The sequence below is a fragment of the Coloeus monedula genome (genome assembly GCF_965178545.1).
Source record: "Coloeus monedula genome assembly, chromosome: 23".
NCBI lineage: Eukaryota > Metazoa > Chordata > Aves > Passeriformes > Corvidae > Coloeus > Coloeus monedula.
The window spans coordinates 4,265,198-4,401,672 of record NC_138803.1 but is presented as its reverse complement, the minus strand read 5'-3'; the positions used below and the strand labels follow the sequence as shown (position 1 = coordinate 4,401,672).

General features: G+C 57.6%; 7 protein-coding genes across 11 annotated transcripts in view; 2 read left to right on the top strand and 5 right to left on the bottom strand.

Moving 5' to 3' along the window:
• The window catches only part of BAK1 (BCL2 antagonist/killer 1), a gene marked incomplete at its 5' end in the record, with an annotated part of 12,267 nt that extends 4,199 nt beyond the window's left edge, over positions 1–8,068 (bottom strand). Inside the window, 4 exons of one of the 2 annotated variants that reach the window (XM_082296074.1) lie at positions 1–46; positions 126–261; positions 3,747–3,924; positions 7,964–8,068. The exon at positions 1–46 is cut by the window's left edge and continues 98 nt beyond it. In XM_082296074.1, coding sequence (XP_082152200.1) covers positions 1–46; positions 126–261; positions 3,747–3,894 — 330 coding nt within the window. Of the gene's footprint in view, positions 47–125; positions 262–3,746; positions 3,925–7,963 lie in introns of those variants that run through there. The other variant, XM_082296075.1, reaches the window with a different exon arrangement.
• An 18,836-nt stretch (positions 8,069–26,904) lies between these two features.
• On the top strand, positions 26,905–64,969 carry ITPR3 (inositol 1,4,5-trisphosphate receptor type 3; the record flags this gene model as incomplete). Its single annotated transcript, XM_082295963.1, has 58 exons — positions 26,905–26,993; positions 32,811–32,881; positions 35,698–35,819; positions 38,347–38,433; positions 38,549–38,707; positions 38,827–38,925; positions 39,013–39,096; positions 40,155–40,301; positions 40,387–40,482; positions 41,513–41,563; positions 42,035–42,177; positions 42,311–42,410; positions 42,692–42,852; positions 43,509–43,650; positions 43,857–44,018; positions 44,131–44,303; positions 44,391–44,510; positions 44,908–45,090; positions 45,175–45,426; positions 45,674–45,818; positions 45,960–46,107; positions 46,423–46,619; positions 46,736–46,865; positions 47,135–47,192; positions 47,367–47,532; positions 47,668–47,832; positions 48,025–48,093; positions 48,487–48,612; positions 48,750–48,872; positions 49,045–49,245; positions 49,630–49,881; positions 49,968–50,093; positions 50,357–50,482; positions 50,584–50,704; positions 51,373–51,557; positions 51,642–51,790; positions 52,466–52,574; positions 52,708–52,798; positions 53,030–53,199; positions 53,635–53,809; positions 53,898–54,082; positions 54,363–54,563; positions 54,929–55,039; positions 56,297–56,392; positions 56,587–56,688; positions 56,978–57,064; positions 57,660–57,770; positions 58,196–58,388; positions 59,107–59,232; positions 59,695–59,867; positions 59,960–60,124; positions 60,612–60,804; positions 61,190–61,285; positions 61,653–61,777; positions 61,960–62,125; positions 63,031–63,191; positions 63,636–63,797; positions 64,086–64,969. 58 exons carry the CDS (start codon positions 26,905–26,907, stop codon positions 64,152–64,154), a joined length of 7,995 nt encoding a protein of 2,664 aa, XP_082152089.1. The 3' UTR covers positions 64,155–64,969.
• Positions 64,970–65,957: 988 nt separating this feature from the next.
• Positions 65,958–69,638, bottom strand: UQCC2 (ubiquinol-cytochrome c reductase complex assembly factor 2). The gene is made up of 4 exons (XM_082295955.1): positions 69,491–69,638; positions 67,220–67,294; positions 66,831–66,900; positions 65,958–66,136 (listed from the first exon to the last, which is right to left on the bottom strand). The coding sequence occupies exons 1-4, from the start codon at positions 69,626–69,628 to the stop codon at positions 66,042–66,044; spliced, it is 378 nt and encodes a 125-aa protein (XP_082152081.1). The 5' UTR covers positions 69,629–69,638; the 3' UTR covers positions 65,958–66,041.
• A 1,191-nt stretch (positions 69,639–70,829) lies between these two features.
• Positions 70,830–83,108, bottom strand: IP6K3 (inositol hexakisphosphate kinase 3). Of its 2 annotated transcripts, none has more exons than XM_082296085.1 (6): positions 82,595–83,108; positions 78,831–79,199; positions 74,955–75,174; positions 73,695–73,867; positions 72,885–73,060; positions 70,830–72,218 (listed from the first exon to the last, which is right to left on the bottom strand). In XM_082296085.1, the coding sequence occupies exons 1-6, from the start codon at positions 82,710–82,712 to the stop codon at positions 71,766–71,768; spliced, it is 1,509 nt and encodes a 502-aa protein (XP_082152211.1). In that variant the 5' UTR covers positions 82,713–83,108; the 3' UTR covers positions 70,830–71,765. The 2 variants fall into 2 exon arrangements, with proteins under 2 accessions (XP_082152211.1, XP_082152212.1); XM_082296086.1 differs by lacking the exon at positions 82,595–83,108 and adding an exon at positions 80,783–81,007.
• A 4,776-nt stretch (positions 83,109–87,884) lies between these two features.
• On the bottom strand, positions 87,885–98,767 carry LEMD2 (LEM domain nuclear envelope protein 2). 3 transcript variants are annotated; one of them, XM_082296006.1, is made up of 9 exons: positions 97,346–98,767; positions 96,099–96,139; positions 95,141–95,216; positions 93,873–93,949; positions 93,149–93,228; positions 90,682–90,827; positions 89,618–89,719; positions 89,433–89,535; positions 87,885–88,355 (listed from the first exon to the last, which is right to left on the bottom strand). In XM_082296006.1, the coding sequence occupies exons 1-9, from the start codon at positions 98,757–98,759 to the stop codon at positions 88,205–88,207; spliced, it is 2,190 nt and encodes a 729-aa protein (XP_082152132.1). In that variant the 5' UTR covers positions 98,760–98,767; the 3' UTR covers positions 87,885–88,204. The 3 variants fall into 3 exon arrangements, with proteins under 3 accessions (XP_082152132.1, XP_082152134.1, XP_082152133.1); XM_082296008.1 differs by having other exon boundaries at positions 98,285–98,359; XM_082296007.1 differs by having other exon boundaries at positions 98,279–98,333.
• A 4,913-nt stretch (positions 98,768–103,680) lies between these two features.
• On the bottom strand, positions 103,681–107,341 carry MLN (motilin; the record flags this gene model as incomplete). The annotated part of the gene is made up of 4 exons (XM_082295957.1): positions 103,681–103,806; positions 104,561–104,663; positions 105,815–105,937; positions 107,225–107,341. 4 exons carry the CDS (start codon positions 107,339–107,341, stop codon positions 103,799–103,801), a joined length of 351 nt encoding a protein of 116 aa, XP_082152083.1. The 3' UTR covers positions 103,681–103,798.
• Positions 107,342–119,711: 12,370 nt separating this feature from the next.
• On the top strand, positions 119,712–122,902 carry LOC309581375 (green-sensitive opsin; the record flags this gene model as incomplete). The annotated part of the gene is made up of 5 exons (XM_082295954.1): positions 119,712–120,072; positions 121,658–121,826; positions 122,099–122,264; positions 122,371–122,610; positions 122,771–122,902. The coding sequence occupies 5 exons, from the start codon at positions 119,712–119,714 to the stop codon at positions 122,900–122,902; spliced, it is 1,068 nt and encodes a 355-aa protein (XP_082152080.1).
• Between the last annotated feature and the right edge of the window lie 13,573 nt (positions 122,903–136,475).

Sequence of the window (136,475 nt, the reverse complement as noted above, 5' to 3'; positions counted from 1 at the left end):
GTCGTCCCCGATGATGGCCAAGCGCTGCCCCACCTGGCTGCCGGTGCTGCTGGGGTGAGCAGGGAGTCAGGGCAGGCTCTGGAGCGTGGCCTGGCTCGGGATGAGGGCTGAGGACAGGGATTTACCTCGCCAGGTCCTGCTGGATCTGCTCGATCTCCGGGTCCGGCGGCACCTCCGCCCCTCGCTCCTCGCGCTCCTGCTGGTAGCGGTAGAAGGCGTAGCTCTGGAACACCTCCTCGGCCTCCTCCGCCACGTGGCCTTCTGGAGAAGCAGGAGGGACACAGCTCAAGGGACAAACTCATCTCCCTCCATTCTCAGTTTCTTTTCCGAGATAAAAACTTGTCGGGGATGGGAGTGGTGAGGTGGGGCCAGAGCTCAGCTCCCTTCACAGAGCACCCAGACACAGCCCAGGTACAGGAGGTACCCGGGGAGGGGCAGGAGTGGGGGATCCTGTGGGAGTGTGGCTTTGGGGATCACCCTGTCCTTGGGGGACAGCAGCTCCAGCAGCAGCTCCACAGCAGCCAAACCCTGTCCCACCATCCCACATATCCAGCCTGGCCATGCAGCTCTCCAGCACCTGGGATCTGCATTTCCAACCTGAGCTGTTCCTGCCCCGGGCTGTGCTGCCCCACAAACCCCAAGCCCCCAAAACACACCAAATTCTCCTCACAGGGTTTTCCAGCTGGTCCCATCTCCCTGTCCTGGCTGGGCACAGGGGTGGCACAGACCTGCCGTGCTCATTTTACGCCAGCAGAGCTGGACGGGAAGGACAGCCCCTGTCACTGTTTGCAGGGGTTGTGCTTTGTTTTCAGGCACGGGTTCATTTGGTGGCAAACAAACCCTTCAACTTCTGGGAACCAGTGACACTCCATGAGAGGCAGAAAACGAAACCAACTGAGTCAGAGTTTCAGGGAGAGGAGGGCAAACACTCGGCCAGACAAAGGAGGAAATCGCTGAACCAAATAACCCCTGGGTTTGACTATGCCAGGAGCTATTTTTAGTAACACCAGGACAGGAGGACACATCCCCCTTCCCACAGGTGCCACTCCCAGCACCCACTGGGACCATCTCGGGATCTCTCCCACTCCAGGGATCTGGATCAGCGTTTGCCTGGTGGATTCCCAGTGCCAGCAGTGCCAAGGGGAGGTTTGGAGCTGCTCGGGGATCTCTGGAGGGAGAAACTCCTCCATGGCTGCTCCGTGGCTGCTCCGTGGCTGCTCCATGGCTGCTCCGTGGCTGCTCCATGGCTGATCCGTGGCTGCTCCGTGGCTGCTCTGTGGCTGCTCCATGGCTGCTCTGTGGCTGCTCTGTGGCTGTTCCGTGGCTGCTCTGTGGCTGATCTGTGGCTGATCCACAGGGGCTCCACATCTGCTCCATGTCTGCTCCATGTCTGCTCCATGGCTGCTCCATGGCTGCTCCGTGGCTGCTCCATGGCTGCTCCGTGGCTGCTCCATGGCTGCTCCCTCCATCCCCAGCTCACAGAGCATTGGGATCCACACCCTCTTGCCCGGATCCCCAGCACTGCCCGACCCAGAGAGTCCCAAACACCCAACACCTGCATTTCTGTGTGAGACCCTTAACTTCTCACTGTTCCCATCTCCCAGGAGCAGCTGTGCTGTGGGAAAAACCGGCAGCTCTGGCCAAAAATCTCCATCAGCCCCAAACACCCAAATAACCACTCCAGACAGTGACAGGGACTGGTGAAACCTGGCCCCATCCCTTGGAGCCCAGGAGACAGGGATCAGCTCCCTGCACAGAGGGAGATTGCAGCCTGGAGACAGAAGACAGCCCTGGGAAGCAAGAGCAGCCTCTGGAGATTTCTGCCCCCAGGGAAGCCCAGCTCCACCTCACTGCAGCTGCAATTCCAGTGTGGGATGAGCAGCTGCTGCTGCTGGGTTTGGGTTTGATCCCAGCAAGCTGGGCAGCCCCTATTATCCATTAATAGCAATTCCATGAAGGATCCAAGGGTGATCAGGGGGACTGCACTGTGCTGGCATAATCCTGCTGGAGAGCGGAGCTGCCAGGCAGGGAGAGGGACAACTGCCATCCCCGAGCAATCTGCACAGCACAAAACCTTCCCCTCCCTCTGCTCTTTAGGACCAGCACCTTCCCACCCTGAGGAGGAGCAGCATCCCCCAAGTGCCTCCCCGCAGAGCTGAGGGGCAGCCTGGGCTGTGAGACAGGAACTCAGCCCTCAAAAAGGGAGATTTTTCTGCTCCAGGATCTGGACTGGGCTCAGAGAAAGCTGCTGGAATTCTGGTGTTGGTGAGCAGAGTTGTTCCTCCTCTCCATCACACACTGCCAGGAGGAGGAAACTCCTGCCTTCATTCACAAAACACCTAAAACATCCTAAAAACACCAGGAGAGGAAGGTGCCTTCCAGCCTTGGCACAAACAGCAGCACCCTGGCCATGCCCAAGCCAAGGAGGACAAGAGCCCACAACGATGCCCAAGCAAATCCCTGCACAGGAGAGAAATCTCTGCTGCATCCACAGGCAAACAAGCAGAGCCCCCAACGAAATCCAGGCTCAATCCCTGCGACAAAGCCTTTTTCCATCCCTCAATCCCACAGCACGTGCCGTGGAAGCTGCGTATCCCTGCTCCCACTGGAGCCCATGAGGCTTCTGCCACCTCCAAACTCCAGAGGTGGAATCCCTCCCGACTCCCCCTGAGTTTTGGGAAGCAGAGGGATGCTGGGACTGCCAGTAAGTGTCTGTAGGAAAACAGGAACTGGGGCTGTGACCCAGCATGCTCAGAGCTCAGGCTCTGATCTCTCCCTGGTTTTCACATCAGTATCTCTCCGGCCTCAACGGGAAATCAGTGAACAGCTGCTCCTGTTTGTGGATTTCTGCCCCTCTTGGACTTTGGCACGGCAAGGATGGGGTATTTTCCTTCCAGTGTAACCACAGGGTCTGGCACAAATGGGACTGAGAGAGGGAGAGGAGCCCAGGCAAGACCAGAGCAGAAATCCCATTGTCAGGGCAGTGCCAGAGCCCTGAGCTGGGTCTGAGCTCCACCGCCCCAATCCCAAGCAGCTCCCGGCCCCGGGTGTTGACAGAGCTGACTCAGCTGATTTACCCCTCACCTGCACAGCAGCAGCAGAGTCACCTCGTCCCACACTCCCTCCTGTTGGGATGAGCCGGGAGCTGAGGGTTTTCCCGGGTTCCTGTTGGCCCCTTTCCCGGTTTTGCCCATTAACTGGGGCAGGGGCTGGGCTGGGCTCGCACGGGGACAGAGTGACCCCGCTCCTGGCGAGCTGCAGCTCGTCACCACCGCCCTGCCAGGGCACTCGAGACCTGGTGTCACCCCAGAGCCACCCAGACTGCCTGAGACCGAGGGTGTTTTCCTCTGTGATTTAAGCCCCAAACTCCTCCCGCAGTCTCGTGCTGAGGGAAGGGAATACACGACACCAAGCAGCTCCCAGCACTTCCTCTCCGTGCCTTCCAACCCCACCTTGCTGCCCACCCTGATCATTCAATACCAAGCACACAACCCTTGACTTTTTTGGATGGAAAAGAATCTTAAAGCTCACCCTATTCCACCCAGTTCCACCTTCCACTAGACCAGGATGCTCCATGCCCCTGGCATGTCCCAAAAGCACTGAGCACCTCCCAGTTCAATTCAGTTCAGTTCGGAGGTGATCTGAAGCAGGAAATCCCCTCTTGCCAAAGGAACACAGCAGGGGAATGAATAAAACCCCAAAAGTTTGAAGCTTCTCCCTCCCCTGAGCACCCCAGAACCTTTTACCTGGGCTGAGCCTGCGCCTGTGGCTCCCCTGGCGTCCCAGCGGCCGCTGAGGGTCCTCCTCATTCCCTGAGGCCATCTCCCGCTGAGGGTCCTCCTCATTCCCTGAGGCCATCTCCCGCTGAGGGTCCCCCTCATTCCCTGAGGCCATCGCCGAGAGGTTTGGGAATGTCAGCTTCACCTGCAAGGATGGTGGAGAAGTGGGTCACCGGAGCCCTGTGGTCCCTCACAGCCCGAAGAATCCCCTTTGGCAGAGCTCGGAAAAGCTGCTTTTATCACGGCCAGCCCTGGCTCCTCCCTCCTGGCCTACGCATTCCTGACTGTACCCATATGAGAATTCTGCCTGGTCTACTCTTACGTCACTGACTTTCCCTTCTTCGAGGCTTTTATGGCTGATGTCACTTGGCAAAAAAAGAGACCTCACACCTCCCCATCCCACTGGATTTTCTTCCCATTTTTGCTGGAAATGGGCTCCATCCTGCTCGGAGAGAGCTGTGGGCTGCACCAGCCCTTCCTCAGCCCAGACCACAGAGCCTCATAAAGGGCTGGAACAAAAAGTCCAGCACAAAAACCTCCCTCTGCGACCTGTGCCTGCCGTGCTGCCGTGACATCTACAAGAGATGAGCCCTGATTTCCTCCAGGACTCCAATTTCCTCCAATTCCTCTTGTTCTTTACGTTTCGCCTCTCAGAAAATAAGAAAAGCGAATGAGAACCAAACACAAAGCTCAGCTTTCCCCTGAAGTTCAGAGGTATCCTAAACCTGCCCTTCAGGGCTCAGCACCGCTCCTTCGCCCTCAGGGGTTTGGGAGCGAGGCCAGGGAAAGAGGCCAGGATGTTCCTGTCAGGATTAACGGCATCAGGGCAGCTCCTCGCTGCTGTCCGACATTCCAGAGCACATTCCAAAACTTCCACAGGCCTGAGCTGGGCGCTTTCCTGATGTGCACCAAGCCTGAACTCATGAATGAGACCCAATTCCTGACAGCCCAAAATTTAAATTGCACCCTGGACAAAAATAAAGGGAGTGCCACTTCCTTTATAAAAAAAAATCAAATATCAAAAATATAAAATATTATCTATAAAAGTATATTTTAAAATATAATATACGATAATATATAATATAATAATATATAAGAATACATAATATAATGTATTATGTATTCAAATATATAATATACAGAACATAATACATGAAAATGTATTATTGTAATATTCTATAATAACATATTATATAAAAATATATAACATATAACATATAACATATAACATATAACATATCATATTAAATATTTAATATTTAATATTTAATAGATATTATATAATATATAATGTATAATGTATAATGTATAATTTATAAAATAGAAAATATAAAATATAATATATAATATTAAAAATATATTATATAATATAAATTATATAATATATGATATATAATATATTATATTATATATATAATATATATCATGTATTATGTATTATATATTCTATATTACATAATGTCTAACATTTTATAGTAATAAAAATATTAATTTTATCTGATATAAAATACATAATAAAAATAGAGTAAGAATATAATAAATTATATTTATAAAAAATAATTATTTTTTTTTTCCTTTAGTAATAAAGGAAAAATAACCGCCCACAGCTACGGGAGAAGTGCACAACGTGGTTCAGGCTCCTGACATCACGCTGGAGATTGCTCAGAAGGAAAAATAAAGGTAGGACAGGAAGCGCAGCCCGTTTTGGGATGGGGGCTGGAAGTGCAAAGCGGCTCCGCCGGGTGTAGAAAACCACGAGCTCCTGGTGGAGCTGCACTGGGGAGCCTGAGCCTGGTGACCAGGAGGGAGGTGCTGGTTTTTCCCACACTCCGAGGATGGGAGGACAGGATTTCCCCCTTCCTCCCCGAGCTCAAACATCCCCATCCAAGGAAGAGCTGAGAACGCAATGAGGATCATCAGCGGGGACCAGGGGGAAATGCCTGGGGAGAGCTGCTGGCCACTCGCCCAGATCAGCTCCAGAGCTGCCTCTCCTGGCCCTTAGAATCACAGAACTGCCTGCCCTGGGGTGGTGTCCATGCCCTGGGGTGGTGTCCATCCCCTCCTCCACTGAGGAGCCTCCTGTGCTTCCTCCTCTGCCATCCCAGGCCATGGCTGAGCCCACCTGCACTGGGAGGGCTCAGTGCTGTTCCCAGGCTGGGAGCAGCTCCTTGGAGCTGTGGGAACTGGGAAGAGTGGGAATTTCCTCTGTACCCCACAGTGCCACAGCCCAGGTGGCACAGGATGCTGGGGAGGGTGTGGGTGCACCCAGCAAAGAGCTCAGGAGCCTCTGGAGCTTTCCCAGCTGGGTCTGTGAGGCAGCAGGGCTGTGTCCCACAGCCACCCAGGGCTCCCCACGTGTGACACGGACTTTTCCCACATTGAATGAGTGAGGGCTGTCAGCAGCGAGGACTTCCTGGGGCGAGGGCAGCCTGTGGGGCACAAGAACCCAGCAGAGGCAGATGACTCATTTTCAACTCGCATTTCGCTTTCAAGCCCTGCAGGAACTTCTGTTTTCGATCTCCTTCTGGGCCCTGGCAGCGCTGTCCTCCCTCGTGACACAGAGCACTGCAGCCCTGTCACTGCTGTCCCCAACCACTGCGGGTCCTGAGCGCCCACGTGAATGTTCAGAAGAGTTCCCTGCCCGTCTCTGCTGGGGTCAAAGCACCTCAGACCATCCTCCCCAGGTTCCAGAGCTGCTGCCCACACTGCTCCTGCTTTCCAGCTTCCCCACTCCCCCTTTGTTACAGGAACAGGAGAACAGGGAAGCGTTGAAGGAGGAGGTGACACCCAAATACCCAGAGACAGCCCCGGGCTGCAGGAAATGAAATCTCCCCAGGATTTCAGTCAGGGCTCAAGGGAGGGATTCAGGGAAGCTGCAGGGTCTGACCCATCCTCCAAGGGTCTTGTGGGAGGCTGCAAAGGGTTAAAAGCAGCAGCCAGAACTTTGGATGGGATTTGGCTGCAGCTCCAAGGTGGCACAGGGCTCTCTCTTATCTTTATTAAGGAGCACCTGCCATGCCAAGAGTGAGCCTTCCCCCAACCGTCCCCAATAAAACAAAGACCTTTGCCTCAACTGTTCCTTATATCCCCCTCGTCTCCTCTTCTTAAAGCTCTCGGACACATTTCCTGGGTGTCTCTAAGGCACACTCATCACTTCTCCCAGCTTTTCTCCAAAGGAAAGTTCCCGAGCCCTGGGTCCAGGGAAGATGGTGGGAGAAGGAGGCAGATCCGTGAGGATCCACAGGAGCAGCTGCAATCCCTATATCCCAGCCCAGCCGTGGGGCTCTGAAGTCACTCCCTGACGTGTTGTGAATGGCAGGAAATCTGTGGAGCATCCCCCGGGACGAGCTTTTCGCAGCTCTGGTGCGTGGCAGTGATTCCACGGGGCCGTGCGATCCCTCCCGGGACAGAGATCCCGCAGGATTCCTGTGCCTGATCCATCCCTGCCCAGCCCGCGCGGAGCCAGGGCTGCTCCTCCCCCTGCCCCGGCGCAGCAAACTGGGGAGTTTGCCCAGTCTGGGGTTTGCCCAGTTCGGGGTTTGCCCATCCAGCACGTTTGCCCAAGGTGGGCAAACGACCCCCAGCATCCATCCAGCCAAGGTCGCCCCCACACCCGTGCCCGTGGCCGGGGGTCCCCGGCCGGGACAGCGTAGCCACACGTGCCATGCCCGTGTCCAGGTCACAGCCCGGGCGCGGCGGGACGGGTGTCACCCCCTCCTCAGCGTGGTGGGGCGGATGTCACCTGTCCCTCAGCAGGGACAGCTCTGCCCAGAGATGTCCCCTCCCCTGAACCCCTCGGGCCCTGCGCGACTGATGCCGGGGGCGACCGTCACCCCCGCGGGGGTAAAACACCCAACTGCAGAAAACACCGGTAAACGAGGGGAAAATCCCTTTTTGGGGCAGGGAAATTCCGTCTTTGGGGCAGCGACCCGCCCTGAGCGCGACCTCCAGCCCTGGCCCGGGGGTTTCCCGCAGCCCCAAGCGGGGCCGCTGAGGAAGCACCGCGCACTTTGTCCGGGATGCGACCCCCGGCCCTGTCACTCTTCCCGCACCCCCGAGCCCCCCGCACCCCGCGGCTCCCGGTGCATCCCTGCCTATCCCTGCTCCGGCCGCGCCCGGGCAACAGGGATAACCCATCCCGGAGGAGTCTGGGGAGGGGGAAACGGGGGTCGCCTGCCACTCACCGCGTCCCGGCGGGGAGCAGCGGGTCGGGATATCCCGGGAGCTACCGCATCCCTGCCGGGACCCGCTCCATCCCTCCGGCCGTTCCCTTCCTACCTCCTGCCCGGAGCGCGGCGCGGGAAAAGGAAGAGTGGGGCCGCGGAGGAGGAGGGAAAAGAAGAAGAGGAAAAAAAAATCAAGTAGAAACCCAACCCCAGTGACCATAGATAGACACGAGCGCGGGGCCGCGCAGGACTCAGCTCCCTCTAGAGGCACCAACCCCGGCGCGGGGCAGCGCCGAGCAGCGCGGGCTTTTTGGGGGGTTCTGGGGGCTCTCCGGGGGGCTCTGGAGGCTCCTCGGGGGGCTCGGGAGGAGCTGAAGCATCGCCCGGTCTCGGGGCGCTGCGCGGCTCTGGGGGTGCCGGGTGCGGGGTTGTCACCGCACACACCTCGTGCCACCCCCGCGCCCTCCTTGCCGGGCTCTTCCGGAGATCTTAGGCTCCTCCCTGGCTTCTCCAGAGTTTTTCGGAGCTTTTGCTTGCGGCTGCACCTTAAATTCGTCCTCTGCCTGTTCCCCGGCCGGGAGCCCCGTTAAAGTCACGGTTTGAGAGTTTCTGGTCCCTGGGACGGAATTTGTGTTGATCCACCGGCAAAAAAAAAAAAAAGTCACTGGTGGCAGAGGGAGCTCCCACCGAGCGCCTTCGGGAATTCAAAATCCACCGAGATTTGGGGAAATCCAGCAGCTCGAGGAGAGAGCGAGAGAGATTCAGCCCTGGAGGGTTCAGCAATCTGCCCCAGCCGCTTTTCCTCTCCTCTCTCTTGGGACGCTGCCAGGGGCGCTGCTGGGGCTGGAAAATGCCAGATAAGCAGAGGTTTGGGGCTGGGCAGACGCCTGGCTGCTGCTGATCACATCACCAGTCTGCCCAGTGGCAGGAGCACTCTGAGGGCCCCAGAGCCGGGGATTTTGGAATTCTTGGCTTACTTGGCTGAGCTTTTCCAGGGAGAACAGGCCCCTGGCTGCAGAGGGTGCAGCTCCGGCTCCCTCGGAGGTGGGGGCTTCTGGGGACATGGCCTTGGCACGCCCTGCTGAGGGTGGGGCTGCACTGACAGGGGGAAAGCAGCTGGCAGGGGGCGAAGAAAAGGATTCCCACAGCGGCTGAGGGGACTGGGGCTGGGATAGAGGTGCCCCAGCCAGAGCTGGCCTTCAGGGAAGGACGATCATCATGGGGCAAGGAATCAGCTAATGGGGGCTGTGCCCACCAGGCTGGCAGCGAGGGGTCTGCCTCCCTCCCAGGTGTGCCCACAGAGAAGGTCTCGAATGGGGGTAGAGGTCCCACCACCAATTTTAATTCCTGGGGGGAGTTTGGGGGGTGAATGTGGCTGTTCGGGCCTGATGTCCCCGACTCTGGGGGACCCCGCTGGCCCGTGCTGGTGGTGGCTGCCCCTGTGCACAGCCAGGGCGAGCTGTGGCTAGGTTTAAGCTGACCTGACTCCTGCAGGACGAGTCCTGTGCCTCTGCCCACCCCCTCACGCCAGTCTGGGCTGCTCGTGGCTGTTCCTCCCCAAGATTTCAGATTGAGCATCCCCAGGATCGCCTGGGAGAACTTCTGCAATCACAAATCCCATCTCAACCCTTCCTTCCTGCAAACCGCTTCCCTTCCACCTCGGATGTGTTGCACAACACCTCTGTGCTCCGGCTGCGGAAAACCAGCTGGGAAAGCGGCACTGAGGAGCCAATTCCCAAGCAATTCCTCGGTGTGAACCACCTCTGCCACAGGCAGCTCTTTCTGTGGTGCATCAATGCAGAAATTTCCAGCTGGAAACCAGAATTCCTCTAATAACGACTCTGACAGGGCTCCTGCTGCTGCAAAAGGTGTGGAAAATGAATCGTGTGGGATTGCAGGACGATTGTGAGTCCAGAGCTTGTGGGGACTGAGCTGTGGGTGGGCAGCGGGGACTCCCCGTGTCTGCCAAAGGCTGCTGGAGAGGGTTAGAGATCCCAGGGGTAATGGGAAACTGGTTGGAAAGGACCAGCTCTGCATGGGAATGGCCAGTATGGACATCGAGGAATGACGGTGGGAAGGAAGGGTCCAGGAGATCGTTGGAGGAGCGCTGTAAATGCTGCGAGCAGCTCCGCCGAGCAGCCAGCCCGTGCTGCTGCAGAGCCTTTGGGATGTGGAATCAACAATTCCCAGCTGGCTCTGCCGCCCCGGCTCTGTGATCACCGGTGTGAAATGTTCCCAGCTTTCACCAGCTCCTCCTTTCAGCAGCTCCTTTGGCTGGTTGGAATTAAAAAAAAAAAAAAAAAAAAAGGAAATCTATTTGCTGGTGGAAATGTGCAGCAGCTGCGGGGATGGAGCCGCCGGATTCAGGATTCTCGTGGCATTTTAGAGCGCACTTGGTGGTGTCTAAATCCGTGCTGGAGATGGGAAAAGGGATGGGAAAGAGGATGGGAAAAGGGAGCTGTGCTCAGCTGCGCATCCCCAGCCCTGGTGTGGTGCCAGCCCGAGGTGAGAACACCCTTCCCGTGGGCAGGGGCTGCGCGCTGCTCCCGGCGCTGCCGCGGGAAGGGATCGGGAGGGCGCAGCTGGAAGGTGGGAGAATCTCGGGTTTGAGCAGCCAGGATGACGCGGCACTTTCAGATGAGGGGTTTTGAGGGTAAAAAAAAAACCAAACCCCATTCTGCAGCCCGGCGGCTCGTGGGGTCCCGAGCCAAGGCTGAGCAAACCTCGGCAGCGGCAGCAGCCACGGGAAAGTCCCGGGACAGAGCAAAGCTGAGCTCCAGCAGCTCCTCGGGGACGCCGGAGCAGCTTTGTCCCGCGTCACCGCAGCCGCAGGGACGCTGTGGGGAAATCCTGCCCTGACCGAGGCTGCACCTCTGGGAAAACACCCCTGGAGCTGTGCCTGAGGGGCCGAGGGAGGAGCAGCTCCTTGGTTTGCCCTCGCAGGTGACACAGTGGTGACAGGAGTGGCAGGAACCCAAAGCGCAGCAGAGGCTGCTGCCGGGCTGGAGGAGGTTTTATCTCCCTCCCCTTGGCCTTTGGCTGCTGGAGGAGCTTCCCTGAACCTTCCCCTTGCTCCCACCTCCCGTGCTGGGGGGAATCTCAGGGAGAGGCCCTGGCAGAGGTGGGAGTGCAGCAAGGATGAGCCGCTGTCGGTTTCGGGGGGGCTTCACCTCGGCTCTCCCCCTGCTCCCAGCTGTGCCTGTGTCCCCCTCCCAGCCCTGTCCCCTCGGTGCTGTCCCCCAGCCCTATCCCAGCCCCTGTCCCAGTGCCAGGGCTGTAGCTCAGGGCAGTTTGTGTCCGTCGTGTCCGTTTGAGCCACTCGCTGGCACCCGTGCCCACCCCAATGGCCACCCCAATGGCCACCCGGGCTCCCAGCCAGCCCTCCCTGCTCCAGCTCCTCAGGGGGCTCTTGAGGGTCCCATGGTGGACACAGAAGCCCAGAGCGCAGGAGCTGGTGGCAGTTGAGGGGATGCAGCAGCCCAGGGGAGCCCCCAAACTGGGAGCACTGGGAGGATGCCCGGGGAAAGAACCACGCGGCCACTTGGGCTCCCTGCTGTCCTTCCCTGCTCCAGCTCCTCAGGGGCTCCTGGGGAGCCTGTGGGGGACACGGAAGCCCTGAGAGGAGAAGCTGGGGGCAGCTGGGGGCCGCAGCAGCCCAGGGCAGTGCTGGGACAGGGTCAGCGGGGAGAGACGGAGTCGCTGCTGGGGACGCCGGGGGAGCTCAGCATCAGCGGCTGCCTCGTGCTCAGCACCAGCACCGGGAGCTGCTGGGGGCCAGGGACGTGCTGGGGGCCAGTGCTGGCAGCCACAAGCCCAGCAGGCAGCGGGCACAGCCAGGAGGGGACGGCCACGCCGGGATATTCCAGGGGCAAAGCTCTGCACATGTAAGAGCTGGGCTGGGGGTGACGCGGGGCCACAAGCCCAGCTGGCTGCAGTGTCCCCGTGGGAGGGTGTCCCACCCTCTCCCCCGGCTCCGATGCCCTGCAAGGACAGGGAGGAGCCTGCTGGGCTTCAGCTGATGCCAGGCAGGTGGGGTTTGCTCGGTTGGGTGTTATCAAATCCAGTTTTCCCCCGACTTCCTTAAAGCTTTGACCTGAGCCCAGTGAGTCCAGTAAGGCCCCAGTTGGGACATTCTGTACCCACAGCTGGCAGCTCCACTCCCACCTCTGCCTGTGCTGTTCCCACCTCCCCAAAGGTGCCCGGGGGGCTCTCTGGGGGCTGTGGCACCTTCCAGAGCCCCCAGTTCTGGCCCTTGACAGCCTGTGGCCTCTCCAGGCAGGGGGTGGGGCCATGTCCAGCTGTGTCATCGCTGCGGGAGGGTCAGGATGGACACTCCACTGCTGTGGCCTCATCCAGACCCCCCTGGCTATGCTGTTCCTGCAGGGATGGACTCCCACCAGCTCCGGGTGCTGATGGGGAAGGCGTTGCCAGCCCCGAGCTGACTCTGATGCTGAATGGAAGAAAAAGCAGCTCCTGGAAGGTGAGGGGAGGGCTCAGAGGGAAGGGAAATCCCCCCTCACCCTTGAGGGCTGCCTGGTGGGTGGTGGGAGGAGCCCTGAGGAGTGGGTGGACACGGAAAACTGCCCAGGGGGTGTGGGAGGGTGAAGCACCCAGCCAGTTGCCCTCCAGACTCAGTGTCCAGCATGCCTGGAATGGGTCCCCTGGCTTTGAAATATCTGGAGCTGGCATGGGATCCTCTCTCAGCCACTCCTGGGGGAATGTCTAATTCCCTCATGAGGGAAGGGAGGTGACAGCTCGGGGCAGTCCCTGGGATTTTTTGGGCTTGATTTGATCAGCAGGTGAAGGTGCAGGGCCCCCAGAAGCAGAGATGTGCCAGGGCAACTGGCTCTGGAGCCAGAGCCGGCAGTGAAGGGCTTCGGATAAGGTTGGTGAGAGGATGTGAAGAGCAGAGGAGCTGCTGAGAAGGGTCCCAGTGCCCTCAGGCCTTGGAAAAGGTGTAGGGATGGAGAAAAATGAGCAGAACTGACCCTGGCACTGCCAAGGCACTGCTCTGTCAGAGGCTGTGGCCTCCCAGGGGTGTCCTGGATGCTCTTCCATCCCTCCAGGGGACTTCCCAGTTGAGGAGGGAATAATCTTGGGATGCTGCTGGTCAGCACTGGGCAGCCCTTGGCTTTTGGAACTGCCTGCCCCAGTTTGCCATCTGTGACAGGGGACGTCTGCTCCGTGCCATGGAGCTCTGGGTGATAAAGTGGCACAGCAGGGCTGGGGGCAGAGAGAAAGATTTTTTTCCCAGCTCAGCTGCCGGTATCAGTTGCATCAGAACCGAGCTGCTGTACAGAGACACTTTGTCAGCACTGACATCATCTCTTCCCGGTTTGTTTTTCCACTGCAGGCTCCTGCCCTGGGAAGTGTGATGGGAAGGGAAGAGGAGTCGCTTCTGAGCGGGGCTGCTGACGGCCCTGCAAACCCCTGGGATGTGGTGCTGGTCAGGAGGTGAGCCAGGAGTGCTGGGGAGAGAAATAAACTGCCAGGGGCAGGGTTAGACAGGATTTTAGTAGAAATCCTTCCCTGGGAGGATGGGGAGGCCCTTGCACAGGGTGCCCAGAGCGGCTGTGGCTGCCCCTGGATCCCTGGAACTGTCCAAGGCCAGGCTGGACATTGGGGCTTGGAGCAGTCTGGGACAGTGGAAGGTGTCCCTGCCCAGGCAGGGGTGGCACTGGATGGGCTTTAAGGTCCATTCCAACCCAACCCTTCCGAGGATTCCGTGGTTCCAAATCTCCTCGGAGCACCAGGTGGCACTGTCCGCCTTCCCACCGAGCCGAGCTGACCCGGGCTAACCCGGCTGGGAGACGCAGACACCGCTGGCTCCCGGCTCCGGGCTGCGGGGACCAGGGGACAGCGGGGACAGGACGATGGGACAGCGAGGGACCGGCTCTGCACGGACCGAAGGGGTTTTCCAGGTTTTTTGGGGGGGAGATGGATTCACCTCCTGCACCCTCAGGAAATCCCAGAATCGTAAAAAACCCACCCAGCGAACCCGTGTTGTTCGTCAGGTTTGTCACAGAGTTTCCTCCCGGTTCCCTCCGGGGGTCCCGAGGGGCACAGGGCACCTTTGCCGTGGTCCCACCCGTGTCCCCACGCCGGGCTTGTCACCCTGTGCTGGCTCTGGGCTCTGCAAGGACACAGAACACGAGGTTTCGGGCAAAGGGCTCCTCACACGCAGCAGATTTATCAAATTGATTAAAAGCCCAGCAGATCCAGGCCTGGTTCCTGTAGCAGCTCCTGGAGCGTTAATCACGCTGTGTCTGTGAGCCCAGAGCAGCCAGCACAGCCAGCTCGTGTTTTCCAGGCGCTGGAAGAGCTGCCAGGCTGTTTAGGACAAAATTCCTGACAAATACACCTTTGCTAATCTGCTCTATAAACACGGGCAGGCAGGGGAGGCTGGGGGGGCTGAAAAATCCACTCAGGTGGGAAATCCAACCCATCCTGTGCTGGGGGTGAGTCCTGAGGCTCAGAGCTCCTGCCAGGAGCTTGGGAAAGCTCCCAGATCCTTGGGATCCAACACGGTGAGTGCAGAGGAAGGAAGCTTGGGACAAGCTTGGAGGGTCCTGCAGGTCTGTGGTGATGTGGCCAAGCAGCATCTCGGTGTCTGGGTGGATTCCTGCTGGGAGGACATGCTGGGAACGCCATTCCAATGGGCTTTTCCTCGCCGTGCCTGTACCTGATGTGTCTCTCTCTCCCCACGAGGTTTCCTGAGGGTGGATGGAGCAGAAGAAGATTTTGGCTGCTTTGGGAGAAGCTGGGCACAGCTGGGAGCAGGTGGAGCCTCTGGAGAGGGCTGAGGTGAATGTGGAAGGGAAAAACGCCACTGGAGCTGTGACCTGGGACATCTCTCTGGGCACTGTGTTGTCACCACGGTGTGTCCTGGTCACAGCTGCATTTCTGCCTCTTCCACCAACTCATCGTGGCACCACCTGGGCCAATGTGCCCAAAATCGCACCGTCTGCTCCATAAATCCCTCGTAGAAAAGCTGGGGCCTCCTGCAGACAAACCCAGCACGTTTCAGTCGAGGTTTTCCATGAAATGAGCCCAGTTTGGAGCCCCCTCTGTGTTGGTTCAGCACTCCCCGCCTCAGTTTCCCCTTTCCCGTGAGGGGTTGCACAGCAGATCCTCCCCTCCAAAGCACCTCGTGGGTCAGTGCCAGACTTGGAAACGCTTCTGAATTTCAGGCTTCCGGGGCCTTTGGGCAGGATCAGCGCCCTGGCTGTGGAAACGCTCCACGGGAGTTCCCGAGCCTGGCTGCCCTCAGCCAGCAGCACGCTCCTCCAGCAGGCCGGGACAGCCCGGGAGAGACGAAAGAGCGACTTCCTCCGCTCCGTGCGCAGGATGAGCCCGTCTGGAGGTGGGGAGGGGGCTCAGGGCCCGACTTGTGCCGGGGGGCACCTCAGCTCCCGGCTTCTCCCTCCTGCAAACACCAGACGCGTTCTCGCGTCTGCAGTCGCTGCATCCGGGGCTGGGAAGCTCCCCGATAACACCGGGAAGCGGATCCCGAGCTCTGCGGGCGCTTCACCGAGTTATTCTCCCTCCGCGCCCGGCTCCGCAGCCTCCCGGCTGGGCGGTGCGCGGGCAGGGCAGGCTCGGTGCGCTCTGGAAAGCACCCGGAGTTCCGGGGATGCTTCTCCGTGTGGTGCCTCCGGCCCAGAGCCGCACAGAGGCTCCTTTCAGCCCCGCGGGTGTCTGTGGTGAACAGATCCCGGTTCACAGCGCGGGCAGATAAAAGCAGGGACACGCCTGGCGCGGCTCCCGGAGCCGCAGCCGCTGGGAATTGCTGGTGTCCAGCTTGTCCCAGGCAGCGAAAGGGGCTGGAGGCCGGCGGGGTGCGAGCAGCTGGGCATCCCTGTGGTGCCCGAGGTGCCCCGTGCCCGCTGCGGGTCCGGTTTGGGGCACGGGGCAGCGCAGTGGGCAGCAGGGCTGGGGGGACAGTGCCACTCGGTGCCAGCCCCTTCGCCCCCTGAGGCGCATCCTTCCCTCCCTCCCGCTCTAGATCCAGCCCCTAGGAGAGGAGGGGAGCGGCTCCCGACGTTCCGGGCTCCCCGGCAGCCCCCCTGGAGCCGGGATCGGTGCTGCTGCCTCGCTCCCCATCCCGGGACCCGCCGGACTTCGGCTCGGCCCGAGGAGCTCCTCAGCTCCAGCTCTTGCCTCTTCTATTCCCTCGGCTTAATAAAAATACCACATTTTCTTTTTTGCTTTCCCCTTCCCCATTCCTGGGGAAAGTCCCTTGAGTCTCGCCCTGCCTCGACTGCTACGGCCTGGCTTTGGTTGGAATTTTTTATTAATTTTTTTTTTTTTTAGATGAAGCATTTAATGTGACTAAAACATTCTCACTTCTCCCTCTTGATTATTCCCTTTTCCTCATTAAACAGCTCCGTGTTGAATTATTTTTCCTCCTCTCCCAATCCTTCCTCCCTCCAGCTTTTTTATTATTTATTCTCTGTGGCTTTTAAGGGCTTTATTCATTCATTTCATGGTAAGAAGAGGCCTCTGCCTCTGTCCCCCCACACTGCAAAAGGATCAGTGGGACCAGCGTGATGGTCCCACTCCATCCCCTGGGGTTAAAACCTTACAGAGGGTTGAGAGAGGGGTTGGTTCCATGGGCTGGAGAAGCTGTGGCTGCCCCATCCCAGGCAGTGTCCAAGGCCAGGTTGGACAGGGCTTGGAGCAACCAGGTATGGTGGAAGGTGTCCCTGCCCATGGCAGGGGGTGGAACAAGCTGGTTTTTAGGGTCCCTGCCAATCCAAACCTTTATGGGACACCCCTTCCCTTTCCTTGGGGTGCAGAAGGAGCGTCCCATCCGCACATCCTCACCCCAGCCGTGCCCTGCCCCGGCCGGGCAGCGCCGGGCGCTGGAAGCGGTGACCTCACAGCATTCCCAGCGCCGCGGTCACGGGCCGGAGGAGCTGCTGGCAGCGCGGCTCCTGCTAATCTGGGAATTGTATGCCAGGAAGCGCACACCCAGCCGACCTGCCGGGACAAAGCCTGCGCTCAACGCTCCAGCGCTCCCCGGGCTTCCCCCTGAGCGCCCCAGGGCTGCTCTGGAGCGGTCCCGGCGCCTCTCTGGGTCCCTCCCCGCACCTGCCCGGGGGTTGGACACCTGCTCCAGGTGCGGGGACAGAGTTCGATGTTCCCTGAGCTGCTGGCACAGCGCGGGATGCTCTCCCAGCCGCCTCGTGCTCCTGCCCATCCCTGGGGAACGTCACAAAACGGGGATGTAGCACCCAAACTGCCCCGGCCAGCCTGAAACCAGGGCTGTGATCATCCCTGATCACCCCCAGGGTGTTTCATCCGGACCCTGACCGTGACAAATTCACGCAGCCATCGTTATTTTCCTGCCGGTGTGGTTTAGCAGAGCTGCCCTGGCAACAGCCCCTTCCCGTGATGCCTTCCCGGGTACCAAAACTCTCCGTCCTTGACACATCCTTAGAAGCCTTGAGCTCCAAATAGACTCCAGCGCTGTGCAAACCCGCCCGAGATTTCCCGAAGCCAAGGGCTGTAGAAAACGCGGGGTGTTATTATTAGCAGCGAGCCTCTGCCAGGGCAAGTGTCAAACACCACGGAGGTGTCGGGAGGAAGGGTTTGACCCGGCTGAGTCACCGAGAGCAGCTCCTTTCGGGGTTCTGGGCACCTCTGAGGGAAGCAGCTGGTGTTATCTGCCGAGAGGAGCCTGGCAGGGGCAGCCAGCCGGGCCTTCCCACAGTGTCACCGTGCTCTTTGTCCCCGTGGGAAGCGGAGACGCCTCGGCCGGGCCGTGCTCGGGGAGCTGCTGTGCCCTCTGAGGTCACTTGTCACCCTTCACGTGACGCTGCCACATCCTGCTGGCGGTGGTTTAGGGTTTACAAACAGCGCCGTGGTGCCAGAGCAGGGGGAGCTGAGGGATGCAAAGCCTCCGCCAGCCTCGCTGGCTTCCCCCGCGCCGATGGAAAACGAGGATCCAGCGCTGGAGCGCTCTTCCAGCTGCGGAGGTGGATGGGCTGGTGCGACGGCTCCATCCCATTTCCATCACCCTGCTCTTCGCTGCAGCCTTGCCCTGAGCCACACGGGCTTGTCCTGCTCATTCTGCATCTCACAGAGCCCTGCTCGTGGCCTCCTCCGTGCAGGATGCTGCACCAACATGGAGGGAAAGAAATGTCTGGAATGATGTCCAGGCTGAGATTCGCTGGGCTCATGAAGCTGCTGTAAAGTTGCATTACAAATGTGAGCCACTCGGATATTCCAGTGATCCGAGCCAGCAGAAGGGAAGATTTTAAATGAAATATTCATGGGGATCCTCAGCCCGTGGAAGTGATAGAGCTCTGCTGCCTTCTGCGGACTCACACTAATTTATTTTTTATTATGACCCATTTGTAGGATGATGGGGCCGGGAGGCTCCAGGCGGTCGCCTCCAGCTTCAGATCCTGTTTTTATTTCAGGTGCTCTAAAAGCACGGAACAGCTCCACGATCTGTGCCCCAAATTCGAAACCGCTAAGGATGTAGCCTGGTATTTCTGACACGCCAAACCTGGGCTCTGACACAGGCAGCAGCTCCTCCCTGCCCTGGCAGCTCAGACAGGCCACGGGCTCTCCTCTGTGCCACTGGCACTGCCCTGGGGTCACGGGGTCCCCTCTGTGCCACTGGCACTGCCCTGGCTGAGGAAGGCACTGTCATCAAACCAACAAAGGGCACTCACAGCCCTGGACCAGACGGGAGAAATATTTGCCAAACAAAGGCTCTATTTTCAAGGAAATCCTCTGACTTTCTGCCTCGAAGAGAGAAATGATTCAAGCTCTGGCGCAGGCGGCCGAGGAGCCGTGGGTAGGAAATTCTCCTGTCATGGGCTGAGCGGTTCTGCCACAGCTGCAGTGGGAGCTGGGGCTGCTTTTCCAGGCAGGGATCATTCCTGCTTTACATTTGGGAATGATTTTAATCTCTTTTTAGACTCCAGGTGCACCTATTTCATCCCTGGAAATGTTCCAGGGGAGGATGGACAGAGCTTGGAGCAAGCTGGACTAGTGGAAGGTGTCCTGCCCGTGGCAGGGGCTGGAACTGGGGGATGTTTAAGGTCTGTCCTGGAAAACTTCCAGGGATGGGGCACCCCCAGCTGCTGCATCCACACAGCCACCCCTGCTCAGCAGAGCAAACAGCTCCGGGGTCTGCTGCTGGGATATAAGACACACTATAACGTCACCTAGCATTCTTAAACCCCGTAAAATAAAACTCTTGTGCGGCTCCCTTGTTTTCTTTCCCAGCTGTAAATTCCCCCCAGCTCTGGCTCTTCCCCCTCTGCCCGTGCCTGTCCGGGTTCATGGCACCGCCACGAGCTCCCGATTGATTTCCATGCGAAGTCGATAAAGAGTCGCTCCCACCCTGCGCTATCCCTGTGTCCCTTGTCCCGGCCGGGTGACTCAGACCGACATGACTAACTCTTCCCTCTCCAACAAACAGGGATCTGGGGCTTTGTTCCGCGCCTCTCTCCGCGTTGCTGGAAGCTGCCGAAGAACCGCCCTGGCACAGCGTGACTCATCCCGAGGAGGTGATGTCCGGCTGCTCCAGCGCTGCTTCCGCACGGAGCGTGCCCCAGAGCGGGGCTGGAGCGGGGCAGCTTCTCCTGCGCTCCCCCCATCGCACCCCGCTGGGGACGGGATGGGGCCCGTGCCTTGAAATCAGATCCCAAGGCTGGATCCAGCCCATCCTCCCGGGGCTGCTGGGGTTGTTTCTTCCCCAGCGGGGTTTGGACACGCTGGGAGGGTTTATCCACCGCTGCTGGGGTTTGCAGCCAGCCTCTCCTCACCCGCCAGCACGATGGGGTGAGCTTGGGACCGAGGATTCCCCTCACCTGAGCTTGGGGCTGAGGATTTTCCTCATCTGGGCTTGGGATCGAGGATTCCCCTCACCTGAGCTTGGGGCTGAGGATTTCCCTCACCTGGGAGAGGCAGCCACCCCCCCGAGGGTGGAAATGTGTCTGCTGAGGCTTTGTTGCCCCACACCCAGTGCCCAGTTTGAGGTGATGGAATATATACACAGAAGGAATCATGTGGAAGGAATTGCTGCCTCTGAGGGTGGGCAGGCCCTGGCACAGGGTGCCCAGAGAAGCTGTGGCTGCCCCTGGATCCCTGGCAGTGTCCAAGGTCGGGTTGGATGGGGCTTGGAGCAACCTGGGATAGCTGGAGGTGTCCCTGCCCATGGCAGGGGGTGGCACTGGATGATCTTTAAGATCCTCCTAACCCAAACCATTCCATGATCCTATGGATGTGCAGGGTGCCCAGGGCACTCCTGGCTGGGCTGGGATAGGATGGGGGTACAGCCGGGCACGGGGCCCCTTCCAGCTTTGCCCTGAGCATCTCCGGTGACATCCAAGCAGTTACAGCCGTGCTCCAGCCTGGAGCCCAGGCAGGGTGTGCTCACCCTGCGCCGAGGGGAGCAGCCTCTGCCTGTCCCCCCATCCCTCGGGGACATGCCCAGTGTGACAGAGGTGGTGGCCTGGCCCTGCCAGGGAGCCAGCAGGCGCTGGGCCACTCTGTTGCCAGCCTGTCACTCAGCAGGAAGGAAGGCGTGTGGTTTGCTCAGCGAGGGCTGTAATTAGGCTGATTGGCACTAACTTGCCTCAAAACGCCGGGGAGGAGGGGAGAAACCGCAGCTCAGCCATTTTATGTGGGATTTTACTGGGAGAAATGGAGCCAGGATGGGGCTGCAGTGGGACCTGGCTCCTTTGTGCTCTGTCCCTTCTCTCCGTGACATTCCTGTGAGCCCTTTCAGACCAGACCACCCCCAAGAGGAGCTGCAATGTTGTGCTCCTGCTTAAAATCAGCCTGGCATAGCATCCCCAAAGCCCAGCTTGGGCTGGGATGGAGCTGAGCCCGCCCTGGTGCTGGCAGGGCAGCGTGGGCTCGGTGCCCGGGCTGGAGCTGGAGCGCGTTTCCTGCCCGCTGGATAAGATAAGATGTGCCTTCATTCACGGCTGTGTGCTGACCACAGGCCACATGAGAGGGCCGGCGTGGCCGCTTGAGAGCAGAGGAAACGTGGCTTGGCCTGGAAATCCATCACCGAGGAACTGCTGGGAGAAGAGGCCAGGCCTGGCTGCTGGAGCTGGCGTGGTGGTGGAGCCCTTTGGGTTCCTTCAGGGGCCAGGCACGCTGTGGGATGAGATTCCAGCGCTCCTCAAGGCCACTCTGGAGCTGCTGGATACTTGGAAAATCTGCCCTTTGGTCACAGAACCCCAGACTGGTTTGGGTTGGGAGGGACCTTAAAGCTCATCCCATTCCGCCTGTCCCATAGGCAAGGACACCTTCCACTCATCCAGGCTGCTCCAAGGCCTGTCCAGCACTGAAGGGGACCTGTCTGGTCTGGGTTCTGCCCTGATGTGCTGGAGGGAGAAGCGCTTGGGTGAATAAATGAGGTTTTTCCAGGGGTAGAAATTGTGTGGGGTTGAGCCAGTGAGGCCGTTGTTGATGGTCCCACATGGGCACAACTGTAATGGGCAAAAAGCAGCCGATTTGGGGCACAGCTGTGGAGGATTTTGAAGGTGGCTGCACAACGGTGACACCTGAGGTGCAGGGCAGGGGGTGGCCGGCAAGGCACGGGGGCTGGGCAGTGCAGAACCTCTTGGGCAGCTCACGGAAAGGATGGGAAAGGAGGAATGGGGCTCTTCCCTCACCCATGGAAAGGATGGGAAATGAGGAATGGGGCTCTTCCCTCACCCATGGAAGGGACGGGAAATGAGGAATGGGGCTCTTCCCTCACCCATGGAAGGGACGGGAAATGAGGAATGGGGCTCTTCCCTCACCCATGGAAAGGATGGGAAATGAGGAATGGGGCTCTTCCCTCACCCATGGAAGGGACGGGAAATGAGGAATGGGGCTCTTCCCTCACCCATGGAAAGGATGGGAAATAAGGAATGGGGCTCTTCCCTCACCCATGGAGGGGACGGGAAATGAGGAATGGAGCTCTTCCCTCACCCATGGAGGGGACGGGAAATGAGGAATGGAGCTCTTCCCTCACCCATGGAAGGGACGGGAAATGAGGAACGAGGCTCTTCCCTCACCCATGGAAGGGACGGGAAATGAGGAACGAGGCTCTTCCCTCACCCATTCTGCCACCCAGCCCGGGCTGAGGGTACAGCTGGCAGCCCCAGCCCCTGCTCCACCCCCCAATTAACCCGTGTTTGCTTATTAGGGAAGTTACAAGCCTGTGCAAACACTTCCATTTGCTTTTGATAAAACCAAGGCAGAAGAAACCCCTGCCCGTGAGGTGTGGCCGGGCCCTGCAGGCTCCTCCCAGGGGTCTGGGGCGAGCGGGGTCCGGGCTCCTGAGGGCCACCTGCCAAGGCCGGGCATCCCTCCCTGCCCCAGCCAAGCCCCGTGTCACCCGCTGGCTGTCCCCAACCCCGCAGCTCCCACACAACCGCGGCGTTTGTCCCAAACTTGGCCCCGTGTCGCTAACGGCAACTGCTAATTGTTCTCGCGCTCTGTACTATATTTAATTCCCCACTATTATTTTTTCCCCTTTTAATCATAAAAAGCCTAAATTTCCCTCGGGGAAGGTTATTGGCTCGAGTGTGGAAATATACCTGTGCCTTGCATGGCGCTGGGCCACCGGGGCTTTGGCTGTATTTTTAAATCCAAGTACAAAGTGTCTTCCACGCCAGCGTCGTTTAACCCTTCCCGGGAGGGAGGGTGGGAGAAAGGGAGCAGGGGGAGGGGGTGTTTCTTCCTTTTTTCAGGGTTTTCTCAGCTGCTGCTTGGAGCAGGATGGGTTTGGATGCGTGGACAAGGAGCAAGTGTGGGATTTGAGGAATTTGCCCTCTTTTCCTCCAGCTGCTCCTCTGGTTTTCCCTCTCCCAGACCCACGGGGGCATCACGAGGTCGGCTGGAGCATCGTCCCCTTCCCAGGCCGCCTCCTGCCACCCCTGTGGGTGTGGGGAGGGGGGGGCTCAGGTGCTCCGAGGTAACCCGGAGCCTCACCACCTTTGAGGATGTGGGCCAAAGTCATCCAGTCTGAGAGCTATTTCGGGGGAGCGCGGCTGCTCCCGCGGGAGCCCTGGCACAGCCGCCGCCGGAGCCGGCTGGGGCACAGATGGGACAGGCAGGAGGGAGCTGCTCCCGTCTCCAGCGTTAATGAAGTCACCCGAGGGGGCTCAGCTCTTCCCCCACAGACCTTGGGGCGCCTTTCGAGCAGCTGCTGCATGGGGGAGGTTTGGGTTTGCAGCTCGGAGCAGATTTGGGGTCTCACCCTCATCCCCGCGGATCTTCTGCGCCAAAGGAGGGGTTTTGTTCAGGGGTAGCTGCTGTGGGCTGTGAAATCCTCACTCAGGAGGAGAAATGGGGTTGAAACAACCCTTTCTTTGGCCTGGGGTTGGTCCTGCCCCCAGGCTGCTGCTCTCTGGGGTGGGAGGATGGGGCAGCAGCATGAAAAGCTCCACACAGGCTTTGTGCTGGGTCTGGGGGCAGCAGCGGGGTCAGGCAGCACCCAGAGCCAGCAGGGTGAGGGACAAACTCCACTCCTGGCCCAAGAACCCCCCTCCTCTGCCTGACCCTCAGCAGAGCCCTCTCGCTCCCTGCTCTGCTCGGCACAAGGGACCGAGTGTCTCCCTCCCTCCTCCTCCAACAAAGGCAGCCACAGTCATTTTTCTCCTTCTTCTTCTTCCAAGTGGTTTCACCCTTGAGCTGCCGGCCTTGAGTCGGGATTCCCGAGGAGAGCAGAAGCCGGAGGAGGCCCTGGCAGGGCGCTGGGATGCTGTGTGGGCACCACCACCCGCCTGCACTCCCCAGCCCCCACACCTGCTCCATCCCCTCCGTCTGCCATGGATTTGCTCACAAGACATCCGGACAAACTCGAGCTCCAAGTGGAGCTTTGAGGGGAGGATACAACCCCGGGTGATCCGTTCTGGGAATGCAACCCCAGCCCTCTGCAGGGAACGGGAAGGGTGGGCAGGTGAGGGGAGCTTTGCCAAGGGAGCATCCCGCGGGCAGGGCGGGGGCCTGGGGCAGGGAGGGGACCCTGCAGCTTCAGCTGCTGCCTTCAAAGGAGCAATTTCAGCATGGGAAAGGAATGTGGCTCCCGGCCCTGCCAGGGATGGGACGGGATGGGATGGGACGGGACGGGACGGGATGGGACGGGACGGGACGGGACGGGACGGGATGGGATGGGATGGGATGGGATGGGATGGGATGGGATGGGATGGGATGGGATGGGATGGGATGGGATGGAGGCTGTGCCTCAGGAACAGGGATGATTTCTGCTGGCCTGACTCACTGGCGGCCTCCTCGCAGCCGCTTCCTCTCCAGGAGGCAGAATCTCCCAGTTTTTATTTATCACACGGCTTAAAGTAGGGGGTAAGGAAGGAAATGTTCTTATTTTTAACTCCTCTGTTTCCCCGGAGCCTGGGCCAGCGCTGGCATGGCGAGGTGGCCACCAGGAGCAACCCCGTAGCCAGGGGTCCCCCTCACCTGAGCGCTGCAGGCTGTTGGCAGCTCCTCACGGGCCTTGAGGCCATGCACGGAGTGTCCCCGCAGGATGGGAACATCCGAGGGACCCTGTGCAGAGTGGGAACACGCAGGGTGGGCAGGGTGATGGCTCAGTGTGGGCACAGCCATGCTGAGAGCAGCTGAGCCTCAGGAAAAGTGCATTTTCCGCTCCTTGAAGCCACCTGCCCATGCTGCTGCTTGTGTGGGGACAAACCTTGGTGACCTTCTGGGGGTCCCTGTTTGTGCCCAGCACAGGGACAGAGCTGTCACATCCCAGGGCTGGAGGATGGGGAGGGCTTCATCCATCCCAGCTCCACCCAGGGAGCATTTGGGGATGTTATGTCACCGTTCCCAGGGTTCAGAATGGGCAGGGGGGCACCCCTGGAACATTTTGGGTTCCCCACCCTCGGCTGAGTTGGGACATTCAGCCCTGAGCAGGGGTTGGGCACTGTCAGCACCCTGGTGGTGCCATGGGGTGGGATGGAGACTTCCAGAGTCTCCGTCCTGCTGTTCCCAGTCCTCCCGAGCAGCAGAAACCAGGCCAGACACCTTTTTGTTCAGCGCCATGGAGTTTTTTGCACTCCCAGAGGGTTTCCCTTGCCCAGCCATGCCCGGTGAGGCCGGTGGCACTGGCGTGGCACACCCACGGTGCCCCTCAGCTGAGGCACTGCTCGTGTCTGTGCTCAAAGCAGCTGATCCGGGCATGAAGTTTTGGTCTTTGGTTCCTTGGGGCTTTCCCTGAGCTCCTGTTGTGAAACCTTCATTTGCTTCTAAAAGCAGCAAGTTTTTTTTTTCTTCCTCATGATCTTCTCTTTCCCCCTCTGTTGCCCTGAGATAAAGGCTTCTAAATTTGTCCTGTGCTGAAAACGCAGCTAATCCTGATGGACCTGAATTCGCATCTCCCCCCCAGAGGAATTGCACTAATTTTTTTCCCCCTTTGTTCTGCCAGGAGACCTGTCCGTTTCCTAGTGGAAAGAAAAAAAAAAAAAAATTCCCTATTTAGGGCAAGGTTTATATTCCCAAAACCTGTGTTTGTTTGCGAGAAAAGAGGACAGGAGGGAAATAAATGAGAAAAGCATCATGCTGCTTTTTTTCCTTTTTTTAAAATTCCCTTCCGATATTGTTTTTACAGCAGGCAAGTTTTAATTAAAGTGAGGAACTGGGTCATTTGTGCTGTCCAGAAGATGCTCTGAGGATGTTGTCCTTTCCCACCAGTGTTAATTTGGGAGCGCAGAGCAGCTGGCCCAGCCTGGTGGTGTTGGGAAGGCTCCTTAAAGGGAGCAGGGACAGGGTGGGCTCTGGAGGAGGGGCCGGGGGTCTTTCCTTGCTGCCCACAGCTCCTGGCGGTGATGGAGGGGTTGGATGGGGCGTTTTGGGGTGCTGGGTGAGCCCTGTGACACTCTCAGGGCTGGGCTGTCACCGTGGCGGGGGGTGCAGGGAGGGTTTGGCAGCGCTGTGGGGACAGGAGGGGACGGCGCTGGTGAGAGGCACAGCAGGTGCGAGCTGGCCCTGCTGGCAGGAGCCACCTGGGCTTCAGGAAGCCTCAAGAGCTCGCCTGGGGCAGAAAAATCCACCTAGAGCCGCCTTGTCCTCAGCTGCGGCCCTGCCTGCCCCGGGCGCTGCGGGATCCCGGGAAGGGGGACGGGGAGCGGCGGCTCCCGGGGTGTCCCGGTGCTGCTGCAGCCAAGGGGTGGCACGAGAGGGGCCGTGTGGGACACGGAAGGAGCTGCGGCAGTGACCGCTCGCTTTGCCGATGGCTGCGGAGGGTGGGGGGCTCCCCGCGACCCCCGAGCGCCCGGGGCCGTTCCAAGCGGGGGGAGCCGCAGGCAAGACCCCCGGGATGGGGAGCTCCGTGCTGCGGCAGCTCGAGGGGCTGCTGGGGGGGCTTCGTGCCGGGGGTCGGGGGTCGTGGAGCTGAGTCAGGGGAGCGCAGCCGGGGGGGACTCCGCGGGCGGGCGGTGGCCGCGCTGCCGGGGCCGCCCGCGGGCACCGGGGCGCGCAGCCCCCGCACCCCCGGGCCCCCCCGACGGGAGGCGGGTGCGGGGGTGGGGCCTCTCGTCGTCCTCCCCCCGTCCCGGGCGGCCCCGGGTCCCCTCCCCGCACGCTGCTGCCGGCGGGACTTCCTGATCCCCCTGCATTGGGCGCAGGTAGCGCAGCTGTGCGGGACGGGGCACGGACAGACGGACAGAGCCCATGCGGATCCTTAGCTGAGCTTCATCCCCCGCCCCCTCCTCCTCCTCCTCCTCCTCGTCTTCCTCCTCCCTCCCTGCCCGGCTCCCTTCCTGCCCGGCACATGTAAAAGTTGTGCGTGGAGCTCCGCTCCCGTCCCGCTCCCGGTGCTGCTCCCGGGGCAGGAGCCGGGCTGGGATCGTCCCCCCGCGGAGCAGAGACCCCTCCGCCCCCCCGGAGCAGGGACCCCCCGGCTCCGCTCGCCCATGCTGGATTTCGGCCCGGGAAGGTGACTGCAGGAGGAAGCGGCGCCGCGCCGGGTCAGGGTAACCATGAATGAGATGTCGAGTTTCCTGCACATCGGGGACATCGTCTCCCTGTACGCCGAGGGCTCCGTCAATGGCTTCATCAGCACCTTGGGGTGAGCGAGGGGCTCCCGGGGCCGCCCGACGCTGATTCCGGGATGGACGGGACGGGATGGGGGTGCTGAGCCGGAGCGTGGTGGGAAAAGGAGCCAGGAAGCTCCGGGTGCTGCAGCAGCGATGGGGAGCGGTGCCGGGCAGGGGGACAGGGTGCCCCCGGGCTCGTCCCCGGGCTCGCCCCCGGCTCCAGCTGCTGTCAGGGGCAGGATGTGGCCCAGGAGGGACCCTCAGCCCTCCTTCCCCTGGCCAGAAGCCGCTTGCCCCCGTTTAGGGACTGGGGGGGATGAAATGGGTTTAAGCAGCGTGAGGGGTCGGTGGGATGAGGAGGGGGATGTGCGAGGGCGGCCGCTCGGGCAGGCGGGACCCTTCCTGGGCACGGGGTCATTGTGTGCTCCCAGCCCTGTCCAGTGTGGCTGGAGGCTGCCTGGACAGGCAGTGGTGGCTCTCGCTGTCCCCCTCAATGTCCCACACACCCGGTGGTCAGAGGGAATCGCCGCAGGGTCACCAAGCCGGGCTGCCCGTGGCTACCAAGTGCTGCCTGGGGCTGGGGGACAGGGCAGTGCCAGCTGCGGGCAGAGGCAGCTCCCTGGATGTGGCAGCAGGGCCCAGGGGATCTCTGCCCAACCTGGAGTGGAGACCTTGGGGACGTGTCCCGTGTCACTCCTATCCCGTGTCACTCCTGTGTCCGTGCAAGCCAACGGTGCTGCTGGGGCAGCCCCTGGGCACAGCCAGGCCAGAGATGCCCCTCTGCATCCACCGGCCTGCTCCCACCGGGAATGTTTGCCCGGTGGCACAGGGACAGCGTGGGGAGGGCTCCGACAGGGCCGCCCTGGGGCACGGGTGGGTTTTTCCTTACCCTGACTCAGGACCCCAAAGCGTGCCCGCAGCCCCGGCGGGGGGGACGCGGAGCTGTGCCAGCGCTCCTGCCCCACGCTGCTGCGTGTAGGAGAGGCTGAGCTCAGGCAGGAATGCTGACTTGGATGGGATTCCTGGGGCAGGAGCTGCCCGGCTCTATAATCTGCGCTGAATGCACTTGCTCCCACATGCCCCTGCCGCAGCAGAGCCGCACATACCTGCGCCCACACGTGTCCCTCACCCACCGCCGGGCACGTGTGGCCCCTGGGCTGGTGCCCACCGGGGCTCCCTCCACCTGGCCGCCCAGAAATGCGGTGCAGCAGGGTGCAGAAGTGCCCAGAATCCCCGCGTGTGCAGCCACAGCGCCGGGCAGCAGATCCTGCAGGTGCAGCCTGGCCGTGCCAGCCCTTCCTGCACCCCTCGGGGGCATCCCCATGGGTGGTTTGGAGAGGTCTCCTTGGAGCTGCCCCAGTGCCAGAGCTGTCCCCAGGCAGGGGATGCTGAGCACTGCTCCAGCCTCTTGGAAACGGGGTCTGGAGGAGGCTCCGCAGGGAGCCAGCACTGGTTGGTGCCCCCGGAGCACGTCCCAGTGGCTCGGTAAGAAATATGTGGATTTTTCGGAGCTCTGATCCCTTTGCAGCTCTGGTCCTTTTTTGCCAGGTGTTTTTCCAGACTTCCTCAGAAGCACCTGAAGAGCAGAACTTGCTTGGAGATCCGCTTCTCCCCAGTCCCAGCACAGCCTCTGCTGGGCAGCCCCGCTTTCCCAGGATTCTGCTTCCCGCAGGTTCTTCCCCCCCCCCAAAAAAAAAAAAAAAAAAAAAATTAAAATTGTTTTCCCTGGTGCCCTGCGACCCGGGAGACCCAACCACACCTTAAATCACTCCTGCGATAAGGGACCAGGTGACTCACCGAGAGTGCTCCTCCTGCCACAGGGACCTTATTTAGCTCATTTGCAAGGCAAACAGCTCTGCCAGCCCACGCGGGCGCCCTGCGGAAGCGCTCCTGACATCCTTCCTTGTGGAGGGGCTGGCTCTGGGCTGTGGGATCGCCTGGGGTCTGCAGTGGGATCCTCTCTTTATGGGGTGACGCGGAATGTCCCCACGTGCTGGTCACCAGTGTCACGTTAAGGGTGGCTGCTGTGACATCGCTGTGCCAGCGCCCTGTGGAGCAGCCCCGGGGGTCTCCGGCGTGTGGGGTGAAGGTGAGGGGAGCCCTGCAGCCCCCACCTGAGGCTCCTCTGCTCCCAGCCCCCCGAATCTCTCTGTCGGGGCTCCCAGGCACAAACCCTCCCTTTCACCCCCTCTCTGCTGTGGGTGTTGTCTCGTGAGCAGGAAAAACTTCCCGGGAGGAGCGTGGGGCTGAGGCTGGGCTAGGTGGGAATGCCGAGCCAAGAGACCCAAACCAGCTGAAATGTTTGAATCAGCCCAAAAAAGCGCCCTGGGAAGGGAGAGCGGGGCTGAGGGCTGGTCACAGTGGCCTGGGGGTGACCCTTGGGGGGCTGGGGCACATGGTGGGTGTGTTGGAGTGGCCAGAAGTGGTTCTGGGGACACGGGCTGCCCTATCCCTATCCCTGCCAGGCTCCCAGGACCCTTCAGAGGCTCAGAAGTGGCTCTCGCAGAGGGGAAGGGTCGGTGACAAACCCAGCTGGGGGCCAGGCGGCTGTTTCAGGTGAAATGACACCTGGGCCTGTGGTTGCAGGTGGATTTTGGGGTGGAGCAGCCCGGGGAGATGCAGTTGGTTAAAGGGTAACTCCAGCTCTGCCGGGTCAGGATGAACCCGTCCCTGCCGGGTGGGAGGAGAAGGAGGAGGAGTCCGAGCCCTCCTGGCACCGGCACAGCACCAAAAAGCTGCATTTTTGTGGCTGCCCTGCTCATTTTATTCTTTTTCTTCCCTGGGGCAGTGCCCACCCTGCAGCCTGCGGGTGCCAGAGGGGCTGACCTGGCCCCACGGCCAACGACGAGCTCTCATCATCCTCCTCTTCCTCCTCCCCCTCCTTTTCCTCACCTCCTGGGATTGCTGGGCTTGGTACCGGGGTTCTCCTGGCTCTGTAGGGTTTCCCTTCTCCCAGACCCCTCCTTCCCCGGGCCCCTCTGAACCCCGGCGTGCCCGAGCTCCCCTTGGCATCGCCTGTGCCACACCTGGGGAAGGTTTTTCCCCAGCCCAGCGGGCTCCAGCTCGGCGCCGTTCCCGGGGAGGGCTCGGAAGGGTCCGGCTGCCCTGGATTCTGCAGCGCTGGACGAGCTGCTTCTCCCCTGACCTCGGGGAAGGCTCTGCCTCGCACGAGGCCAAGCGCGCTGGCCCCGGGCCAGGGAATCACTTTGTGCTCGGGATTTGGAAGCATCAGGAAGTCCCGCTGGAAGCGCGGCGAGGACTCCGGGGCTAAGAGCCGGCCAAGATGCTCGCCCGCGCCTTGAGGGGCTCCTCAGTGCCGGATCCCGCCCCTCCTGCTCCCGGGGTGGGGGAATTTGGAATGGCCAAATGCCATTCCATGGGCGCATCCCGCCTCGTGCCTCGCTCAGGATCCTTCTCCCGGTGCTTGCACGTCTCCAGTCCCGTTTTCCCCTTTAAAGGCGCCCTCGCACATCCCCGCTGCTCTCTTAGGGAGCTTCCCTCGCCCATCCCACCGCGGGAATGCCGGTTATTAGCGGGAGCGTGTCCCAGCCCCAGCGGCCTCCCAGGTGACTCATGTCCACCCTGTCAGAATCCCTTTTATTTATTATTATTATTTTCAGCATTTTTTTTAACTGAGGAATGCTCGCCCGGAGTATCAGTTTAACAAAATGAACACTTCGCATTCCTGCCGAGCGCATAATCCTGGGATTAAAGATGCTGAAACTGCCTTGAGATCGTTAACTAATTAAGACTTCCAGGCTGGCAGGTCACTGTCTCTAATCCTGCCCGGTGGAGCAGCGGTGCCGGGCACGGGGCAGTGCCACAGCAGGGCCGGCTGGGGCGGGGAGGCTCCCGTGCTGTTTTCTTCAGTGCTGAAAATAAACCAGGCAGGTCGGGCACTTCCTCAGAGACCTCCAGCCGTGAGAGTGGAGGATTTGGGGGGTTTAAAGTGCACCGATGAATCGAGCCCTTCTGCCTCCATGGGCACTGATGGGAGCTGGGGATGTGCTGAGGGTCAGAGCTGCACTCCCTGAGCCCCACCCGTGGATTGGTGTCCTCAGGCCTCGGTGGTTTTTGCTCCCAGGCACATCCCAGGGGTTGTTTTGCCCTGTCTCCCATCAAAATAACAGAAGAGAAACCAAAACTGCCCCCGAGTGACACCGGGGCTGGGCTGGGGCTTTGCATGTCCCCTGTGGTGCAGCCGCTCTGGTTTTTCCCCTTTTCCTCTCTCTCTGCCCTCCCAAGGCTCCGTGCCCTGCAGGGATCTGGAAATGTGCCTGGCTCCTTCCCTGCTGTCATGACCCATGGAAAAGCTGTTTGGACAGCCCCAAACCCCCTGTGCTGCTGCCCACAGGCCTTTGCAAAGCCGGGGCAGCCCTGTCTGGCCACAGCTTGTGGCTTTGGGGTTTTTCCAACTTTCCAGGTCTTTGCTAATTGTTTTGAAGCTTCTGCTGCCACCAGGCAAATTGCTGTTCTCTCTTTATGTGAAATCCGAGGCTGATCTCCGGGCCCCAGGGAGCTGTGAGGAGCACATGGGTGTCAGAGCCCGGTGCCAGCCCACGCCTCCACGCCAAGGACACGGCAGCACCGGGGTCCCCATCCATCAGCACCGAGGCCAAATTCCTCTCTGCGAGTGAAAGGAATTCTCCCCTCCTCCAGAGAGCGGCTGGGCTGAGGGAAGGAGGCCGGGTCTGCAAGTGGGATGGATCTGCCTGGTTTTGAGCCCTTTGCAGAGCAGCGCATCCATCTCCAGTGATTTTCGGGTTGTTCTGTTTGCTGGGGACACCGAGAGTCCCTTGGGGGCGGAGGGGACAGCGCAGGCTCTGCTTTGTCTTTGCTGCATCTGGCTCCAGGCTGCTCCTGGGACAGAGCTGTCCCACGATGGATTCTCCCTCCGGGAGAGCGCTGCAGGCGCATTCCTGCATCCTCTCACACGCTCCGCAGGTGGGGACACGCTTCCCTCTCGCTCTCCAGAGCAGGAGCAGAGTTTCTACTGCTGCTCCAGCTTCCCGGGGCTGGGGAAAGCGGGCGAGCGGGTACAGCCTGTCTTGCTGGAGCACCCAGTTCCCTCAGGAGCCTCACACGGAGCTCCGGGTGCCCCAGCACAGGGAGCCCCTCGGGTCACGCTCACCCCTCTGCGCTTTCGGCAGATCCCTCTGCCGGGTTCTGCTTGGCTGTTCTCAGTAACTCTGGAAAGAAACATCCCATCTATCCCCAGATCAGCCCCCAGCACCCGAGGCCAAGCCCGTGGGATTTTGCTCAACGCTGGGAAAGCAGAGGTGGGCAGGGAGGAGACAGAGCCGTGATCCGATGGGCAGAGCCTGCAGCTCTGATCAGATAATAATTAATAACCGGGTTTGGGGGGCCCTGCCACCTCCATCCGCAGCACCTGCACCCTCTGTGTCCCGGCGGGAAGAGTTCCCAGGCAGAGAAGGAAAACCAGGGAATGGAAGCTGAACTCATCCTGGTTTTGCTGGGTTAAGGGTGCAGTAACAGCACTGTGTGCCAGGAGGGAACGGGGCTCAGCCGGGAGCTGGGCAGGGCAGGGGCCCCTCTGGCACCAGTCACCGAGCAAAGGGCCCGGAGGGATTGCCACGAACCTTCCCTGGTCCTTCACTGCTGCACCAGCCCCATGTGCCTGAGGGAGAGGGATGGAAAACACACAGGGAAGCAGCGGGAAACGAGGGAAGGTGTGTTCGGCTCCCAAAAAATATTTATGGGTGGGAAACAGGTGGGAAACAGGAGGCGCAGCTTTGGATTTGTCACTCTGGGCCAGTGGCCACTCTGCCACTCAGCCCCGCTGCCATCCTGCTGTTCCTGACCCTGCTGCCGCTTTTTGTCCCCCTCAGGCTGGTGGACGATCGGTGCGTGGTGGAGCCGGCGGCCGGAGACCTGGACAACCCCCCCAAGAAGTTCCGAGGTGAGACTGGGGCAGCTCCGTCACTCCGTGAGCGGCATCGGGGCCAGTCCTGGCCCTGAGCATCCACACCAGCGCTGGGAAGGGGAATTGCAGCTCCCACTGCACCCACCTGGGAAGTGCTGGCTGGTTCCTGACTGCCCCCTGTGCTCAGGGTGCTCCACACTCAGGGAAGGGCCCTATCCCGGCTGGATTTGAGTGCCTGGATCACACAGCCAGGAGCAGAGACCTGGGAAATCTCCCCAAAGCCGTGACTGTGGTGTTGTATTTGGGGTTGCTTTAGGGCAGCTGTTCCTTCTATCCCCCCGTTGCCGTTTTATGTCTTTTTTAAAATAAGTCTTTTTAAATATCGGCTCCCCACTCTGCCTTGTGCCCCCAGCTTTTCCTCAGGGCAGCTTTAACAGCACCCATCCCCCTGGGCACCCTCCTTCCCTCCCACACACCCCAAAACGTCTCAAGACATCATTTTTTCCACTCTCTCAGGATCCCACCAAGCAGTGACCTGGCTCTCCATGGAAGTTATCGCCACTAATTTATTCACGAGTCTAATTAACCACCCATCCAGCATCTCCAGCATCCCCCAGCCCCGTGAATCCCAGCGAGCCCCATCCCATTCCCACGCTTCCACCTGGGGCTGAACGTGCAGCAGCCACCCCGTCCCCTGCCCGGCCGTGCGCCGGTGTTGAATCTCTTTTCCAGACTCAGGTTTTTCGGCTCAGCCCGGCTCGCTGCACTCCCTATCAGGATATCCAGCTGTTTGTTCTAATGGCCGGAAAGGTAGAGCTCTCCCTGCTCGATAGCCATCGCCTGCGGCGAGGGGGAAACAACGGGCTGGGGCTGTTCCCTGCGGCACCGGCGAGAGGCTGCAAGGGATTTTCATGCGCTGTCGCCGTCCCCACATCCTGTGGCCGGACCCTGCCCTATCCTGAGCCGCACACGGGTCGTGCCGGGGCTTCCCGCTGGGAAAACAGGACCCTCCTGCCGAGGTCAGCTCCGAACGGCTCTTTGGAAATGCCAGAACCCACCTGGGAGCTGTTCCTGTCCGCGGCTCCTCGGAGAGACGCTCGACACCTCTCAGTTATTTGCTTTTTTTCGTTTGTTTTTGCGGTTTCTCCCCTCGCCCAGGCTCTTCCCAGCCCAGTTCAGGCATGTCAGGAAAAGCAAATCCGGTGCTTCCACCCTCCCAGGCAAGGGAGCAGTGGGACCCTCAGCTCTGCCGCTGTCCCCAGTGTCCCCAGTGCCCTCAGTGCCCTGCTGCCCCAGTTCCCTGAACGATTCGCCTGGAGATTTTGCCCCCCAGGCCTCTCTGGGTGTGAAGTTTTGCCCCCCAGCCCACTCTGGGTCCTGGCAGGTCAGCCCCACATCACCCTCCGAGCTCCTCGTGCCGGGCAGCGCTGGCACAGGAGCTTCCTTCACCTTCCCTCTTTTCCAGCCCCCAAATCCATCTTCCAGAAATCCATCCATGCTTTGGCCCAGATGCCAAAATCTCCGGCTCCCAACACAAGCTGTGCTGGAGATTTTCCACGCACAACCCCCGCCGTGCCTCAGTTTCCCTCCTGGCCAAACCGAGCTCAGCACTGAGCCTGGCCTTGGACTCGCAGCCATTTCGGAGTGGCTGTGCCGGGTTTTTTACTTCCCCCCTGGTTCCTGCTCCCCACCAGCGCCTTTTGCAGCAGTTCCCACTAATTAGCAATTTAATGGAGACGGCTCCCGGAGCTCGGGGCGGGGGGTGCGGGCAGCCGGGCACGGCAGCTCCGCTGCCCCGGCCCCGCGGGCGGCTCCGGCTGCCTGGCACGGGATGTGCCACTGGCAAACAGGGCTGGGAAGCGAAATGTGAAACCTGGCGCGGCCCCAGCGGCCCCAGCCGGTGAGAACCGCGCTCGGCGCTGCCCCAGCGGCACTCCCAGGTAAATAAATACGCACTCGCCAGCGCCTCGGGCCCGCGGCCAGCCAGGGAAGGGACTTTTTTTTTTTTTTTAATTTTCTTTTTTGTGTCTGAACTTTGTGGGCTGCTATTTCAGGCATAATTAGGGCGATTCAGGCTGCAGAGCCCTTCCTGCCCTCGCCCCGCGCAGCCTCTAGCCCGGGAAGGGGGTTGGGAGATGTGAGGGCCTCGTTGTCTCCGGACATCTGCTCTCCTGCTTCGGTTCCCGAAGCCTGGCCATGGATGTCTGCACTTCCCGCCCACCATCCTGGGGGAAAACAGGCGAATGGGGGCAATCTGCAGCGCAGGGAAAGTTTGGAGGAGCTGCGATGCATCTTGTGCATCCTTTCGGGTTTGAAATAGAACTGCTGACACAGAGATTGCGGGAGCGAGCGCTCGGAGCATCCAGCGCTGGTGATCCAGGTCACGGAGGGATGGACGTGCGTGTCCCGATGGCACAGCCACCCCAGGGTCCTTCCACAGCCTCTGCAGGCTCAGGGTGTCCCGTGGGTGACAAGGGATGTGGAGGTGGCTGCTCGTGTCCCAACCTCCCTCCCTCCCTCCCGGCCAGGATCCTCTCCTCCTTTGGTGCAGCTGGGCTCCGTCAGGGCTCCTTCTCCCCCCTGAAGCTTTCCTTCCCAAACAGCACAGCCATTTCCGATGGGAACACTTCTAATCACGAGTCCAAGAAGTGGAGTAATTCCTGGACTCATTATTTATCCTGATTTAAAGCCGATCCAGCAGCCAGCACACGGCGACGTGACCTCCACCAGTCCCCGCTGTGTGTCCCTCGTCCAGTCCAGGAGTGTCCCTGTTCCTTGGTGACATTGACCCTGCTGGGGACACCCTGGTGGCCACTGCAGCCTCACCAGGCTCTGCTCTGCTCTGTTCCCAGATTGCCTCTTCAAAGTGTGTCCCATGAACCGCTACTCTGCCCAGAAGCAGTACTGGAAGGCCAAGCAAACCAAGCAGGACAAGGACAAGATTGCGGACGTGGTGCTGCTGCAGAAGCTCCAGGTGAGCAGGAGCGAAGGATCCAGAGTGGGCAGTGCCCACGAGCTGAGTGGGTGATGGCATCCAGACCTCTGGTGATGCTGGTTTGGGATGAGAAGGGATTCCCAGCTGGGTTTGGGATGAGAAGGGATTCCCAGCTGGGCTTTCCCCCTCGTCCCCTCCCCAGCCATTGCTGTGTCACCCTCCTGATGCTCCTTGTGCAGAGGTGCTGTGGCAGAGGAGCTCTATGAGCACAGCCCTGCACCCTTCAGCACCCCAGGGCACCCTTCAGCACCCCAGAATATCCCTCAGCACCTCAAGGCACCCCTCAGCACCCTGGGACACTCCATGCAGGAGGGAGCTCTGCTTCCAGGACATGCTCCAAAGGGCTGGGGAAGGGAGAGACTCCCGTTGGCTTCCCCGAGGTTTGGCCAGGGCCCACGTCAAACATTACACAACGGCCTCAGGCAGCTGGCGAGGCCCCGCCGATGATTCATAAAACCGAAGCTGGGGAGAGATTCACTAAATCATCTCATCGGGCCTCCAGCCCAGCCCCGGCCCCACCATCCCCAGCTCTGCCTCAGCCAGGAGGGGTTCAGCAGTGCCAGGACAGGGTGTCCTGCCCTGGAGGTGCCAGGTCAGGCTCAGTGCCCCCTGCCATGTCCAGCCCTGCGCGGTCACTGGCACACAGAGCCCCCATTTTCCTGCTCCCGTTAGCCCGGGGTTGTAACATCACAGCTGTCCTGGCCTCGAGTGGGCCCAGAGGCTCATTTCTGAGCCTGATTGATTGCACCCTGCTCACGGCTTGTCCTAAAGAGGTTCTGCTGTTTCCTCGCTCCTTTCTGCCGCTCCTGGTGTTTCCCTGCCTGGCTGGAGCTGGGGCAGGAGAGAGCTCAGCCCAGCCCAGCCAAGCTCTGCAAGCACCGGGCTCCAGCCTGCCGCTTATCAGGGAGGCTGATAAACAGGCTGAGAGCATCTCCCAGCCCACGGAGATGATTTCCTGAGGCAGGAGCAGCCAGGTCTGGAGCGGACCAGCCCTGCCTGCGATGCCCACGGTCACCTTTCCGAGCTCATGCTCCTCTCTGCTGTGTTTCAGTAGGTTTAAACTCTGTGTTTTCTTGGCCCAAAGCAGTTCAGATGGGTTGTGGGGGCTTTCCTGCCCCTCTGCTGATGTCTCCCAGTCCTCCCTGCCCCCTGATCCCCCGTGGGCATCCCTGACACCTCATCCCAGGGCTTGGGGACAGACCCCACCTCACCCGACCCCAGGGACAGTGTGGGAACATCAGCCCTGGGAACTCGCGTGCCTGGGGCAGCCGGTTCCCCCTGCCAGCCCCGCTGGCTGGTGGCAAGGGAGGTGCTCAGATCAGGAGGGAGATTTGGGACATCCCGTGGTGCCGGATCTCCCATCAGAGCCGTGTTGCTCCATGGGGTTGTTGTTAAACTCCCAGAGCAGTGCAGGATTTGTTGGCAGCAGCTTTGTTTCCCTGATGGCAGCAGCCACCACTGCAGGGTGGTGAGGGTGTCTCCAGGTGACACCCAGAGCTCTGTGAGGATGGAGGGCCACCTTGGGTGGCACCCAGAGCTCTGAGGATGGAGGGCCACCTTGGGTGGCACCCAGAGCTCTGTGGGGATGGAAGGGTGACCCCAAGTGGCACCCAGAGCTCTGTGGGGACACGTACCAGGCACATTCAGAGCCCTCGCCCACTCGGGCACTCAGGACCTGCTGCCCCATGCTCCCTCACAGTGCCCAGCCGTGATCCCAGATGTTTCCCAGCTCCTCTGCCCTCAGGTGAAAGGGGTGAGAGCAGGGTGGGGAAGGGCAGATGCTGTCCCAGCTCCATCCCTTGACATTCCCCATCCCAGCTGCGGGGGAGCCCTGGGCTGGAGCTGCCCGGGCTGTGCCCAGCCTGGCGCCAGAGCTGTCGGCGCTCCCTCGCCATTCCCAGATTTGCTGAGGGAGCAAGTTCCTGCCTCGCTCCGCATGTGTCAACATCCCATTGCTGCTCCCACTGCCAGAGCCAGCGCATGGAAAATGTCTCTGTGGTTTTTGGAGAGGGGCTGCTGAGCCATTCACTGCTGGGGACCCATCCTGACACATCCGTGGCAGCAGGTCTGGACCTGCTCCATCTCTGGGCATGGCACCGCTGCCACGGTGCCTTTGGCTGCTTGGTTTTGGTGCTGCCAAGAGTTCCCTGTCCCCACAGCCCCGAGTGTGGGTGCTTCACCCCACTCCCCAGCCTGTGCCCGCCATCCTTGTTCAGTGTTGTCCCAAAACCTGCTGTCCTGGGGGAATTTTGGTGCCGTTTTGTCCCTGTCCTAATTTTTAAAGTCCTCAATTTAAAGCCCTCATGGACTTCCTTGGGCTGGTTGTGGCCCTGGGCTGAGCTCTTGGATGCTCCATGATGTGGCCCTGGGGACAGAGAGATGCTCACCCTGCATCCCAGCCCATCCCATCCTTCCCAAAGCCAAGGCTGTGAGTGACCCTGCTGGGATTTGCTCCCGGGGAGGGAGGAGGGTGCTGCCACACTCAGCATTTCTCCTTTTGGAGCAGCATGCGGCCCAGATGGAGCAGAAGCAGAACGAGACGGAGAACAAGAAGGTGCACGGGGACGTGGTGAAGTACGGGAGCGTCATCCAGGTACAGGGGGAGCATGGATCCAGCATGGATCCAGCACATCTGGGAAGGGGCTGGAGGGATCTGGGGAGCCCTGGGGGGCTGGACTTTTCAGCTGTCCCACCCTCGACTCCTCCAGCTGCTGCACATGAAGAGCAACAAGTACCTGACGGTGAACAAGCGGCTGCCAGCGCTGCTGGAGAAAAACGCCATGCGGGTGACCCTGGATGCCACCGGCAACGAGGGCTCCTGGCTCTTCATCCAGCCCTTCTGGAAGCTCAGGAGCAACGGGGATAACGTGAGCGTGGGGCCCTACAGCCCCTGAAGGGGTGTGCAAAGAGCTCTGTGCCAGGGCTCGGCTCCCCACCGGGCAGCCGGTCTCATCCTCGCTCGCCCTTTTCCCATTTTGCTCCCCAGGTAGTCGTGGGAGACAAAGTCATCCTGAACCCCGTGAACGCCGGGCAGCCCCTGCATGCCAGCAACTACGAGCTGGCTGACAACGCTGGCTGCAAGGAGGTACAGGCGGGCTGGGCTGTTGTTTCTCCTTCGTTTTCCATTTTTTCCTTTGTCCCGGGATTGTGAGCACGCTCTCTTGCTCCGTAGGTGAACTCAGTCAATTGTAACACCAGCTGGAAAATCAACCTGTTCATGCAGTTCTGCGACCACATGGAGGAAGTGCTGAAAGGGGTAAGGAAGGAGGCTTGGCGGCATGGACCCGACGGGGGGGACAGGATGTGTGAGCAGCCACTCGCCTCTGTGACAAGGGCAGAAAAGAGGTCCTGCCTTGAGGGCCGTAATTCCTGGGAAAATTCACCACCTGGAGAACAGCGCAGTGAGGTGGAGTGGGATATTTTAGGATCTGCCGGCAGCAGGGAGCCAAGGGCACAAATTACACAAATTACCGTCTGCCTCGGGGTGTTAAATTGATGCTCGGGGACAACCCCTGGCCCACGCCGTGCCAGCAGTGGCTTCTTGTGCGGGGACAATTGGCAGCTGCTCAGCCCTGCAGCAGGGTGGCTGTTGCCTGGGAAAGGAACTTTCCCTGCCGAGCTATTGTTCGGGGCCGAGGTCCTCCAGGAAGCAGCTGGGTGGATATGGATTGTCAGGATCTTGCAGACCTTCGTCCCCAGGCGCTGTGCTTATCCCAGCTTCCCACATCCCCCTTCCCAGGGTGTTAATGCTTTAAACACGTTGGGGAGCAGAGCCTCTGCCTGCTCCAGGGGTGTGAAGTGATGGATTCACATCCGTTTATCTCCTGGGGGTGGAAGCAGAGGAGTCACTGCGTGGATAATGGGAGCAGTGGCAGTGCAGGGTGTCCTTTGCCCCATCCCCTGGGCTCAGAGGAGCATTTGTGCTGCCTGGGGCAGCTTTTAGCAGAGCTCAGGGAGGTTGGATGGGAAGAACTGACAGTGCCCTGTGGTCCGCAGGGTCCCACAGTCCTGCCATGCAGCTGGGAGCTGTGTCCAGCAGGAATCCCATCCCCTTTACAGCGTGAGGGGTCACAAGAGGCGATGCATTGCCTTGCAGGAGAGCCATGGAGAAATTTCTCCACTGATTGAGTGGTTAAACATGGGAACAGCTCCTCAGGACAGTCACCATCCCTGGAAGTGTTCAAAACGAGTAGGCAGACATGACACTTCAGGATATGGTTTAGCGGGCATGGCGGTGAAAGGTTGGTCTTAATGGAGTCTTGGAGCTGAAAGATTTAATGATTCTTTGTCTCTCACTGCCGTGTCCCGGTGCAGGGGGATGTGGTGAGGCTGTTCCACGCCGAGCAGGAGAAGTTCCTCACCTGTGACGAGTACAAGGGCAAGCTGCACGTCTTCCTCCGCACCACCCTGCGCCAGTCGGCCACCTCGGCCACCAGCTCCAACGCCCTGTGGGAGGTGGAGGTGAGCGGGCAGGGGATGGACGGGGTGTTTGGGGACATCCCGGTCCCTCCTGAGCCGTGGCTGAGCTCTCCGCTGCCTCCCCCAGGTGGTTCACCATGACCCGTGCCGAGGGGGAGCCGGGCACTGGAATGGCTTGTACCGCTTCAAGCACCTCGCCACGGGCAACTACCTGGCAGCAGAGGTAAGGGGATGGCAGAGGGGTGTGGGAATGTGCTCTGGGTGTGTGCCACCCCTTGCAAAGACAGTGCCCACCTTGGGCTGGGAGTGGTGCCCAGCTTGCTCTGGTCCCCTCCAGTTTGTTCTGGGAACCCCTGCGACTCCTCCTCGCTCGCAGGAAACATCAACTCCTGAATCTCGTCATCACTGACCTGGTTTAGGGCCAAACTTTCCCCCCTGAAATCGCCCAGTGGAGGGGTTCACTTGCCCGGATGGCTGGGTTTGGCTCCTTTTCTGGCCCAGGGGGACAGGAGGGGGTGGCTGGGGTGTTTCTGAGCTCACCCCATGCCAAAGGACCTACTGGAAGTTGGAAGTGGGACGTGACTCATCCTGCTGGCCTTGCCTGGGACGGGGTGGGGGCAAAACCTGGCTCTGGAGGCACCACCTGCTGGGTTTTTCTGCTCCCATTTAAGGCCAGCTCGAGGCCTCCTGACGGAGGCGTGAAGGAGTTGCTGCAGTCAGATCGTGGGGTGCGTTTGGCACTGCCAGGACCAAGGGCTGTGCTCTGCTGCCAGGGCAGCAGGGACACCCCAGAGATGCTCCCCCAGCTGGAGAAGACACCCAAGGGCAGCCCCCAGGGCCCTTCCATCACTGCGGGATGGAAAACAGCAAATGTTGGGGCAAATATTGGGGCTCTGAATGGTTTTAAACCCAAAGACACTTGGTTGGCACCTGAAGAGGAAGGAAGGTCTCAGACTGAGCCCATCCTGGGCTGGTGCTGCTGCTCATTGGGAGCTCAGCCTGGAGCCTCCAGGGAGTTCTTGCTGCTGCCCAGAGCCCAGATCTGCTCCCCTGGGCTCCCCCATCCCACTCCCAGCGCTGGGGCACCGTGCACTGGGCACAGGTCACATCCTCCAGCCTCACCCAGGCAGGTTTCCTCTCTGTGACGTGTTCAGGGAAGGCAGGAATAGGGATCACACGCCATTCCCAGGGGTTTGGAGGGACCGAGCGGGAGGACTGACAGCTGCCTTTCATCTCCCTCTTTAACTTTTCAGGAGAACCCAAGTTATAAAGGAGACGTGGCTGAGCCCAAAGCAGCGCCCACGGTGAGCAGAACCGCTGCTGCCGCTGCCCCAAGCACGCCAGCTCTCAGCCAGGGCCTGAAAGCAGGGAAATGCCCCAAAGCAGAGCCCCCTGAGGGGGCTACAGCCGAGTTGGCCCCACTGTGCCAGCACAGCATCGCCACCCCGCACTTAGAGCAGCGTCCCTGTGTCCCACCTGTGAGAGGACCCTGCCAAAACCTCTCAGAGGGGTCCCAGTGCATGTTGGCTCCCCAGGCCAGGGGAGAATGCTCGGTAGATGAGAGTTGGATGTTCAGGGGGGGTTTTCTCTGCTGTTGGTGAGGTTTGGAGCAGGGAGGGCCTCGTAGCTCAGGTGCATCCACGCCGCTTGTGCTCTGCTCCTGCATCCTGGCACTGCGAGGCTCAGCCCCAGCACAGCTTCTGCTGCGTCCCCCCGATGCCGTGGGTGCAGGAGACCCCCGAGCCGGGCTCAGAGACCCCCTCCCCACCTTACAGGGGGGCAGCAGCCGCGCCAGCCGCAGGAACACCGGGGAGAAGATCAAGTACCGGCTGGTGGCTGTGCCCCACGGCAACGACATCGCCTCCCTCTTCGAGCTGGACCCCACCACGCTGCAGAAGACGGATTCCTTCGTCCCACGGTACAGCAGCGGGGTCGGGATGAGGAGGGGAGGCTGAGTGCTGGGGGAGGGGCAGTGCTGGCGTGTCCCCATGGGGGTCACTCTCCAGGACACTCTGTGGGGGTCACCTGCCAGGACATTGTGCTGTTGGCAGGAACTCCTACGTGAGGCTGCGGCACCTCTGCACCAACACCTGGATCCAGAGCACCAACGTGCCCATCGACATCGATGAGGAGAGGCCCATCCGCCTCATGGTACGGCCCCGCTCCCTCCTCCCTGCCTGGGCTGATTCCCTTTTCCCCAAGAGCTCTTAGGGTGCTCCTTCCCTGCCAGCTCCAGGGGACTGAAACATCCTGGATGATCCAAAGGGGTGGGTGGACACCAGCCTGGAGCCCACCCCAGTCAGCCAGAGGCCACCCCAGCCCCTCTGATGGGGACAAACTGGGTCACTGATGTCAGCGGGGTTGGTGGCAGATGGTGGGGACGTGGCTGACGTTGCCCTGTCTGTTGATGCTGCTTCACTGTTGCTTCCCAGCTGGGCACGTGCCCCACCAAAGAGGACAAAGAAGCTTTTGCCATCGTCTCCGTGCCCGTGTCCGAGATCCGGGACCTGGACTTTGCCAATGACGCCAGCTCCATGCTGGCCAATGTGGTGGAGAAGATGAACGAGGGTTTCCTCAGCCAGAACGACCGGAGGTAAAAGGCCCCTGGGAGACGGGGCTGTGCTGGGCTCCTCCGAGGGCTCCCCAGCAGGACGAGGCCCCAGCCTGGTGCTGGTGCCAGCGCTGCCCTTCCTTCCCTGCCCACAGCCCCAATCCACGCCTGCTTCTCTCAGGAGCCCGGCGAGGAAACCAGATAACAGCACAGCCCTGCTCCAGCCCCTCCTAGAAAAATATCTTAGAAAAGTATCCTAGGAAAATATCCGAGGGGCAGGGAGATGGCCCCACGATAGGCGCAGCCGCCTTAGTCACTGTATTATTTTTAGGTGGGTGGGTTCTTGGTGCTTCCTGAGCAAACACAGATCCCTGTGGGACAGAGCGAGCGGCGTCCGCCCTGCCAGCCTGGCCCACGCAGGTCCCATGGGGGTGACCATGCGGGCAGAGGCGTTAAATGCAAAGTCCCTGGTGTGAGCCACGACCAAAGCCCCCAGGCATTCACACTGGCACGTATAGGAGCCATAGGGGCTGCAGATCCAGCCACTGGCCTCCATTAGGGAGTGGAGAGTCAGCCAGCAGCTCCCCTGGCAGGTTTCTGAGGCGCTTTGGTCCCCAAAACCCACCAGCATCGCTGCAGGGACCCGAGTCTGGGTGGGTGAGCAGCCCCCAGCCCGCTCACCCCGCGTCCCTTCGCAGGTTCGTGATCCAGCTGCTGGAGGACTTGGTGTTTTTTGTCAGTGATGTCCCCAACAATGGCCAGAACGTGCTGGACATCGTGGTGACCAAGCCCAACCGGGAGCGGCAGAAGCTGATGCGGGAGCAGAACATCCTGAAGCAGGTGGGTGGCCCCGGGGCCCTGCATCTCAGCAGGGCTGGGACACATCCTGTGGAGATGTCCTGTCCTGCTCAGGGCCACTCTGGGGGCCAGAGGGATGGAAAACCCTATGAAGGAGGGTCTGGCCTCCAGTTCATGCCGTGGTGTCCAGCCATGCACGGGGGGATGGTGTGGAGCAGGACACAGCACTGACCTCTGCTCTTGGGCAGATCTTTGGGATCCTGAAGGCCCCCTTCAAGGACAAGGGCGGGGAAGGGCCCCTGGTGAGGCTGGAAGAGCTGTCGGACCAGAAGAACGCTCCCTACCAGTACATGTTCCGCCTGTGCTACCGCGTGCTCCGGCATTCCCAGGAGGATTACCGCAAGAACCAGGTGCCGGGGGGTGACTCCTCATCCCGCCACCGTGCTGGGGAGCCTTGGGGGGCTGCCACAGTCCCAGTGGGGCAGGGGGACATCGCTGACAGCCCCTCCCTGCCCGCTGCAGGAGCACATTGCCAAGCAGTTCGGAATGATGCAGTCGCAGATCGGCTACGACATCCTGGCCGAGGACACCATCACGGCCCTGCTGCACAACAACCGCAAGCTGCTGGAGAAGCACATCACCAAGACCGAGGTGGAGACCTTCGTCAGCCTGGTGCGCAAGAACCGCGAGCCACGGTGCGTGTGGGGTCTCTGCGGGGTGTGAGGGGAAAAAGGGAGCCCTGGGATCCCTCCCCTCACGGCAGAGCTGCCTCTCCCCGGCAGGTTTCTGGATTATCTCTCGGATCTCTGCGTGTCCAACCACATCGCCATCCCCGTCACCCAGGAGCTGATCTGCAAGTGCGTCCTGGACTCGAAGAACAGCGACATCCTCATCAAAACCGAGTGAGTGGCCAAGGGAGAGGTTTTTCACGTTGGGGTTTGTCATGGGTTGGATGTCAGGCAGCTACCAAAGCCTCTCACTCACTCACCTCCACAGCTGGGCAGAGGAGAGGAAATTTAATGAAGGGTTCATGGGCTGGGATAAGGACCAAGAGAGGTCCCTCATCAAATGCCATCATGGCCGAAACAGGCTCTAATTAGAGATATGAATTAAGTTTATTCCTACCTAAATCAGAGCAGGATAATGAGAAGTAAAATAAAACCCTTAAAAACACCTTCTCCCCACCCTACAACAAACCCTCTACAGGGTGGGCCTGGTCCCACTGCAGCCCTGTCACCCCTTGAGGTGCAGCCCCTCCATCCATGGGAGCATCTCCAGATTTGCCCTTTCCTGTCCCAGGCTGAGGCCGGTGAAGGAGATGTCCCAGACCCATGAGTACCTGAGCATCGAGTACTCGGAGGAGGAGGTCTGGCTCACCTGGACGGACAAGAACAATGACCACCACGAGAAAAGCATCCGGCAGCTGGCGCAGGAGGCCCGGGCTGGCAATGCCCACGACGAGAACGTCCTCAGCTACTACAGGTGATGCTCCTGTGGCACCTCCTCTGCAGGTGAGGCCGTGAGGGTTGCACGGCCTCACTCCCTCTCCCCCTCACCCCTGGGCAGGTACCAGCTGAAGCTCTTTGCCCGCATGTGCCTGGACCGCCAGTACCTGGCCATCAAGGAGATCTCCCAGCAGCTGGGGGTGGACCTGATCTTCCTGTGCATGGCAGATGAGATGCTGCCCTTCGACCTGCGCGCCTCCTTCTGCCACCTCATGCTGCACGTGCACGTGGACAGGGACCCCCAGGAGCTGGTGATGCCCGTGAAGTTTGCACGGCTCTGGACGGAGATCCCCACGGCCATCACCATCAAAGAGTGAGACACACTGGGGCTGGGGGTGGCTTTGAGGGGCAGGGCAGGACAGGGGATGGCAGATACCGTGGCAGGGGAGCGTTTGTGGAGTGACCTGGGAAGGTCTGAGGCGTCAGAAGGAAGTGGGTTCCATCTGTCACAGCACTGCTGCTGGTCACGGTGGCTCAGGAGCTGCCTGGGCAGCGCTCCTGCCAGCTGGGTGTGAGGACACTCGCTGTCCTCAGCTCACCCCGACGTGTGCCCCCTGCAGCTACGACTCCAACCTCAACGTCTCGCGCGACGACAAGAAGAACAAGTTTGCCAGCACCATGGAGTTCGTGGAGGACTATCTGAACAACGTGGTGAGCGAGGCCGTGCCCTTCGCCAACGAGGAGAAGAACAAGCTCACCTTCGAGGTGCGGGCACTGCCGGTGCCACCGGCACCTTGCAGGGTGTGACACAGCCTGGCTGCCCCTGCAATGTCCCTGTCTCCACTCTGGATTCTCCTGCTCAGCCCCGAGCAGGGCGAGGTCTGGAGCTGCTTTGTCCTTCCTCAGGTCGTCAGCCTTGCCCACAACCTCATCTACTTCGGCTTCTACAGCTTCAGTGAGTTGCTGCGCCTGACACGGACCCTGCTGGGCATCATCGACTGCGTCCAGAACCCCCAGCTGATGATGCAGGCAGTCTACAACGACGAGGTGACAGGTGAGTCCCTGGCCATGGCCAGGCAAGTGTTTCCCATGGTCTGCCCAGTGTTTCCCACAGTCTCCCCAGTGTTTCCCATGGTCTGCCCACTGCTTTCCAGTTTTGGTGGCAAGGAAACAGGACACTGGTTTGCTGACGTGGCTGGGTGTGCACCAGAACATGAGGTGGTTAGCCCTTGGCCATGCCAAAAGAAATGTTTGGTGCCTTCTGCTCATTCTCTGATTAAATCTACGGCATTTTCCAGTCCAAGCAGATCCTTCCTTGCTCCTCTGCCACCTTCCTCTCTACCCACACTAACTGTGGCTGCCTCTGCAGGGAAGAACGTGCGGAGGTCGATCCAGGGCGTGGGGCAGATGATGTCCACCATGGTGCTGAGCAGGAAACAGTCCATCTTCAGCCCCCCCAGCCTCAGCGCCGGCTCTGCCCCAGAGCAAGTGGACAGAGGGAGGAGCATTGAGAACGAGAACATTGTGGTGATGGAGACCAAGCTGAAGATCCTGGAGATCTTGCAGGTTGGAGCTGAAGGAGAGGTGGGATGGGGGTGTGTAATGTGATCTTCTGACGGGGGACACCTGGCATGAAGAGGGCACTCAGTCACTTCTGGTTTCTCCTTCCCTGCTGCTTCCAGTTCATCCTGAACGTGCGGCTGGACTACAGGATCTCCTACCTGCTCTCCGTCTTCAAGAAGGAGTTTGTGGAGGTTTACCCCATGCAGGACAGTGCAGCCGACGGGACAGCTCCCGCCTTCGACTCCACAAGTAACTCTCCCATTTTGCTCCTGGTTCACCCCCAGCTCAGCAAACCCCACGGGCTGGGAGGACACAGGGGACAGAGGCGACATCTCCAGCAGAGGTGGCATCTCCAGCAGCTGCTGCTGGCACAGGGTGCAGGGAGGGACGGAGTTTGTGTTTTGGTGGGATGAGGATGCTGGAAACAGGATCAGGGAGCTGGGTTGGTTCCTGTGGGTTCCTGCCAAGGCACAGGGTGGTGTTGTCCATCCTTTTCACTTCCTCCCCTCTCCCTGCAGCCGCAGCCATGAACCTGGACCGGATTGGGGAGCACGCCGAGGCCATGTTCGGTGTGGGGTGAGTCCCTGCCCCCCAGAGTTCCCCTGGCCATAGGGCCCTTCCCCTCCTGTCCATCCCTCCCAGGCTGGGAGCTGCAGGTGTTGAGGAGGAGGAAGCTCTAATGGCCACCACAGCCATCCCCGACAGCCCCTGAGCTTTGTGTTAACACCCAGCGCTTCCACCCCGCTGCAGGAAGTCGAGCAGCATGTTGGAGGTGGATGACGAGGGAGGGAGGATGTTCCTGCGGGTGCTGATCCACCTGACCATGCACGACTACCCCCCGCTCATCTCCGGCTCCCTGCAGCTCCTCTTCAAGCACTTCAGCCAGAGGCAGGAGGTCCTGCACACCTTCAAACAGGTGACACTGAGGGCACCTGGGGCACCCCACACCTGGTGTGGGTGGGGGGACGTGGGGTGGATCCTGGCCCTTTCCTTGGGAGGGAGATCTGGGATTTGTGCCCCGAGCTGGAAGCCCCTGGGAATGTCGCTGCAGGTCCAGCTCCTGATCTCAGCCCAGGACGTGGAGAACTACAAGGTGATCAAGTCGGAGCTGGACAAACTCCGCACGATGGTGGAGAAATCAGAGCTCTGGGTGGACAAGAAGGGCAGCACCAAAGGGGACAGCACAGGAGAGGGGAACAAGAAGGAGAAGAAGGAGGTGAGAGCCCTGAGCAAGGCCCTGGAATCCAGGGTGGGAAAGCAGTGGGAGGCAGCAGGGCAGCTCACCTTAATCCAACACACCTCAGAGGGCTGTGCACCCCTGTCCCTGGACAGGAGGCTCCAGGAGGGCCCTGTAGGGTGTAACTGGAGGGGCACAGTGTGACCCCGGTGCTGTTGTGTCCCCTTCCAGCACGGTGCCGACGAGGAGGTCATTGCTCCGGGAGAGAAGAGCAGCGAGAACTACCAGATAGTGAAGGGGGTGAGTGAGACCAAACCCCATCCTCAGGGCTGTTCCTAAAGGCACATCCTGGGTGCACCGGCACGAAGGGAAGGGATGAAATCCTGTGGGGGATTTCCAAGTTCTCCTGTGCTTCAGTAGAAACAAGTCCAAGCCTGGCTTGCTCCTGCCAGCTCAGCACAGGGAAAAGCTGCCACATCCCTGCACTGGGGGGGCTGGGGGGAACTGGGTGGGTGACAGCTACGAGGGCTCTGTGGGGAGGATTCCTGAGGGGGTGCCAAGATTTGTGAGCAAAGCAGGGAACACCTGGAATTATGGAGGGAACATCTGGAATGCAAACCAGCCCCAGTGCTGGTGGCCATCCCAAGTGGCTCCAGGCTCAGCCCCTGCCCACCGTGGTCCCTCTGTCCCCAGATCCTGGAGCGGCTCAACAAGATGTGCGGGGTGGGGGAGCAGGTGCGCAAGAAGCAGCAGCGCCTGCTGAAGAACATGGATGCCCACAAAGTGATGCTGGACCTGCTGCAGATCCCCTATGAGAAGGTAGGTGGGTGGGTGGGCAGGAGCTGACTGGTCCTGAGCACCCAGGGCAAAGGGGGCACGTGGGGACCCCCCTGAGTGGCCTCCTGCCACTCTCATCCCTCCCAGCTCCGCGTGTTTCTCCTCTGTCCCTTCCTCAGGGCGATGCCAAGATGATGGAGATCCTCAAGTTCACCCACCAGTTCCTGCAGAAGTTTTGTGCTGGCAACCAGGAGAACCAGGCCCTGCTGCACAAGCACCTCAACCTGTTCCTGACCCCGGGGGTAAGGAGAGGGCAGCGAGGGGTGGCTGGAGGCTGCAGCACAGGGAGGGAATTCGGCACCGCTCCTGGGGCTGAGAGCACGGGATGGGAAAGCCAGGAGGAGACACCAGGCAGGGCAGGAGTTGGGGACAGTTCCTGCAACCCCCTGACCTCACTCTGCCCCTTGTCCCCAGCTGCTGGAGGCAGAGACGATGCAGCACATCTTCCTCAACAACTACCAGCTGTGCTCCGAGATCAACGAGACGGTGCCGCAGCACTTCATCCACTGCGTGGCCACCCACGGCCGCCACGTCCAGTACCTCGACTTCCTGCACACCATCATCAAAGCTGAGGGCAAATACGTCAAGAAGTGCCAGGACATGATCATGACTGAGGTGAGGACCTCTCCTGTGGGGCAGGAGGTGGGGGGAAGCAGGGCATGGCTCTTGGAACCTGCACCTTTGGCTTCTTCCTTGAGAAGAGCCTTCCAGCCGTGCTGGGTGCTCCCAGGAACCAGCCAGCCCCAGTGCTGGTGGCTATCTTGAGTGGCCATCAGCCAGCTCCAGGTGCTCCATGCAAGGTCCAAGAGCCAGTCTGGGAGTCCCACAACTTCTGATTGCACTGAAAATGCCTGGTTTTCCCCGTAAACACAAATCCCTGTCCCCCTTCCTGGCCACTGCTGCTCATCCCCCACTGCAGAGGGGACACCCTTGGCCTCGGAGGTTTCTGACCCTCCTTTTTCAGAGTGGTGACCACTGAGCACTGACCCTTCCCTGCAGCTCACCAATGCCGGGGACGACGTGGTGGTTTTCTACAACGACAAGGCTTCGCTGGCCACACTGCTGGAGATGATGACGGCAGCCAGGGACGGGGTGGAGGAGAACAGCCCCCTGATGTACCACATCTCCCTGGTGGACCTGCTGGCTGCCTGCGCCGAGGGCAAGAACGTCTACACTGAGATCAAGTGCACGTCCCTGCTGCCCCTGGAGGACGTGGTGCGGGTGGTGACACACGAGGACTGCATCACAGAGGTACGGGGTGGCAGCCAGGAGGACACCGGGGCTCGGCACTGATTGTCCCGTGACGGTGTCCCTGCCCCTTTCCCCCTCCCCGGCAGGTGAAGATGGCCTACGTGAACTTTGTCAACCACTGCTACGTGGACACGGAGGTGGAGATGAAGGAGATCTACACCAGCAACCACATCTGGACCCTCTTCGAGAACTTCACCCTGGACATGGCCCAGGTGCGTGGGGAGGGTTGGGTGGCAGTGACACAGCAGCGGTGGCTTGGATGGGGAGAGGGTGGTGTCACCAAGACCCTGTGGGGCTTGGGCACTGTGGGGACCCTTGTGGCTGTCACTTGTGGGGCTGGGGAGTGCTCAGGGCTCTCTGGCGTGACCAAGGAGCTGTGCCACCGGCCACGTCCTTCAGCTGGACACGGTCCCAGCGGCCTCTGGGCAGACATGAGCTCACCCCAGTGCCATCAGCATCCTCCCTGTCCTCACAGATGTGCAAGAAGCGGGAGAAGCGCCTGCCAGACGCCACCCTGGAGAAGTACGTGCTGACGGTGGTGCTGGACACCATCAACGCGTTCTTCAGCTCGCCCTTCTCGGAGAACAGCACCTCGCTGCAGGTGACCGGGGGTGGGCAGGGTGGCAGAGGGAGGACAGTGGCTGAGCCAGCCCCCCCAAAATATGGTCTGGACATGTGTGCTGACATTTCTGTCTCCTCCAGACCCACCAGACCATCGTGGTGCAGCTTCTCCAGTCCACCATGAGGCTGCTGGAGTGTCCGTGGCTGCAGCAGCAGCACAAGAGCTCGGTGGAGTCCTGCATCCGCACATTGGCCATGGTCGGTAAGGAGCCATCGCCGTGCCCAGGGGACAGGGGACACAGCCACCCTGGGCTGTCTCTGCCCAGCGGCGAGCAGGACACGCTGTCCCTCCTGTGGGGGTGGCGGGACGCCGCGGTGAGGGGCTGCCAGCTGGGGATGGATGGGCACGTTTGGCTCTGGGATTTGCTTTGTTTTGAGCTTCGTCTCAGCATGCCCAAGGTAACGTGGGGATAACCAGAGCCTGGACTTGGCTGGGAGCTCCCTGGTGTGTCCCTGCCTGGACACAAAGCCAACACTGACAGTGGTTTTCCCTGGCCAGGACTTTGCCCCCGGCGTGCAGCTGCCTGACTCAGGCTGAGAGCTGCTAGCTCTGAGTCACCGTGGAAAGGATTGCTGCTGGTTGGGCTCTGGGTGGGGATTTCCCTTTGGAACTCCAGGCAGGGTGCTTACAACCTCCCCACGCTGGGCTTTCCCAACCGAACAACTGGAGCCTCTTTCCACCCCGTATGGGGCTGTGGGTGTTGGGATATGTGGGAACACTCCGCCCTCACTGGCCTGCAGGAGTTTAGGCGTGTATTTACCCCAAATCTCTGCTGCAAATGAGGTGAATGCTGGCGAAGGGGTGCCCGGGCAGGGCGGTGAGACTCAGCTGGGTCGTGGCTGTCCCAACCCCATGCCCGTGTCCCGCAGCCAAGAGCCGCTCCATCGCGCTGCCCATGGACCTGGATGCCCACGTGAGCTCCCTGCTCAACAGCAGCTCCACCAGCACAGTGCAGAGGAACACCTCGAGCTACAAGGCGGCCACGCGCACCTTCCCCCGCGTGTCCGCCACCCCCAACCAGTGGGACTACAAGAACATCATCGAGAAGCTGCAGGTGAGGGGCAGGGCGTGGCTCAGGGTTGCAGGGTCCCTCTGCCGTGTGTCCCCTGGCTCTGAAGGGGGGTGCTGTGGCTTGCAGGACATCATCAACGCCCTGGAGGATCGCCTGAAGCCGCTGGTGGAGGCCGAGCTGTCCGTGCTGGTGGACGTCCTGCACCGGCCGGAGCTGCTCTTCATGGAGGGGACGGAGGCGTTCCAGCGCTGCGAGAGCGGGGGGTTCCTGTCCAAGTGAGAGGGGTTTGGGATTGCCCTGGGGGTGCTGGGAAGGGTTTGGGATCCTCATCCTGAGTGGGCCATGCACCCCTGTGGTGCCTTTTCCTTGGTGTTAGAATTAAGAGTTAGATACAGTTAAGGGATAAAAGGGTTTCTACCTCGGTTTTTAATAAGGATTTTTATGGTGTAACAATTTGTCAAGGGGGAATATGTCGAAATGTACTCACACGGTAGATCGTGTACATGATTTTATAGACTTTGCAAATTAGCATATTTGACAAAGATTCTTCAGTGAGAGGTTTAAATGAATGGTGTGACATCTCTCTATTTTAAAGTATTTTTTCTCCAGATGGGCTTAATTTTAGTTTATAGAATCTGTTCTGTTCCAGAGACAACCTTGGTTTCTTAAGATAGCATAAGGTTTTCTGGTTTTTAACTGTGAGGTTTTTAGGATGTTTGGGTTTTTGGCCTGGTCGAATACTAGCACTACGTTAAGATATCAGGTTTAAAGAATTGTAAGTATGTATGTTAAGAATACTGAGAATACATAAAGGTGTATAAAAAGAAAAGGCAAAAAATCATCACGGCATCACCTCCTGCGTGCCTGCAGCCCTGAGGGGCGCTGGGGGTGGTTCCCTCAGGGATCCCCGGGTCCCTCCCAGCTGGGTGACAATGGCTTTGCCGTGCCAGGCTGGTGCAGCACACCAAGGACCTCATGGAGACGGAGGAGAAGCTCTGCATCAAGGTGCTGAGGACGCTGCAGCAGATGCTGGTGAAGAGGAACAAGTACGGAGAGAGGGTGAGCACCGTGAGCCGTGTCCACGCTCCCAGGCTGGCAGAGCCCTCCCTGGGCACCCAGGGGTGCTTGGCCAGTTCTGCCCTGGCCCCGGCCTTGGCATGGGGACGCTGGTGACGTTTGTTTGCCTTGGCAGGGCAACCTGCTGCGGAAAATGCTCATGAACAATTACCTGCAGAACAAGAGGTCCAGCTCCAAGGGGGAGATGGGGGACGCTGCTGGGGGAGGTGAGTGCCCCTCTCCTGCCCCTTCCCCTCTTTTCCTGCTCCCACACACCTCAAATTCCCGGCTCCCAAGCCGTGATGGGACCAGGTCTGTGGCTGGTTGCCACTTTCCCACTTGCACAGGAGCAGAGGATTTGGGGAGGTGAAGGGATGGCACTGAGATGCCCCGGCAGTGGTGCAGCTGTGCTGGCTCTGTGCTACCACGGCATCACACCACTCTGTCCTCTCACACAGGCCAGGACCAGGACTGGTCAGCCATTGCTGCTGTCCAGTGCCGGCTGGACCGTGAAGGGGCCACCAAGTTGGTGGCTGACCTCATCATGAACACCAAGAACGAGAAGATCTTCCAGGAGAGCATCCTGCTGGCCATCCGCCTGCTGGACGGCGGCAACACCGAGATCCAGGTGCTGAGGGGGATTGGGCAGCCAGGGGTCGATGTGGGCAGGGTGAGGGTCCAGTGCTCAGCTCTGGGCAGTGGGTTTGGCCAAAATACCTCCTGATAGTGCTGAAGTCTGGTGATTTGAGTTTCCCAGCTCCACGGCTGGAGGCTGCGGGAGGGGCAGGTGGTTCCAGGTTGTTTCTGGAGTTCTGCTGATGCCCTCTGCCAGGAATTCCTACGATGGCTCAGGGCTGCAGCTCTTGTGGGGGACTGCAGGGGTTATCCCAAACCCGTTGCCACAGGGAAGCTGAAAAATTGTGTGTGCAAAGCCCAGTGGGGCTCCAGGCAAAACCCAGGTTGTCCTGGAGTAGGTCTGGAGTGCTGAGGCTGCTGCTCTGAGGGACAGGCAGGGACACTTTGGACCCTGTGGTGGGGACCTGAACGAGTGTCCTTTTACCAGAAATCCTTTTACAACCTCATGACGAGTGACAAGAAGTCCGAGAAGTTCTTCAAGGTTCTGCACGACCGGATGAAGAAGGCGCAGCAGGAGACGAAGTCCACGGTGTCGGTGAACATGAGTGACATCGGCAACAAGCCCCGCGAGGACAAGGACGAGCCAGACCCTGGCACCAAAGGTACGGGGCCGTGTCCCCTTGTCCCCTCAGGCAGGCCAGCAGTGGCTCAGTGACAGCCTGAGCTGATTGAGGGGACAATTCCCTGTAGGACGAGGAGACACCTTCCTGATGCCTGGCACCCCCACGCGGTACCCGATGGCCGCGGGGTTCCACAAGGGCCACGACCCCGGCGAGCAGGGCCAGAACAACGAGATGGGGGTGACGGTGCTGATCATGGAGCCCATCCTGCGCTTCCTGCAGCTGCTCTGCGAGAACCACAACCGTGACCTGCAGGTTGGGGCTGGAGCTCCGGGGATCTGGGGATCAGCTGTGGGGTTGGGCTGGGGGAAGGCTGGGATCTGCCCCAGTTTGGCCCCTAAATGCTGTGCCAGCAGCAGCTCTGTGCCTCAGCTTCCCCATGTGCAATGCACCATCCCTTGAGAATAATTTGGGGCTGTGGGACTGAGGTCTGTAGGTTACAGGGGTGGTCCCAGCCCTAACGTCCTTCAAACTGCAGCTGGAGGGGTGTGGGGAGAGAGGGATCAGGACCCCACTCCTGGGCTCTGCTCCACAGAACTTCCTGCGGTGCCAGAACAACAAAACCAACTACAACCTTGTGTGTGAGACGCTGCAGTTCTTGGACATCATGTGCGGCAGCACCACGGGCGGGCTGGGGCTGCTTGGCCTCTACATCAACGAGTACAACGTGGCTCTCATCACCCAGACCCTGGAGACCCTGACCGAGTACTGCCAGGGGCCCTGCCACGAGAACCAGGTCCGGGGGCTCCCTGGGGGTCATTCCCCAAATCTCATCGCTGATCAGGGGAGGATTTGGGGGGCACGTGTGTAGGCAAGCTGCAGAGGCAGGGACAGGTTTTGGGTTCAGAGTGTGAACAGGAGCAGAACGTGGGCAGCAGAGGTCACAGGGCTCCTGCACAGGTCACCAGCTGCTGGTGATGCAGATGGGGGGGAAATAATTCAGGGGCCCTCTGCAGGGAGAGGGGCGGTTTGGGGGTCCTGGGCTGATTGGGCAGGGTCAGGGCTGCAGGCAGGGCAGTGTTTTGGACCAGGGCTGTGCTGGAGGGTGGAGCTGGGAGGACTGGGAGATCTGTGGGATAACACGCTGCCCAACTCCCCCAGAGCTGCATCGTGACCCACGAGTCCAACGGGATCGACATCATCACAGCCCTGATCCTAAACGACATCAGCCCCCTCTGCAAGTACCGGATGGACCTGGTCCTGCAGCTGAAGGTGCACAGAGGCCTGGGCTGGGGTGGTGGGGACGCGTGTGCGTGTCACGGTGTGCATCACTGCATGTGTGTCACTGCGTGTGTCACTGTGCGTGTCACGGCACGTGTGTCACTGCACGTGTGTCACTGCACGTGTGTCACTGAGTGTGTCACTGAGGGTGTCACTGCGGGTGTCACTGCACATGTGTCACGGCGTGTCGCTGCATGTGTCGCTGCATGTGTCGCTGTGCGTGTGTCGCTGTGCGCGTGTCACTGCGCGTGTCACTGCACGTGTCACTGCATGTCACTGTGTGTCACTGCATGTCACTGCTCTGTGTCACTGCATGTCACTGCATGTCACTGTGCGCATGTCACTGCGTGTCACTGTGCGTGTCACTGTGTGTGTCACTGCATGTGTCACTGTGTGTGTCACTGCGTGTCCCTGCGTGTCACTGTGTGTCAATGTCTGTGTCACTGCACGTCACTGCGTGTGTCAATGTGTGTCACTGTGTGTGTGTCCCTGCGCGTGTCCCTGCGCGTGTCACTGCGAGTGTCACTGCGTGTGTGTCACTGTGCATCACTGCGTGTGTCACTGCATGTGTCAGTGTGTCACTGTGTGTGTGTCACTGCGTGTCACTGTGTGTGTGTCCCTGCGTGTGTCCCTGCGCGTGTCACTGCGTGTGTCACTGTGTCACTGCATGTCACTGTCAGTGTCTGTGTCACTGCGTGTGTCACTGCAAGTGTTACTGCGTGTGTGTCACTGTGCATCACTGCGTGTGTCACTGCAAGTGTCACTGTATGTCACAGTGTCTGTGTCACTGCGTGTGTCACTGCGAGTGTCACTGCGTGTGTGTCACTGTGCATCACTGCGTGTGTCACTGTGTCACTGCATGTCACTGTCAGTGTCTGTGTCACTGCGTGTGTCACTGCGAGTGTCACTGTCACTGCGTGTGTCACTGCATGTGTCACTGTTTGTGTCACTGCATGTCACTGTCAGTGTCTGTGTCACTGTGAGTGTCACTGTCACTGCGTGTGTCACTGGCAGGGTCACGGGGTGTGCTGTGGGGCGAGGCGGTCACTGTAGAGGGGACCCTGCCTGTGTCAGACCCACGGCTGTGGGATCAGATGGGCTCCGTGGGGCAGGGCTGGGGCATCTCCACCACACTCAGGTGCCTCTGGCACAGGGGAGTTGGCAGGGACATGGGAGATTTCTGCCCACCCCAAAGCCCTGGGCAGTGGCCTGGCACAGCTCCCCTCACCAAGGGCCTCTCCTCACCAGGACAATGCCTCCAAGCTCCTCCTGGCCCTCATGGAGAGCCGGCACGACAGCGAAAACGCTGAGCGCATCCTCATCAGTCTCCGTCCGCAGGAACTGGTGAGGGAACTGGGAACGTCCCACCGAGCCCCCAGCCCGTGGCTGAGCTTCCTGTGCCCCGGGTCCTGCTGCAGTTTCTGCTTTGCACCCAAGAACCACCTCACCTGCCCCACTGCTTCTGCTCCTGCTCAAATCCTGGCCGGAGAAGGAAGCGGGGAGTGGGGAGGAGCTCAGTGGCCCGTGCTGCCTTGCAGGTGGATGTGATCAAGAAGGCTTATCTGCAGGAGGAGGAGTGCGAGAACGCCGAGGTTTCTCCCCGGGAAGTCGGACACAACATTTACATCCTGGCGCTGCAGGTAGGGAGCTGTGAGAGCAGGCATGTGCCAGGCTGTGCTCACAGGTTGCACATTTTCCTCCACATTTGTGCACATTTTTCTCCACATTTGTGCACATTTTTCTCCACATTTGTGCACATTTCCTCCAGCCAGATTGGCCTCCCTGGGGAGCCAAATGTGCCTTTGGCTGTGGGGGAAAGCCACAGCTCGCTGCCCATCCTGCTCCCCCTGTGCTCATGTCCCACTCCTGTGTCCGCTGGTGGCTGCGTGCCAGCCTGTGCTCACTGTCACCATCCCTGTCCCCTCCCAGCTCTCCCGACACAACAAGTCTCTGCAGCAGCTCCTGAAGCCAGTGAAGCGAATCCAGGAGGAGGAGGAGGAAGGAATCTCATCCATGGTACGGAGAGACCTCAGGGGTGAAGGCACAGCCCCCCACCCCAAGCTGCCCTGACCCGAGGCTGCAAGGAGCCCTTGCTGAGCCCACCTGGGCTTTGTTGTTCAGGATTTGATGGATTTTGGTGTTTCCCAGGGGATTAAAGAGGGAAAGACACCTAAATGCCCTTTTAGCCAGAAGTACAAGCTCACAGGTGTGTGTGCCCTGTTGTGGCGTGATGCGGGCTGGTGGCCCTGGAGGGTCCTGCCCTTCCCCACTTTCCCCCTTCCCTTCAGAAAGGAAGGGCCAAGTCCTTTTCTGCTGTTCCTTGCCCGGGTACCTCAGATCCCGACAAGATTCAGCAGGAATATGATTTCCCCGGGGTTTTGTGAGCACTGGTTTGTAATTTGTGGATTAGCAGCACTTGGATGTAATCATTGCAGGGAATCGATTGTCCGTCACCGCGGGGAGCACTCGCACCCCTTATGGAAGCTTTAATTCATTTGCTTTTCCCTGAAAACCTCATCAGCCGTGGGAGATGTTGAGGCACGTTGTGGAAACAGTCAGAGCCAGCTTCTGGCTGGATCCTCATCCTCTCCCTTTCCCTCTCCCCGTGCAGCTCAGCCTCAACAACAAGCAGCTGTCGCAGATGCTGAAGTCCACGGCGCCGGTGCAGGAGGAAGAGGAGGATCCGCTGGCTTATTACGAGAAACACACGTCCCAAATCGAGGCAAGACCCTTTGGCTGTTGGCTTTGCAGCCTTCCCATGGTCCATGAATCCCACCCGGCTCCAGATGCCTCATGTCCGATTATTTTGCACCTGGAGCCATCCCCTCTTCCCATCCCCATGCTGGCAGGAGCATTAGCTCCAGGAACTGAGGGATGAGCAGCCCCCTGGACCCTTCCCTTCTCTCCCAGCAGCAGAGGGATGCAGCTGGTCCAGCAGCCTCATCCTCGGCATGGATCCTCTGTTCCCACACTTCCACTTACCACAGCCACGGCTGCCCTGCTCGGGGCAGTTTGGGAGCTTCTAAATGAGTGGCTGACAACATTTGGATCCTGTGGAGTGGGAGGGAGGAGGGGAAGGCACAGCTGGAGATGAGAAGGAGGAAAAAACCACAGCAGGGCAGGGTCTGAGAGCTCTGCTCCCCGCAGATCGTGCGGCTGGACCGGAGCATGGAGCAGATCATCTTCCCTGTGCCCGGGATCTGCGAGTTCCTCACCAAGGAGACCAAGTACCGGCTCTTCACCACCACGGAGCAGGACGAGCAGGGCAGCAAAGTCAGCGACTTCTTTGACCAGTCCTCCTTCCTGCACAACGAGATGGAGTGGCAGAAGAAGCTGCGCAGTAAGAGCGAGGCAGAGCCTCCCCCGGGCTCCCCCGGTGGGAAACTGGGGAGAATTCCTGCTGGGAAAGGGCTGCACTCCTGGGAATGGCATCGCTGAGCTGCCCGGGCTCTGCAGAGCACCACACACCTGGCAGGGTGCAGGGAGTGAGGGTTAAAATCTCAGGATCCCACAGTCTGAGGTGCACCTTACATTCCCTGGGATTCCACCTTTCAGGTGCCTTCTCCTACGCCAGGGTCTCGTAGCTGCACATGGGAAATAAAACCTGTTTCTCTGCCCCCTGTAGACCTGCTCAGGGGCTTTCAGGGTGGAAATCCTGGCTGTAAATCACAGGAGCTGAGTAGGGAGTCACACTGTGGATACTGGGATGCAGCTGAAGAGTAGTGCAGCAGCTGTGAGGGAGGACAGAGCCAACCTGATTCCAGGGTGTCAGAGCAGGCCAGAGAGCTGGGAAACCAAGGAATGTGAGCAGAGCCACTTAGAAGGTGCACTCCTCTTCCAGCGGATGAGCAGGAATGTTTTCCAAACACTTCATGAATGTTTTGAAGGAGGTGGGAGGCTGGGTCGGTCTGGGACCAGCAGCTGCAGGGCACAGAGGGGCAGGGAGGACACAGAGGGTGTGGGATGACACAGGGGGTCCAGGGGGACACAGGGGGTTGGGAAGGACCCGGTTGGCACGAGGCTGGCTGAGGTTTGTGTGTTGCCTCCTCTCCCCCCAGGCATGCCGCTGATGTACTGGTTCTCCCGCAGAATGACGCTCTGGGGAAGCATTTCCTTCAACCTGGCCGTCTTCATCAACATCATCATCGCTTTCTTCTACCCCTATGTGGAAGCCACTTCCATGGGTGAGTGCCCCGGCACCTGCTGCTCCTCGGGGTGGGAGGGGTAGGGATCTTCACATGCAGGAAAATTGGCACTGCCCTCATCCTTGGGCTCCTTCAGGCTCCTAAAACCCCAGGTCCTTTCTGCTGCATAAAGGATTGAGTCAGGATTTCAGCTTCCAGCCCTCCCACCCCTTCCTTCTCAGGGAAAGCTCTCTTCTCCTGGGCTGCCCTTCCCCTGTGTGTGCAGTGTGGGGAGCAGTGACGGGAGACATTCCTGTGGTCAGGCAAAGCCTCCATCACCGACAGTGGTTCTGAGCCCTCGGATAAAAGATGTTAGGGAATGTATCGGTAAAAACCACCTGAACCTACACAAATCTTCCCAGTGCAGCAGCATCATCTCTGATACGAGCTCATTGGTGTGGCTGGAGAGCCTGGCAGCAGCAGTGCCCCTGCCTTTACTGTCCGTGTGTCTCCTCTTCCCAGGGGTGCTGGATTCCCCGCTGATCTCGCTGCTCTTCTGGATCCTGATCTGCTTCTCCATCATGGCCCTGTTCACCAAGCGCTACGGGGTGAGGCCACTGCTGGTGGCCCTGATCCTGCGCTCCATCTACTACCTGGGCATCGGGCTCACCCTCAACATCCTGGGAGCTCTCAATGTGAGTTTTCCACGTGCTGGGGAAGCAGGAAGCTGTCCTGCATTCCCAGAGCACAGCAAACCCCACTCCCTCCCGTTTCTGGCCGTCCCCAGCTGACCAACAAGATCGTGTTCGTGGTGAGCTTCGTGGGCAACCGAGGCACCTTCATCCGTGGCTACAAGGCCATGATCATGGACGTCGAATTCCTGTACCACGTCGGCTACATCGTGACCAGCGTCCTGGGGCTCTTCGTGCACGAGCTCTTCTACAGCATCCTGGTACAATAAACGCAGTGGCTGGGGGGCACGGGCAGCCTGGCTGCTGCCTTGGGAGCTGGAAGGTTCCTGTGACACCTCCCAGGGGCTGATTGATAGCGGAGAGAACAATTCCCTGGGCTCTATTCTTTGCGTGGGCTGAGCTTTCTGCCTCCCGACAGTATCTATTGCTGTCTCTCTCCTGGTCCTGGGCTGTATCTCTCTCTCTAATCTGCTGTGTGCTTTATCTGGGTCAGCTGGGAGGCAACGTGAGCTGGCGAGAGCAGAGCCAGGGTACATGTGGCCTATTCTTGGCTCTCCTGCTGTGCATAAGTCACTCCATTCTTCTCCGCTTCCCTTCAGTAAGCTGGGAAACTTAAAGGCTTTGTGAGAAAAGTTAGTCAAGGTCTGCTGAGCGATCCAAGATCTCAGGATAAAAGGGGATATAGATAGGCCAGGCATTATCAAGAGAAGCACCCCGCAGCATTTCTTTGCTCCTGGGCCCTTTCAGCTGTTTGACTTGATCTACCGAGAGGAGACCTTGTTTAATGTCATCAAAAGCGTGACGCGGAACGGGCGCTCCATCCTGCTGACAGCCCTGCTGGCCCTCATCCTCGTCTACCTCTTCTCCATCGTGGGCTTCCTGTTCCTGAAGGATGACTTCATCCTCGAGGTGGACCGGCTGCCAGACAGCAAAGCCAAAGGTTGGGCAGTGCTCAGGGTCATGGGACACTGTGGGACCCTCCACACACATCTCAGGGTGTGCTGGGTTTAACTGGGTTTAAAAGCCCCACTGGTTTGGGGTCCCAAAGAGGACAGCTTTGTGCTCGTGCTGCACGCAGCAGGGTTTGGGGTTCGTGGTGGCAGAGAAGGGGGCACAGGGCTACAAATGAAGGGTCAGCACTGTGGGGTCTCAACCTTGAGAAAAAGCTTCAAAGCCTAGAAAAAGTAGGAGAATATGAGGTAACCTTTCCCCAAGGTTGGCATCTTCCTGGGAGCCTGTGGCAGCGGTGAGAGGGAGAGGTTGCAGAGTGGTTGCAGGGGAGAGGCCCCAGCTGCTCTCACAGGGCTGGGGTCTCTTCCTTGCAGATGATCCCTTGGGGATGCAAAGGAACGTGGAGACCTTCATGGAGTCGTGCAGCAGTGACAAAATCAGCTGCTCTGCTGCACCCACTGCCTTGGAAGGTAAGAGAGCTCCGTGGAAATGCCAGCTCTCTGTGGCAGCGTGGATTTGCCAGCCAGCTCAGGAAAATCCCAGCTTTTCCAAGGTGGAAATTAAATCCGCTTCCTGGGATGTATTGGGCAAGAGGCCTGGCAATTTCACACTGATCCTGGCATAAAAAATGTTGGGGTAGATTTATTTAATCAGAAAGGAGGTGGGAGCTCCGGGAGCGTTTGGCTGCTGGAGGAGCTGCTGGGATATGGCTGGCTGGGACATCCACACCAGGCAGCTGCTGCTGTGTCACTGTCACTGCAGCTGGAACCATCCCACTGCCAGGGTCTGGGGCCCTGTCTGCACTCTGAGCCCTCGCTCTGCTCTCCTCCTCCGCAGCAGCTGACCCGGAGCAGTGGGAACGTGCCTGTGACACGCTGCTCATGTGCATTGTCACCGTCCTCAACCACGGCCTGCGCAACGGCGGCGGCGTGGGGGACATCCTGAGGAAACCCTCCAAGGACGTGAGTGGGGACAGCACCTGGGACCTCTTTCTCCTGCTAAACCCTGCTGCATTCACTGCATCCCCCTCCCTGGGAGCTGGGACACATCCAGCTCCATCCTTCACGTTCTCCTCCTCCCCTAATGCCTCAGTGTCACAGGGCTGGGGTGCAAGACACCCAGTTCTCCCTCTCATCTATTACAGGAGTCCCTGTTCCCTGCTCGAGTTGTCTACGACCTCCTCTTCTTCTTCATTGTCATCATCATTGTCCTCAACCTCATCTTCGGGGTCATTATTGACACCTTTGCTGATCTGAGGAGTGAGAAACAGAAGAAGGAAGAGATCCTGAAGACCACCTGTTTCATCTGTGGTGAGCACTGGGAGTACAGGAATTGCCCCAAAGCTCTTCCTGCCCTCCCAGGTTGGGGGAAAGAAAAGGATTTCAGCTGGATTCTGGATTTTATTTATCACTGCAAAGCTGGAATCTGTTCAGCAAGAGGCTACTGCACTGGGAGGGGTTTAAACAAGGAGACAACTGGAGGGAAATTCTCACTGCTGTTCCTCACCCTGCTAAGGGGGTGTTAAACTAAAACCACATTGTGGGGGTTCTTGTCACTGTGCATCTCACTGCTGAGACCTTCCCTTGGCCAGTGGGGGAAAAAAGCAACATACCACTGAGGAAATCCAATAGAGAAAATGGGCTGGAATCCTTTCAGTCAGCAGAAGGCATCAAAAAAAAAAAAAAAAAAAAAAGAAAACCCCAGTAAATGTCTCTGCTTTTTCCTTTAAAGATCCTCTGGGTTTACTTTACTGAGCAGAGGCAGGGCCAGCAGGATTTGGGATGGAATTCTTCCCTGGGAGGGTGGGCAGGCCCTGGCACAGGGTGCCCAGAGAAGCTGTGGCTTCCCCTGGATCCCTGGCAGTGTCCCAGGCCAGGTTGGATGGGACTTGGAGCAACCTGGGATAATGGGAGGTGTCCCTGCCCATGGCAGGGGTGGAACTGGATGGGCTTTAAGGTCCTTCCAACCCGAACCATTCCATGATTCTCTGATTCTGTAACTTTAACTGGAAGTCTCCTGAACCCCCAGCTGGGTTGGTTCCCCCTGGTTTGGATATTTATGTGCTAAATGCCAACTAATTATTAAAAGCACTTGAATGTTGCCTTTGGGAGGGGACGCACTTGGCTGAATTTCCTTCCCTGTGTTTGCTCCTCACTCGCCTCCTCCCCTCCCCATCTCCTCCCTGTCCTCCTCCATCCTTCCCTGCTTTTCCCAGGGCTGGAAAGGGACAAGTTTGACAACAAGACCGTGTCCTTTGAGGAGCACATCAAATACGAACACAACATGTGGAACTACCTGTACTTCATCGTGCTGGTGCGGGTGAAGAACAAGACCGACTACACAGGCCCTGAGAGCTACGTGGCACAGATGATAAAGGTACAGGTGCCCTCGGGGCAGCTCCTTGGCTATCCCAACCTGCCTGCCCTGGGAACAAGGGGCTGGCCAAGGAAAAACAGCTCTGGGAAGTCCTTTTGGAAAATACTGACTAATGGTGCAGTGCCTGAGTTCATCCTGAGCTGGTTTTTCCCACATGGTCTCTTTGAGGGTTTGTCCCATGAGTTGAAGGGTTGAACCAAGCTGGGAGTGGGGTTTCAAGGTGGTTTCGAGGCAAGGGAGGGAAAGGAAAGCAAGGAAAGAAAAACTTCTGCACTGGAGTGCATGAACCAGCCTAGAAACGAACCATTCGTGGAAAAATGACAGATTTTTGCAGAGAGAATTTCTTCAATCCCTAAGCACAGGGAGGCTGCCGGTTAAATCCTTCTTCCCTCTTCCTCTCTTACCCCTCACCCCAACTCCCCTTGTCCGTGGTCACCTTCCCAGAACAAGAACCTGGACTGGTTCCCCCGGATGCGAGCCATGTCTCTGGTCAGCAATGAAGGGGAAGGGGAGCAGAACGAGATCCGCAATCTGCAGGACAAACTCAACACCACCATGAAGCTCGTGTCCCACCTCACCTCCCAGCTGAACGAGCTGAAGGAACAGGTACGGGAAACGGGGAATTCCCTGTAGGAACCCTCTGTCCTTCCCAAAATCGAAGGCAGGGAGCGGGAGGCAGGACCTGCCCAAGGCAGCACAGTGACAGTACAAGCAAAGGGCTCCTGCAGCTCTTTTTGGGGGGAACTGGGGACACTTGGGACACGTGGCTTTGGGTAGTGCCTCATCAGCTCAGAGTTTGCTGGCAGAGGCTCAAAGCAGCGCAGACACTTGGGAAGCACATCCAAGAGCGGGAGGGCCTGGAATTGCCTCACCGTGTCCCTGTTGGAATTGCAGATGACGGAGCAGCGGAAGCGCAGGCAGAGGATGGGGTTTGTGGATGTCCAGAACACCATGAACCACTGAGACACAGCTCCAAGCCACCGAGGGACTGCACCTGTGTGTCAGCTGAGGAGGCTGCTCCTCCCTGGGCTCCAGGCATGGATTGTCACTGTCTGGGGACGATGGAGCACACGGAAAGGGCTTCCCAGCCAGCATCTCCCTTAGAGCGCTTGTAAGCAATGCCTGGAGCAGGGGCTGGCCGGATCCCTCCCCACACCTGGGCCCAGGTGTTGTTCTAACACCCTCGTAGGAAGATAAATCATACAGGACTTTCATTCCTCATTGCAATAACTCTTTATTTTGCAACTGTGGAGGCTTGTATCTTTATCTCCATGCGCTCCAGCCCCTCGGCTGTGGGGTAAGTAGCTGTAGGGCCACACTATTTAACTTATTCCGAGTGCCACTTGTCCCTGTGGATCTTTGCCAAGCAGCCCTCGTTATCTGCTGTGCCTGCTCCACGCTGACCCCTCTCCATTTACAGAATTCTCTTCATCCCGTGGTGCAGTAAAGAGCAGCTGAACTCAAGGAGGTGGATTTAATTTAATTAACTCACCAGATGAGGAGCTGAGCTTGTCCTAGTAGGAACTAAAAGTCTTTTACCTTCTGTGGACCAAGGATCTTTGGGCAGCAGTAGTGGGAGCCTGCAGCTTTACAGGAGTTCACTGTGAAGGGGTGTCCTGTGTTTTAGTTTCATCTCTGGTGTCATGTTTTATCTGGTTTTTTTGTTGTTGTTGTTAATTTTTATTTTTTAGTTGTTATTGTTGTTACTTAAGAACTGAAGTGTAAATTGCCTTAACTAAATTAAACACAGAATCATGTTCTAATAAAAACTTCAACGTGGTAAAGAAAGTCCCCTTCCTGTGTGATGGGGCTGTTGGAACAGAAGCACAGAACCACCCCAGGAGCAGAACCCAAACCAGGGCTGTCACCAAAGGTGCTCCCCAGCCCGCTGCTCCCAGCTCCAGGTGTTGCACATCCCATGCCAAACACTGCCATCAAGAGCCACCACGAGCACCAGCCTTGGTTCCCTGAGCTTTGGACCAGAGCCTGCCACAGTTTCAAATTCTTTCACTGCTTGCCAGGAAATCACTGCTGAAACCCATAAAAAGGAGCAGCTGTTGGTGCTGTGGAGCCCTGGCACAGCTCTGCTCCAGACACTCATCCTTCCCAAGCCAGCCCCAGCTCCAAGCCCAAGAACAGACACTGATGAAAGCAGTAAAGCTCTAAAAAGGAATAAAAAAGGCCATAACAGTGAAGTTGCAGAGCACTTGAAACGTGTTTATGGCCCCATCTAGCAGCATGTCATTTAATCCTGCCTTCACCCCTCAGCTCTGCACTAACCCACACCCATCCCTCTCCTCAGGCTGGGGGGAATCTGCACAGGGCTGGCTCCTCCAGCAGCAGCAGCAGCTCTGCAGCAGCTGATTGAAATCTCAATTAAACTCGTGCAGTGCCACTGTCACCATGGCAAAGTCACCCTCGGTCCTCTCCGTCTTCTCCGAAGGAAAATAAATGTGATGATTAAAGTTCTCCCTCCCTCCACTGCCCCGGTCCCTGGGCTGACACACAAACACAAGCACAGAGAGGTTTTCACATCCTCTCTGTTCTCTTCACAAGAACATTTAAAGCTGCACCTCCTCCCTCTGGGCAGCTCCTGCTTGTTCCATTTTCTGAGATACAAAGGGCCAGGTCTGACACCACAAAGTTCCCTTCCCTACATTGCTCCAGCATGCATGTGTTAAGCTCTGCCCCAGATTTTCAGCAGAAAAAAAGGAGGCACTAAATATGAAGAATGTACAGGGTAGGGCTGAACAAAAATGCTGTTGCTAAGAGGAATAAGTGGTTTTATTCATCATGGCAACACACGGAGCTTTAGGGATATGTACAGTGGAGAAACTGAGAGCTGGGCCCTCACTTCGAGTCCTCCTCGGGTTTCTTGGCAGAGAACTTTTCCCGCAGTCGTTTCCACGTCCCTTTTTTCATGTCTTCCATCTGTTTCAGAATGTCTGCAAAAGGAGAAGGGAGACAGAGATGGGGCCAGAGGAAGATAAGGAGGAAAGCAGAGGAATGAAACCCTCTTAAAACAGCTCTGCCTTCCATCCTAATTTCCTTTCCTGACTTTTCATCTTAATGAATTTTCATTCCAGGCCTGAGGCGAGGTTGGTTTCCCTTCCAATCAATGCAGGGAGTCTCTTATCACTAACAACTGATACTCAGTTTCCACGCACTGCAATCAAAGTTAGGAACTGGAGCAGAACAAAACTGCTCTGGCTCCCGGCTCTGCCCTTCATAAAGGATGTGCTGAGAGCATTTCTGCACCCGGCCCCTTACCAAGGTCTGACACAGAAGGAATATCAAGGGAATTGGAAGATGGTGAAAGAGAAGCTGAGCCCAGTGTTGGGATGACGTAGCAAACGTGCTCCTTCCACACAGATCCTGCTGTCTGACCCCAAAGAGCCTTTGCAAACCCTCTGCTGCTCCTGCCAGTGCAAAATCCAATTGATTCTTCCCCCCAATACAGAGCTACTCCTCAACTGAATCACTCCTGAGCTTACTCCTCATCCAACACCTCACAGAACTGCAGGAAGAACCGGTGCCCTCCAGTCACAGGGACTGAGAAGGGATGCAGGGGGCACCCCAAAGACCAGAATGTCCCTCTCCTCCTGCCCTGCCCTCTCAGCCCAAGCCCAGCAGCAGTACCTGTGGCCAGGATTATCCTGCAGTCCTCCACTGTCACCCCAGTGAAGGTGGTGTCTTTCAGGCGTGGGTACTTCCCAGGAGAGCAGGAAAAGGAGGGAGAGAGACCAAAAAGTCACTTGTAGTGCATGAAAAGGGTACAAATGTCACCAGCTGGCACAGTCTGAGCTGTTTTTCAGCTGGAATTCTGTTCATCCAAACCAAAAGCCAGGTCTGCCCTGTTCACACAGCAGAGCCCTGTGCAGCTGCCCTGGGTGAGCGCAGGCACTGCTGCATCCACCCCTCAGCTGTCCCTCAGGCATTCCCAGGAACGCTGCCACTCCCAGGAATCCTGCAGCAGGTGGTGGCTCCCCCCCAAAGAGAGGGCCAGTGGCCAGTGGCACAGCTCTCACCTTGTTTTTGTAGAAGTTGGTGTGGATCCTGACTAAGCTCTCGTACATTTGGTCACAGGCCTCGGGGTCAGAGATCTGCAGGGGACACAAGTGTCACACAAGTCTGGTTTGACACCTCCACAGCAAAAAAACCCTCCTCGTTCCGAGGGACAACAGCCATGAAGGAGCAGCTCAGAATTCCCAGTGCACTGCTGGATGCTGCATTCCTGCTGTCCTGCTCCAGGTCTTTCCCCTCCATCTCCCACCAGCTTGGTCTGCAGGAATAACAACACCTGGGATTTCCAGAATGGATTTTAAACTCTGCATCAGCAAGATCTGACAGTGAATACACAGGGACAGAGAACATTGCTGGCTGGTGCTGTGAAATCTGTGACCCTTCCTGCTCCGAGGCCGCTTCTGTCACCTGCCTCATTGCAGGGAATCACACAGGACGATGTGCCAGGTTAGAAATCCCCTGCAGGGGGCTTAAAATAGCCTGTAATTGATTAGGGAAATCAGCACAAATGACAGCGAACAGCTTGGAGGGTAACTGGATTTCTATTTCAGTTGGAAGATCCGGCTCATCCTCAACCTGTGCCAGGTTTCTCTGCCTGGCACAGCCCCTGCTCAGCTGCTTTTCCAGTCTACAGTGTTTTTCCTGGGGTTTTTTTGTTGTACAGTGAGCCCAACTCGACCAGAACTCAGTGTTGCTGCTCCATGAATGGTTAAAACAGGTCAAGAGTAAGAATAACATCAGCAGAAAGGTGTCAGGATGAAGTAGGAACAGTAAGGAAAAGCTCTCCTCGTTCAGCACGGCTGCAGGAGAGAGGATACAGGGACAGCCACTGCCCCTGGGTCCTGCAGCCCCATCCCAAACACCCCCTGACAAGGCTCCAGCAGATCCAGCCATTAAAAGGGTGGCAAAAACAGCATCCCACCCCGGGAAATCCAGCAAATCTCATTCCATCAGATTGCTAAAGAGGCCCTGTGGCTCTAGTTCTCCTCTCAGAAGCTCCTCCTGCCAGCACATTCAGCCTCTCCACACACAAATTGCCACCAGTGCTGCAGGCATCAATTCAGATTTCCAGGATCAGTGGCAGCTTTGGGATTTTGGAGCCAACTGGTGCAACTCATTAAGCTATCCTGAGCATATGGAAAAGCAATAAACCCTTCCCAAAATGTCTGCTGCAGACTATTCTGGTCACTAGTACAGGATTAGGAGCCTGTAATGGCCCCTTGAGGTCGAAAACGCATCTCTGGAACAATGTTTTTATGCTAAGAAAGGGCACATTTGCATTCTGCAGCAGCACCTCCGTGCCTGGGAAGGTCTGCAGCCAAGTCAGGCATCGGATTCCCTAATTTATTTCAGCAGCAAAGCCTAAACTCCAACAGAATTACAGCTGGAGGCGGAATTCAATTGTACAACCGCTGCATTCCATCAGTGTCAGGCAGTGCTGCAGCATCCCATCATCCCATCCTCGGGGTAAGGAGATCACAGGAATGAACTGGATTCCAGCACAGCTGACAAATTCCCAGAGCTCTGTACCCCACTCCCACAACCACGGGGGTGGGCTTCTCCAAAGTACGTGGTGTAAAGGGTGCAAGAACTGGGTACAAACCAGATGTCCTGAGGGAAAAAATACAGCTGTCCTGGGTACAAACCAGGTGTGCTGAGTATAAACCCATTGTCCTGGGCACCAACCATTTATCCTGGGCACCAACCAGGTGTTCAGGACACAAACCTGCTGTCCCGGGTACAAACCCAGTGTCAAGGGCACCAACCCGGGTGTCCTGGGCACCAACCATTTGTCCCGGGTACAAACCACTGACCCGAGCACAACCTGCAGTTTGCCCCGCGGAGGCACAAGCCCGTGGCCGGCATTCCAAAGGCTTCCCGGAAGGTGTGTGTTCCAAAGGCTTCCCGGAAGGTGTGTGTTCCAAAGGCTTCCCGGGAGATGTGTGTTCCAAAGGCTTCCCGGGATGTGCGTCCCAAAGGCTGCCGAGTGCTCACACTCCTGCCCTGCCCGGGAGGAGCCGGGACGAGCAGGACTGCATCACCCCTGTGGTTCCCCTTCCCTCCCAGCTCAGAATATCCACGAAGCCCCAGGAAGCCCCGAGCACAACCTCCTCCCGGCGTGCAGCCCCGAGGCAGAGCCGCGTGTGAGCCCCAAACCCCGCGCTCCGTCCCCGGCCCCTCAGAGCCCCCTCAGAGCCACCCCGGGCCGCTCCCCGCGCCCTCCCAGGCCGGCGCCGCGGGGGTGCCACCCTGCCAGCCGCCCTCCGGCCCCTCACCGGCGTGTTCTCGCCCTCGCGGAAGGCCTGCGCCACCCGCTGCCGCAGGAACGCGCCCAGGTCCCGCTGCCGCTTCGTCTCCTCCACCGGCCACTCCTCGCAGAGCCGCAGGAAGCGCCGGTACCGGCTGGCGGCCATGGCGCCGGGTCACGTGCGCCGGTCACGTGGCGGCGCCGCCGCCGGGTCACGTGGGGGCGCGGGAGGGCGGGAATGCCTGAGGGGGGAAGGTCCCGCCCGCCGCGCCCGCTGCCGACGGTGCCCGATCCCCGCCTTGGCAGCGCGCTGAGTGCCACATCCAGGCGGTGCTTGGACGCCTTCAGGGGTGGGGACTCCAGCACCATCCTGGGCAGCCCCTTCCAAGGCCTGACCGTCCTTTCCGTGGGGAAATTCCAGCCTGAAGCTCCCCTGGCCCAGCCTGAGGCCGTTCCCTCTCCTCCTGTCCCTGTTCCCTGGGAGCAGAGCCCGACCCCCATCTGGCTGCTCCCTCCTGCCAGGGAGTTGTGCAGAGCCACAAGGTCCCCCTTGAGCCTCCTTTTCTCCAGGCCGAGCCACTTTCCCGGCTCTGTTGCCTCAGAGACCCCTTCGCAGTTGCCTCAGCTGCTCCTCATAGGATTTACAATGGTTTGAGTTGAAGGGACCTTAAATCCCATCTCATCCCACCCCCTGCCACGGGCACGGACACCTTCCACTATCCCAGATTGCTCCAAGCCGTGTCCAACCTGGACACTCCGAGGGATGGGGCAGCCGCAGCCACGCTGTGCAGGTGTATGAGGGGTAAAAAAGGAGGGCATGGTGGGCTTTTTATAATTATTCAGCCAACATGTTGTTGTTTTCTGTGCAATAGTGAAGAGTGAGGGGCTGCCCAGCGAGGGGCTCTGGCGCTTCTCATCCATCTCTTATCCCACCCGTGTCCTGATGGGCACCAGCAAGAGGCTCCGTGGGATGCTCAGGTGGCTCCGTACAAACTCTTCCACAAGGCCACAAAGTCGTATCACAGACTTTTCATATGAGCCAGGACAATCTGTGGCTCAATCCCTACTGAAATTGGGCGTTTGTGGCTTTTTTTTACAGTTTGTGGTCAAGCAATAATGTGAACAAGAGTCTTCCCAGGTGGACTCCGGGCCAAACAAAATACACAACTGGGTCAAATGTCTTAAATTTTCCAGCTACAAATTACAGCAGCTCCCCAGCTTTCTGCTGTAAATCCAAGTGAAGAGTCTCCCTTGGGATCTGGTGTTCAAACCTGTGGAAATAATGACTCTCTTAAAAAATTACAGGCTTAAACAAAGGATAATGTACCTCAAGGATGCTGCAGGAGGGAAAAAGAGATGGACAATGGTGGGAGTTACTTCCACAATTTTATTTATATCCCCACTCCCCGGTAGCGGAGTTCTGTAGCTCTATTCCTTGTGCAAGGAGTTCTCCTTCAGGTTTCCCACACCATGCAGGAAGGAATTGCATTTGTTCCATCATCATCGTCATAAAATCTGTCCACAAAAGCTGTAAACATTATTTTTAAGAGTCTTTTGTGACTGTCTCCTTCAAACACGCACACGCAGACACGCACACGCAGTATTTGTATCCAAGAATTTCTGGGTGACCTTTGATGTCCAGTCCCTGACTCAATCTCACACTTTTTTTCTTTTTTTTCTGTTTTTTTTAAGCAAAAATCCCTTGATGTGAACGTTTTTTTGTGGCTGATAGCTGACAGAGTCATCGCATTCCCATACTTCCAGCCCCAGTGGAGCCTCTTTCCTAGAAAATCCGTGGAAAATTCCCCTGTTATAACCCCACAGGGATTAAAGCTTGGCGAGGTGCAGCTCTTGGTCTGAGTGTCTGAATATGTGCACAGAGAATCCCGACCAGGGGCACTGGGAATGTTGGAGGAGCAGGAGCAGAAAGGGAAGCTCCATCCATTCGTTCCTGCCCCAAAGCCCCTCCTCCCGCTCGGCTGCGGGGCAAGCAGGTCCTGGTTTATCATTAAGACTCTTCCCAAGTAATGCTTGCTTTGGCTCACAAATAAATCAAGGACAGCAGTAAAACCAGAAAGGAAAATAAATCTTCTGATGGATGGCAGAGAGAACAGATTCTTCCAGCTCTCTGCTTTCCACGCTTCAGTTCAGTGACGGCACACGGAGAGTTCTCAGCACTTCCCCAGTTATCCGTGCTCGTTCCATGCCACGTCCAGCAGCTGGAGGGTCCTACACAGCCAACCCCAGGTGGGATTTTCAGGGCTATCGGTCACTAGGAAATCCAGGCCGTTTCACAGAAATTCTCATTTCCCTTCTGACAGGTTCTGAAGGATTTTGATGAGGTTCTCCAGGCCAAAAATGTAGCCCTGGTCCGGCCCGTCGTGCAGGGTGGGGTTGGGATTGCTCTTGGAGCCTTTGAAGGTGGTGTGGGCAAAGTCTATCATCCTCACATCCACCCGGGAGGGGTTCGTGCCGTGAGTTTTTGGGAAGGGGAGGTGATGATCCGCGCTCTCCTTGTGCTCCTGTCCGTCGTAAATGATGAGGAGGGAGCTGGAGTAGAACCTGTAGGAGCTTTGCTTCCTGATCACCGAGAGCAGGGCCTTGAGGCGCAGGATGATGGGCTCCAGCAGGTCCGTGCGCAGCTGGTTCCCGTTGCACAGGAACTGCCGCAGGGTCTGCCGGAATCCCTCCGGGGAGAGCTTCCTCCCGTAGTATTTGTCTTTGCACAGGAAATGGCCAGTGTCTGCTTGGTAAACCTGGAAGGGAGAGAGGAATAATCCATAAAATGCCTGAGTTGCAAGGGATTCACTACGGCCACTGAAGTCCAACTCTGCTCGTAGGAAGATGCCAGAGATCAGAAAGGGACACGGGTTTGGACTTTTTATATTTTGCTTTCTATGTGCCTACGCTCGTTACTCTCATAATTATCCTTCAGGCAGGGTTTTGAAACCTGTTTGGGAATAGTGAGTGAGGGAAATGGCTGGTTTGGGTTTCCAGGAGGAAGGGTGGGGATTTCCAGCAGGAGAAATTTAGCCCAAAATGAACCCCTGGCTCTCACAGCTCCAAGATGGGGCGGCTCAGTGAAAGCACGAGTGGGGCAATGTGGTGCTTTTTGGGGTCTTTATGGGCAGCAGCCAAGAGCTGAGCAGGAATCTGTGTGTCAAAGCAGCTTCTCAGATGGGGTAAATGGTTCCAGCTGCTCACACTGGTGGCAGTGGCACAGAGAAAGGGTCACCCTAAATGTGCCATATTTCACACCCTCTCTGAGAGGACACAGAGCCAAGTGACCACTTCTTACAACCCATGTTTGGGGAGAAGAGAGAATAAAACCACTTCAGTTCACACCAGCCAAGAACCCCTGGAGACTCCAGCTCGGTTCCAAGCCGTGTGTGGGACACACACCGAGGGGATGGAGGCTTTACCTGCATCCCGCAGATGCGCACGCCCAGCGATGCCGAGGTGCTCTGCTCACACTTCTTGATGTGCCGGGCTTTCTTCTCCTCCGAGGCGTCATCTCCGTGTTGCCGAGTCCCCATCTTCAGGTCCAGGATGCAGGGATAGCTGTACTTGGACACGACGTTTTCCAGCAGGAGAAACTCTGAGCACGAGTTAAGGGAAACCCGATACTTTTAAATTCTAATTGAAAGAGGCCTTAAATCAAAGCAACTGCTGACACTCTCCATAACAGCTCACAACTGTAATGAGACTTTCTGAGCCAATTTCTCCGACGTGTCATTGCTATGGGCCTCTCGCTGCCAATTCCAGTTAATTTACTGTACTACAGCCCTACCAATTAAAGCCCCAACAGCTCCATTCTCCGGTGACACCGTAGCCCTGGGCTGTCACTCCGACACCTTCCCTCGGTACCGAGCTCGCTCCGGTGGGTGGGGGAAGTTGTTAAACTCTATTACTCACATGACTGGTGGGTAATGAAGTGTAATAGGGAAATAAAAGGCGAGGCAGCTGCTAATTCCTGTATAGTTGTGTTTTTAAATGCATGCCAAGGGGATCCTTGACTTCTGCTGAGAACTCTTTATGGGAAATGGGTGGTTTTTTTCATTTTCTTTTTTTTTTTTTTTTAAACAGCAGCAGAAGATAACAGAGAATATTCCTTATCTTCCCAGAGTCTGTGCAGAGGAGGGGATGCATCCCACTGCAATAAACCCTACATTGATTTCCAGCTATTACTTGTGGCCAGGACTGTGCTGGAGGGGAGAGAGGAGAAAGGATACGCTGAAGTTTGTTCTCGTTATGCTTGGAGGACATGCGGTTCAGGTGCTGCCGGTGACAGTGCAGTCCCCAGGGGTTGTAGCTCTTCCTTTCTGGCTGCTTTCCATTTGCATCTTCCAAAAGGGAATCTGTGTGGTACTGAAGGTCTGTCCTCAAAAGCTTCTTCCCAGGGCAGCTAGACAAAGCACACAAAGGGACACGTCGGGTTTATGAGCTCCAGAGGAGAATATTCCCTTCCCTCTTTTTTTTTTTTCTGTAGAGCCTCGAACTTGATAAGGTGGATTTTCAGGGACTCTCAAAAGGAAACATATTGATCATGGCCAACCTGCAGAGATCCTTTGTTACTCCATAACAGTAATTTTCAGAAAGCCAGCTATTGCTGCCTGCCAATACTTTTTTTCATTATAATTCAAAGTGGTTGAATTATAATTTCATGGCTCCCATGAAAAGCCATTCACAGCCCCAGCAGCCAGGGATCTCTATTTATCCACCTAATGGGCACAGCACAGGCAAATGGTCCAACAATGGCAATGGTTCCCAATTTGGAGGGGCTGGCTCCAGGGAGGGGAGGGAGGGACAGAGTGATGAGGAGATCTGTTCTCCTGGGGGGTCATTCCTTGGTCTCGCTCATCCCAACTCCAGCACTCCCATCGCTCCAAAGGCAGTGGCTCCATGGCAGGAATATTCCACCTTCAGTCCCAGCTGGCCCAGGGCTGCTCTGAACCAGTTTGGGATGAAGGATGTCCTGCAGAAAACCTCAGTGAAACGGAGGTGCTGGCAGCACTGGGTGCCTTACTGGGAGAGCTCTGGGATGGGGCGGGATGGGGTGGGATGGGATGGGAAGGGGTGGGATGGGATGGGATGGGATGGGATGGGATGGGGTGGGATGGGATGGGAAGGGGTGGGATGGGATGGGATGGGACAGAAGCCCCTCTGTTGCCAGCAGAGGGACATTCCATGCTCAGTGACTTTTCTCCCGGGGCCTCCCTCTCCTGGAGCATGCTGTGCTCCAAGGAATGGGCTTTAGAGCAGAATTTGAGGCAGATATTTGAGCAACAACATCCCAGATCCCCCCCACTCCATCCCCACACCAGGGAAGAGCAGAACTACACACACAGGGCTTGGCTCTGCTGTTCTGCACCTCAGCTGGGCACTGCTTTTGCCCTGAACCCAGAGCTGGGCCACCAAACCCCTCCCAAACCCCACCCCAGCCCAGTGGCAGATGCCAGCCAGGAGGTTTGCAGGGAGTGACAGACCCTCACCTGTCTTTGAAGGTCTTGGTGACCTGACTGTGGCTCCACTTGACGAGCCCATGCTCACTGCTGGCACTGGCCGTCCACTTGCATTTGTGCCATAGGGTGACCGCGGGGTCACCGCCGGCGCTGTCCAGGCGGCCGCAGCTGTCCGGCTGCCCCAGGCCGGGGCTGGCGATCAGGGTCAGGTTGCCAAGGCTGTCCTTCTTGAGGTGCACGGACACAATGCCTGGACAGAGGGGAAAACAAATGAGCCAGAGATGAGCCTGTGGGGTAGCACAGAGGCCTGGCCACCACCTTGCCACCACCTCATGTTTTTGGTGGCCTTTTACTGATCCCACTCTGATTTCAAGCCAAATAAACACATTTAGTCTGAGTCGCTGGAAAATACTCTCAGGATTTTCACGTGTTCCCCCTCTCGAGGCTCAGTTTGAAACCTGTCTCCTCTGAACCCCACATTCCTTTGTCCCCCACCCTTCTGGGCTCTGCTGTGCCCCAGGTGACCCAGAAAAGCCCCCTGCTCCAGATCAGGAGCTCTCAGCTTATTTATCACAAGGGATTTAAGTGCTTTTTAAAGAGCACAAGACTGGAAACACTTTTCATTGGCAGGAAGCAAAGGGAGGGTTGGGGACAAGGCATTTTCCAAGGACACCCAGCGTGCCAACTGCTTCCTTTAATTGGAGAGCCCAAGGAGCAGGGCAGGGATGTGGCCATGGGCTGGCAGTGCTGCCCACACATTGTCGTGGTCGTCGTGTCCTTCCCCCAGCACCAAGGACCAGCACCCAGATATCCCATAGAGGGCTGGCTTGTCACACGTCCGGTGTTCGTGCCCGACAGGGACCAGGACTGTGACTGGAGGTTATTTTTTTCCACCCCGAGTGCTTAAAACACCATTCTGCATTTGAACATTCCAATTTTCCCTGTCTCTGACAGGAATCACAGGGCTCAAATGCCAGCCAGTCCACCAGCCCAGTGCGAGCCCATCCCTGGCACGGGGCCGGCTGTCTGTGCGTCTCAAATGACAGCGCAGGAATGGCCACGGATCGCTCTGCAGCCGGCTCTGACCTTTCTGGGAAAGGCTGATAACGCCACTCCGCTCCCGCAGCTCCGCAGGGCCGCCTGAGCCTCCCCACGCTCCGGGGGCGTCGGTAGAGCACGGCCCTTTAGGTCCCAAAGAGGACAAGGACCAGGGGCAGGGCGGGGGGACCAGCACGAGCAGCACTGGAGAGAGCCCAGCTGGGGACACTGGGAGCTGGGCTGGATCCAGCTGTGCCCAGGGGCTCTGCTGGGCATGGGGGGAGCTGGGCTGGATCCAGCTGTGCCCAGGGGCTCTGCTGGGCATGGGGGGAGCTGGGCTGGATCCAGCTGTGCCCAGGGGCTCTGCTGGGCATGGGGGGAGCTGGGCTGGATCCAGCTGTGCCCAGGGCATCCTCACCAGGTCCGCTGGGCATGTGGGGAGATGATCTCAGCAGCTCAACAAACAGTTCTGCTCTCCCAAGCAAAGGTGCCAAAGCAAATAAACGTGCAAAGCCCCTTCTTTCCATTTCAAGTGTGATTACAGTGAGCAAACACCGACACAAGGCTTTGCCTCCTGTGCCAGCCGGGTTCTGCTGGCTCAGAGGGGTTTCCCCACCTGAACTGTCCCTGCAGCCACCCCTGCTGGGCTGGGGAGCCCATCCCTCGCCGGGTCCTGCACCCCAAAACCCTGGCTTTGGATGCTTTTCCCTCCCTTTGCTCACCACAACCATTCCTGGGCCCTTTGCTGTACAATCAGCATTTTTGTGAACGGGCTAGGCTAAACAGGCTGAGTTTGCACAAAAATGGGGGGAAATCTACCCAAGCTGCTCTGCCAAGGGAGCTGAGGGGCTGCAAACCTTCATTAGGGGCAAGGAATATTTTTAGTCCTCCCAGCCCTCTGTGGCGAGCTCAGGGAGTTCCATCTTTCTCAGGCTCCAGCATTATCTTTTCCCTAAGTCCCATTCTTAAAAAATCCGTATTTCTGAGATCTAACAAATCTCCTCTCAGCCTGGATGCCTGCTGCAGATTTTCAGGGGATGTAGGCAGGGGAAAAGAAGAAGAAAAAAAAGCCAGTGTGTTTTGCCTAAATCAAAGCCTTTTTCATTTTAAAAAGTCACTGGGAGGCGACCGGAGCCCTCGATTCCAAACACCACAACCTTAAAAACTGTCCCAGTTCCTGGCTGCAGTCAGCAGGGCTGTGCTCATTTGCATAGTGCTGACGGGCTGGCCCCAAAAAGCTTATATATAGCATGCAAGTAAGAGTTGTTAAATATGAGCCATTAACATGAAAATTAATGGGGAGATTTTCAAAGGCGAGAACCGAGCGTTAAATTGGAAGGGAATGTGATCCTCTCCCCCCTCCCAGCTGGAAATTCAGCCTTCAAAAAACCTACAGCTCAGCCTGAAAAGTGCTTTTTGTTTCCCAGGGTGGTTCCACGGGGGTTTGCACATGTCCTGCCATGACCTCTGCATGGCAGACACCCCCCAGAGCTCCTCCTTTGCTGCAGCGGGCAAACATCTCTCAAAAACCTTTGGGTGCCTGTCTGTGCTGGCCTTTGGTGTCACTGACACCCCAATCCCCCTCCTGCTGGCACCAGCGAGGAGCCAGAGGGTATTTCTGGATGCTGTCACCATGCTGGTGGCATCCCAGAGGCTCTCAGGAGGTTTCACTCTGTAACTCTGCCCTGGTGGGTTTATTTTTGTATTTACAAGCACATTCATTTACTGCTGAGGGTGATGGGAACCTGAGCAGAACTGGGCTGGAAAACAAGCCCAGCATCCCCCTGAGAGCTCAACTGGGGCAGGCAGGGCCTTCAAAGGGGATAAAAGTCGGTCTCAAGGTCAGCAAACTGCCTGACATGGGTGAGGTGAGCAGGAAAAGCCACGGGCTCGGGGTGAGACTTGAATGGTATTTGATCCCCATTGTAGCAAACGTCACCATTACACAGAATGTCCCCATGGCACAGAATGTCACCATTACATAATGGTCCTGGGGCTGTTCCCACAGCCCAAGAATAGAAATGAGGTACGTGGATACGTGTGAATGGGGGATGGAGCCACCAGGATCATCCCCCTGGGTGCTCCTCCCCCTCATCATCCCCATGGGAAAGCGTTGCACCTCTTTCACTGCCTGGCAGCAGGGCTGGGACAGCCAGGAGAGGAAAAAACCCGTGAGCCCAATGCCAGAGTGGAGGAGAATTGTTTTTTAATTACCCCTCATCATAAAACTCTCAGGGATTTGAAACAGGAGGGGAAAAGACAAAAAGGTTTGAACAACCAGGGCACCCCTGGACTGGTTAAACTGGGACTGTCCAACAGCTTTATCAGTGAGGGCCCAGCGCTGCAGCACCAAACCCCGGCTCCTGCCAGAGGAAACCGCTCAGAGGAAACTTTTCTCCCTTAAGCATCTTTTTAATATTGTCCCATAAATCTGCAGAGGCCCCTGACTTTCTGGGAAAGGGAGAGATTGGGCTGGAAGCGCATTGGAGCCGTGGCTGACTGAGCTCTTTTCTGTAACACCGAAGGACCAAGAGATATTTTAAGTTTTTTACGTGACAACCGAGCTTCTTGCCTCCCCCAAAAGCCAGGGTCAGGAGCTTTATGAGCAGCACAAGTCTGGCAGCAAAAGCAGAAAATACTGAGGGGATAAGAAAGAGAAGGGAGGGGGGATATCTTTAAAGAATACTGGTGCTGCTCTCCCAGTGCTGCTTTCCAGGGGCTGGGCTGAGAAATCCAGCTGGGAATGGGGGCAGGGATGGGGCAGCAAGTGGAGGGATGGGCAGGAGAATCCTCTGTGCCTAGAAAGGTCTCACCTGCAGCAGCTGGGGATGCTTTTCAGGAAGGCGAGTGCTCTGTAGCTCCCCTTACCTTTGTACTGAGGCGTGAACTGTCTCATGGCCAGGGGCAGGGACTCGTAGAAGCTCAGCTCCTGTGACACCAGGGGCTTGCAGATGGTGTGCTCGTCGTAGGTCAGCATGCTCGTGTGGCCGCCCACCTGGTGCACGAAGGGCTGCAGCAGCACGGCAGCCCTGCCCTCGCCAGGGCCCAGGGGGCTCTGACCCACCATGGTGCCAGGCACAGCCCGAGCCCCTTCAGCAGCAGCACACGGAGGTGGGAAACGCCGGCTGGGGTGGGCAGTGCTGGGCCAGTTTTCACTCACGCTGGGACGCTTTTCACCCACTCTGGTATTTCCCCCACGCTGGGTTTTCCCCCACGCTGGGCTTTCACCGATGAAATCTGCAAAAAAAAAGAGGGAATTAAGGAATTAGAGGAGAAGGGTCACCCAGCAGCTGGGTGGGGATGAGATCTGTCAGTGCCCAGGGGCTGGCAGGGAGCCCCAGGCTGACACACAGAGTCCAGGAAAGCCCCAATTTCAATGTGTTGGGGACAAGAGACAGCGATCAAGAAGAGCTGTGAATTAAAGCAGTGGCCTCATCAAGGCAGCAGGATGAGGGATTCCTTGCAGGTTACTGACACCCTGCACTGATGCTGTGCAACAGCCCCAGTTTGTCCCACAGACCGTGGCAAGACGGTCCCAGGCCTTCCCTTGGGCATTCCCTGCACAGGAGCGTTGTTACAAAGCCCCTGCACGTCCCCAGGCACTCCTCTGCCCTACAACGCTGCGGGTGGGGTGAGCAACAGTTTCTGCACCTTCCACAGAAACCTCAGTTTGGGCCATTCCCTGGAATTTAACACCGGAGCAGCAGCGGGAGCATTTCCTTCCAGGCTGACACACACACACATGGGGGGATGGGGATGTATCACACCAGCACCCACAGGGTTCACACCCAGCTCTCCACCCTGCCCTGCACCCAGCAATAGATCCATGCCTGGTTCCAGAAATTCCTCCTTGATTCTGACAGCAACAAGTCTCGGCTCTAAAGCAGCGACGTAGGAAAAGCACGGAGCACATCCGTGGTACGTCCTCAGCAGCAGCACCCACCAACACCCGCTCCTTCCCTCATTCCTCACAGGGAGCCCATGGATGGCTCTTGGACATCAGGAATTGAATCCCACAGGCACCCAGGAAGACAAAAAGGAGCTGATGTTGGTGCTGGAGCAGCCTGGCTTCACACCAGAGATGGACACTCCACATCCCAAATTCACAGGGATGGGAAAAAAGGATTAAAATCATAATTTGAGGATGGGTCCATGTGAGCACAGGCCCTTTCTCCTGATTGTTCCAGCTTCAGCACAACCTGGGGAGTTTTGCACCCCGTTTTTGCCAGCAGAACCCCAGTGCAGGGGACAAGAACGCCTTTGGAAGCTCCAGTTCTGCCAGGAAAGCCTCCAGGATGTGCTGCCAGGTGAGCAGCTCCACCCCTGCCAGCCCCACGGGCCAGAAGTGACCAGGGCAGCTCTGTCACCCCTCCTTGAGCAGGAACCAGGGAACAGCACAGGGATGGTGGCACCTCCTGGAGGCACCCGGAGCTTCCCATGGTGGGCGCGGGCTCTGCGGGAAGGGCAGCTCGGGCTTTCCCTGGAGCCAGCGCTGAGCCGGGAGCCGGATCCACTGGCACACCGCATGTTCCCCATCCTGCAGCGAGGAGCCAGAGCTCAGGAGGTGGACTCGGTGATCCTTCTGGGTCCCTTGCACCTCTGTGGAAAATCTCCCCTGCCCCTCCTGCTGGGATTAACCCCCAAGGAAAAAACACCTGGCGCAGGTGCCCTCTTTGTTTCCCACCTGGAGCAGTGGGATGGAGTGGGCTGAAGGCAGGGAAGAACCACTCCCACCTCCGAACGCACCAGCAGCTCCCCAGGGTGGGGTTTTTCCCGTCCCATTATTCCTCTTTGTGGAGGAATTCCTGCTCTACAATTACCTTCCCCGGAGGAACAAAGCCAGGCCCCCGAGCCGAGCACTTTCCAGCTGGGAAGAAAGCGGCTCCTCCGAGCCTTCCCGGGCGGTAATAAAAGCATTCAGCATTTTGTTAAGTTGTGGCAATTTTTAAAGAGGATTTTCTGCCTCAGGAACCGCAGGTTTGTTGTGGTTTGTTTTGTGCGGCTTTCCCCCCGCCTCCCCCCTTCCTCCCATCATCAAAAAGAAGGAGAAAAGCCAAAAGCAAGCGGATTTGTCATAACACCTCTTTGGAGCAGGGAACAACACGACTTAAATCCTTTCTTGCTTCCGAGACAGTCCAAGGCTGAGCCTCAGCTGACACAACCCCCTGACAGCTCTGGCAGCCTTGGCATTGCGAAGGGACTTTGGGAGAAAAACATCCACAATTTGATAAAGCTCCGAATGTTTCCTCCCAAGCCAAACTCGGCGCAGGATTTGCGGTAGGAGAAGGAGGTTCTTTTCTGGGAGTTTCTGCTGGGAAGCAGCTCATCCATTCGGAGCAGATAAATGTTCCTGCAAACACTGAGCTCCCCTGAAACAAGACACTCGAAATAAATCACTTCCACTGGCTCAAGGTATCGCAAATGCCAAGAGATATTTACGTCACTAAAAATACACGGAATTACAGATAAATCCGGACCCTCCAAGCAAAACCAGAATCCGTCAGTGTTTTTCCCCCAGCTAAAGGAAAAGCAGCTCAGGTGCTGCAGGTGGAGGTGAGCCAGGAAATATCGGGGAAGGAGAATGTGGAGGATATTTCTCTGCATGGAAGAGAAACATTCCATTCTCCAGGAAAGGGATGGGGATTGGGAGAAACCACGGAAGATGTCCCTGCTCGTGGCAGGGCTGGAGCTGGATGAGCTGTGCCCTAGTGTTGGGGACAGTGCTGCTGCTCCCCTGGCACTGTCACCTCCCACCCCTGCTCCCAGGCAGGGCCAAATGTCAGAGGAGCCTCAGCTGAACAGGTTTTTTTATTCCCAACACCAAACTGAGCCAAAAGGAACCAGGCAGATTAAATTCTCTAATCTTTGAGTAGCACCTACTCCATCCCATCCCATCCCATCCCATCCCATCCCATCCCATCCCAAACAGGACTCGTGTGGCCCCAGGGGAAATGCACAGCCAGGCTGAGCTGGCTCCTTGTGGCAGAAACACCCGGGAATATTAAAATGCAAAACCTCTCTACAAACAAGATCTCCGTGCACAGGCCCTGCTCCCAGTGTCACTCCTCATGGCCACTGCCCTGCTCCCAGAGCATCCCAGAGCTCCAAAGTCAGGTCCCAAGCACTGCAGGGGCTGCAGATTATTTTCTTTTCTTCATTAAAAGGCAAGAAAAGAACGTGGCTGAGATGTGTGTGTGCACAGCTCCCAGTGCTGGAGCTCACCTGGAGCCCAAACCAGCCCTGAATGGAGCCCCAGAGCTGGCACCTGGGGCCGCCAAGGACCCGGGGCCATCATGGGCTCGGTGCCACCATGGGCCCAGTGCCACCACACCCCGCAGAAAAGGGCACAGGTTGTCTCACCCCCCTGCCCACTTTCTCCCTTCCACAGCACCTCCCTCCCCGCCACTTCCCATCCAAACACTTCCCAGCCATTCCGTGAGCGCCACGGAGAACCGAGAGCCACCAGCTGCAGGGGCACTCCAGAGGTTCCCACCAGCCCCGAGCGCTGGCTGTCCCTGCTGCTCCCGTCCCTTCCCGCCAGCCAGAGCCTTCCTGACAACATCCCACCCCCCTCCAAAGCCGTGTCCATCCTTCCCCATCCATCCTGCCCTGGAATCCGGCCCGGACCTCACCTGTGGGTGCCGGTGTCGGCCGGGGGCTGCATCCGAGCCTCGGGGCGCTGCCTGTGCCGCGTTCCTCGCTGCTTCTCGCTGCGGCTCCAGAGGGAGGAATGAGGGAACATTTGGGCATGGCCCGACTGCGTCGGCGCTGGCAGGAGCCCGGAATGTCCAGCTGACATTCCAGCGGGGCTGTGCCATGGAGAAACACCCTGGGTGGGACGGGGAAACAACCGCGTGAAGGGCTCGGAACAGAGCGAGAGGAACCGGCCGTGTGCTCCAGCTGTCTTGGGCAATCGGCTCTCCAGGAAAACAACTGGGGATTTGTCCATCTGTTTTCCTCGGAGCTCCCCCTCAGCTCGGCCCCCAGCGGGTTTGTCACCTCGCTGCAGAGTGGGCTGACACTGGGAGAGGCCTGGAGCTTCCCAGAGCTCCCAAACCAGGGAAAAACACCCCAGGGAGATGCAAGAGGAGAGGGGTGCTGAGAGGGGCTGGGGGACACCAAACCCCCCTTTGCGGCAAAGAAAAGGCGTGGGCAAAGCGGGGCAAGGCCGGGGTTTGCCCAGAGCCGGGCAGGAGGTGAGCGGATCCAGAGCTCCGGCCCTGCCAACAACCTCGTGCTGGGAAAAGAGACACGTCAGGGCTCAGGAGCCGTGTGGGGAATGGAAAAGTCCCAGGGAGCTTCCTGCCAGGGCCACGCTGTGCCCTGCAGCCACTCAAGGACAGCGTGTGCCCCCCAGGCCCCGCTGTCCTGTCCAGCATGTGCCAAGGGCTCATGCCAGCCCCTGCACCCCAAAAAAATGGGATCTACGTGTTTTTTAGGGAATCACAAGGAACATCCAGCCTGGGCAGCAGCCAGGACAAGGAGGGGACGGTGCCCACTCTCACCCCAGGTCCCCAGCAGGAACTTGAGGACTTCAGCAAAGCTGTGCCTAGGCCTGGGCCCCCCAGGGATGCCATGGGGGAAGTGCCGGAGGAGAAAACCTTGCGGTTGGGATAAGGATTGGTGGATGTGGAAATTCTCTGGAGGGCAGAAAACAGGCTCAGGATGAGCAGAGGGATCGAACTGATGGTGGGGGCAGAGGCTGAGATTAAAGACAAGGATGAAAGAAAGACCCAGATTCCCAAGGCCTGGCTTCACTCTGCTGCGTGTTGGAATCTGAGCTCAGGAAAGCGCTTTTTTATTTGGGGTTTTATTTTAATAAGGTTGATTTGGGAAGGAGAAACAGCTGATCTGAGCACTCTGCACAGCCAGACGTGGGGGCTGCTGCTTCTCCTTTCTCCTGTCCCCTGAGCCCAGCTGGTCTTGGTGATTCCTCCTCCAGGGCAGACAGAGCAGGGCAGGACTCCAGAGCAGCTCCCCTCCTGTGCCCAGCTGGTCCCAACATCCTGCACTTGTTCTGTCCTTCACCTGCTGCAGCCCCCAGCTCCAACAGCCCCCTAAGAGCAGCCAAGCCAGGCTGCAAACCCCAAACGCGCCAGGCTTTAAATCCAACCATCCCAGAGCTGGTAGGAAGGGGCCAGGCCCATGCCGGGGGTCCCTGGGGCTCAGTGAGAGCAGGACTGAGTGCCCAGGTCTGCCTTGGGGCACTGGGGAGCCCAGCACAGACTCCTGGCAGAGCCCACCTGGCAGTGCCCACCTTTCTCCATGGCAAAACCCACCTTCCATCCTAGCAAAGCTCACCTTCCATCCTAACAGAGCCCACCTGTCAGAGCTTACCTTCCCCCCAGCAATGCCTGTCTGGCAGAGCCCACCTTCTTCTCTGGCTGAGTCCACCTGGCAGTGCCCACCTGGCAGAACCTACCTTCCAGCCTGGCGAAAATCACCTTTCCCCATGGCAGAGCCCACCTGGCAGTGCCCACCTGGCAGAACCCACCTTCCATCCTGGCAAAGCTCACATTTCCCCATGGGAGAGCCCACCTGGCAGTGCCCACCGCCCCCTGGCAGTGCCCACCTCCCCCTGGCAGAGCCTGTCCCTCTGGGTGTCTCCCGTGTTTCATTCCCGTGCCGGGGAGAGCCGGGCTGGGGCCGTGTCCCGGCACTCGGGGCACAGGGAGGGTTCTGGGTTGGAGCGAGAGCCCCGCAGGGTCCCGGGGCTGGGCAGCCGCACAGGTAATTAGTGAGCTTCTGCTAACGAGCGGAGCGCTCCGAGGGGAGAGAACATAGCCTCGGATTAAAGCTGTGCTAATTAGGAACTAATTACGGGCACGGCCATGTTCCCACCTCGGCCAGGCTGCGCCGCAGTCCCCGCTCCAAACCGGTCCCAGTGCGGCTCGGGGGGGACCCTGGCAGCGAAGGGAGCCTCGGGGGAGCCAGGGCTGCTCCCCCGGGATTCCCTGGGCAGGGCCACGGGCGTTGTCCCCATCAGAGGGGACATCCCGGGGGGCTCCGCTGTCCTGCTGCCACCCGCGAGCACATCCCAGGGAGCTGCTGCTCTGCCAGGAGCTGCGGAGGGGAATGTGGGGGTCACCGAGCCCACAGCCTGCCCTGGGCGAGACCAGCTCAAAGCCAGCGGTTTCCATGACCCGCTGGGGTCTCCTTGCTTTGGAGGGGAGTTCAGACGCCCGTGGGCTTTGCACCACATCCCACCGACCCCACAGGAGGGTTCCTACAAAAGCAGGGCTGCTGGGCAGGCCTGGCCCCGTGTGGGGACAGGCCTCACCTCGGGGGTGGTGACACAGTGAGGGTCATTCATGGGCATCCACAAACCCCTCCTGCAGCACCTCCCGTTCCTTAAAGCTGGATGGAATCACGGAGCAATCCCAGGGATGGCTCTGGGATGGATGGGGCCGTGCTGGAGGGAGGCACCTCCAGGCAGGACTCACCAATGGCTGTGCCCATCCCTCCCCAGCTCCCCTGGATCTCTCCAGGAGAACTGGCCCCGTGCCCCGACTCTGTGCCCATCCATAAGGTGCAGCATCAGCTGTCATGTCAGCAGCAGGGAAAACACCCCATGGGAAGGGCTTTAAATGGAAGCAGGAAAGGAAAAGATAAAGAGCTGGTTTCATTTTGGAGCCCTCGTTGGGTCACATTTTTCTCCCTGACAGGGAGGGGATGCAACAGCTCCATCGGAGAAGTTATTTATAGAAATACAGTTAATTATAGAAATTTATTTTGCAAGAAGGTTGGCTCTGGTTGGCAGTGGGGGCTGGGAGGGAAGCAGGGCAGGGGGAAAGAACCTGCTGTTCCCAGGAAAACTGCTGGCACCACCAGAACCCCAGCCCAGTGTGGCGTGGAACGGGGCTGCTCTGCCCTGGAGAGAGGAGATGGAAGAGGGGACACTGTGGGGGTGACAGTCACAGCCACCAGCAGACACAGTCACCCCCTGGCACATGGAATGACTCCAACCAGCACCACTTCCTCACCTTGAACCGATTCCAGCTGTGACTCAGCAACCTCACCTGGGCAAAGGCATCCCACCAGGAACGCGGGGCCTGAGGAGACGCAGCCTTTGTTCCCAAATTTCAGCAACAACTGCAGCCAGAGAGGAGGCAGCTCCTGCTGGCCACGGAGCCTTGGAGCCACCCCCTTCCGGAGCCACTGGAAATCCCCTTTGTCACCCAGAGCCCCAGGATGAGCCGAGTCAAACCAAACGTGAGTCACCTCTTTCCACACAAGTCACACAGAGGGAACGACTCCTGCCACGCCCAAGGATTTGGGAGGAGCTGGAACTCGACCTGATCCAAGCAAAAGCACTTGGGACAGTCTGGGATTTCTCAGCACAAATAAAAGTAGTTAATTATTGGTAATAAATTTATTTTTGATATTGATTTTTTTACAGAGCTAAATGGAACATAGAAACAGCACCAAGCCATTGAAGTTTGTTCTACAAAATCAGGTTTAATACAAAAGGATGACAGCAATGCCTGACTCTGCGCTTCTGGACGGTTAAAAAAGCTCACCCAAACCCCACCAAGAGTTTTAAAAAGGTTTAAGAACAGAGGCACCGGTGTCTGAGAGAATTTCTCTGGCAGCAGTGATGATCTTGACGCATTTTGGAAGAATCAAGGCTGCCTTTATTCCCTGTTTATTACAGTGCAAGGGGCTGGTCCTTGCCTTGAAGAGCTGCAGTCTCCTGCCCAAACACCCACACCCAAAATGTGGGGTAAGAGCCACCTCCACGCAGGATATTCCCCATTTAATGGGAAAGAGCTCCTGGTTTTGCTCCTGGAGAGCTCTGCTCCATCCATACGGAGTGTCCATGGTCCCCAGCAGCCCGAGGGGTGCCAGGGGAACTCCCCACGTGGGGAGAGGTGCAGACTCTGCCAGGTGAGCAGGGACTGGCACAGGGAACACACCTGGAGTGGCATCACCTGCCCAGGGCAGGGCAGGGCTGTGCCCTCAGCCAGCCCAGAGCCTGGGACAGGAGCAATCCGTGCATCCAGCCCCACGATGTCCTCAGGGAGAGCAACACCCAGGGGGCTACAGGGCTCAAATCACTGCTGGCTTTACTCTGCACCTTCTCCTGCCCGAGGCCAGCAAAGGATTTGGGCCCTGCAGCCTCAGGAGCTGCTGCACAGCCCTGGGAAGAGCAGCACAGCAGCTCCTCTGCCGAGCCTCAACTGCCACACACTGATGCCATTTCCTGGGAACAAATGTTCCTTCACTGGACAGAAACAGAAGCTGAAGTAACCAAGAGATTACAGACACGAGATACGATGCAGCAGGGCTGGGATGGACCCAGGCTGCTCCTGGGACCCGTGGGGGCTGCAGGAACAGCGACAGACCCAGTGCTGGCACATCCCTGCTCCGACACAAACACAGACACTGCAGCTGCCCAGCTTAAACATGAACACAGAGCCCTCAGAGCCCCGCCAGAGCTGCTCTGGAACAGCCATGGAGCAGTCCTGGGCTGGAGCCACAGGAAAGCGCCTTTAGAAGCTTCCTATATCCTTTATTTTCCACCCAAATCCCCTCCCCTCCCCCCAAAAAAAATAATAAAGCACACAGACTGCAGACTTAAAAGTGTAACAGGGTCACAAACTCTCCTCCACCACCCCCAGCCCAGCCCCAACCACCAAGGCACGTCAGGCTCCCCCCTCTCTCCAGGCCCACCTTCACCCAATTCCCCCTCTCCCCAGTTTTGGATGGATGAAGCCAACACAAAACATTTTCCTCGCTGGGAAGCAGCAAGCAAGACAGCAAAGCTGTCCTTGCACTGACAAAAACAAACACTAACAAAGACACGCCTGCACTGCCACCCTAATGTTTCCATGGGAAATGTTACCTCCCAGCACATTCCCTGATGGACTCTGCCACCAGTTGGCCTTTGCAGAGTTGAGGTCGAATTTTGCACCCCCAGGCTCTGGCAGAGCCCCCCAGCCCTCGAGAGGGGCGTGCATTTATTCTTTGTAGGTTGTTGTTTGCTTGCCACGGGAGCCAGATCTCTGTGGAAGGCTCGCTTTGGTGCAATTCCAGCTTCCCACCAGCTCAAGCCCATCTTCTTTCCAAGCCATTATTGCCCTGAATGTGTTTGAAGAGTTCCAGCAGTGAGAGCGAACAGAGCCGTGCAACCCCCAACCCTGGGCCAGGCCCTGCTCCTCCCACCACCAGTGAGGGGCCTGACCCCTGCACAGGGTCCATGTCCACACCCAGACCCACGGCTGCTCCTCTCCTGCTGCCCCTCAGTGCTCCGAGTCCGACAGGTACGAGGGCTGAGTCCATCTCCACACCAGCATGTCCTCCCCTGCCACCCTGTGGGATTCTGTCTGGATCCGGGACTCGTTGGAGGCCAGGAAATCCACGGCTTTCTCCCACACCCGCTTCATCTTTTTTCTGCAAGGAACAGCAAGAAAATAAATGAGAATCCCAAGCTGGTTGTGCTTCCCTGCCTGCAGCAACTGTGCCTGTGGATCTGGCTGCCTCCTGCTCCCTGTGCAGGCAGGAAAAGGCATCAAACAAAGCCTGGTGTAGAGATTTCAGACCAGGGCATGGCCACACAAATCCTGCCTGGGGGGGAAGATGAGAGGCTCTGTCAGTGCCCTGAATTTCTGCCTCAATTTGTGCTGCAAAGGGACTCGATGAGCAAATCGCCCTCCCCTGTCCTGCACGCAGAGATCTCAGCCAGGGGGACACCCTGATGTTCACCCCAGCTTTGGATCCAGCAGTTCTGAGCATCTCACAGCCAGGGATGGCTCAAACAGCTGCAGTCATCCCTTGGAGGAAAAGGAGTCCTGTGTGTGATAGAGTGAGGAGGTTCAACACTTCACAGGAGGACAAAGCAACTCTGTTTAACCAAAATACAAGAAATATCCCTGCAGAGATGGAGCAAAGCAGCCCTTCAGCCCCACCTCCCACAGAGCAACGACCTCCAGCACAATTCCTGTCTGAGAAAGCACCAAACCCGACCTGAGAAAGCACCAAACCCGACCTGAGAAAGCACCAAACCCGACCACCTCACTGCAGCTCCCTTCCCAGCTGCACAGCTCAAACTGGCCCCTTTCCAGGCACGCACAATCCCTGCACAAGAGCCCCAACGCCCTGTTCAGCTCATGGGAATTGTTCTGAAGAGCTCAGCGCTGCCTGCAGAGCCAGGCAGGGCAGCTGGGAAAGGGGACAGCACCAGACACCCAGCAGATGAAGCAGAGGACACCTGATGCTCCGTGTCCAAGCAAACCAAACCCAGGTACTGCTGGACAGAACAGGGACAACGCACCTGTGGCACTGCACCAAGTGCCAGCCCCGGGGCTGTCCCACTGATCTGCACCAGCTGCAGGCCCAGCCTGAGCTGTGTCCAAGCCTTTCCCAACCCAAAGGCTCCAGCTGCAGAGCAGCTCCAGGGATGCATTTTGGAGCTGTGCTGAATCCCATCCTGCTGCTCCCGGCCCTCCTGAGTGCCCAGAGCCAGCTCACCTGCTCTGAGGTGGGATCAGGCTGTCGCGGACGTGGAAGATGCCAACGTAGGGGTAACGCTCCAAATTCCGTTCCCATTCCTTGTAGTGGTCCTGGACAACAGCTGGAGGACAGGAGGACACAGCAGTGAGGGCTCAGCCCTGCAGGGAGCAGAGCAGGGCTCCCTCAACTCCCACAGCTCCTACCTATGATCTTCTTCACCATTTCATACATGGCTTGTTCCTCCTCCTCCATCTTCCGCCAGTGATACCGGAGGTAGATCAGGATCCCCCAGAGGGTTATCAGACCTAGGAGAATAAAAGCAAAGGGAATCCAGGAACGGACAGCTGGGTACTTGCTGGATGCAGGTTTAGTTCTGACACTGGGACCAAGGCCTGCTTGGAACTGAATCCCAGTGATTCCTTTTGCTCCCCAGTGCAGCTGCACCCCAAAACTCCTTCGGTGCTTCCCACCCTGCAGCACAAGGGCAGCTGTGGATGTGGGATGAGGCGGCTGGAAGGCCCCAGCACAGAGCTGCCCTCACAAAAGAAACCTCAGCACAACCACAGGGCTCCGCTTCTGCAAATCCCAGAGGAGTCTTTGCCAGAGGCCTCCTCCCCAGGGATCACTCCAGGAGACTGTCAGGTTTCACTGCTCCATGGAGAGCTGCTGGATAGGGAAATAAAGCCTGGGGCTCCAGTGGCAGCCCAAAATGCAAGATGTGTATGGAAGCTTTAGCACTGACAATGCCCCCAGTAGGACTTCAGTGTCTGCAATAAACAGGAACTGTCCCCTGTCACCCCCTCCCTGTCAGGCTGGATTAGAAACTCCTGCAGTCACACAGCTCTCGTTATCACTTCGCTGGGTAAAACCCCTGTCTCAGCTGAGGCATGACAGACTATTCCAATAAAACCTCCAACCCTGAAATGCTACAAGTCATTATTAAAGAGGCTGGAGGACTTGGGAGCTTGGAGCAAGAAAAAAAGAAAAACTGACTCCTTTAGGAAAGTTAACACACTTACTTTGCAGCCCATAATAATGGGTACTTGAGGAATACCCAGAGAGCTCATCAGCTGCCTGATTTAAAGCAACTTTTAAGCACTCACAGCACAAGAGGAAGGCTGTGGGTCTCCTGTGCTGCCAGAACAAAGGTTAATTAGACATTAACTCATCAGCAGATTTATTTCACCTCTGTCAGGCATTTCCTATGGCTGAGGAATGTGTGATCACAGGGCTTCAGCCCTGCAGCTGAGCCCCGAGAGCCACTTACTCCAGAAGAACAGGAACAGGTTCGTGATGGCCGTGACCACGGCCCGGCGGAAGCGGCAGCCCAGCCCCATCTGGGGGTGGGCAGATTCCAGGCAGAACACTTCCTCCACGCTGGAAACCAGCTCTGACAGGTCCTTGCCTTTCAACCTGATGGGAAGAGGCAGAAAATCTCACTGAAGAGAGCAGGCTCCAACTGCAGTCTTTAATCAAGGCCAGGAGAACAACCAGACTGCGGATGCAGCAGCTCCTGCGTGGCTCCCAGGAAATGCCCCACACCCAGGCAGAGCCTCCTGCCAGAACATTTTGGGGCTGGCTGCTTAGCCAGGGATGGATGTGGCTACAGGAAGGCAGCAGGGCTGCAGCTCCCACTGGCACACTGAGTGTCCCTGCACAGCCCCTCTCGGCGTGCACAAGATTAAACCCGGAATTGGATTCCCACCTCCCAGCACGGAGATGGAAATGTTCCCTGAGTCAAAGCGACTGCTCAGCACCGGCAGTGAGAGCTGGGGCACCCAGGCTGGGAGCAGGAGCAGCTCAAACAGTGACAGAGCACCAGCACAGAGCCCTTCAGAGCCCTCAGCCCCCCAGCTGCAGCACTGCTGCTCCCAAGCCCAGGCTCTCTCCACACTGAGCCATTCCCAGAGCTCACAGGCATCGAGGGATCCAAGGGACAGCCAGCACATCCAGGGGCACTGGAGCAAAGGGGATTGTGTATTTTTAAGCTCCTAATTCTGTCTGCACTGAACAGCCCATCAGACAATGAGGTTTGCTCAATTTACAGGTGCTCGGCTCACGAACTGCTGAGAGCTCGCCCCAGTCCCGGGCTCTGCAGGGGCTGCAGACACACGGTTGTTTCCCAACCCTCATCTTATTTACAATCCAAATTCCACGGAAATACTTAAAACATGCAGCAAAATCACCCAGTGCAAAGCTCATTTTCAGTCCTGCATCTCAGACTAGCAACTAAAAAAATCATCTCATGTAGCTAAAAATGCCAGGGGCAGGGTTTTGGGGATGCTGCCACGCTGGCTCCAGGGAAGAGGAGCTGTTTGGGGACCAGCCAGCAGAGCTGCTAATTAAGAAAATAAAAAGTGGGAGGGTATTGTATCCCACAGCTTCTGACTGGAAATATGCTGGAGTATAAAAATACAGAATTTGAAAACTCTGCATCCCAGCCCACCTACAAATCCAGCCCTGCCCCTAAGAAAGCCACGTCCTGGGAATTTGCATGGCCCAGGAATCAAAGCAACAGATGCTGTCTGATCCGTGGATCACTGCAGCAGCTGCAGGAATATTTAAGAGCAAATGGAGCAGTGGGAATTCCTACAAGCCTTGCCCACCAACCCCAGCACCACGACTGCTGCAATTCACTTAATCAGAGACACATTTAGCAACGTGAAAATGCAAACAACTGTTAAGGCTTTGGAATTAGCACAGACTGGAGGCAGCCCACGCTTCCCAGAGGAAGGTGACGATGGCTGCTGACTCTGGGTAGCACTCTTTCCTTAGGTTATGGACTGCATGTTGTGGTTTTTCCCTGAAAACCCAGTAGTGCTGCCATTTCTCATGGATGGAGCCTGTTGGCTGAGAAATGCCCCCTCAGTGACCACATCCCGCTGTCAGACCATCCAGTCAGGAGGAATTTCTCCATGGAAAGGGTGGTCGGGCATTGGAAGGGGCTGCCAAGGGAGGTGGTGGGGTTCCCAGCCCTGGAAGTGCTCACTTGGATGTGGCACTCAAGGCTCTGGGCTGGTTGTCCAGGTGGGGATCAGTCACAGGCTGGACTTGGTGATCCCGGAGGGATTTTCCAGCCTCAGTAATTCTGGGATTTAGTGTGCACTGGGTGCTCTGCTGGAGACACAACTGACACTAAAGGTATCATTCAGCATCCCCTTCCCTCTCCTCCTCCTCAGGACTTGCTCCAGAGGGTCCCAAAGCGTGGCTGACACCCCCCACTGCACAGAGGGCTTTGCTGGCCAGTGAACCCTCTGGTCCACGGATGCAGCTCCACCCACGCACAAATGTACTGGAGAGAGGTTATCCTGGGAAAAGTGACCACGTGGGCAAGTTTAAGAAGAGCTGTAGGCACAGGACCCTGGGCAGGACACCAGGACCACCCCACAGGAGGCACAACACAACCACTGATGACCACAAGCAGCCCTGACCTCCCACTTCCACCTCATCTGCAGCACATCCCTGGACACGGCATCCCACAGCCAGGGCTGGGAATCAGACTCCTGGAGGGAGCTCAGTTCCCATCTTGCTGCAGGGCTGTACTTTTCCTTTGGAAGTTTGCCCAGCGAGCTCTGAGATGTAAAGGGCACCACTGACCTTGTCAAATTCCACCCCAGCCAACACCCAGACCCCCAACTTTGACACAGTGGGCTCCTGCTCACCCAGTTCCCAAATCCTTGCTGCTGTTCAGTATCAGCAGATCCCCAACTTTGACTCAGAGGGTTTCTGCTCACCTAATTCCCAAATCCTTGTTGCTGTTCAGTATCCAGTGCAGGGCAGCTTCAAACTTCTGTGAGGAACTGCCAGTTACATTCTGTGCAAAGGAAGCCGTAAGAAGATTAGTCCTCCATTCATTTAAAATACTGCCCAACATCATTTCATTACAGCAGTGGGAGAACTCATTCCATAGGGTCTGTCCCCAGGTTAATTCTTATCGGGATTCTGCAAACTGGAGGGAGGAGAACTAAGCCTGAAGGTCTGCCTGGCCTGAAGTCTTCTGACTGGGGAGATGATGCATGAAGCACTCTGTGAAATAACACCATCCCAGACTGTTAGGGCTAACCACTAAATACAACATAATCTTACTGACAGGTTACCAGCAAAGAAATGGAATGCTGGATCAGAGCAGTCTGTCTCCTGACACTCTGCAGCAGAGAAAAATCCTTCTTCTGCCCAGCCCTCAGTTCAGGGAAATTTCTGGTTTTGCAAGACTGATGGCTCCAGTGAAACAACAAACCATTAAGATTTACAGGGAGTGAATCAGAGATGGAGGAGAAAATGATTTTCAAAAGAACTGCTGAGAACAGGACTGGCCAAAGGGGAAGTGAGAGATATGGGAGAGAATCAAAGCAGGATGAGGAAGTAAAATGGATGGTAAATTGTTTCAGTGTCTATTATTTATTGCTTTATAAGAGACTAAGCACTGGGTTATAACAAAGCTGCTCAGAGCCCACTCACCAGCACGTGTTCCTTCACCTCACTAACCCAAATGCATTTGCTTTTTAGGTTCTCGGGGTTTCCACATTCAAAATTACCTGGTAAGAAAAGTCAAACAGAGAAATCATGTTGGTAAAAAAGCCCTTGAACAGCTCAGAACCAAGCCCTGAATGTACACCAACAAATGCTCTCCTTTCCAATCAGCCCCAGCCCTGAGCAAAATGATTCCAGGCTGAGATTTATATTGCAGGCAGATCAGATTATGACTATTAATAAAACGCTCAGCCACTGCATGGAGGTTGGATAAGGGCAATCAAACCTCTCACTTCAGAGCTGCTGCTGGATAAGGGCAATCAAACCCGACACTTCAGAGCTGCTGAACACACAATGAGGGGGAAAGTATTGCTCCTGCCCCTTGCAGAGCACAGAAGTACAGCTGCCACCAGGTATCAGGTGTGGAGCTAATGATCAGTGTTCAAAATGCCTCCAAGGAGCTGAAATCACAGCTCTGCCTCTAACCCAGGCAGAGAAATGCTGGCAAGGCACTAAATCCTCTAGATCTTGCCTCACCAAGTTGACTAAACAAATGTGCTAAGTAAATCTGGTGGAAATCCAAAGTCAGATTTGAAAAGATTTAGTTCTGTGCAGCTTCAGTATCCAAAGGCTTCAGCCTCGAGGTCCAAAATGCAGAAAATGGAACTGAAACCTTTTTACTGATTACCACTGCTGTGAATCTTGCTGAACAAGTCCCTACTCATACAGTGGATTTCTAGCAGCCTCCTCCATCCCAAAATACCAGTGATGAGCTGGATTTACTGCTGGAGTAGGGACTGTGCTGGGTCAGCTCCTCAGCTCAGAGAGCCTAAACCACTCTGTGCTGAGGAAAGGGAGAGGCACTCACACATCAGCTCCCACATTTCAGCAGAAATGTGAATTTCTTAGGTCACTTTATGTGTAAGAACGCATCAGTTTACACTTCCTGGCTCTGTCTTGAGGACAATTTCAAGCTGCTGGTAAGAAAAGAATAAATAACAAACCCAACCAATCTTACCTCAGATTCCCAACACATCAAGTACAAACAAAGCCCACTCACCCAGGCAGGGTGATGGGAGTGCATTAGCCAAGCACCACTCAGAATTAAAATAAACCCCCCTTTCCCTGTTCTCTATTCCCTGCCTGCCTCAGAGCTCCCAAAAGGGAACTGCTTGTTCCACAAAGCAGCCCAGAGTGGGACAGAAGCGAGCAGGAGCTGGGAGAGGCAGCAGGGGTGGGGATGCAGCAGCACTCACCTGCCTGCACGGACAGGTAACTGTAGAGCTCGTGCAGCACAGCCATGGTCACGTCCTTCTGCTTGGCCTGGCAGAACTGCAGGGCACACACAGGGACACAGATCAACAGTGGCAGGGGACACTGGGATTGCAGGCCCAGACATCAGCCAGAACCACGGCACTGGAGTCTGGCTCGGTCCTGCACCACCAGCTCCAACCAAATCACCCGAGCAGAGGAACATTCCAGGCACAAGTGACCCCGTGCATCCTCTGCAAGTCCCTGCCCAGAGGAACTGGTTGAGTTTTAAGGTCCCTTCCAACCCAAACCAGTCTGGGATTCTATAAAGTGCCACCAACCCCCAGCCCAGCCTGCAGCACCAGCCTCAGAGCCACCATGGATGGATCCATCACCTCTAGAACATCCCACAGGACACCAGAACTCAGAATCCAACATGAAACCTTCTCCCTCCTAATCACGGAATGTTTGGCTTGGAAGGGACCTTAAAGCTCACCCAGTTCCACTCCTAACACTTTCCCCTATCCCAGGTTGCTCCAAGCAAGTCCAACCTGGCCTTGGGCACTTCCAGGGATGGGGCAGCCCCAGGTTTCCCAATAATCCATCCTCACAGAGGGAGCAGGGCTATGCAGCCATGGTGGGGCTCAGGGAATTAGCTGGATTAAATCTTGTACTGTTAAAGCTGAAAACAGCTTTATTGCAAACCAATACCACCTCTGGTACAACTGTTAAAAAGAAATTGATTCACATAATTGGGAATTTAAATTTTTATCTTTCAGAGTCTCACACACACTCCTAACTTAATCTGGCCCATTAATTCCAACTCATCAAGTCCCAATTTTTCTGTAAAACGATAGAACTGATCATTTTACAGTGATACTGTTACGGGTGGAATAGAATACCTGGAATAATCACTGTTCTGTGAGAGCTCACAAGATTGAAGATAAATAAATAAATGCTTACATCATCCGTGCTTTTGTCACAATCCACAGGCAAGAGATTAACTAGGAGAGAGAAGAGGCTGAAGTTAGCTGGCTGCAAACAAGAGCTTTGATCAAGAAAATATTTATCTTTTTAAAAGCAGGCTCGACTTAAAGCCTGGTTCTGCCGTTGTTAATCTCCCCCTGGCAGCACCTTGAGATGCAAACGGCCCCTCCAGGAGCTGCTTTGGGAGCAGCCCTGAGGAAAAACACACAAATGATGCAGGTGATGAATGTGTTCAGCTGGGGAGTGGAAACTGGGGCTGGATGTTTTGACAGCTCCTGTTTGAGAAGCTTCACGCTGATCTTTACACTCCAGTGCTGCCTCTAGCTGCCCACCAGGGTCACCTGAAATGTCCCAGCACAGACAGGGAGGGAAATGAACCCTCCTGGAGGGCTGAGTGCAGCTGGAACTCTAGGCTCTGCAGGGCTTGAACAGCTCCCTGCACCTGCAGAGCCTCCCAGAGCTGCCACAGGGCCGGCACAATCCTGAGCAACATTCCTGCCTCCAGAACTCCAGTCACAGCTGAAATCCAGTGACACTGGGCAGTTTCATCCTGGCTTTGGGAATGCAGCAGCTTTCCCAGCCCACACCAAGGGCACAGTGTGCCCAGGCTCAGTACCAGCACCTTCCCAAAACAGCCTCCAAACCCTTCTTTGTTCAGCTCAAAGCCTGAAATGTCCCAATTTCCAGCTGCTCCAGCTGGGGAACTCTGCTTTAAAAACCAGCTGCTGGGGTGCTGGGGAAACTCCTTTTCATTTCTCATGGAAGAGACAGACACACTGTGCCACACCTGAAGTGCTGAACTGATCGGCTGCACTTCCCCCTTGGACTGAATAAAGGCTGGGAAGGGCCGTGCTGGCAGAGGGAACATCAAAAACACACTCCAGGTACTACACAGACATTGTGTCACATCATAAAATCCATCCTTGGCCCAGCAGGCATCCATAAAATCCATCCTTGGCCTAGCAGGAATGGCATGCCACATAAACCCTGCAGTTTTGAGGGACTGAAGGCCAAACCCGTTTGGAAAAAGCCAACTTTCGATTTGCTTTCCATGACTAACAAGGCTTCCCATGGGAAGGGGGAGATGGGAAGAGGGACAGAAGCAGAGATGTCAGATTATGGCAACGAGGATGATAAATGTGATGGCGCTGGAAGCAATAAAGGGAAAGCAGAAAGAAAGGTGAGGAATGAAATTTAAATCAGAATTAAACCAGTGCACGTACAGCTCTCCTCTCTCCTGTCCAGCCAGCCTGACCCAACCATCTTCACCACGAGGATGCCCAGAAAAATCAGCAGCAGCACCAAGCTGGCGAGGCAGAGGAACTGGGACAGGTAATACTCCAGGCCTTTCCCCTTCCCCTCCGGCTGCTGCCTCGGGGCTGAGCGCAGCAGGGCCGTGCGTGGCGTCACTCCGTGCCCCCCATCGCTGGCTGCCCGCCACGGGAAGCGCCGGATCAGCCCCCCAGCCCGGCTGCTGGCATCCCGCTCCACCTCCTTCCCCACGCTGGCAGCCAGTTCCTCCTTCCCTCTCCTGAAAAGGCTGCTGAACCTCCCGGGAGCCGCTGAGGAGCCCCACTGGGTGCTGGGGGTCACCTCGCTCTCCCGTCTCCACCAGCTGCTGGAGGAGAGCCCCCTTCTCTCCCCCGCTGTGTCCCAGGCAGCCCGGGCGCTCTGCACCCCAACTGCCCCTCCTGATGTCCCCCAATGGCTCCTGGACTGCTCCTCGCTGGGAAGGGGTTTGGAGCCTGCCGAGGAGCTCCAGTAGGGTGTGGAGCTCAGCCCCCCAGCCCCATCCAACCCCAAGCCAGCCCGGCTGCCGAGTCCCCCACTCCTCTCTGCTGAGGGGCTCCACTGGGATGCGGAGTTTGACCCCCGAAACCTGTCCAGGGTTGGTCTGAGGCCACTGCTGAGCCCCCCACTCCTCTCTGAGGCGCCCCACTGCAGTGAGGAGCCCCGAAACCCATCCAGGGTGGCCCCCAGCCCCTGGCTGAGCCCCCGGCCGCTCTCTGCAGATGTCTCCCAGTGGGGCGCAGAGCTCGGCCCCGCGGCCCTGTCCACCCCAAGGCCCCCAAGGCCCCCGCTCCTCTCTATGGACGTGTCCCACTGCGAAGGGGAACTGAACCCCCCGTGCCCAGACAGGGACGCCCCCAACGCACCCCCACCTCTCTCCACAGTCGTCCCCCACTGCTCCGAGGGGCTCAACCTGCCGAGGCTGTCTCGGGACAGGCCGCCCTCAGCCCTGACGCCTCCGCCCCGGCCCGGCGGGGACCCCCGGGGGTCCCCCCAGGTCTGCCCGCCGCTCTCCCCGGACGTCCCCCAGCGGGACGCGGGCGGCCGCCCCACTTCCTCTTCCTCCTCCTCCTCCTCTTCCTCCTCCTCACTCTCAAGGGCGGCCCCGCCGGTGCCGCGGGTGAAGCCGGAGCGCTGCCGCGAGGGCGAGGCCTGCGGCGGCCCTGCGGAGGAGCGGCCCGGGCTGGGCGGCGCGGTGCGGCCGCTGCGCCGGGCCGCCGCCACCTCGGCCCGCAGGCAGCCCAGCTTCTTGATGTAGACCTTGCGGGTGGTGGCGGTGATGGGCCCCGGGCGGTAGCCGAGCGCCAGCAGCTCCTTGCGGAGCTCCGCGTCCGTCAGCTCCGCCATGGCCGCGCCAGGCCCCGCCGGAAGCGCCCCGCGGGCGGGAAGCGACGCCGCCATCTTGGGAGGGGCCCGGCGCGCCCCTGGCGCCGCCATGTTGGGAAGGGCACGGGTCGTACGGGGAAAGGGCGCGGGGGCGGGCGCCATGTTGAGAAGGTCAGGGGAGGTGAGGGTGCCCTGTCCCGCCGTGTCCTGAGGGAGCAGCCGCTCCCGCCCCGCGCTGATCCCTCAGGACCGGGGAAAAGGGGGAGAAATGGGGCAAGCAAAAGGTGAAAGCTGCCTCAGCTGCAGGGCGAGCCGGTGTTGATGGTGGGTTGTCCTCCATCGCTGCGTGGGCTGCTCCTCGAGCAGCGTCCGCCTCGCTTTCCCCGATGTTCTGACACATTTAGGGCCGTTCTCCCAAAAAACTTCCCTTTCCCAGCCACCTGCCACCCCCACACGCGTTTCCCTCATTGCTGCCCAGTTGCTGAGCTCTGCCAGAACCTCAGGCAGGACCAGGATCCAGATCCATGAAATATTTCCTGGGAAGGGGGGTCTCTCCACACCCCACACCTAAAACAGCAAACCCAAGCCTTGACTTGTAAATTTATTTTGGCACGGCTGTGATGAACAGTAATTGCTTTTTCCTGCCTCCGCCACTGAAGAAAGTGATGAAAGTGGTTGAAATACGGTGGCGTAATGTTGGAATTTAATTAAAGGTAATGGAACAGCGGTGCTGAAGGTGCTGGGGGCCAGCTGCGTGTCACGGGTTTGGTGACGGATGTGTGGCAGCGGAGTGGGGACACACCGTGGTCCCTCGGGAATGGCACCTGTGGGGAGAGGGAGGCTCTGGAGGAGCACAAGGCTGAAAGAGCTGAGCTGTGCCTTCCTGACATCCATCACAGAATCCCAGAGCCGGTGAGAGTGGGGAATACCTCCAAGGCCATCGAGTCCAACCTGTGACGCATCCCCACCTTGTCACCAGCCCAGTGCCACGTCCTGTCTTCCTTGGACACCTCCGGGGATGGGGACTCCAAACCTCCCTGAGCAGCTCCTTGCAATGTTAACAACTCTTTCCATGGAGAAATTCCTCCTGATGTCCTGACCCTCTCCTGGCACAGCTTGAGGATATATCCTCCTGTCCTGTCACTAATCCTTCTTTCAGGAATCCTCTTCCTTATCTGGTCCCTAAAGCTCTCCTCACTCTTCCCAATTTATCCAAGAAAGCAGCAACAAGATGCTGAGATTTGTTTGTCTGGTTGGCAACAGCAAATACCTCATCAGCAGAGGCCAGGGAGCCCATTAAAAGAGTGAACTCAGCTGTGCTGGGAAGTGTGAACGCGCTAAGCTGAGCCTCCTCTGTGCTCCACTGCCAGCTCATGATGTGGAGAGGGGTCTAATGTAAATAAAAAATTCCAATTTGCTCCCATCACACGGATCCTGTGAGCTCACAGCTCTCACTTTGCAGAAGCTCTGCCTGGACATGCAGATGCATGCTGGCTGAGCTGATGCAAACCCAGGAATTGCATGAACTCACCTTGCTCTGGAGAAAACAGCAAAAAAAGCCCAAACCCATCCTTTCAACTTGTGATTCTGTCAGTCAGGGAAATTACCCCAGGCCCAGCAACCTCATTGCACAATCTCTGGAGAGGAGGACATGGGATTGGTGCTGGACAACAGGAGGATGGGGGAAAAGCTGTGATTCCTTCTCAGAAGGAGGTTGGCAGCGCCAAAGCTCAGCAGGATCAGGTGCTTCTTCTTTATGGAGAGAAATCCATGACCCCTTTCCCTTCCTCCCTGTGGGAGAATCCCTGCCTTCCCTGGAAGGCATCTGGACTCCACAGGGAAGGCAGCAGGAGCAGACGTGTCAGACCCTGTATCCCCATGGGCAATCTTTGTTCCCATTCCCTGCCCACAGTGCCAAGGCTGAATGTGACAGTGGATTTTCTATTTTTGCAGCCCCTTCATCATCATCCTCGTGGCTCTGGGAGCACCAAGTGGTGCCGAGGCTGCAGATGGGCTCAGAAAAAAGCATTTCTTGGCTGGAAACACCCGGAGCTGGCTGTGGGAAGCTGGGACAGCACGGAGGGACAGCCTCCACTTTCCCTGCGAGCCCAGAAGCTGCCTCAGAGCTGCTGGCAGTGGCTCAGATGCCAGAGGAGCAGACGCGCCGCGCCGGCTGCTCCGGCTCTGGCAGTGTGGGGACAGGACTGGTGTGAGCAGAGCCCTGGGAATGGATCCGTGCCGGAGCAGGGAATGGCTGCACCCCAAACCCCGCAGCTGAACCCTTCCACCGCTGACTGATGGGCTGCTGAAACCCCACGTCCCCACCCACCTCCTTATCCGTGGCTTTTGGGTGACAGCCCTGCACATGGCACCGGGAGAGGTGTCAGGGCTTTCTTGGAGCCGACTGTGCCCATTTGTCACCCTGTCACTCCCAGGTGTGACCCAAGAGCCCCCATCTGCCCGCCCGTCCTGGGCCTGCTCAGTGCCTTAGGAAGTCAGAGGTGATTCCACTCCCTTCCTTCCTCTTTCCCTGCCTCTTTCCCCCAGCAGTTGGGCTGCTCATCCCACCAGGAAATTCTTGTTTTGTTTCTGGAGCAGCAGATTCTTCCTACCTGCCTGCAGGTGTGAGCTGGGTGCTGCTGGCTGCCAATGCACCTTCCAGGGCAGGGGGAAAATGGATCTATCCTGAAACCTGGAGACCACTTCCTTCTTATCCAGAGCCAGAGCCCTGACAGCCTGGGTGAGGGGGCTACTTGGGGTCTCTCCTCTCTTTCCAGTGGAAAAGTTTCTGCTTCTCCTGCTCAGGCCCCTAAGGGTGGAAGGAATTTACTCCCAAAAGCTGAAGGTGTACTTTGCTGCCTGTTTGGACAACACAGTTGGTGCTGCAGGACAGGACAGGGGTTCCTGTGGTCTCTGTCACAACCTGCCCTTACATCCCGAGCTCCTTTATAGCTGGGACAACTGGGAAGAGCCACTGGAAGAATCCATGGCCAGGGTCAAAGCCAGCCCCTGCTTCTGCAGCTTGTCTGGGTCCATGAGTAAGAGCAGAGGGAGATCTCCCAGATCTCCCTGCAGAGTCCCACACTGGATCTCCCCCTGGAATTTTCCACAGCGTCAGCCCCACCACCACCCCAGTGGGAAAGGGTCCAGGAAGCAAATCCAAGAGGCTCATGTTCACTTTCTTGCCATCACTGGGAAACTTTCCTTCCTGGGTGGCACAGGGGAGCTGTCGGCCTGGAAAATGACAGAAATGAAGGAGCTGGGAACAGGGCACACTGAAGGGACAGCTCTGGCCCACGCTGGAGCTTTTGGAGGGGGTTTGGGAGCAGTTTGCCCCTCAAGGGGGAATTATCCTTGTTTTCATGAAGCAGAATCAAACCTGGAGTAAAGGTTTGGTTATCTCTGAAGTAACAAGGCAAGAGGTGCCCTCTGAAGCAAACAAGCCTCTGCACACTGGTGTAAATGTGCCACAGCTCCTCGGGTGATTCCCATGCCAGCTCTTCCATGGATATCACCCCTCTGCAGACTGAGCTCCTGCAGCCCAGGCTGCTCTCACTCCCAGCCTAATGGAATGTGTTATTTCCCATCTCCTTCCCACTCAGAGTCATTACAGTGATTCCACAGCTCACACTGCCTCAACAATACTGGGAGCTTTCTGGAGCTGAACAGTCCCTGGACAAGGAGTGTGCCTTTGAATCAAACATTAGAGCTGTAATCTACTCCATGCTGTCTGTTCCATTATCCCTTGGGAGCTTTCTCCTCTCCCGAGGGCTGCTTACGGCAGAGTGCTCCGAGGGGTGTTGTTCCAGCACAAACAGAGCTCTTGGAATGAGCTCAGCGAGAACAGAACTCGTGTTAGGTTGGGAGGATAAAATTGGATTGGAATTGGATATATTCACGTACATACCATTGATCTCATCCACCCGTACTTTACATATGTTGGATTTCCTGCTGCCAGCAGAGAGGAGTAGTTCTCAGATAAGCCAAAGGTATGGAAATGGAGAGCAGGATGTTCAAGTGGAATTAGGGTTTCACCTCAGGGTGTGTTTGAGAGGCAGGAGAAAGGGCAGAGTTTGGTGCTGTTCCCTCACACTGTGCCTGGCACAGCTGTTCCTCACCGTGCTGGTGGATTTATAGCAGCAGGCTGATAGGAGAGGTTTGGGCACAGGGAGGGGCTCCTGCATTCTCCAGCGGCGTGGGAATGTGCCAGAGTGTCCTCCTGGAGCAGGGAACTGGGTTAGGGACACCCAGGTCCCCCCTCAACACTGCTCACCTTGTGTCACCAGTTCGGCTGGGAGATCTGGTAAAGGTTTGCCTCAATGTCCCTTATTGCCAAAAATGAGGGCTAAAGCTTCCTAGTCCTCAAAGATTAATTCTTTGGGCTTTGACACACACTTTGACAGAATCCCGGAATTCCTGAGGCTGGAAAAGCCCTCCGGAATCATCGAGTCCAAGCTGTGCCCAATCCCCACCTTGTCACCAGCCCAGAGCCCTGAGTGCCACCTCCAGGCCTGCCTTGGACAGCTCCAGGGATGGGCACTCCAAACCTCCCTGGGCAGCCCCTGCCAAGGCCTGAGCGCCCTTTCCATGAGGAAATTCCTGCTGCTGTCCACCCTGAGCCTCCCCTGGCCCAGCCTGAGGCCGTTCCCTCTCCTCCTGTCCCTGTTCCCTGCGAGCAGATCCCAAATCCCCCCTGGCTGCCCCCTCCTGCCAGGGAGCTGTGCAGAGCCACAAGGTCCCCCCTGAGCTCCTTTGCTCCAGGCTGAGCCCCACCCCAGCTCCCTCAGCTTCTCCCAGGACTGACTCTCCAGACCAGTGCTCAGGAAAACAGGGATGTTGTCCAGAACCTGGAGCCTTCCCTCTCTCCTTTCCCACAGTGGGCACCCCCCATCTGTTAGAGAAGCTCGCAGGACAGAAGACACAAATCCTCCATTTAATTACGCTGCACATTTATTATCTCACCTCAGATTTTGTTAATCTCTCTCACAGATTTCATTTACATAAAGTGGAGTCTATCAGCTTGAGCAGCTCCAGCGCTTTCTCTTCTGATCCTGCAGATATCAGTCAGCTAAAGAGAAAAGAGAGAAAAGCACAAGTGTCCTTAAATCTGGCATTCAGTGTTTCCAGAGCTTTATGTGTTGTTTCCTCCTCCTCATCTCCCCGGCTGAAAGCTCAGAGGCAAACTGGGATCAGCACAGGCAGAGCAGAACAACCCCACAGGGACAGCGGGACCCCCTTTCCTGGGCTTGAACATCCCAGACAAGGCACAGGCGCAGCCTCATCCCTCAACCTGCAGGCAGGAAGAGCTGCACAACAGCCTGCCCCTGGATATTTGCTGCTGCAATTCCCACACACAATTTCCCAAAGGAAAAGGAGGATTTGCAGCAAATTGGAGTGTAATTAAGTGTCAGTGTTAAGCCCCCGTGCAGGCATTGAGGTGTTCTGAGCTGGCTGCACGTGCTGAGCTGCCTTGCAGGTACAGCTGCTGTTATAAGCTCTGCTGGAAATTGTTCCCTGGAGACTGAAGACTTTTTGGGAGGAGGAGGACGAGGAGGAGCAGGGAAGTGGCAAACAGAGCTGCTGGGAAGGGTTGTGCTGCTGCTGACAGTCAATATCAGCTCTAGGGCACAGGCAGCACCTTAGGAGGGAATAACCTTCCCAGAAGGGTGCACACGGGAGTGGTTGGGATCTGAGGGCTCCGCAAAGTGAGCAAACATGACACAAAAACCCTTCTGGAGAATATAAATATCTCTGTGCTGATGAGCTGATGAGAAGAAGGAAAGGCAGAATTCCCAAGGCAGAAATCAACCCACTGACAGTACCGTCTGGGGTGTCCTGTATCAGCTCTGCCAGCAGTTTCTCCAGGACATCTTGGTATTTTTCCAGCTGCTTTGGGGTGAGCCAAGCTCTGACAGGAAGGGCCTGCTGTGGAGGAAGCCAGAGAAGTCAGAAGAAAAAGCTGAGTGGAACAGAGGGAGGGAGGTTGGGGTGCTTTCACCCCACTTGGATCGAGTTGGTGTGGAGGGTTTAGGGTGGAATTGGAGGGAAGAGGATGATCCTCATATGGGAAAAAGCAACATTTTGAAGGCAACACACTCTTGAGTTGTTCAGAGTGCTGTTGCATAACCCGTGGGCTGGCTCAGAAATCCAGATAAAGGCACCTCCTGGCAGCAGGGACTCCAAAGAAAATGATTTCTGAACCTTCTAATCCTCCACTGTGTCGCACATCGACCCTTCCAGCCTGAGCCTGCAGAGCTCCTGCCCCAGCAAGAGCTGAGGACGAGCCATGGTCCTGCTGCAGCCTGCTGGACTTGGAGCCAGCTGTGGCTCAGATGTGCCCGAAGCAAAGAGCTCTGTTCTGGTGCTGGTCAGCTCTGGGGATGTGCTGGGTATTTCACGCTTTGAACTGGGCCTTTCTGCTGTTTAAATCCTGTTACCGAGTGTTGGTTCATCACGAGTGCGCATTAAGCTGTGCCTTGGCCAAATTCCAGCCTGGCTGGTCCTGCTGCCTGCCCCACTGGCTCTCTCCCTCTTTGGGGGGATCTGCACCCTCCTTTTGGTGGCAGAGAATGGCCGAGCTCCCCGCAGGAGTGGCTGCTCACACAGGGAAAAAGTTCCCTGTGCTCAAGTGGAAAAAGCACAATTTTCAGACTTGGCTCACCAGGTAAGTCTGCCTTTGAGGGCTTAGCCTGGCACTTAAATCCCTAAAATTGCCCATTTTCTGCTCTGTATACAGACGTTGGGCCCAAATTTTTAAATAAGGCCTCTCCAGTGCAAAGAACTGTGGGGTCAGAGGTGACACTGAGCAGGAGCTGAAGCAGAACTGGGAGTTCCTGCCTTGCACCTGGCTGGGCTTCACTGCCTGGCACAGACCAACCTCGAGCTGTTCCCATGTTCCTAAGGGAGAAGCAGTTGGGTCTCAGTGGTGACCTGGCTGCTGAACAACCAAGATAATTTATGGGGTGGAGGCAAACTTCTCTCTGATGTAACCAGGCAGGCTGGCAGAGGACATCTCTTGGACTCCCTGTCCCCTGCATGTGCTTGTGGACTTCTCGGAGTCAAGTGGCTCCACGTACCTGGAAGGTCTTGGCTGCGGTGACATCCACACCGGATTGCTCAGAGAAACCTTCCTCCTCCAGCTGCTGCAGAGGGCTCAGGGATTTCTTCTGCCCTGCCTTGTTCCTCTCCTTTTCCTGCAGCTTTGGAGCAGAGAGCAGAGGGGGCAGTTGCTGATGCAGGGTCCCAAACCTGCTCTGCACTGTCCCCACAGCCAGGAATCCACAGTGCTGGGCACAGAACCAGCGGGATGGGAGCTCTCTGCACCGCCCAGAGCCAGGCTGGAATCCTCTTGGGAAGGGCCCATCAGCTGTGGCCAGAGTGGCCTTTGGGGACTGAAATTCAACAGCGTTGGGGGCAAGGTTGGGTGATGGGGTGGGGTGTGAAGGTTGCAGTAAACAGGACCCACGTGTGGGGGGGATCTGTGCGAGGGAACCCTGTCAGCAGGACAGGGGAGCTGACAGCACTGGGACCTTACCCAGCTGTCCCCAAGAACTTGTGCTGGCTCTGTTCTGGAGCTTTGCAGGGGAGTTGAACTGAGAGAGAGAGCCCTGTGCAGAGCCCCGTGCAGAGGTCACGTTTTCCCAGCCTTTCTGCAGGTCTGTAATGTCAGCCCCTTCCCTTTTATGGGGCTAAACTTGCCTTCAGCACCCTCTGGAAAAAGCCAGAGGTGCTTTGGAATATGACAGACACAGCAGGACACGTCAAACGTGGCACAGGCCATGCTCAGCGTCCAGTGTGCGAGCACAGGAGGAGCAAGGACAGCCTTTGGGGGACAGATTTCCCCCTTGTTCACCCAGAAAACCCCCAAGTCCTGGCAGACATGGAGCTACAAGGGCTGGGGGGTACAAACACAGCCCGTGTGGGTCCCCATCCTCCTCACGGACACGGAAGGATGCCTGTGCTCCCCAGAAAAGGCAATTGTTATCCAGGGTTGGGTGTTGGAAATGGGATTTCTCCCGGTATCCACGGGCTCGGCGGTGCGGGGGAAGCTCGCTGGGGCTGTGTTTCAGAAGCTGCCGCCTGACACCTTTCAACGGTATTTGTTTCACTTCAAAAGGAAAAACGTTCTCTCGGCAAGTCCCAGAGGTGACAACCAGCCGGGGGATGGTTAATTATTTGTTACAACAAAAGAGCCATCACTGTGCTGATGGGAGGCTGCAGCTGCTCTGGAAGAATTCCAGCACCGAGGAAAGGGAAAGGCCCCCCCAGGGACTGCAGGTGACACCCCAAAGTTGTGTCAGACCTTTGGTGGAGGGGTCCAGGCTCTTGCTTTCCATCTCACACCTTAAAAATGATCTGTGTCCCCCCAAAGCCCTGGATTTTGGGAGAAGGATATCACGGTGTCTCCTGTTGATGGTGTGCACTGGCCGTTTGGGTGATGAGGGTGGGAGAAACCTCTCCTGGTTTATTCATTCCAGAGGGGTTACCTGCATTTTCTGGAAGTCGCTCTGGGTGAAGAAGGGCATAAAGCCTTGGGTCTGCTCAGCCAGCACGGACAGCAGGGACAGCAGCAGCAAACTGGCCACCACCTTCCTGGAAACCATCCTGAGAGCCTGGACAACACAGGAAAGGAGACACCGGGGCAACAGTGGAGAGGGAGGTTTGACAAGAAACGCCTTTGGCTCCGCACCAGCTGCAGTCAGCTCAGCCCCAGCCCACCAGAGGGATATTTACTCTTCCAGTTGCTCCTGAGCTGAGAATAGAAGTGCCTTGACTGACAATTCTCTTCTCAAACCTGTTTGTGTAAACAGATTTGTTCTTGAGCAACATCTCCAGAGATTTCAAGCCCAGCCCTTCAGGACTGCTCAAGCCTCCCTGAGGTCTCGAGCCTCAGCCCTGCAGCTGTGTTGGTTTAAGACCTGCACCCATCGAGAGCAAACCCATCAATCCCAGCGCCAGCACAGGACACAGAGATGCTGCAAAGAGAAAAACCTTCAGACAGCTGTTTTGTTAATTTTTGTTTTGATTTTCCTCACCACTGGAAACCTTCCTGGATGGACTGGATCTTTTAAGAAGTCTCATTGAGTCCAAGGGAGATGGGAGAGGCATTTTCTAGCCCAGCTCTGTCTGAGCCTGGAATAAAGGGCTTTAAAAACCACCTCTGAAGTGATCTAACTGTGACTTCACGTCAGGAAAGGACTTATGTAAACATTGGATGTTCTCTTTAAATATTAAATTATTCTCTCTGGACAGACTTAATGAAGTCTGGTCCCAAAGCTTAACTTCTCCACCTGATTGGAGCCTGATCCTTAATTAGTTTCAGCAACCTCTTGGTTTGGGCATTATTGGGAAGACATTGTTAGGTCAGATCTGACTCCTGAATTAGATTTCCCATAAATATCAGCTGGTACTGAACTGAGGGCCAGTGGAAGTTAATGAAAATTCCCTTTCCACAGCACCCAGCAGCCACATCCTCTCCTTTCCCTGGGCACTGCTCAGGGCAGCACTGGTGCCATCTCCCCCTGCCCACCCAGACTGGGCCACCAGGGCCACCTCCTGCCCTGGGACATCCCAGCGTGTCCCAGCCCTGTTTCCTGCAGGGATCCAGGCAGGAATTCTCAGGCTCTCCCCTTGCAACGCAACCTCAGCAGCATCAATCTTTTGTGCTTTTTCATTTGTTCCATCGCTGCAGTAAATAAATAAATAAAATACTGCTGAATACAGAGAAAATAAACCAAATCACCTCCTTCATCTCATCTTGACTATCCCTTTGGGAATTGAATCGCTCCCTCTTCTCCCAGAAGAACACCCACACAGACTTCTCCACTCAGAAATATCCCTGCTGAATGGTCCCCCCTTGCCTGGCAAGCAGGACCTGTATTCCAGCCCAGAGATCTCTGGCTCAGCACCTCTCCAGGCAGAGAGCACTTGGTGGATTTGCTTCCCAGCTCCAAAGGGAGAAGAAGAAAGCAGGAGGATCCCGAGTTCAGCACTGTGGGCACACAGGGCTGGGACAGCAGTGCCAGCTCTGCTCACCCCCCAAAACCCAGTGCCAGTGTGGGGGCTGGAGGGGTGGGTAGCTGGCACAGCAACAGGACAGGACATTCACCTACCGAGCTGTCTCCCAAAAAATCCAACCATTCCTGTCACTAGGACCTGTCTGAGAGTCATTTTCTGCCTGCTCAGAGCAGCTCCCCGAGCACAGAGGGCACTGGGGCTCCCCACGGCTCTGCAGCAGTGCCCAGTGTCTGCCAGGTGCCCACAGGAGGCAGGAGCTGCTGGAATCGATGCTCCTGAGATGGGGATGAGGAAAAGTCACCTTCCTCCTTCTTTCGGCATCGGTTTTGTTCCCTCCTCCTCCTCTGAGCTGGCTCTGCTATGGCCAAGAGGTGCCAAGACCTACCTGGGGAGTGCAGCCACGGGACGCTGGAGGTCGGAGCTCTTCTCCCTCCTGACACCCCTGGATGCTCCTGCTGGTTCCCCTCCCTTTATAAACCCGTACAGGCACTGAAGCCACTCACCAGTGACCCTGTCCAGCTGCCTGGCCTGCATGGAAACGGCTTTCCCAGGCAGGGAATGTTGTTATCTGCACTGGAGTTTGCCGAGTTTCTCGTTTCCAGGCAGATCCCCTTTGCTCCCTCCCCAGCTTCTTCGGCTGTTCCCAGTGGTCCCACAGCTGAGGCAGATCTGCTGCTGCCTCAGTTTCCCCACCTCTAAGATAGAGAAATTCCTCTCTCCTGGCTTGTGTTTTTACATCCTGAGCCTGCAGGACAAGGTTTTTAGGATGTGAATGTCAATTATATTTCTAATTGTAATTGCAAATCACAATAATTTCAGAAGTTGCCACTTTGAGTCTTCAAGTGGCCCCTTGTCCCATCCTCACTGAGCCTGGCACTGATCCCCCTCAGGAACACAAACCCTGCACTGTCATCCCTCTCCAGACAAACGAGGTGCTGAGAGAGGGAGGGAATTGTGCAAGAACTCATCCGTGCTCTCCTGGGACCATCAGCCAGGAGCTGATGCCAGAGGCTTTGGGATCAGGCCAGGCACATCCCGGTGCTGTTCCTGAGGGAGTCTGGGAGCAGCCAGGTGAGGGGAAAACGAGTTGGGAAGCCATGAAATGCTCCTGCCTCAAACGGGATCCCTGTGAGATCGGGGAGCGGCAGCATTCCTGCCTGCCTGGGGAGGGATATCGGGAACAGCGGTTGCCCAGCCTGGGGATGCCATTTGCCACCTGGCCCCATCGCAGCCAGTCAATAGGACACGGGCACACCAGGTGTCACCAGGGGCCTGCTGCTGTCACAGCCGTCAATAACGCTCGATTGGGGCTGCAGCCCTCCCGAAAACCTCATGTCCAGCACTCAGGTGCTTCCCGGATCCCTGGGCATTCGCTCCGGCTTATCACCCCCTGTGCCATGGAAAGCTCCCAGAGACTCCAGCACAGCTTTGCTCCCTGCAAACCTCCCTGGGAATGCGGCAGAATGGAAAGGATGTCACCCACAAAATGTGGGGTTTTCCCCTCCCTTCTCTAAACAATTTGCACCAACCCCATCTGACAGCGGTTCCCATTTTAGTTGACTTTTCCAGTCCTTTTTTCGCATGGTGATGATGGATGCAGCTGACGAGTCAGCAGATGGTGCTGGGAAGTGACAAATTAGTTACCAAGAAAGGTCACTTTTCCAAAGCACTAAACTTTCCCATGTCTTGTCCTGCTGTCCCTCCAAGACGCGTCCGGCTGGCAGCTTTCCATCCATCTGGGATGGAGCCTTCTGCCTCGGGAAGGACAACCTTCCAAATCAAACAGAGGGATGAAAATTAATCATATCTGTATTAGCTGCGTGCAGCCTGCCAGCTTCACCTCTTAATTATGCAAGAGTGCTCTGACAGCAAGGAATCGTGGAGCTGGAAATAAAGGATCTGACTCCAGGTCTGGGAGCACCAGGGCAGGTGGGAGCAAGAGGCACTTCCTGCCTCTGGCTTGGCCCAGCCCATAAACGCAGCTTTTGGCACATCCTGGTTGCAAAACAAGGATAAATGAAAATAAAAAACTCCCAGCTGGAGGTCTCCCTGCCAGTGCTGTAATTCCAAAATTCCATCCTGCTGCATCCCTGGCACAGTTTGCAACCTGCAGCCCCCGAGACTCCCCTTTGGGCTCCAGTGCCAAGTGGCAGCAGAGGTTAGAGGCTCAACAAAAACATGATGTGCAGGATGGGCTTGTGTGCAGTTCTGCTTGTTCCTAAAGTGAAACGTTTGGAATAACTGGGAGTCGTTTTCCCAGGAAACTGGCACTGGAAGTGCAGCCCATTAGGCCTGGTACCAGCTGCAGTGTCAAGGAACAAGGGGCAGAACGAGCTGCCCGTGCCAGCAGCACGGAGCATTTGTCTCCATGTCTGTGCTTCCCCCTCCAAGCTGCTCCAGGCTCGGGGTGTTTGCCAAAGGGATGCAGGAGGGCAGGAGATCGGAGCCTGATGTGGAATTGGAGCCTGGGGAAAGCACCTGGGGGAGTGGGGAGGGCTAAAATCCCACCCAGGCAGGCACTGGGCGTCCCCAGCAAAGCTTCCAGTTCAGGGCTGAGCATCAGAGCTCCAAGAGCCACCAAGGGCCACATCCTCCTCTTCCTCCACATCCAACACTGCTTGGATGGAGCCGGGAATGGGGGACAGGACTTTGTGCAGGGCCAGTTGTTCCCACAGCCCTGCCAGACCCACCATTAGGCTTGCAAAAATCCCATCCCCTACTCCCAGTTCCCTTCCTGGAGCCCACAGGAATCCATTCTCACCCCACTCCCATGGAATTCTTTTTGCTTGGAGGCAGATGGGTCCAAAACCCTGCACAGGATTGAGGGGTTGCGGTCACACAGCGAGGGCAGAGTGGGAAGGAGCTCGTTTTGGGCTGAAACCTCCTTCTCCCAGCCCAGGCACATCCTGCAGCTGCTGCCCCTGCGTGGATGTGGTGCGGATTTCACAGGCTCCTGATGAATAAAGCACCAGTGGCAGATTTTAATGCCATTTTCCAAATATTAATGCCAGATACACCTTTGCAGAACCACAGGCTTAAAGCATGTGTTCATTTGCAGCGTGAATGTTTCAAGGGCCCGGATTTCCCCCTTCCTCTCCCCGTCCCACTTGGATTCCTCCCCACAGCTCCAGTATAAATCCAGGTAATTCCTGGCAATTCCTGGCTGGGTGAGGATCAATAGGAAAGATTCAGCTCCTGCTGACTCCCCAGACCAGTTCAGCTCCTGGTTCTGACAGCAAAGGATGATCTCAGATTAATGGGGAATTTGTCTCATGGAGTTTCTCCCTCTCCCACTGTGGAGGCTCCAGGGGCTGTGGGCACAGGGCAGGGCAGATGTGGGGAAGCAGGGGAAGGTTTGGGGGAGCAGCAGAGGGTCAGGAGCCTGTCAGGGGCAATGATCTCACTTCTACCTGTTCTTGTGGCCCCTCAGCACCTGCAGCTCCCAGAGCTCCCCCGAGGAGCAGCTCCATCCCAGCAGGACTGGGATTCACAGCCCAAAATTCACACCAAAGCCTCTCTGGAAAACCTGCCCTGAGGTGACCTGGGCACCCCAAAACTGGGGAAATTCTGCCTGCTGCCTCAGCTTCTCCATGGAAGTACAAAAGAGAGGGAAAATGGTTTTCTGGACAGAGCCTGGGTGGTTTTGGCTTCCCTACAAGGGCTGGAGGGGACAGGCACTGACCAAAATGTCCTATCCCATAACAATCTTCCACTGGAATTAACAAAAAAAACCCCAAAAAACCCACATTTTTAAAAACCCCTTTTTCTAATAAAACAAATGCGCTTATAAAAACTTTCTCTTGTCTCAAACAAGGAAAAAGAAATAAACAGGAGAAAAACATTTCCTTGCCTCGTTTCTCTACATTTTTGGTCACTTCTTTGCCACCCGCTCCCGGATCTGGAAGAAGTGAAGAGAGAAAGGAGAGGAGGTGAGAAAACACGACGGGATGCAGCTCAGCTGTTCCCATTTTGCTTTTCAAATCGGAGCCACCCGGTTTTCACTTGAGGGCTCAGGAATATTTTTAGGAATGGTACAAAATGCAGCCTCACGCCCAGGGAGGGGCAGTCACTGCATTGTCCCGTGGGGCTGGGTGATGTCCCTGGGCACCCCACTGTCCTTTTGGGGTGCTGTGACCCCAGGCAGGCGATGGGGGAGCACAGCCAAGCCCTGGGCTGAGCTCAGAGGCAGGGAAATCACTCAGATTTCAGCCGAAGAGATCCCTGCCCCGCTCACAGGGGATATTTATTCGATTTGATGAGTAGGAATTCAGCTTTTCCACACTCCAGGCACCCACTGACCTTTCATTGCCTCATTCCCTCCTTCCCCTGCCCTGTTCCCATATCAAACACCGGTGGAGCAGGTTAAGCACTACAAGACAACACCAAAGCACCAGGAAAAGCCCCAAATGCTTTTTGGGGGGCTGCTCACACCATCCCATCAGCAGGAGGAGGATGGGTGATATTCCTGCTCCCCCATGGGATGCCAAGTCCAGCCCTATGCAGGTGAAGGGCTCAGGTAAGGCCGGGCTGGCTGCAGGCAGGTGTTCCCCTGGGAAAGGGGAGGTGGGAGCAGCATCCAAGCACCGGGATCTGCAGGTGCTCACCAGGGACAGCGGCCACTCCTGTGCCTATCGAGGGGGACAGAGGGGCAGGGAAAACAGGCAGGGGGGAATAAAAGCAGGGAAAGGAAGGAGAGGGGGGACAGAAGGGCAGGGAAAACAATTGGAGAGGAAGAAGAGGAGGGAAAGAGAAGTGGGGGGAAGAAAAGGAGGGGGGAAAAGGAGAGGGGGAAAGAAAGGCAGGGAAAATAATTGGGGAGGAAGAGAAGGAGGGAAAGATAAAAGAAAGGGGAAAGAAAAAGAAAAGGGAAAACAAGCAGGGGGGAATAAAAGGAGGGAAAGAAAGAAGAGCAGGGACAGAAGGGGCCCAGCCGTCGCTGTGCTCAGCAGTGCCAGCTGCCAGCAGTTTTCCCAAGAGTGGATGATGCCCGATGCCCAGGATTTATTGATGCTCTCCCTGGAGTCTCCCTGTTCATCCCAGCACCCCTCAGCAATCAGGGGCCACAGAGGAGAAGGGTTCTGGCTCTCAAGGCACCAATTCATCCTGGGAGGAACAGGGAGGCAGAGTTGGATGGCTTTTGGAGTGAAAAAGAGACTCAGATGTGGCAGATCAACGAGCTCCCAGGTGAGGGATCCCGGGAGGGACCTGGGGACAAGGAACAGCAGCACATCCATCCCGGCTGGGGTATGGCAAAAAGATCTGCAGAGCCACTGGGGCCTGGGCAGCCAGGCCTGATCCCAGCACAGGGCTCACTTCTGATCAAATGCCCGTTTAATCCGTGGATATTTTGCTTAGGCGCGGAATAGCAACCTCAGCGAAAGCCTCTCAACCACAAAGGCTTTAGAGAGCTAAACTGTAAAGATTGGGAATTAAGGGGAATAAATATTAATGGAAGGGCTGGGAAAATCCATCATTTTTCCAGACAATCCTGCCTGTGCTCCTCTGCACGGGGCTGTGGCATTTACGGCTCTCTGGAACAGGAGCTCCACGTGCTCGGAGGGATCGCGCAGGGATGGAACTGTGGCACGAGCCACGCAGAGGCTGGAGAGAGCCCACATCCCACGGGAGAGGGAAAAGGGAGCCAGGACTGCCCAAGAAAAGGGTTGTTGGGCCAGTATGGGACTCAGCGTGCAGCAAACCCTGCGCCAGTGTCGGTGGCTGCGGGTCAAGCCCGGAGCGGCGCAGCCGGAGCCAGCGCCGTTACATAAAGGGCTGGAGAGCAGCCCGGCCTGGGCTGGATGGGAGAAATGAATCCAATTACAGGATGAAGGGCACAGGGAGAGGATGGACACATTTGGTCTGGAGCAAATCCCTAAAAGGCTTTAAAGCAGGGATGGCAAGAAGAGGACGAAAATGAATCGCGGTGCAGGACAAGCGGCCACCACCGAGAGGAGTTGGGGTCTTGGAATGTGGCAGGAGGCAGGAAGGGGGCTCTGCACCTGGCTGAGGGAAAAATACCACCAGGATGTGGCTCTGGGACACCAGTTAGGCTGTTCCTGGGGATGCTGGAGCGAGGAGCCAGCCCAGCCAGGCACCAGAGAACAGCCCTGCTGGAAAGAGGAAACAAGCAGGCAACCCCCAAATTTCCTCTGTGCTGATTCCCATAAAATTATAACCCAGCTGCCCGTGTCACAGCAGGCTCCAGACTTCCACTGAGAAAACCAAGGGCTTGTATTAGAAAGAGAAAAAAAACCAAATTGACCCAGTTATGACAAAACGAAGCAGCGCGTTCACAGTGTCACTGTGGAGGCCCATGAGCAGCCGCAGCGAGGCCCTCGGGAGTAGCAGGATTCCACTTCAGATGAGATTTACAAATTAAAAGAGCTGGATTATTTCTGTGTGCCTGAACCCCCTTTCCTGGCGGCTCAGACGGGCTCGAGCAGACACTGTAGGCTGAGGGGTGGTGCTGTGCACGTGCATTCCTTGGGAATTTGGGAAAAGCCTTTCCTTTGCCTCTCTGACTTTGCAGTCCAGCACCTGCCCCTGGTCAGGCAAAGGAGGAGAGCTGGACACAGATCCCTGACCCCCATCTCCCCTGGTAACTCCTGCCCAACACCTCAGAGAGCCCATAAACCAGCCCGAAATCCAGACTGGCTCCAGTTTGCAGACAGGAAGATCAGAGCGGCGTTTTTGCCATTGCCCCTGGCAGAGCACGACTCGCTCCAGGAACAGCCCCGGGAGCGGTGCCGGAGCTGCCGGGATTTGCCGGCTGTGCCGGCTGCTCCTCGCTGCAGGGCCAGGGGGACTGTCTTGCACACCTGCCCACTCTGCCACAGCCCCGGGTTGTCACCGAGGGAGAAGTGTTGACAGCACCACACGGAGCGGAGCGGGTTCGCAGCTGAGCCGGGATTGCTCAGCTCCTTGGCAGGGAAGTGATGGGGCCCAAAGAGCGCCTGTGTCTCCAAGGAAATCCTACAGCGCTTGGAGAGGCATTACCTGGATCAGCAGTGGGAGGAAAAGGCTGGGAGATGACAGAGCTTGCAAATACCAGGAGAAGAGGTTGGCGTGGGGGAGCTCTCCCCACATCCCAGCTGCTTTATGGCTTGGGGGGAGAGCCTGGAGCGGGATGGAGATGGAGAACCTGCATGGAAAACAGGAGCTTGGGTCCCTCCTGCTCCAATTTTGTGCACAAGAGACAGGAGACAGCCTGCTGTGCACTCTTATTTTTTGGGACAGAAGCAAGGGGACCTCCCCGTGCACTCCCTGCCCCTGCCCTGGGTGGGTGCCCGGGCACGGCCACTGAGCCACCGAGCCACCAGCCATGGCCAGGTAATCCCTGCTGGGGGAGGGCCGGCCCAGCGAACCCAATTGTAAATACATCAGTGTCCTCCTTCTCCCTGCCACACGTTTAAATCTATTTGATCCACTCTAATGGATTGATCTACAAGTTTGTGCACACACATCCTGCTTTGGACGGGCGGCTGGCAGCGCCTCGCCCATCACGGCCTGTCAGCTCTGCTCAGCCTCACCTCCAGCGCAGAGCGAATCCAATTACAGGATAAAGGGTTTTCTTCCCCTCCATATGGTCTCTATAACGCTCTGGCTTTATCTTGCCTTAACCCCTTTCCTGGCGAGGGAGCTCACAGCCCGGCCTAAGCAGCTCAGTGCCGCAGCCCTGGGTGGCTGCTATGTGATATGGGAAACGGGGTCTTCCCAGGGCACCCAGAGACACCTTCCTCCCTCTTTTCCTGCCCACTGAGGAGGAATGAGCCCCCACAGGAGGGAGATTCAGGGCAGCACTGGTTACAAAACCAGCCAGAAACACAGGAGTGAGCTCAGCCTCACAGGCAGCATCGTGCTCGCAGCCGGGGTTCACGGGGCTGTGCCTCAGCCCAGCACCACAAGCTCAGCACAGATGTTCCCTTCATGACTGATTTGTTGTGCTTTTGCATTTCCCTCCACCTTGCTCTGCCAGGTGTTCCCCAGGTGCCCCTGGGCAAGCAGCTCCTGTGCCTCCTGTGCCCAGCAGGGCTCCGGGAACCCAGCTCTGCCATGTGAGCTCTGCCTGTCGCTGATCCCTGTGAACCGAGCATGTCAGCTCTGTGCAGGCCGGTTATTTGATTATCATTATCATTCCTTGCTTTACACAGGACATGAAAGCCCAGAGCAGCTCAGGGCCCCCTCACGCCGCGCACGAACAAACAACAAACGAGAGACCATCTCAGCTCAAAGCGCTTGGCAAAGCAGCAAGACCTGCAAGGGGCAAGAAAAGCCTTTTCCTGAGGACAAACACAGAGGCAGCAGAGCTCTCCTCCCGCATTAGGCAGGGCCTGGAATTTGCTGTTGTCACAGAGTCAGCGTGGAAAACAACCGGGAGCTCTCCAGGAGAGAGAGCAGCCCATAAACTTTCCCCGCTAAGAGACACCAAATTAAAGCCATCTCTGCACAGGGCTGCGGCAGGAGCCCAGGTTGCATTCAGGACACGTCCTGGAGGGACCAGCCACCCTCACCGGTGTCATTTCCCTGCTCTGGGTTTATTCAAGGCCTTGGCCATTGCTCCGGCTGCGCTGACCTGCCCAGAGCTCTAAATCCAGCGGCCTCGGGGCAGTGACCCAAGGGGACGTGTCCATGAGGACAGCTGGGAGGGGACAGCCCTCTTACAGAGCACAGGTGACTCAGGCTTACCTGCTCCACAGGCAGCTCCCAAAAAGGGGAAGGGCCTGGTCCAGGTCTCATTGACGGTCCTGGTCCAGTTGTCCCTGTGAAAGGTGTCTGGGGACCACCCACGAAGCCAAATCTCCTCCACACTCAGCTGCCAGGGTGAGTGGAGAGGATCTGCTGAGCCACGAAAGGTCCCTCTCCCAAAAAGCGCAGCTGAGTGTTCCCCCAGCACCCAGACTCCGTGTCCCTCCTCCCCCCTCAGCTTCCTTTGCACCACCCTCAACTCTTGACTCTTTAGGAGAGGGCGGGACACCCCAAAGGGGTGCCAGGAAGGGATGGGAGGTGACAACTTTCCCATGGGATACCCATGTCCACATGCAAAACCTTAGAGAAGCACCAGAGCTTTGGGCTGCTGGTGGCACTGGTGGCGAGGGCAAAGTGTTTTTGAAGGTGGGGCATCAGAGTGAGATATTGGAGCTGGAGAGTCGCATTCTCCCATTGGAGTTGTGAGGGACACACTGGAACTGAGGTGGATGCACAGCTGGTTGTGTGGATTAGAATTTCTGGGCTCTCCTTTGGTATTCAACTCATTCTGCAACAACGTGCCCGATTTTTGTACATCTGGAGCCTGACCATGGCCAGGAGGGGCAGGAAATTCCTCCAGGGAAAGCTTTGTGAGGTGTAAGGCCATGGCACTCCTCTGCTTTCCACTCATGCCCTCAAGGAAGACCTGGAGCAGGAATTTCATGGTGAGATGATTCCAAGAGTCACATCCATCCTGTGGGGAGCCCTGGTCCCGGGGCACCTGAGGCTGGCGTGACCCACTTCCCTGCACCATGTCCTACTTCTGCTCCCGCTGCATCTCCGCAGGCGGATCAGGGATTAGGACACCATCCATCCCAACGCCCCCTTAGCCTTCCGCTCCCGGCCTCCAGCTCGGAGACGCTCCAGGCGTGCAGGAGACCTCATTCATCCCACAGGACAACGGGGACTTTTTCCATGGGCCGTGCCTTGGGGAGGGCAGCGAGGAGGAGGAGGCCCAGCTTACCTCGTTATCCGATCAGCTCCCTTAACGCCCCACATCCCCGGGATTAATGGAAGAGCTTCCCTAAGGCGCCTTAGGCAGGTCCCCTGGAGAAGGAACACCCATGACCCAGAAGGAGGAAATGGTGAAGAAGAACTTGGATGAGGTGGAGCGTTGGTGCTCCAAGCTGGCACTGGCTCTGCTGGGAAGGGTTTCCCGGGCTCGTGTGTGCTGGGATGGGGATCCCACACTCCGTGCTGAGAGCCTGGGAGAAGCTTCCTTCCATCCCTCTTGCTCTCGCAGGCTGGGCTGGTCTCTCTGCACTCCCTGGAGGGAGTTCAGGACATCAGCGCTGTCCTTTGCCCCAAGGCACAACCAGGGGTGTGATCAGGTTCACACAACCAAGAGCCCTGCCCCAAAACGCTACATTTCCCAAAAATTTACCAACTGCATTACCTTTGGGATGGGGAGTGGCTTCCTCTCCTACCTTTGCCCAGCTCCAGGCCCTTGGCTGTGTCAGCAGAGCCTGGATTTTGGATGGGGACACCCAGCAGCCCCCACACTGAGCCAGACACCCGAAACAGAGCCCAGCCAACAGCTCAGACCCACAGAGCTCAGTCCAGTCCTCCCCCAGGGACCTCCCCAAGTGGGGCAGAGCTGGCCACTCCCCAGTCCCCAGGTGGTCTCACAGAACCCTTCAGCCACCCAGGGACACCCCAAACCTGTGACACACCGTGGGCCCCAGCACAGCCCCATTTCCACGGCAGCCACTCCCAAACTCCCCACTGCTCCTCCCACCTTTGCCCCTCTTCCCAAGGGCTCCCCACCCCATCCCTTCCTGCCCCCTTAAACAACATTAAACACTTAATGGCAATTAATACGCCTTAATGCAGGTTTTGGGGCCAACTGGCTGCTTAGAGGGTGCTTAAACCATCAACCCCTCTCAATCCCGTTGCCCTTGTCATACAAAGTTAGCCGAGCCCCTCATCAGCCTCCCCCCTCCCTCGAGGAGGCCGGAGGGTATAAAACCACCCCGGGGCGCGGCACCGCCAGCCCCCAGCGCGGCGCAGGGCAGGGCACCACCTCCATCCCCTCACCTTTTGCTGCTCCTCGTAATTCATTCATTTTTGTAGATCGGAGGGGAATCCTCTCACTGCGCGTTTTCCGCATTGGGAGGGGGTGGGGCTTCCCTTTTTTTATTAATCAGGGTCAAAACGCAATTCATTGCAGAAAAACCCCTCCGGCAGAGCAGCTCCCGTAGCGAGGGCAGGATGAACGGGACGGAGGGGATCAATTTCTACGTGCCTATGTCCAACAAGACAGGGATAGTGCGGAGCCCCTTCGAGTACCCGCAGTACTACCTGGCCGATCCCTGGAAATACAACCTCGTGTGCTGCTACATGTTCTTCCTCATCTCCACCGGCTTCCCCATCAACTTCCTCACCCTCCTGGTCACCTTCAAGCACAAGAAGCTCCGGCAGCCCCTCAACTACATCCTGGTCAACCTGGCGGTGGCTGACCTGTTCATGGCCTGCTTTGGCTTCACCATCACCTTCTACACCGCCTGGAACGGCTACTTCGTCTTCGGCCCCATGGGCTGTGCCTTGGAGGGATTCTTCGCCACGCTGGGAGGTAAGGGCTGGAAATGGGGGCTTGGGGCTTCTTTCTCCAGGGCTTTGGGAGACTGGTTCCAACCCTTCGTGGCACTGCTGGGGTGTGAAGCATCGTTCCCCCTCATGTGGGGCTCACCCTGCTCTTAAAACTGGGGAGGAAAACAGATTTCTGCATGTTTGACCTCCTCCATGGCATCGTGGCAGGGAAAGGAAGCCTGGGAAGGGATCCTTGTTTGCAGGATCCAGCCTGGGGTCACCTGGCCCTGCTGGTCACTGGGGTGTCGCACCAAGACCTGCCAGGGATGACCGCAGCATGTTCCTGAATCAGCGCCAAGCAGCTCGGACCAAGCACAGGCTTGGACTTGATCGGGGTCTTTTCCCAACTTTCACAATTCCATGATTATTTCTTTGCCCAAAGGCTTCCCTTTTTGGGGAAATGGAGGGTTTAGAAAGGGAAGAGAAATCCCTCAGGAAGGGAACCCCACGGAAGAGCTCCAGGCAGGGAGAGATGAGAGAGCTCAGAGCTTCTCCAGGAGAGAAGGAAGGGGAGGAGGATGCAGGGGGGTTCCCAAGCTCCCTAGGGATGGCTCAGCTCTTTCCCAGCTGCACCAAATTTGGGTGCCCTTGGGATTTTCCTCAAGGCATTTCTCAGGGACACAATTACCGCCAACACTTTGCCCTGTGGAAAAACAGGGAAAATTCACTCGGCAGCCAGAGCCCACGCAGCCAGCCCTGCCCACGCCACACCTCGTGATGGATCTGACAGCCAACAGTCCTGGTTGGAGAGATCCAGAGCCACCACGGGGACTTTGCTTTCCTTCCCCTAAACGGGGCCACTTCCCACAATGACGCTGCTCTGAAAATACACATTTTAAAAACATGGATATCCTGCCAAAATCACAGCTGCATGTCCTGATCCAAGCCAAGGAGCAAAGAAAGGCTTGGTTTTGGGGTCAGAATACCCCAAAGTCTGCCCCATCCCTGCTCAGCGAGCCTCTTGTACCTCTCAGAGGAGGAGGAGGCTCCTGTTCCCAGGGAAGGAAGCTGGCTGGGAAGCAGCGGCTGTGCGAGCAGCAGGTCCCCAGCGAATCCCAGCACAGGGTGTCGTTATCAGCAGCTTATCACAGCTGGGGGCATTAGCAGGCTTACAGCACCAGCTAAACGCTCCCAAATCCCCTGAAGTTTAATTATCCCTCATAAATACATGTGCACGTTTGCCCACCCACGCAGCCTCCCCTCCCTGGGCCTCCCCCTGATCCAGCGCCAGCGGAAGGCTCGTGAAATGCACATTTAAAGGAATCAACAGGTTTGGAGGCATCTGGCAGCATTGCTGGGAATTGTGCTTCCCCACGCCCAGGTGGGATTCACCCCCTTGATTCTTAATTTATTGAAAACCCCACGGTGATCCCTCCTCTGTCCTGAGCATCCCCTCAGCTCCCAGAGCTTTTGCACGTTTCGGGTGGAGGATTCCCAGTTATTTAGCAGGATGCTGCTTATCCCACGCCGATCCCCAGCTCCCTCTGCTCTCCTCTGCGAGCACCAAGGGAAGGTGGGGCCCAGAGGGGCTCTGACCACTCCGTGGGCTCTCCTTCTCCTCCCCGCAGGCCAGGTCGCCCTGTGGTCCCTGGTTGTCCTGGCCGTCGAGCGCTACATCGTCATCTGCAAGCCCATGGGCAACTTCCGCTTCTCTGCCAGCCACGCCGTGATGGGCATCGCTTTCACCTGGATCATGGCCGTTTCCTGTGCTGCCCCGCCGCTCTTCGGCTGGTCCAGGTGAGTCTGAGGATCCCCAGCAGCTCCTGGATCCCTCCATCCACGCAGAGAGCAGGTGGCTCCTGGCAGGGAAGCGCTCGGCCTCGGAGGAGGGAAATGAATGCCCCGTTCCCATGGGAGAGAGGGAGCGTCACAACAAGCTGGGACTGCGCGCTCGAGCGCACCCAAACCACCTGTGCCACCCTTCCAGCATCCCCCATCCTCAGGGAATTCCATCCCTGTTGCCCCCAAGGAGGGTCCCGGAGCAGATCCCGACCTTTCTCCCTTGCCAGGTACATCCCGGAGGGGATGCAGTGCTCCTGTGGGCCCGACTACTACACCCACAACCCCGACTTCCACAACGAGTCCTACGTGCTCTACATGTTCATCATCCACTTCATCATCCCCGTCATCGTCATCTTCTTCTCCTACGGGCGCCTCGTTTGCAAAGTCCGGGAGGTAACGGCCGGAGGGGACCGAGGGGGGCAGGGCAGGCGGCTCGGGCAGGACGGGGGATGTGGGCCAGGGGTGGAAAGCTGCCCCTCACCACCCTCTCTGTCCACAGGCAGCTGCCCAGCAGCAGGAATCGGCCACGACTCAGAAGGCAGAGAAGGAGGTGACGCGGATGGTGATCCTCATGGTGCTGGGCTTCATGATGGCCTGGACGCCCTACGCCGTGGTGGCGTTCTGGATCTTCACCAACAAGGGCGCCGACTTCACGGCCACGCTGATGGCAGTGCCTGCCTTCTTCTCCAAGAGCTCCTCCCTCTACAACCCCATCATCTACGTGCTCATGAACAAACAGGTGAGATGCCCCGGGGCTGAGCAGCACATCTGGGGGCTCCTGGGGCACGTTGCTCCTTCCCAGAAGGGGTTGGATCTCAGTCCATCCAGGGACTCCTGGTCCTGCAGCACGTCCCTACTGGCCCGCCAGTGCCACCATTCTCATTTCTCTCCCTCCCCAGTTCCGTAACTGCATGATCACCACAATCTGCTGCGGCAAGAACCCCTTTGGGGATGAAGACACCTCCTCCACCGCATCCCAGAGCAAGACCGAGGTCTCCTCTGTCTCGTCCAGCCAAGTATCACCTGCATAGACCATGGACAGTTTGAACTGGGGTGACCTGCCGAGCTCAGGGACCCAGACAGACGCCCCACAGCCACTCCCTTGTGCCCCGGCCCCATCCCCTGCAGGAGAATTTAGCTGTGCCCGTCCTGCCGTAGCGTCCCCCGCGCAGACCCCACCCCACACATCCACAGGGACCCACACGTGGCACTCTGAGCTCTGCCACTCTGAGCCCGGGGAGCCCAGGGCCCTGCCCCAGCTCCCAGGAGCACGTCACCTCTGGGGGACTGTCCCTACCTGTCCCCATTGGGTTCAAACAGCAGCGGTCGGTGGGGACCCCCAAACCTTTTCCTGCCTGAGCCCCACTCCCCACCAGCATCGCCCTTCCCTGGGCTCCAGGGGCTGGCTCAGGAGCATCCAGCCCTCTTTTGCAAAAATCTGAATATTCTGGCAAAGCCCCAGGAGCAGGACCCTGTGGCCGGGGTGGCCCCACCTGCCCCTCACCAGGGCACGAGCCCAGGGCTCTCCGGAGCCGCGCTCCCGCCCAGGGATTCCCAGCAGGAATCGATTCCCGCAGTCTCTATAAATCAACATAACAAACGGAGCCACGAGCGGGCTCCGCTTCCAGCCCGACTCCCTCTATCCCCAAGACAACACTGTAGATATATTTTTTTGTCTTGGAACCTGTAAATATTTGCTCATGTCCTTTGAAGTCTCTATCCCTCTCAGCCCTTTCCTTTCTCCTCCTCTTCCCGATTCCGAGGCAGGGAAATCCCCTTCCACCTCTGCTCTGGCTGGACAGGCACAGCCAACCTTGGAGGGTGGGGCTGGGACCGGAGCGCTTTCCTGTACATATTTTATAAATAAATAATCTCGTATCAGCACAAGGACGTCTGCAGTCAAGGAGTAGGGATTAAAAAAAATAAGAAATAAACAGAAGCAGCACAGAGAAAAACACAGATGCTCAGTCCTTGTCCTTTCTCTTGGGCTCTGGGGACAAGATGTTGGTGGCCAGCTGGGGGAACACGAAGCTGCTCTTGGAGACACAAGCCTGGAGCTGTCCCAAAAGCCGTGGGATGGGGGATCTGTGGGTGACACCATCCCCACAAGGTGACAGCCCCGTCAGCTGGAGCGCCAAAGGTGTTTAGAGGCAAAAAGAGACAGACAGGGCACAGCCCTCGCTGCCCGGCCGCTGGTTTCTATCCTTTAATATTTAAGGTTTTCCCGTGTAGCCTTAAATGAAGCTTCAGCTGAGAGCTTCTCATGGAGTTTGAGTTCCCCTTCCTGCAGGGCCCTTCCAGGCAGCATCGGGATGGAATTGGCAGAGTCAGGGAAAAATTGTTCCCTGTGTCAGGGAATTCGTTCTGGAGTGGCTGGAGAGCGATCCCGGTGTCATCGCTGCCAGAACCTCGCCCTCCTCCCCTCCCTGCTCAGCTCACACCTGCCCTCTCCAGTGTTTTCCCTCCTTTTTGGGTCCAAAGCAACCAAAACCAGCGGGAAGCCCCTGGGATGGGAACACAGGGATAGGAACCACCTTTTGCCCCAAAGCAGCAGGGCCTGGGGAGGGGGAAGGGGGCAGCCCCAGGCCCGGCTCTCCGGGCACCCTCCTGTCTCTGCACCCACCCAAATTCGGGGTTCCCAGCCAGGATTGCCCCGGAGCAGCTCCCACACCACTCCTGCTGTGCTGAATAATTCATGGCCACTCTGCCCATCCCGGGAGCCTCTTTTCCTTCCCCACAAAGCCCGAGCCCGTTTCCTTTTGTTCCTTTAGAGGCACTGGGGCTGTTTCATGGCGAGCAACCGAACGTGTGGAGGAGCCCTCGGCATCCCTTACCTCCCCCCGGACTCCGGAGTAAAAAGTGTTCCAGGAACAGAGCCCTGGGCCCCCTGAACGGGCCTGGCCGTGTATCCCCCGTGTTTGGGATTGTTTTTAAATGCTGCAGCTCTAGCCCGGGGCTGCTGCCTGTGGCTGAGGCGCAGCGATGCTGGGAGGACCCCCAGGGAATCCACCAGGAATCCACAGGGAATCCACCAGGAATCCACACGGCCCTGGGTGAGGATAAGAGCAGTCTGTGATCCCTGACAGGGAATTCTGGGGAGCCTGCGGGTGGGCTGAGGCTTTGCAGCCGAATTCCCATGGGAAAGAGAGGCAGGGAGCAGAGTCCAGCCCCGTGGTGCTGCGGCAGATTCCGGCAGCGATTCCAGCAGCAATTCCAGCAGCGATTCCTCCTGGCTGTTCCCACCTGCACTGCCCATCCAGCTGCTCTCCAGATGTGCCACTGCCCACACCACCATGGAGAATTAACCCCAGCAGAACAGTTTTACCTCCATGGTGCATCTCTCCCGCTGCAAGGGACGTTCCCAAGGTGGATCCTGCCTGGAGTGTGCCCAGGATGGAGTGAAGAGGGGATGGAGGTGTCCAAGGAACGCCTGGATGTGGCACTCAGTGCTGTGGGCTGGTGACAAGGTGGGGATCAGCCACAGGTTGGACTCGCTGATCCTGGAGGGCTTTTCCAGCCTCAGGGATTCTGGGATCCTGTCGCTCTCAGCAGTGCAGGCAGGTTGGGCTCATCCATGGTGCAAAGGAGCTGCTGTGTCTGGAAGCTTCGATGGGAGTAGAAAAATAAACCTGTCCTGAGAGAGGGACCCGTCTGCAGCAGCCGCTGAGGATGATGACGGAACTCATTCCCCTTGAACAAATCCCTAAAAAACCCCAAAATATCCAAGCTCAGAATCGATTTCTTCAAACCATGGGGGCAGGGGAGGAGCAGCCACCAGACAACCAAAAATCCAAACCTCACCCAGCCCAACAGACCCAACCCTTCCATGGCACAAAGCATCTCCTTCTTTTCCATGGATGTATCCGGACACTGCATTTGCAACCAGCAGGGCCCATCCAGGCACCACCTCCCCAGAGCAGGCACCACCACCTGCTCCAGCGCCGCTGGCCTGGCCCTGCTGCCACCAAAATTCAGATGCAAGCTGAGGAAAGCAGCCAGACTCATCCAGGGAACTGAGACAGCTGGAATCTGGGGCCCAAAGGGCACTTCAGTGTCTGACTCCCATCCATCCTTCTGCAGCTGGGATCGTTCCTCCTCATCCCAGCACTGCCGTCAGCTGGTTTAGGAAAAGTGCAGTAATTGGCTCAATTCATTTTAAATCAGTTCTCGTTTGTGCAAGCAGCACTCAGGGAAAAGCGGCTCGGAGTTAATAACATCCTGATTTGGAGCATCCGCAGGGATGAGGAGGGGAGTCTCAGTGAGGAGCTGCTCTTGGTCTTTGCCCCACAGCCCTGGGCACAGACAGAACCCCAAAAAAAGGAGCAAACCAGGGTCCTGGCCCAGTGCTGTTCCCCACAATCCTCATCCTGCCCAGGGCTGACCCCTCCAGGCTGGAATGGCACTGCCTGGATTTCTCCCAGGACATTTTTATCCCATCAGTGTAGAAGGAGCAGCTCTGTGCCAGAGGGTCTGGCTCTGCCTATTTGTCTCTGCCAAAGGAAAAACATCTCCTTGTCCAGCCACTCCAGCAGCTCTGGGAACAAGATTAAAACCCTCAAACACTCCCCCCTTCCCTCTGTGCCATCACACACAGCGCTGGAGGGGCCAAATCCCTCTCTGGGGTGCCCAGACGCTCATACCAGGGGGAAAAGCTGCTCCTTAAGGGAAAAACTGCTGGGATTACAGCTTGGGAGAGGCCAGGATTTCCCCTGACAGGGCCAGGGGGACCCTGCACAGCCCCAGCAGCCCAGAGAGACCCAGGCAGCATTTGCCTCCCACCCAGGAGGGTGCACGAGCCCCCACGTTTGTGTCACATCCCCAGCCCGAATCCATCACGGCCGCCTGTGTCACGTTAGCAGCAATAAAAGGATTCAAACAGCAATTCCTTACTTTTATGAACAAATGGCCCTGGCTGGATGATTCAGGCAGCATTCAATTCCCAGCCAGAAAGTGTCAGCAAAAATCCCGGCCCCTCGCATGTAGGTGGGTAACTGCAAATGAAAGGAGGGAATTATTAGCACTTAATGCTCCGTGGGTTTGCACTCCCCGATGCTCCTCTCCGGGAGATGCCAAATGCTCCAGTGCTCCAACAGCTGGGGGGGCCTCCCAAGGGGGGCTGCAGGGGTTGGGGTGATGCCTTTGGGCACTGGGATCGTCCTCATCCCACTGCCAGGGCCCTGCTCCAGTTCAGCCCCTCTAGAGCCCTTTTCTCCTCCAGACTTTCCCTTCCAGAACCCCTTTTCTCCTTCAGCCTGTCCTTTCCAGAGTCTTTTCTCCTCCAGCCTGTTCCATCCAGAGCCCCTTCCTCCTCCAACCCATCTCCTCCAGAGCCCCTTTTCTCCTCCATCCTATCCCATCCCATCCCATCCCATCCCATCCCATCCCATCCCATCCCATCCCATCCCAAACCCCTTTTCTCCTCCAGCCTCTCCCCTTCAGAGCCCCTTTTCTCCTCCATCCCATCCCATCCCATCCCATCCCATCCCATCCCATCCCATCCCAAACCCCTTTTCTCCTCCAGCCCATCCCCTCCAGAGCCCCTTTTCTCCCCCAACGCCCCCTCTCCCATCTCCTCCTCTCCCATCTCCTCCTCTCCCATCTCCCCCTCCCCACCCTCCCACTCTCAGCTCGCTGCCAACACCACGGGAACCTCAGGGACCCCAGCCCCTTGGTGGGACGATCCCCCCAGCTCCAGAGGGATCCAGGGAGGCTTCCCCATGCCCCTGGGGCTGCTCCTGGCCGTGGAGAAGCGAGCTCCAGCCTCCTCCAGACTCTCTATTTCTCCTTCACCCAGGCTGCCCATATTTTTCTTGTTCATCAGACTGACAAATGGGCAGAAAACAGACTCCTGGCGATTTCCTGCATAGGCTGCCCACTCCTCCTCTCCCCTCGGCGATGACTGAGAGCTGAAAAAGCAGGAATAGCATATGAATTCCCTCCCTGCTTTAATAAATACCTCTATTACCTTGTGCTTTCCCCCAGCTCACTGTGCAGCTCCTGCTGCCCGCCAGGCAGACGTGATAAACCAAAACTCGCATTTCTGCGGGGAATCAGCAGCAGGGCTCAGGCAGGCTGGCAGCAGCAAGGGAGGGGTGAAGCTCCCACCTCGGGGGTCTGGCTGCAGCTTTGCGTCATCCCACGGGGGGATAAATTAATTCATTTATTACTGAAGGGGGGCTGGAGTTTGTCTGGGCCCTTTTTGGACACCTTGTCCTGGTCCCGGCTGGAGGAGGGGTCCCACCATTCCCAGGGGCTTGTCCCAGACACCTCTGTGCCCCTCAGGGTGAGCCTGGGGTTTCCTGGAGGAAGGGAAGAAGGACAAACCCGGCTAAAAGCTCACCCAGAGGGTGCAGGGGGAGCAGAAGTGTGGAGGGAAAGCTGTGACAGCGGTGATCTGTGCTCTGGGCAGAGCCCCATGCTGGATTTCTCCTCCCTGGGCCTCCTTCTGATCCCAATCCCTTCCTGGGGCTCTCAGGACACCCAGGACAGGACGTGTCACTGTCCCTTGGCCAGCAGAGCCCTGAGAAGCGCAGGAACAGCCTGAGCATCCCAGTGGGATGCAGAGACCTCGCTCCATCCCCACCCCACCTGAGGGACCACAGGTAAAAACCACCGGCCTTTTACACCCCCAGCGCTGCCAGGAGCCCCTGGGGGCACCTCTGTCCCCTCCGCCACCCCCAGCTCAGCCTGATCCGGCCCTGCCGAGCGGGCAGCGCCGCTGTCCCCATCCCCCGGGCACGGTGCTGCAGCCACGGCTCCTCCTCCCCCAGGGCTGGATGGATGGCGGTGCTTTGCAAAGCCGGGGGAAAAAAACACCTTCAAAAGGAGCATTAGGAGGTGGCAGCCACCCAATTTCCCCCTCAGCCAGCAATTGCTGTGTCTCATCCGCTTCCTGGAGTCTATTTAACTTCTAAATTTAACAAGCTCCTAAACAAGTGGCAGCAGCAAGTGGCAGCGCCCGGCTCCCACCCTGCGAGCGGCATTTGGGGGCCCCGCCCGGGAATGGGAAATTTCTCCAATGTCTCTTTGATTTATGGCTCTCGTTAATTCTCCAGGAGGGCCCCCGAGCTGCCCCGAGCGCACCGAACCTCCGAGGGATAAATAATTTACCAGATGGTTAAATATTCTTTAAGGTCTAGAGAACATCAGCGGGAGCGGGGATTTCAGGGCGGGGAGCGACACAAAACTACAAATTGAGCACAAAAAGCGAGGGGGGGATGGCCTGGAGCAGGGAAGGGAAGGACTGGGACACCCCAGGATGGGAAGGACCGGGACATCCCAGGACATGAAGGACGGGAACATCCCAGGACATGAAGGACGGGAACATCCCAGGACATGGAGGACTGGGACATCCCAGGACGGGAAGGACCAGGACATCCCAGCGCTGCTGCAGCGGGATCAGCACAGCGGGGAGTGGGATTAGCTGGGGGTTTTGGGGGAATATCCCACCCAGATGTGCCCTGCCAGCTGTGCAATGCAGATGTGCAGTCCTGCCCTGTCCCTGCAGAGGAAAGGATGAACTGGTGAGCAGGGAGGGAAGGGAGGGGCCAGCAGGGAGGTGGCCTGGCCTTGCAGGGCTCGAGCAGAGCCTCGTCTGGTGTCGGGGGATGCTGATGCCCCAAACAGGCACTGCCTGGTGCCCTCGGGGGCGGTGCTGGAGGGACACAAGGTTTTGCCAGCAGAGCCTTGGTGAATTGTGGTGCCAAGGGGATCTTTCCACCTCCTTTCCTCTTCCTCCTCCTCAGGGATCAGGGCAATTCCCAGCGAGGAGCCCTTGGGCTGATGCTGGAGGGAGATCACAGAGCAAAACCAGCGCTGGCTGAAGCTGAGGTTGGAAAGGAGAACCCAAAAGCTCCTGCTGCGAGCTCGCAGCACATTTCAGCCTCAGCTCGGGATGTTTTGGGCTCCCCAGAGCAGCGGGGCAGCCCCGAGCCCCGCGGCTGCCGGCGGAGGTAGATGGCAGCAGAGCCTGCTCCTTGCGGCAGCCGGGATGCGACAGCCCCGGCCCCGGGCGCTGCTCCGCCGCCCCCCAGCGCTCCCTGCCACCCCCCGAGCAGGGATTTATAGAGCCGGCTTTACCCCCAGCTCCTTTTCCCCGCGTTTCTCTCCTGCAGCACAGTCCGGCGCTCAGGACTGAGCTGGATTTCTCCCTGGTTGGGATGTGTCAGGGCTAGCTAAAACCCCCCCTGCGCCCGGTGCCTGGCTCTGCCCTGCCTCTCCTCCCTTCCTGCACCGCTGGACAGCCCCACAGCAGCCAAGCTGTCACCCTGAGCTCAGATTTGGGGGTTTGGTTTTGTTTTCTCCGCTGGTCCTTTCGGGGAACACACGGAATTCTGCCACAACCTGTCCTGCTCGTTCCCCCCTCCCTCACAATTCCAAACCCGATCTCGGCCCTTCCCGGTATTTTCCAGGTGCCTGATGAGGCTCAGCAGGTGATTAACAAATTAAGTAATGCTTTAGGGAACACTTTTCCCCCAAAATTCCTGCCAGAGGGGTCCCACGGCATCCCTGCTCCCTCCGGGATGATGAGCAGGTAATTTCCCTGCTCAGTCCCCATTCGGTCCCTGCCCCAGGGATTCATCTCAGCTGCCCCTAATAAATAGATAATTAATAATTCACTGCTGGCTTTATGAAGTGTTCATTGCCCTCGAGCTTCCCGGGGTAATTAAGCATCCTGCGAGCCCGCCCGGCCACAACCCCCGCTCAGCCCTTCATTCATCCTCCCCACACCACTCCCATTAACTAAAGAGGAGCAAATGCCCGAAGAAAACTTTCCCCTCCCTGGGAGCCCCTGTCCCCCAGGAGATTCATCCACTGCACCCCCAGGGATGCATTTCCAGGACGGGACTGGCACAGGCCGGGACAATCCACATTTCCCAGGACAACGAGGGATTTTCGGCAACTGCCTCAAGAGAAACAACGTCCCCAGAGCTCTGGGCAGCCCCATCCTGACATCCTGGGGCACCCTCACCCCCAAAACAGAGCCGTGCAGGGGGGCCCCAGCAGAGAGACGAGGCTTTCTCCTTTCCTTACACAAATAATTCCGAATTTTACCCCTTCTCCCCACCCAGCAGCAGCGCCCCCACCACTGAGTCACCCTCTGCAGCTGCCCAGCTCATCCATACCCACCTCGGGCTGGCATCACCCCTCCGGACCCTCCCGCCCCACATCCCTGGGCACAGGCAGAGCTGCTGTGGAGCTGAGCTCAGGTGTTGAGCTCTGCCCAACTTCGGGCAGCCCCACAGAGGCACAAAGCCCCTGGGGCGGTCCCCATGGGCGGTCCCAGCACGCGGTGACACAGCCGGGGACAAGCCCAGGCGGGAGCGGGACCCGGAGCTTTGATGGAGTTGTAAAAAGTCCCCGCAGCCTCCGGGGCTGAGTCAGCCCCTCTGCCGTCAGTAATTCACAGCAATAAACTGAGCGGAGCGAATCCGCCCGGGATGGGGGACGGCAGCTCCGGGCACGGCTCTGGGAACATCCCCCAGCCAAACCCAGCACTGGGGGCTCTGCACGGGTCGTGCCAGCCCCAAAGGAGCAGCTCGGCAGCCCCGCAGTCCCCACACACCTCCCCCGGCCCCGGGTGTCCCCTCCTTGCTGCTCATCCCTCCCTCATCCCATCTCAGCCCCTTCCACCTCTGTTTCCCCCAGCTGGGCACCCTTCCCTGGCTGCTTCTCTTCCTTCCTCCCTTCCCGGCAGCTCATCACCATCTTTTCCTTGGTTTTTTGGAGGCAAGCAGAGCTGCCAGGCTTGTCACCCGTGCTGCTAAAGGTTCACATTCCCGGCATCAGGCCTTACCCTTTCCCGTCTCTCCCGGTGCCTCCCCGGCACAGCCATGACCCGGCTCGTTCCTCGGCTCGTTCCTCCTCGCCTCTCGTTTCCCCTCGCCTCGTTGGGTGCCTAATTGAATCCCTGCCCTGGTCCCACCACCTCTGCCTTGCAAAGCCTGGGCTGCAATCCCTGTTTTCCATGGGGGCCATCCCGGTGATCCCAAAGCTGGATTCTCACCCAGGATGGGGTGGGCGACGAGACCCCAAACACGGGGACGAGGCACGTGCTGGTGGCTCCTCCAAAGGGGCTGAGTTGTGGCCTGGCACAAGTGATGGTGACAGGAATGGATGTCCCCAAGCTGGAAAACCGATGGGGTTTTATCTGGAAGCACCGGAGCAGCTCCAGGGACGGCATCCTGTGCATCAGGAGAAACAGCAGCTGCAGCTCGGCCCCTTTCCATCAGCACGGGAGACGGGCTGTCCCCAGGGAGTCACTTCCAGCACAGCAAATATCCCCTAACAGGGGCAGCACGTGGGCAGCATCCAGAGCCGGGGATGCCGGCCCCGGGCTCAGCCGTAATTCCCCTCCCGACTCCAGGAACACTTGTCCTGGCTGCTGGAACCGTGTTGAGGAATAAATGTAATAAAACTGCTACACGGCAAAGGAATAGCGCTGCTGCTCGGGGTGGGGGGCTGCCCAGGCAGTGTCAGGCAGGAGGGCCGAGCTGCACATCCCAGTGGGAATGTGGGATGGAACTCCAGTGCTGGAGCCAGGACACCTGTCCCGAGTGGCTCTGGGGACAGCAGGGTTCCCAGGTGTCCCATCCCATGGCCACGTGTCCTGCTGGTGCCACAATCCTGCTGGAGCCAAGCCAGGACAGCCTCCAGAGGCTGGAATTTGCTCCAGCACGGGACACACCATTCCTGTGGGATGGCATCAGCGCTCGGCTCCAGTGCTGGCAATGTCACCCCTCATCATTTCCAAGAAGCCTGGAGGGCTGTGGGGATGAATCAGTACAAATAACGGGTTTAGAATCTCCACATCCCGTTCCCAACAGTATTGGGGCTTTAAGTGGAATCTCAGGAAGGAGGAGCTCAGGTCAGGTGTCCCCATCCTTTTCCCTCTCGTTGTCCCAATCCCCCACACCCCCCAGTGACGGATGCTGGGGGTGAAGCAGGGACAGGAGCTGGAGCTGGGATGGATCCCTGCTGTCCAGCCTCAAAAAGGAGTCAGGGAAGAGGAACTGAGGCTGCAGCCAGGACAGACCCTGGACCCACTGGAACGGGAGCCTCGTGCCCAGGGATTGAGCCCCTCACTGAGGGCTGTGGTGGGGAGGGGCTGGCACGTGGATTTAGGGCTTAATTAGAGCCTGTTAGAATTCCAAGTGTCAGAGAGGAGAGGAACCCTTGAGGCCGAGCTGGGACAACAATCCTGAGCTTTACTGAGTCCTGCCCGTTTAAAGGAACAAAGAAAGGGGGGGTTTTCCCAAATTCCCATCCCAAGAACCTGCAGGGAATTGAGAGAGGGGTCTCATTCTGCCCCTGCCCTGAATTCTGGGGAGTCCTGAGGCTCCTGAAGCCGGGGGGTCCCACGCAGGGGCAGCTCCCAGCATCGGGCAGTGGGGGCTGGATGGATCCATGTGGTGGGCACGGGAAGGGACCAAGGGCCGGCCACTGGCACATGGCCAGAGCAGGACTGGGATGTTCTTTTTTATTTTGAGGGCAGCCGCCTCCTCCTTTTCCTCCTTTTCCTCGTTCTCTTTCTCCTCCCTCTCCGGGCTGCAGCGCTGGGGCTGCTGCCTCCCGCCTGCGGTGCAGATGGCCCAGCATATGGGCAGCCTCCCCTCGTGCTCGCACCTTGTAAGCAGATTCTGTCAGGTTTAGAGAGGAAAAGCTTAATTAAGCAGTTGTGTGTGTACAATTACGTCCTTAATTATCTCCGCGTTTCACTTCTTTGTTGTTCCCCGTTTGCGAGAAGTTTGGTAACAACCACAGACCACCGTGCCCTGCAGCAGGAGCTTTTCCTTCCCTGCTTTCTCTTTTCTCTCTCCTCCTGCCTCATTTTAGGGTTTTTCTGGCTCAAGGGAGCTGCAGGCCGAGCCCTCCCTGGCCGGAGAGCCGGGGCTGGGATTCCTCGACCCCAGCTCGGTTCGCAAAGTAGAGCAGGTTTCCAGCAGCGCTGCCCACACAAAGTGCGAGGAGCTTTTTAGCTGCTCAAGAGCTGCTTTAGCCCAGTTTTATCATCTCCCACATTTGTGCTCCAGCAGCCCCAACACCCTCGGGAATAAACAGACCCCGTGAGGGCATCATCAGGGTGATGCTTAATTGCTGCCACACCCCGGGATTTCCACCCTGCCTAATTAATTCCTCTAATTGCTCCATTCCCTCCCTCATTTCCCAGCTTGGGCAGCAAGACTGGCACATCTCCAGGGGCATCCCGAGGTGCCCTGGTCCTCTCCTCACTCTCGGTCAGGATCTGGAGCTACCTGCAGAGATCAGGGACGAGAGGTGGCACAAACAACCGGCTAATTTGTGGTGGTGCTTTTATTTTATGCTCAGAGCACTAAACAGCCATAAACATCCCAAGCTGGATGGTGGAGCTGGGAGTGTTTTTATTGTTTGTAAGTCCTTGAAATTTTGCCATGAAGCTTTTATTAAAAGTAACCCCAAACTCTCGTTTCTCTAATTGAGGGTATTTCAAACCCCGCACGCCTGCATTTGTACCCAGGTATGTTTCTATCACCACCAGTTAATTTTTATTTACCTTCCAGTGAAACTCATCTTCCTCCTTAATTCCCAAGCCCGTTATTTGCTTTCAAATCAGATTTGGACCCAACAATCAGCCGCATATTTAAGGTGCCATTAAATCCTCAACTCTGCTCTCACACCTTCCAAACCAGCCGGCTCCAAGCACAGCAGTGACCTCCCCCTCCTCCTTTTCCAGGCATCCCAGCGGGGAAAATGAATCTTCATCCAGCTGAGAGGTGGCAAGTGCCGGGAACGAGCCCGGGGAGAGCAGCGGGAATGATGGGGGGATGCGAAGGGAGGGGGTCGGAGGAGTTTGGAGGGGAAGAGGAGAGGAACAATCGGTCCCCTGGGGGCACTGAGAGGGACGGAGGGATTTGGCTGGCTGAGAAGGGAAGGGAAGCTCTGCGGAGGGTTCAGCGGTGGAGGGGGAAGACGGGGGAGCTTCAGGAGTAGGCAAAGCTCAACCTCATTCATCCCTCACCCCTCCGGCCCCCTGCTCTCTCCCATTCCCAGGCAGAGCTTTGTGTCCACGTCCAGACGTGCAAACAGGGTTGGGGAGTTGACCAATCCCTTCCCCATCAGCCTGGAGGGAAGCCGGAGGGGCTGGGGACTGCCTGGTGTTCCCTATTCCCGAGTTTCCACCAAAATCTGCCGGTTTGGAGGGGCAGCAGGGAGCTCCCGCCGCTCCGGTGGTGTGTCCGTCTGTCTGTCTGTCCCTGAGCTGGCCCCGGGGCCGAGCACAACGTCTCCAAGTGGGGCTGGCGCAGCTTCTCCCCCAGTTCCCTGTTCTGCTCCCCGACTCCCTTCTCCGCTCCCCAATTCCCTGTTCTGATGCCCAGTTCCCTGCTCCTCCCCCCAGTTCCCCGCTCCGCTCCCCAATTCCCTGTCCCGCAGGGAGGACCCTGCGTGCGGGGAGCCCCGGGCAGCAGAGCCTTGATGTCGGCGCGGGGAAGCCGAGGGCAGAGGCGGCTCGCGGGCGGTAATTAAACACCCGGCGAGGAGGGCTCTGCCGCCGGAGCGCCCTTTCGTCCCTCTGCCACAGCGCGGCTTCCCCAGGGATGCGGGGAGGCACCAGAGCCTGGAGGCTTTGGAGGTGTCTCCCCCCAGCCTGGCGCTGGTTTTGGGGTGCAGCGGGGAGAGGATCCGGCAGCATCAGCATCGGGACCAACGCAGCCAAGTCTCTGCTGCTTCTACCCAGCCCCAACATCCCCATCGAGGCAGTTTGGGATGCGGGGCATGGCTGGAGCACAGGGCAGGGAAATCCCCTGCACCCCAAACCCACATCCGTGAGGATCCTGACGAAGCAGATTCGGGGAGACCAGGGCTCACCTGGCCCCGCTGTCTCTCGGTTATTCCCACTTCCCACTTGCTGTCCAGCAGGAATTACACCCTGCAGGAATTACTCCAGGCAGCGCCGGCAGCCCAAAGCAAACACAATATTTTAAAGTCCTTCCCAGCCTAACCATCCCCAGCGCTATTAATAACACTTGTAAGGAGTTGCTCTTGAATAGATATGATTTTTATCTTGACAGCGTCTCCCTAAATCATTTTTATCCCCACGAAGTTTGCGAGGAGCGGATTTTCTGAGGGCCATTTATCTTGGCAAATATCCCCCACCCCTGTTCATTGCTCACTCCCCCGTTAGTTATGGACGGGGCTGTTCCCCACCCTCAGCTCCCAAACCCTCCCTCCCTCCATCCCCCCTCCACTTGTGTTTTATTGGTGGCAGCAAAATGAAATCAAATCCTCAAATCTCTGTGGCTGAGAAGCTGTCGGGAGGTGGGAACGGGGTGTGAGCTCGCTGCCAAACATCCTCCTGGCCTCCCTCCCGCCGTGTCTTCAGCGGGAATTCAGTGCGTAAAAAGGCACAGAACTCCCCTGAATTCCCAGTTTTTCCCGGCAGAAAAGCGGCCGCAGCCCCCTCGTTGTGGCAGATGGACAGAGGCGCCGGAAGAGTTGGAGGCAGGGAAGGCAGTGGGGGACATTCCGGCTGTCACATCCATCCCTCGCTTGGGGAAAGAGCCTTTTCTAAGAGGAGAACTGCGGGGAAAGGAGCAGATTCTCTGGCAGAGCTTAGGGAACACCGAT

What these genes read in the sequence shown, in the direction of transcription:
- UQCC2 (XM_082295955.1), bottom strand. Translation starts at nt 69,628, where the DNA reads ATGGCCGCCAGCCGGTACCGGCGCTTCCTGCGGCTCTGCGAGGAGTGG. An exon ending in GCGAGGGCGAGAACACGCCG is followed by an intron (nt 67,295 to 69,490) that starts GTGAGGGGCCGG and finishes TGTCCCCTGCAG; the next exon opens with ATCTCTGACCCCGAGGCCTG. An exon ending in CCAACTTCTACAAAAACAAG is followed by an intron (nt 66,901 to 67,219) that starts GTGAGAGCTGTG and finishes TCTCCTGGGAAG; the next exon opens with TACCCACGCCTGAAAGACAC.
- IP6K3 (XM_082296085.1), bottom strand. Translation starts at nt 82,712, where the DNA reads ATGCCCAAATGTTCCCTCATTCCTCCCTCTGGAGCCGCAGCGAGAAGC. An exon ending in TAACGAGAACAAACTTCAGC is followed by an intron (nt 73,061 to 73,694) that starts GTATCCTTTCTC and finishes ACTCGTGCTCAG; the next exon opens with AGTTTCTCCTGCTGGAAAAC. An exon ending in TGCGCATCTGCGGGATGCAG is followed by an intron (nt 72,219 to 72,884) that starts GTAAAGCCTCCA and finishes TCTCCCTTCCAG; the next exon opens with GTTTACCAAGCAGACACTGG.
- LEMD2 (XM_082296006.1), bottom strand. Translation starts at nt 98,759, where the DNA reads ATGGCGGAGCTGACGGACGCGGAGCTCCGCAAGGAGCTGCTGGCGCTC. An exon ending in AGGTGAAGGAACACGTGCTG is followed by an intron (nt 93,229 to 93,872) that starts GTGAGTGGGCTC and finishes TCCTTTGCACAG; the next exon opens with AATGTAACTGGCAGTTCCTC. An exon ending in AATGGTGAAGAAGATCATAG is followed by an intron (nt 89,536 to 89,617) that starts GTAGGAGCTGTG and finishes CCTGTCCTCCAG; the next exon opens with CTGTTGTCCAGGACCACTAC.